General features: G+C 35.5%; 2 protein-coding genes, 1 non-coding gene and 1 pseudogene across 3 annotated transcripts; 1 reads left to right on the forward strand and 3 right to left on the reverse strand.

Annotated features, from left to right (window-relative positions):
* The first annotated feature begins 14524 nt into the window (after positions 1 to 14524).
* LOC107614368 (MLP-like protein 43) lies at positions 14525 to 16324 on the forward strand. The gene is made up of 2 exons (XM_016316579.3): positions 14525 to 14804; positions 15767 to 16324. The coding sequence occupies exons 1-2, from the start codon at positions 14615 to 14617 to the stop codon at positions 16036 to 16038; spliced, it is 462 nt and encodes a 153-aa protein (XP_016172065.1). The 5' UTR covers positions 14525 to 14614; the 3' UTR covers positions 16039 to 16324.
* A 15001-nt stretch (positions 16325 to 31325) lies between these two features.
* On the reverse strand, positions 31326 to 32842 carry LOC107613392 (MLP-like protein 43). Its single transcript, XM_016315354.3, has 2 exons — positions 32538 to 32842; positions 31326 to 31886 (listed from the first exon to the last, which is right to left on the reverse strand). Exons 1-2 carry the CDS (start codon positions 32725 to 32727, stop codon positions 31615 to 31617), a joined length of 462 nt encoding a protein of 153 aa, XP_016170840.1. The 5' UTR covers positions 32728 to 32842; the 3' UTR covers positions 31326 to 31614.
* Positions 32843 to 51725: 18883 nt separating this feature from the next.
* On the reverse strand, positions 51726 to 99972 carry LOC148549716 (uncharacterized; annotated as a pseudogene).
* Positions 90613 to 90720, reverse strand: LOC148549717 (small nucleolar RNA R71). The gene has a single exon (XR_015897075.1). It is a non-coding gene; the product is annotated as a small nucleolar RNA R71 (small nucleolar RNA).
* Positions 99973 to 144179: the final 44207 nt, after the last annotated feature.

Below are 144179 nucleotides of genomic sequence, written 5' to 3' on the forward strand. Positions count from 1 at the left end.
AATTATATGTTTGAATGGATTATTATTTGGTTTTGATGAACAGATTGTTGTATGGTCTGAAACAGAATGCTTTTCAAGCTGATTCTTTAAAGATTTGAAATATGAGTTTAATCCGTTGAGGATTGGTTTGGATTGAGTCAATTATTTTGATGATGTGAAAGATAGAATACTCTTGAAATTCAGCATGGGTTGCTTTAATTAATTTGGTCCTTGATAAATGATTTATTACTGAACCAATTCTTTAAAGCTTTGGCAATGAGTTAAATCGGTTGATATTGAGTTGATCTTGAAATGGTTTTCTTGAGATATGCCACTAAGGCGACTGCTGGATTTAGCTTGCTTTGAATTGATTTCTGGTTTTGAGCTGTTGAAAAGGAATGAGAAACGGTTTAGTTGGGACCCGGACCGGGTGGCAAAAGTCCAAGTTTTAGGGGAGGTGCTGCCGAAATTTCTACAAAGATCCTAGTCTTGTTTGAAAAGTTATTTAAAAAGGGTTGGATTTGAGAAATTGTATTATTTGATTTATTAAGAGAATATTTATGTTTTCAAGCTTAACTTATTTAATGAACTTTATGCGTCGAGTTCGGCTTATTTAGAAATGAACTATTTTTACCGTTTGAATCACTGAAGGGAAGGATGATGCTCTAATATTGATTTTAAAATAAAAAGGAGCTTTTAGTGACTTTAAAAGAATCTAGACTTTTGATTGAGTAATTAAGCTTGAGGTATTTTGGAAGTTAGAAAAATGGGTTCCAAAAAGAAACCTGAAAGTGGTTTGATTCAAATGAACCGGTTTCTTTTCAAATGAGTTGATTTTTGGACCGGGTTGGAACTTGTGATTTTGTATGGTCGGTTTCATAATAAATTCAGTTTTATTTACTTGAACCGAGAATCCATAATTTTAAGAGTTTCAATGAATTTTAAGGAATTGATATAGGTTGACCTTCCCTAAAGACTTGGGACTCTGCCGAGAAACTTTTGTTATAAAATTCTATTGTTGGATGGGTGATTTTGAATATCTCAAAGAGGCTGTTAACTTGCCATGATTATGGAAGTTTTGGAAAGAGGATGCCGAGAGTGGCATTGTTTTAAAAGGGGAATTTACCTTGAGTAAAAGTGGCTTATGAGCCTGAGATAATTTGAGAAATGAGATCTTTAAAGCCAAGGCTGAAAAGAGTTGAAACTTGATTTCAAAGTGAAATAAATTGAGAAAATGATTTATGGCTTAAATGCCGATTTCATGAATTTGATGATTTTGAATGTGGAAGTGCTATTTTGTTGAGAGCCAGAATGGCTGTGTATGATATGAATATTGGCTAGTTCTGGAATGAACCGTGAGCCGGATGGCTGAGATGGATGTTGATCCATGGATAAGATTGATTGCATGTTTATGCTGAATCATTGATGAATTGTGAATGTTTGTACTTTCACCATTGGAGATGAGGGTTTCCCTGGGTAGTAGCAATGGCTAGCCACCATGTGCTCCAGGTTGAGACTCGAAGCTCTGTTAACCCAATGTCGTAAGTGTGGCCGGGCACTGTGAAAGGCCCGGATGAGATCGCCCCCATAAATATTCACCAGTGATGGTGATGGATAAATATTCACCAGTGAGGGTGATGGATATGGATCATGATTATGATCAAGTTTATGATAAGTATAACTCGAGTTGGGGATGCACGACAGAGGGACAGTCCAATGGTTAGCTACCAGGACTTGTCGGGTTGGCTCTATAACCGACAGATGATATCATCAGCCACTAGGGACAGGCATGCATCATATGCATTTATGTGACATTGTTTGGGTGTGCATATTATACTTGGCTTGCCTATGTGATTAATTGCTAACTGTTCTACTTGTAATAACTGTTTGTTTGTGCATGAACTTCCTATCTGTGTTTGCATTTGGGACTCTGTTGGATTGTGGTGATTGGTTGTTGGTTGGATTGTTTGGGCCTAGGGCCGTGGTTGGAATGAGATGAACCGATGGTTGATTTTGGTTTCGTGTTTTTTGGTTTGGAATAAAATATGAAAAACTATTTTGGTTCAGTATAGATAAACCTTTTTGAAAGGCTTGATGTTTTGAGAATAGAATGGTTCCTCTTTCAGAAAAGATTTCCGACTTTACTTTCATTGTAAACCGTTGTTTTTGAAAAGAGGCATAAGACGGTTATGAATCACTGGTGCGGTTATCTTCACTATCCTATTACAGTAATTCCCAAAAACCCTCTACTGAGAACCCTTTCGAGGATGATGTTCTCACCCCCCTACATTTTTCCCCTTTCAGGGTATGGGCGCAGAAGTTACGAAGAGCTTATTTAGTTGTTGTTGTGATGCTCTATATTGTTTTAGTTATGGTTTATTGTACCCTCGCCTTTATCTCGATATAATCTGTAAGAGGGATAGGAATTGTATTGTATTATGTTTGTAATATTATTTATATATATTTATGTATATATATGGATGTACTCTTTATGAGTTTTGTAAGTTGTATGGTATTTATGGATGTATGTCATCGGATGAAAGTATTTTCTGGGGAACGGTATTGCGGTTTAAAGTTTCAAACAGGCTCATATTTTAGTATTAAATATTATAAAAGTCGTCGTAATGTCCGAGCTATCAGAGTCGCGCAGCCGGAAGCGTGAGCTTTGGTAGTTAGGGTGTTACAAAATTCACCGAAAATATAAGTTTATCAACCTCCCCACACTTAAACAATAGCATGTCCTCATGCTAATCATCAAGAAAAGATGAGATCAAGGGATATCACACTTATTATATGCAATCTATCTATATGGATGCAACTAATCTACCTAATTCTACCTACTTGTGCCTACTTAGTCAAAATAAATCAATTTTCAAGAAAACATATATGTATAAAGGACTGAAACAACATGGCAATCAATGCAATTTCTATTAATTAGTTTGAGTTCCAAAAGATATAATGAATTGCAAGATAATAGATAATAAAAGGTGACAACATAGAATTGAGCAATCAAACCCCTTCCCGGATGTGTATACTCTCTAGTCGCTCAAGTGTTTAGGGTTGATTCACTCAATTCTCTTCTAATCTTACTTTTCAAGACTTGTTTTTCATCTAACAATCAACAATTATATATTCAATATGTGCATACAAGTATCATGAGAACTTTGAAAGGGTCGTAATGGGGCTAGAGTCAAGATAAGATTGTATTTGGCTAAGTGAACTTGAAATTGAATCTTTGATTAACTTAAATTTTTCACCTAACCTATGACAACCTATTCAACTCTAATGCAAAATCTAACTACCTATTATTCACATTTTCTGATACTCATGCATTCTTTCAATTCATATCACATATGCATTTTTATTTCTCAAACTTTTCTTTTTCGGGTAACATTTATTCCCTTTTTATTGTTTTATCTTTTTTTTCTTTTTCTTTTCCTTCTTTATTTTTTTCAATAACATAATATATACAAAAATATTAATGCATATGGTTCAACATTCAATGTATGAGTATGTACCCAATTCCCAAAATTTTAACAAAAATATAAAATATCCTTTTTTCTCTCTACTAATGTTTTCAAATTTTTTCACATTTAAATAATGCACACTCTCACTAGCCTAAGTTAATCAAAGATCTAAATGAAGGACATTTATTATTTTTTACTTAGGAAAAGTAATGTGTTGAAATTAAGAACAAAAGGGGTTACATATGGTCAAAATTAGTTAACAATGGTAGATAAAAAGGTAAAGTTATAATTGTGGATATTGTACTTATAAAATAAAATATTTAAAACTTCAAAGAGAAAAGGCATAACTCGGATCAGATATGTGGGTTGGAGCACTGTTTCCAACCTCATCAAGTCCCATGGGGTTCCCCTATTGATGCTGACATTATTACTTCTTTTTGTGATGTGTTTTTATTGGGTTTTTACTTTTGGATTGAATAAAATTCTATTGGAGTATTATAGGTGATGTTGGCACAGCAGCAATGGTGGTAGAACCATTAGTGTGGTTATTGTTATAGTGTTAAAAAGTGGTTAAAGTGGTGGTGATACAGGATTATAAAAGTTTAGTATTTGAGAAAATAGAGACAATAGCAACACAAAGACTAGGAGTGAGAGATGAGAGAAGGAGTGAGACAGAGGACGGGAAACACAGGGTGGGTTAGAACTAGAAAACATGCAAAATATCACAGAGTTTGGAATCGAGAAGAGTATCAATGGTTAGAAAATGAGTATTTCTCCATCTTTATTGATAATATCCCCAAAGACATCTCGAAGAATGAATTATTCTATCTGTTTAATTGGACTGAACGCATTAACGACATTTATGCATCATGAAAATAAAAAGGTGGTAATATATATGTTTTTACATTCATCCGATACACAACGAAAGCTGGAGCTCTGAAGGCTATAGCAGAAATGAATCGTACGAGGTTGAGAGGGAAGATTGTGTATGTGGGAGAAGCGAAGTATAGACGAACAACTAAGAAAAAGTTCCAAAAGACAGCTCAGGAAGGAGGTGATAGTCGGAACAAGACAAATTCTTAGCCTTAAGAAGGAGATAACCAAAGGTAGATAGAGAAACTAACAAGGAACCAAAAAGAACCAGACTAGCATGGAAATAGATGGACAAAGAAAGTGGAAGTATCGGTGGTAAAAGAGAATCTGGATTGGTTACAGAGAAATCTGGTCGGCGGTACGACGAAGGCAATTGATTTAAGTTCCTTGAAGAAGATGATTGGAAAAAACCTGCCTTAAGTTGTCCAAGTACGGAACTGGGAGCATATAAAGTTCTTTTGACTTTTGATTCTGTATTGAATGTGGAAGAAGCATATACATTTAAAATGCATAGTTTTTTGCAATTCTTCCATAGTATATGGAGACAGGATGAGATGGAGCGATGTGAAACTTGAAGAGTGTAGTTAGAATACTACGGGATTCCGTTAATATGCGTGGTTAGCAGATACCTTTAGTATGTTAGGAGGCTAATGGGAGAAAGTAGTCAATTGTGACAAAGTGACAGAATCGTGCATGTCTTTTAGTGTTGGACGAGTGCAAATTGATACTTGTATCATGAATATAATTAATGAATGGGTCCATATCACAATAGGTATCAGTGGATTCGATGTGCTAGTGAAATAAGTGGGACAGAGAGGCTTTTGGATTGAATTGTTGAAGAAGCTAATGGAAAAAGTGACTATTGTTGTGAACAATGAAGAACAGTTGCAGAAAAGGAGCATGCAAGTACGAGCTTAAGGAGTGCACGGGCTATAAAATTGACGGTTTTCAATGACCAGGCAGCCGATTTGGTGATGGAAGAGCTGAGGGAAGACGGAGAAGATAAGGACAGGTTGGCGTTTCCTAAAATTATTTTGAATGAATGGATTAATGATCATTCAAAACAAAATCAGGTAAAAATGGTAACATATCAACCAATTTATGAAGGAATTAAAGGGTGAATGGATTGTGTGGGATGTGATTATATTAATTATGAAGCTGATTTTAAAAATACAGTAACATGAGTTTATGAAGGTAACTTTAATGGGATGAAAAGAAGGGGTAAAAGGAATAAGAAAAAGAAGGTTCTTTGTAGGCTTGGAACTAGGCCCAACAATTCAAGGATGTCCTAAAAAAGTAGAGAAGAATCTTTGGATCCGGTTTCTTCAATTAACCGGTTTGGTGATGTTGGGTTGGGTCTAGAATCCGAGTCAGGCTTGATGGAAATGGAGCTTGGTTTCCACAATAAGGATGGACACGCTAGGGAAGGGTCTACGAGAAGTGTGCAGGAAGCTGCATCTGTGAAACTTGCACTAGAGATCAGCGCAGAAAAGATCGAGGGAGACCGAATCATTGTTGAAGGAGGGAAGCTAAAGACTGGCCACGGCAAAGGAGGCTCAACGTGGCAAGGAAAATGCACAACCCTGACGCCACCTATGTTGGGTCGTGAGATTGAAGAAGAGTTGGTGGTGGAGAACCAAGCCACTACTCTCTCGGCAGTGACATTGAATGGAGGGACTGGTGGGTTGGGTGTGTATGTTGATGATGATGGTGCAAAAGACGTTGATGAAGGAACGGGTGATAGGGATGACATTGTGAATGATAGTGGCATGGATTCCAGTACAAAGGGAACAACATTAACAAAGGGACAGGGGGGCTATTGGAACACGATGAAGAAATAGCTGGGAAGAGGGTGGTTGATGATGGTGGTTCGGACAAGAATGAAGAAAGTAATGAAAATAGAGATAGTATTTTGGAAGAGCAGATGTTTTAAAATAAAAAAACTTGGGGACCTCGCATTGAAATTAGGTGCAATTTCATACAATGAAGAAGATGATATTATGGCTATTCTCTAAGTACAAAATAAAAAATTGCTCAGAAAAGAAGATTGGCAAAACAGAAAGAGAAAGCAAGACGATGCAGGCCCAAAAATAAAAAAAAGGTGTGTAATAATTTATTAAAATAATTTTTTGTTAGAATGTTAAGGGATTAATGGGTGATGGAAAAATGAGCATGGTAAAAAAAACTCAAGAAAAAAAATTTAAGTTGAATACAATAGGCTTGTTTAAGATTAAGTGGCAAGTAGTGACGAAGTTTGATGTAATAAGAATTCGGGAGAGTGATGCTGCGGGATGAGAATATGTTGAGTCGGAGGGTGCCTCAAGTGGTTTAATGTTGATTTGGGATGAAATAATGTTTAAATGAGTCGTTGTCATAAAGGGCAGTTTTGGTTGTGCGTTAAAAGGGTCTTACTAAAAATAATTTCAATTATGCTTTCTTTGGTGCATGGAGCTCATACAAAAGAAGAGAAATTTGTTGTGTGGGAGAAATTGAGTTATACTCAATCTCTATAGGAGACTTCAACGAGATTGTGCACGTAGAAGAGAGAAAATATGCTGTCAGATTAACAGAATTTTAGTAAGAAATGCATAAAAGAAGATATGAAACTGGTGGACTTCCGTTTAGCGATCTTGCAATCAGATTTACAGAATTTTAGTAAAATTGGAGTGGCTGAAAATATTTTTTCGAGTACAAAATTAGGAGTATAAAATCAGGAGTACAAAATAAGAAGGAGGAGTGCAAAAAATGGTTGATGAGTTTCTTTGTGATTTTTTTCTTTTGTAACTTTTTTTGTTTGCTTGTTGTTGTTGTTCTTGCTCCACTTATTGTGTTGAGCTGTCTTGTTAAAAAAAAAGAGTAAAGTTATATGGGTAAGTGAGCTAAATTGAAATATAGGCTTCAATCATGTAAATACATTCATACACCAAATATTGCACATAAAGAATCAAACAAATCAAAAATTACAATTATAGAAAGAGAATAACACACAAAAATAAAAATAGTGATTAATATAATGCAACCACACATTAAAACTCAAATCTCACTTGGTTGTGTATTCTAGCTCTCCTCTATGTTCCATAATTATTTTTCAAACAAATTCAATGAGAATTTTTTAACTCAAATCAATTGGATTGTCTTAAAACAATCTCTTGAAATTCTATTATTTTAACCAAGTGGGCTACGACTTATGTATGTATGTATGTATGTATGTATGTATGTATGTATTTTTTGAAGGAGTTGGATGAAAATTGAAATTCTAAGTTTTTTTAACCATATGTACAAACCATACTAAAGAAAAATACAAATAAAGCTCTAAACTATATACAAACTAAGAAAAATACAACTACTTAAAATTGAATTCAAGGTAATTAAATAGCTAACAAGAAAATCTAAAAGACATAGTAATAAGAAAAGTAAAATGTGAAAGTGTTTAGAAAAGAAAGATTTTTCACCCAAAGATCGGTCACTGACCTCCGCACATTTAAAAATTTGCACGGTCCTCCGTACATTTAATGATGAGAAAGAGGATACGGTATATGATCAGGGAGGATCACAAAGACTCTTCAAATCTCGACCTTCAGCTAGTGGGGTCTCAAGCTGCTATGACTGGTGCGCATCCGATCTTCTGCTTCCTTTGTTGCTTATGATTACTCATCCTAAAAAATATAAAACGAAATATATATTAAGACAAGTAAATTCTAAGACAAAGAAGCATAAATTATTGGAATAAGGTGATGATCACTAAATTCTAAGTTTGCGCGCGGTTTAGAACTCATGCACTAGCACTTGAATGATATGTCACAATTACACACAAGAAATGTGCACTTCACTCATTCTAGTGCACTTGAGATACCTTAAAGAAAACTTATAGGTTAAGACAAACAAACAAGTATTAAAGAAGCATGACAACACTCAGGTAAGAATCACGCAATTGTGAAATGGATAATGAATGGAAATTGGTTGAGGTGCAAGAGAACTTAATAAACCAAATAAAATATGGAACTCACGAATCAATCAATGACACACTTTGAATTTTTGTTTGCATCATGGTGCGAGTGTACGCAAAACCCACAATATTTCGTACAATAGCAGTAGTACCAGCAAGTGCACTGGGTCGTCCAAGTAATACCTGAGCGAGTCAGGGTCGATCCCACGAGGATTGTGGCTTGAAGCAAGCTTATGGTTGTCTTGCAGGTCTTAGTCAGGTGGAATCAGAAGGAGTTGTAAGTTAGCTATTAAGAAGTTAGCTATTAGGAATTATATGATGGGAACTGAGTTGAGAGTTGGAGTTGCTTTGTCTTTCTGAATAAACTCTGGTACTATTATCTTCTTTGCTCGTGAATGATCCTCTTCTATGGCAGGCTGTAAGTGATCAAAGCCATTTCCCGTGGTCATTGATCTCCTCTGCTATAGAATGAACGCCAGGGCCCTTGGTCATTCAATCCAATGGAGGGTGAAGATCTAGCAAGCTAATCTCTCGGCAATCCTACTCAAAACGTCACAAACAAGGTTGAATCTTCCGGATCAGAAAAAGCTGCTTCTTTGATTCTAGCCTATACCACGGAGACCTTAATCTCTCCGGAGATCGGCTGAATTGGTGTCTCGAGAAGTCCCCAACGAAATCATGGATTAACCATCTGAGAGATGTATAAACATAGCTGTTGGCTCGTGCTTTTCTTCCGGGTATTCACACAAACCCAAGTAGACCCGGGTGTTTGTCAGGCATGTTCATCTTAATGTGATGAACAGAGCTGATTTGTCAGATCATCTTGCTCACCATGATGAAGATCGGAATATACATCTTAAAGATAGATCAAACACTGATCTTAGAAGAAACAATAGTACGTTTATTAATTCATAGGACTCAGCAGGGCTCCTCCCCTCAACCTAGGAGGTTTAGAAACTCATACTGAAAATAAAACAATGTGAAAAATGAAAATAGCATAAAATGGTCCAAATTACATAGATTTAATTCTTTAAATACTAAATAGATGACTAGTAAGGATGAAACTGTTTATTTAGTGCTAAAACCCACTTCTTGCGCTCATTGGTGAGTGTTTGGGCTGAACTTTGATGAGATCCACGTGCTATGAGGTTCCTTGGGCATAGAATGCCAGCTAGGGAGTCCTCTCTGGGCCTTTGGACGCTGGGCTCTGCTCTTTGCGCGCTGGATGCCTAGAAAGGGGCAGGAAGCTGGCGTTGGACGCCAGTTTTGGGCCTTCTAATTCAAAGCAAATTATGGACTATTAAATATTGATGGAAAGCTCTGGAAGTCAGCTTTCCATAAAGCCGTTGAGAGCACTTCATTTGGACTTTTGTAGCTCTAGAAAAGCTCTTCCGAATGGAGGCAGGTCAGATCTGGACAGCATCTGCAGTGCTTTCTTTGTCTCTGAATCAGACTTTTGCTCCAACTCCTCAATTTCAGCCAGAAAATACCTGAAATTGCCCAAAAATACAAAAACTCATAGTAGAATCCAAAAATGTGAATTTAACACTAAAACCTATAAAAACATAATAAAAACTAAACAAAAACTACTAAAAACGATATGAAAATGATGTCAAAAAGCGTATAAAATATCCGCTCATCACATCACCTAATTGACATAGAGTGGAGAACATGAGTGCTATGCAACTTAGTAAGAGAGAGATATAAGTTGTAATCAATCACATAGTAAGTATGGTTCACATAGCTTGAAAATTTCAAAAAGATGTAACTAGGTGAGCTTACAATCTAGTTTCACAATTCCACAATCTCAATGCATCAACTAGGTGATATAAATAAAAACCAACATAAGCAAGTATCGCCTAACAATAAATGCATCAATTAGAAACAACTGCCATCAAATCACATGGTGGCTAGCTACAACATGTAATTTAGAAATCCAAAAGTATTTTTAAATGCATTGTCAGTATTCATAGAATTCAATACCAGGCAACAAAGTATAACTTCAATCTAATTCAATAGTGAATATCAACAACAACAATGCTAAAATAGCATCATGCCATTAATCAGCAGCAATTTCTCAGTTGAATCGGCAAATCAGTTCAATAATCCAGCACTTTTCACCTAATTTAACCTATCCTAACCACCTAATATACTAAAACAGAAAATTAAACTAACTAACTAACTAACTAGAATCAAACTAAGGTATTAAAACTACCAAGACAAAACTTGCAAGTAAAAATTGATAACCGAGATGCAGAACCAGAAATCAGAGAAGAGATGAGAAGAAGAAAAGAAAAGTATGCAAGAAGCAGGGGAGTCATGCATACGCATGACCTAGGCAAAAATTAGAAGTGGTGCGTATGCATGATGTACGCATAAAATCATTTCAATTATGGACGGGTATTATGCATACGCATCTGCTATGCGTAAACATGACATGAACCCCTTTTTTTACTGTGTGTACGCACGATTCTCGCACAATTTATGTTTGATTCCGGAGTGGTATCATGCGTACGCATGATCCATACGTACACATGAATTGGTGATGAAATCTTGAGGGTGATGCGTACGCATGAGGGATGCGTACGCATAAGGGATGTGTACGCATCAATAGTGCTCTGTTTTTTTTCAATTTTTTTTTTACCAAAATAAGCATTTCAAACACCCAACAAGTTATCCAAAACAATACCAAACATTACTAAACAAGCTAATCTATCAATTAAATCTAACATACCTATCTAAAAAGGAGATTCAAATTATTAACCAACTATTTACAAAAGAGAAAATTAGAAGATATTACTATGGTGGAGTGTCTCCCATTCCTTAAATTGAATGGTTGATGAGATTCTTGTCAAGGCGACTTATGCTTGAATTCCTCCTTGAATCCTCACCAACTCTTGAACTCCCAATGGTCTCCGGGATCCCAAATTATGCACACCAAGCATTCAAGCAAAATCAAACAAGTAACAAGATCCCAAAGTTGTTGATTCTCAAATTGTATTTCAGGATCCCAAATCTTGTTTGTCAGCACCCTTTCTTGTTGATCTTATGCTTCTATTCGGGTGACGAAACTTTTGAATTCTCCTCAAAACTCCAAATCCTCCTTTAAAATCTATTGAATTTTGCTTTACTCCACCTTCGGACTCCAAAGTTTGAGCTTCCTTCTACCATGCACCTTGATTCTAGTTGCCAACCAATATCCAACTATTTCTCACACCCATAAAAAGTTCTAAGTTGACTATCTGTTTCCAATAAGACATATTAATATAGGTCAAGAAAGTTAAAGGATGTGATGATTATCCACTCAACTTGTAATATGAACGGTGACTTAGCAAGGAAGATTTTCAGTGGATATGCTATGGTTGTTCTCTCTCCCTTTTAACTCTTCCTTAATAACCTCTACCTCTTGAAAAGATTCTTCAAATTCCATCTCTTGTTCACCCATTTCTTCCAAATCATCTTTTTCATTGCTCAAGTTATGTCTTGGAGGTTGTTCATGGTCCTCCTCAACATCTATTTTAAATCCAATGGAAGAAGACTTAACAAGACCATCAATGTCACTATTTGGTGTGTGAGTGTCCTTGATGATGGATTTTGTTTCTTGCTCTACTCCTCCTAAACTTTCAACCACTCCTTCTGCTTCAACGCACTCAACATTCTCACCTTTTTGAAATGAATCCTCCAATCTCTCCTCCTCAACATCCTCCTCTTGTTGCGGTTCACCCACCAACTCCTCTTTCTCCATTTGGGGCTCCAAACTCTCTTCCACATACACTATGCTCTTCGATTGATTCTTCACATTCGTCAACGGAAATACTTTGATCGCACGAACATAATGAGACTAAACAGTTTACGACTTCGATCATGGTAGCCATGAGGGTTTCTTGCCTCCTTTGCTCTTCTTTGATAGCTTCCTCTTACTCTTTGAGAAACATGATTGCAGTAATTTGGTCTATATATCACTTTCTTGAGATGATCCCTTGACTCTTGTTCCTCTTGACTAATATGATTGGGATCGTTTTGTTTTTGGATTAATGGTTGAAGAGCTTCTTTTCCATGGAGGATTGTGGTGTAAAAGAGAATTTATCATGTGGGTAAAAGTCCTTATAATTGGGAGGTAGTTCATAAAGGTGAGAATATGGAGATGGTGTATATGAAGACAATATGATTCAAAAGGGTTATGGAGGTATTAGTGTTGGAAAGGTGGTGGTTCAAAGGGTGATTATCTTTGAGACTCATAAGGTTGGTTGTGATATGGATAGGGACTCAAATCATATGGAGGTGTTCGGTGGTGGAATGGGTCTTGAGAGTATTATGGTTGAGGGTAACGTTGAGGATGACGGTCATATGAATATGGTGGTTGAGATTTATAATCATAACAAGGGTCACTATAGCCATTGAATGGGTATGCACTATAGGTAGAATTATGAGGATTGCCTATATGCATGTGACTCCTCTCTCAAGTGATAATTCTTTCTTTGGTGAAAATCGTAATTGAAATTACCATTTCCTACAAAATTGTGACAACCATACTCAAAGCTAAAAGGATGAGAATTCATAAGGAAGAGAAAAAATAAAAACAAAGAGTATCAAAAAAAAAAAAAAAAAAAAACCTCCTAGCTACTAGCAAAATAAGAAATCAAGCAAAAAGTAAGCTATTCGCACTATTCACATATTCATATTAGTCAATAACAAGCACACATTGCAATTTTTCGACAACGGCGTCAAAAATTTGACTAAAGCTAAATGTTGGTTTAAAATTTTCACAAAAAAAATTACGTCGTAAGTATAGTCAGATTTCCAAAACTTTATTTTTTTCATGATTTTTTCATTTTTGCATGCTTTTTCTTCCTTTCTTCAAATTATCCTTACTTTCTAAATCTTAAATTACTCAAACAAATAAATTAAAACATCAAAAAGAATAGAGGTAAATTAATTTTGATAATTTTTAAACATGAAAAATATGTTTTTTATCATTAATTATAATTAAGAAAAATTCACATAACCATACATTTTCTATTAATAAGTATAAAATAAATTGATAAAATCTATTTTTTTTAAGCCAAAATTCACTCTAAAATATAAATTTATTAATATCCAAGCGAAGCATATCTCTAGCTTATCAACGCCTCTCTTTGCTCGGTCGTTGCTTCCCTTACGAGAACCATCTTTATCTCCACCTTCACATCTCAGAATCGGAACACCATGCATCGATTTCAACTCTTTCAACCTTGTTATCATCAATAAGAAAAGAGAGCTTGGAGGCACAGTTCTAATCCATGAGGACATAGAGAAAGTAAGTAAAATCGAAGAAAAAATGCAAGAAAACAAGATAAAAGAAAGAAAAAACACAACATGCACATACTTAGAGTAAAAACGAGAGAAGAGAGATCGTGATTTTAGAGAGGGGAAGATAGTAGGGCACATGTTTGTTAGTTTTGTGATAGATTGATTTCTTTTTCAATCAAGTAATTGTACTTAGCGTACTTTTGTGTCAGTATTATTTTATTCTAACTAGTATTAATAACATGCTTATTAATCCGATTTTTTATAAGTTATTCATAGTATAATAATAAATTTAAAATTAATCAAAATAATAAATATATATTATACTAAAATTAAAAGTCATGGTTCAACTCTCTTGAACTTAACAAAATATTTTTTTTATAGATTATATATAATAAAATATATTTTAAGAAAAGAATTTTATACACCAAACTCATTCAATATCTCCTTTGTATAATAAATTTTTCAATCACCTTTGCGATACGAGAGATGGTTATATTTTTCTTTAACAATGTTAATGTTTTAACTACATAAATGGATTAATTAATCTTTGATCATTTATATTTTAAATAATATTATTTTTAAATTAATAGGATTAATTTTATAATTTTTAAAGATATTAGAAATTAGTTAGTTCTATTTTTTATTTTATCATAGGCTAATTCGTCTAATATTAAAATGTGGAAAATCAATTTATTATTAATTTTTTAATTAAAAACTATTTATGAAATACAAATATTGTTACGGATTTATGGACTATGACATATTTGGGTTTTCGTGTGAATGTAATTTTATATTTTAGATATTATTTTATATAATTTAATTATTCATTTATTCTAATTGAATTTCGATTAGACCGTTTGAACCGCAAAAATATTTGAACCAATAATTAAAATGGTTTGGTTAAAAACTCAAAACATGGATATAGGTATTGCTAGGTTTCTATATAAGGCACTATTTGGCATAAGGTTTTTCTCCATCTCTAATTCTCTATCTATCATTCTCTCTCACTCTTTCTATATATAGTTTGCCACCTACTTTAATTGTTTCTTGCTTGGTGATAATGGCACTAACTGGTAAGCTTAGTAGTGAAATTGGAATCCATGCACCTGCTGCAAAGTTCTTCCATCTCATGACAAAGCAACTAGACCATGTTCAAAACGTTTGTGAAAGAGTGCATGAAACCAAGCTGCATGAAGGTGACGATTGGCACTGTGTTGGTGGTTCAGTTAAACACTGGACATATGTTATAGGTAATCAAGCTTAAATTGATTAGGCCCTTATCGTTTTGATGATTGTAGTAACTACACATTTTTTGCTTTCATGTTTATTATTCCCTTCTTTCCTTTCTTTTTCCATAACCCAAAGGTGTGTTTGATATTCTTTTTATTTTTAAAGTTTAAGTTTATAAAAAAAGACAAATAAGTCCTTAATCTTTTAGCTAGCAAACATTTAAATCTTTAATGATTTGAAAATACATTTAAGTCATTGACTTTCTCAAAACCTGAACACATTGATTCCTTTGTTCACTTGGATTTGACATACCTAATGAAAAAAATCAAACATGACTTCCGTCGTACTGGCCTATCCGATATACGGATGCACACGTGAGAGAATTTTTAAAATAGAATAAATTAGACTCAGGAATCGATATGTACAGATTTTAAAAAAGTCAAAGAGTTAAATGTATTTTCAAATTCTCAAAGATATAAATATTTGCGAGTCAAAAAATCAAGGACCTATTTGTCTTTCTCTCTAAAGTTTAATATATACTATACTTTTTTTAATTTTGTAAAAAAATAAAAAAATAGTTAAAAACAATAAAGTCGATCCTATTTTTTAATTTCACTTCTAATTTTTACTTTTTTATTTATAAAATCTTGATTAAAACAAAAGAATATCAAAAATAAAAATAAAAATAAAAATAAAAATAAAAGCATGTTACAGTTGAAAACAATTGTTAAAAATTCTTGAACAAAAAGTTATTTTACAAAATTATAATTAAAAACCGTGATTATAAATACCGTAATTAAAAACCGTGGCTTAAAACAAAACATGTTGCAATGAAAGAAATGCCAAGGTCAAAACAAATACGATTAATCGAATGTTTAAGGAATTAAAAATAACATATTCAAACCCAATTTAATTTTTATATTTTTCTTATCTTATTATTTGAATTAATTAATATTTTTTTATTATTATTTTGAAACATCAGACGGTAAGGTTACTACATGTAAGGAGACCGTTGAGTCCATTGATGAGCAGAACCTTTCAGCATCATACAAACTGTTTGACGGAGATGTCAGTCAACATTATAAGGTGTTTAAGCTGAGCTTTCAAGTGAGTGATAAAGAGAATGGAGGTGCCACTGTTAAATGGACTATTGATTATGAGAAGATCAATGATGATGTTGAAGCTCCATATGGCTACATGGAATACTTTGACAAGTGTACTAAAGACATTGGTTCTCATCTTGTTAAGGCATGAGCTACAACCATTCATGCATTAAAATGATAATTAAGGTGTATGTTTAATTTGTGGCTTGAAGTTATAATGCTTATCCTAATTAATAATGAGTGTGAACTATTATAATAAGGGTGTTTATTATGTTACGTTCACCCATCGTTTCAATGGATTGAACTTGGGTAGGTATATATGTCATTGTTGATGATTTCTTGTTGATGGCATTAAGTTATGTATGTGTGTCTTGGAATTTGGAAAGTGCGTGTGTAATGCAAATAATTGAATATTTGAATGTGTATTTATACCATGTATCAGTAGCTTGATTTTTTATTTTGGAACAAAAAAATAAGGATTTTGTTAGATAGCAATGAGAATAATGAATTTTAGAATTGACTCAATAAAATAAAAAAAATATTCTACTTCCAATTTATCTTCTAAATCTTAATATTAGAATAATTATCTGCGTACACTTAGTGAATTGAATATCCAGTCATAATTAACTGTGCATGAATAAATCGAATCAAAAGAAATAACCATCTAATTAAAAATAATGAACATAATCATCTGTATACCTATTGAATTGGACATCCGACATATCCATTATTCACATTATTTAATATTCTCATTGTCTACCTATACTTTCAAAAAAAAAAATTAAAAATGTTGGACTTACTGTTTCACCCTTAAAGAAGTTTATATAGCCAACAAAGTAAAATTGGTCACAGTGTTTGACATGAATACCATAATTGTATGTAGAGAAATTAAATAACGGATAGAATATAATTACACATATTTAATTATTTATACATCTGAAGTATACTATATTTAGAATCATGGGTTCCTTTAATTTGGCTGATTTTATATATTGTCTCTAAAAAAAGCTTTCCAATATTAATATCGATCTATTTAAAGTTAGAAACATATTCATTAAAAGAATGAATTAGCATCAATATAGATTATATGTTTCGATCTATTTAAAGTTAGAAACATATTCATTAAAAAGCTTTCCAATATTAATATAAATTAATATTAATATCATTGATTGTATAAATAATTATTCAAAAAAATAAATATAATTAAACAGTTATATAAAATATTTTATATTGTCAATATATCAAAATTAAACTCACAAAATTATAAAAATATAAGGCAAGATAGCTTGAATTGATATCAGATAAGATCATATAATGCTAATAATAAGCATAAGTAATTAGTGAATGGATATTGTTATTTTTATTTTAATAATAATATTTTTTTATAAATGTATACTATATACAATATAAAAAAAGTTATAAAGTGACATTATACCAAAAAAATAAGAATAACAACATCATTACGGAAGTAATTATTATAAATGCATGGATGATTCTTTGGTGGATTAGAGCTCAAGTGGATGAGTGGGAGTGTTACGGCCAATGAATCATTGCCTTATTGTTTAATGGCTCAAGAGGTAATCATGGCCTACTTATTTTATCGGGCCTACAAATATGTCATTTCAAAAGAGTTTACAAGCAAATGAAATAATGTGTTTATATGCAGGAGTACGTACTTATGGTCTAGCGTCTTATGAGTTTATTCACGTTCTGCTAGAATTTTACTGTGCGTTCTTTATAGTTATGTCTTTCTTTATCTTTTCTTTATCAAAATTTTTTTCATCTTCTTCTACTTTCTTCTCTTAATTTCTTTTCCACTTAATTTTCTAATTTTTGTTTTTTCTCCCAATTCATTCCTCTTTTAATTCATTCCATTTTTTAATTCACTCATGCCATATATCTTATTTCTTTCTGGAATCATTAAATACCAATTCTGATTTTTTTTATACCATGAGCAACAAATCAAAGAGTAAAAATCCTCATATAATTGATAGTGATTAGGAAGATGATTTGATCGTTTTAGCTTATGAAAATGTTTTCGAAGGAATTCAAGCCTGTACACGGAGCCTATCCGAAAGGATTTTCTCAGATCGAATCTTTTCCGTATGTACCATGGAAGGAGCTCTCTATGCAATATGGAATAAATCAGAAGGATTCAGAGTAGTCAAAAAAGCTAGGAACCAGTTTCAATTTTTCTTTTAGAATGACTCTGATGTGACTCGAATTGAGAGGGGTTTGCCTTGGTTATTCAAGAGTTTTGTTATTCATGTTCGCAGATGGAAGCAATCAATAAACATGGGGGATAATCACATCTCTTCTTTTCCTTTATGGGCACAATTTTGGGGATTGTCTGAACAATACAAAACGCTTGAGGTTGGCCAAAAACTGGGTGGGAGACTTGATCAAATTGAAGATGTTGCTCTATTTGAAGTTAGAGGCAAAGATACACGCATAATGAAGGCTAAAGTGGAACTGAACGATGATAAAAGAGTGAGGAATACACTGAAATTGCTTGATCCTAATCAGAAAATGCTGAAAATTGGAGTACGCTATGAACGTATAGGTGTGTTCTGTACTTATTGTGCAAAATTGTGACATGAATCTAAGAATTGCCAATTTTTTATTGATGATTCTGTCCAAAATAATATCAAGGAAGATAGAGTTAGTGAATGGCTTAAGGCAGATCAAGTCAGTAGGCGTTTAACTGAAAAGAGAGCTTCCTTCAATCCTAACCAACCTCGAGATGATATTATTCCAGCTCAACCGAAGAAAAAATTTCCACCTGCTTGGCTTTTTTATAGTTTCTCAAAATTAAGTGTGCAAGATGATCAGAAAAAACAGAATAATGAAAAAATTGCTGCCAATTCGGGTTCTAGAGTAGAAAATGAGGGTGAATCAGAAAATACAGGTACGGCTGCTGATACTAATTCTTCTTCTAATGCTTTATTGGAGATATCCTATCCCATGAATAATGTCCAACACAATAACAACGTCATATCCAAGCTTAGAAAGGAGAACAAAAAGCCAAACCTGAAACAACTTACTAGAAAATCTGTGATAGGTTTCAAACGGAGGAGTGGAGGTAATGGTACTAAAGATATTTCAAAAAAAATTTGTCTCAATGATATTGTCTCTGATGCTATGACGGTGGAGGGTGCCAGCCTTCAAGTGGCACCCAAAGAAATATGAAACTGCTCTCGTGGAATTGCCAGGGTTTGGGGAGACCCCTGACAATCCACAATCTTAAAGAGATTTGCAAATCCTACTCTCCCGAGGTTGGTTTTATCTGTGAAACAAAAAATCAATCTCGACAAGTTGAAGGAAAACTAAGATCTTGTGGTTTCAAGGAATGGTTTATTGTGGATCCGAATGGATTATGAAGGGGTTTGGCAATGGCATGGAGGGATGGTTGCACTGTTCAGATTTTACAGCATGGTAGATTCTTCATTGCGGCATCAGTTCTGACAGCTGGTTCTAATGATCCCTATGGTGTTCTAGGTGTTTATTTCAGTTCAAATGATCAACATAGAATGGCTCAGTTTGCTGAATTAACTTCAGTCACCCAACAGTTCGATGGTAAGGTTGTGTTAATGGGTGATTTTAATTCCATTTCTAATTAATTGGAGAAAGCAGGCGGGGGTGCTAAATCTTCTTATTCTATTGAAACCTTTAATATTTTTATTGATGATAATTCCCTGATTGATATTGGTATGGTCAGAAGACCATTCACTTGGTCGAATAGACGGAGTGGTGATGAGTTGATACAGGAAAGACAGGACCGATTCCTGGTAGGAGTTAATTGGTAGCAACTCTATCCCAATGCAATGGTTCTTATACTGTCAGAATCAGGGTCGGATCACTCCCCTCTTCTCTTAGACTCTAATTCGAGAACTGAGAGATCTAAATGGCGATTCAAATTCCAAGAAAAATGGTGTTCCAATGATGAAATAAGGTAGATTGTTAAAGAGGTTTGGCACAAACAGATTGATGGTTCAACCATGTATATCCTAGCTCAAAAAATAAAGCGTTGTCGGCATAAGATTGTCAGATGGCAGCAAGAACACAGATCTAATTCGAAGGTGGAGATTGATTTAATACAGTCTGAATTAGAGGAACTTCATTTAGCAGGAATTCATGGAGGCGACATCATTTCAGAAATATAGGACAAACTTGAAAAAGCATTGCAAAATGAGGAATCTTATTGGAAAGATAAGTCTAGAGTCAAATGGCTCAAATCCGCCGATCAGAATACAGCTTTCTTTCATCAGAAATTTAGAAATCGAACTCGAAGGAATAAAATTTGGCAACTAACTGGTAGTGATGGTGAAGTGGCTACTTCAAATGCTGGGAACATATTTTCCTCCACTTGTCATGAGAATCCTGAACCTCTATTTACTTATTTTGAACCTAAGGTTACAGCTCACATGAACCGTAGACTTTAAAGACCAGTGACTATGGAGGAAGTGAAACGTGCAACATTTAGCATTCATCCTCAAAGTGCTCCAGGAGATGATGGTATGACACCAAAATTTTTTCAAAGCTTTTGGAACATACTCAGTGGTGATGTATTTCGAGCAGTTAAGAGCTTCTTTTCAGGGGACAAAATTTTGAAGGGTTTTAACCACACTCAGATCTGTCTTATTCCTAAGATTTCTGATGCTAAAGATATGACTCAAGTAAGACTAATAAGCCTATTCTCAGTCTTTTACAAGATTATCTCTAAAGTATTTGTACATAGATTTTAGGGTATGATGAATAGACTAATTAGCCCTACGCATAGTGCTTTTATTAAAGGCAGATTAATCTCTGATAATATCCTAATTACTCACGAGTGTATGCATTACTTGAAAAACAAAAAAGGGGACTCAAAAATGAAATGGCGCTAAAATTAGATATGAGTAAGGCATATGACAGGGTGGAATGGCACTTTCTTTGGTTTATATTGAAGATGTTTGGTTTTGACTCCCGGTGGATCATGTGGATTTGAGAATTAGTGACAACTGTTTTTTATTCTGTTATTGTGGAAGGACAACCCTATGGTTTTTTCAAACTAAATAGAGGTATTCGACAAGGAGATCCTCTATCTCCCTATCTTTTTCTTTTCTATGCAGAAGGTCTCTCCTTCTTACTACACAAGGCAGAACAAAATAGACTAATTCAGGGTCTTCAGATACATAGGCGATGTCCCAAGGTCAACCACCTCCTCTTTGCTGATGATTCCATCTTATTCTGTAAGGCTAATCGTGAAACATGTTCAAACATCCTGTATTTATTGAATTCTTATAAAAGCATCAGTGGCCAGAGGGTAAATCTTAATAAATTTGCTATATTCTTTAGCCACAACACTCCCTCCACTACTCGTACACTACTGGCTAACTCTATGAATATTAATCATATTAGAGCTCAGAATAAATACCTTGGTTTGCCTTCTACAGTCTCTAAATTGAAAAAGGCTTCTTTTAGTATGATCAAAGAGAAGGTTCGGAAAAGAATTCAAGGGTGGAAGCGCAATCTTCTATCGTCAGGTAGTAGACACGTATTGCCTAAGGCAGTGGGAGAAGCTATTCCTATTTATACATTGTCTTACTTCAAGTTGCCTGATGGTTTAATTTCGGAAATTCACTCTCTACTTTCTCAGTTCTGGTGGGGACAAAAATGTTCTGAAAGGCGGATGGCTTGAATTAGCTGGGACACTATGACTCGCCCACAAAGAGAAGGAGGCCTTGGATTTAAAGATCTCAGAATCCAAAATCTGGCGCTTTTAGGCAAACAGTTTTGGCGACTCATAACACAGCCTACTTCCCTATTATCCAAAATCCTAAGAGGTAAATACTTTAGCAATAGTAATGCTATAACAGCAGAAATTGGAGTCTTACCTTCTTGGGATGGAGGAGCATACTGGAAGGCCGAAAGATTGTTGAAAAAGGTCTTAATTGGGCTGTGAGTACTGGAGAGAATATCCGAACCTTTGAGGATCTTTGGCTGCCTCCTCCGTATCCTTTAATGATTTCTGACATGCCAAATATATAGGCTATTTCTGAGTTGGTTCCAAGAGTTAAAGATCTATTTACTGAAGAAAGGAATTGGAATCAGAATCTCATTCAAGAATTATTTTCCCAAGACGTTGCAAACAGGATTTTGTCAGTTAAAATTCAGCAGAGTAGGGATAAATTGCAATAGGATTTGAACAAATTCAAGCAATATGATACAGCTTCAGGTTACAGAATTGGCTATTTATTTTACCATTCGCCTCTGGAGCTTTGCCCTAATTATATGCAGCAGAAAAAGCCGTGGATTAATCTATGGAAGTTGAACTTGCCTCACAAAATTAAGCTATTTATCTGGAAAGCTCTCCATGGCCGGCTTTTGGTGCTTGCTCAGATTCATTAGTGCATCCCATCTATATCACCAATATGCCCCTACTGTCATGAAGCAACAGAAACAGTCATTCATTGTTTGATCGATTGCTCTAGAATTAAAGATGTATGGTCTCAGAGTTATCTTCATGACTGTCTTCCCCCTCAAAGTCCTAATAACTTTTGGACATGGTGGACTGCATCAACAGAGATGCTTAACCCGTTGAAGAATGCTGACCGTAATCCTCAATTGCTTGCCATCATTTGCTAGAACTGCTGGAAAGCTCGCAACTAGTTGATTTTTGAAGGTTCTACTTCAATGCTGTCTGCCATTTTAGCAAGCTCTGTCAAGTTGCTCCGTGAAATCCAAATAACTCCCACTTTAGGTCATCTTCTCCATGAGGCAAATTCTTAATTTCATTCAATTTGATTTATCATTCTTTCTTCTTCAAGATTTTTCTTCGTTTTTCGACCACGCACCGATGGATGAATACCTTCAGTGCAGTATTTTTGGGAAATTGCCACCTTTTATTATGCTGTCCTTGTTTTGGACATCTTTGTATTTTATTTTTCAATAATTAATGAAATATAACCTACTATCTTTGGAAAAAAATGAAATAATGTGTTTGAGGTTGAGACAGTGTAAGAGTGGCAAACCCTTTTGCCTCATATGTAGCCACATCAAAGTTCGATTTCCAACACAAAGTAACTTTCTCTCTAGAGAAGAGTAGTTCTCTCTCTGCAGGAGAGTACCATTACAGGGTTACTCCAATTGGGAGAAGCTTCAGTAGGGAGCAATCCATACATTTTCAACTTCATAAACACACTTAAATTCAAAATCATATAAACCTTAACCATATTTCATTTCCACCTTTTAACCTAACATCTTTGATCCCATTTTCATTATTTTTCTACAAAATAGTTCACCGCGCTAGCTATAAAACATTACAACCATATATTCACTAGTGCCACTGTACTAAACGAAGTTACACAAAGATGTCATAAAGCATGCCCAACTTTGGAACAAGCCTATTGAAGGAAAAACAATCACTATCAAGCTAAAGAGCCAAAAAAATATATAAAGTACACAACATTAATTTAGTAGAAAAAAATTATATCAAACAAAGAAGTCCTATTTAAAAGCAACAAAAATGTCATTCTGAAAATCTGGGAAAACCAAGAAGGAGTTTTCATCTTTGAAGTGGAGTACAACAAAATTATGATAAGTTTCAAGGACATATGGAGAGGTTTGCAAATTTTGAAAGGGGGGCCATGAAGCATAAAAGGACACCTTCTGAATCTCTAACTATGGTCACATCATGTATTGGAGGTCAATTACGAATACATGGAGTTTTGGATTCAAATACATGGGCTATCCTTGGAGAACATGAACAAGGAAACTGGCAGAATCATTAGAGACATGATGAGATTGTTATAGATGTGGAAAATTCAATGAGAAGCCATGTGCTCATGAGAACATTCCTAAGGGAGAGAATAACTGTGGATATTTCCAAGCCTTTACCCACAAGTTTCTATATGGCAAGGGATAACATTTCAAATACCTGGGTTCATTTTAAATATGAGCGTTTTCAAGATAGTTACTGTATGAATTGTGGGGTTATAGGGCATAGCAAGAAGGAATGCGACGAAGAGATGGCCATGGCTTTGTAGAATCTAGAGGTACCTAGATATACTCCTGGGCTAGGAGTAGACCAAGCTAAATTTCTGAACATAGGAGAGGGATGAAGATGGAAGCAAAACAAATCACAAGAGGTGGATGAAGAGACGGAGGCACGTGACATTTAAAACAATTATGAGAGAGTGGAAGAACTACAGGAATCTGTAGCCAGCGAAGTAGGAAGAGAACTAGAAGAGGAAAGGAAGGAAAAAGGAAAGAAAGTAGCAGCAGAAAATCAGGAGCAGTTAGGGCAAAAGAAACTCAGAGCAACAAAGCACGTAGAGAAAATCCTTCATAATTAACTAGAGATGGCAGAAAATCAAGGAAATTATAATAAGAGGGCTAAGAAGATATAAAAAAAATATGACAGATTTAAATAAGATCAGGGGCAAGAGAGAAAGAAAAAACAGGGCCAATAGAGGGGGAATAGTGGCTGTGAATTGGACAGGAAAACAACAGAAAAAAGAGAAAAGTATTAACCAAAAATTAAAAAATCCAAAAAATCTAAACCATCATGCCTCATGGAAGTGGATCAACAAAATACAAGAAAGGATAAGGAAAAAAAAGAACTGTAGAGGACAATACAACATAACAGAAGCTGCAACGACCCAAAAACAATAGGAAAGATTCTTAAGGTTTGTTTTGGAGCTAAAAATATAACAAATACAGCAGGAAAACTAGAACAACAAGACAAAGGCAAGGCAATAGCATTTAATGAGAAAGATAGTAGAAAAATTTGGGCACATGGGAGAATGGTAAAAGAGATAGACGGTATAGCGAAAGAGAAGAATTTAATCATACAGAATGCAGTAGAGGGAGGTACATACTTTGTGGAGCTAGCTGAAGAGGAGGATGAAGATAAAATTATGATAATGGAAACACAAACAGTGTATGCTGAATGGGAAAAGAGGCTAGCAATGGAAGTCATAAGCAAGTTGAATATCAAAAAAAAAAAAGAACACATGATGTTTTGATGATAAAAGCTAAAGGGGAGGAAGAAGATGAATTGCTTCAAGACAACACAGAGAACAAGAAAGAAGAGGTAACAGGAAAAGACATGGTTGTGGGAGAAATGCAAGTTGTTTTCAGTAGAGCAATGGCTGAGGAGGCGGGTCCATACAAGCCCCAATCCTAACCATGAGTATCGTAAGTTGGAATTGTCGTGGTGTGGCAGCAACTATGACAAGTTCTAAATTAAAATATCTTTACAAAAAAATCAAGCCAGCCATAGTTTTCCTCATGGAAATAAGAGCTAAAGAGCGTAAAATCAATAAACTAAAATGACAACTCTGTTTTGATAAATCCTTTTGCGTAGAACTCCGGGACTTGTCCGGAGGTCTAAGTCTTTTATGGAATAAAAATATGAATTTTAAAATTTACTCTTGGTGTGATAAATTTATTAAGACTTATATTATATAAATAAGTGGGATTGATGTTTTGTGTATGGAGATCCTAAGTTTAGGCAAAGAAAGAAGCAATGGAGGGATTTAGCAGCTTAGAATCTAAATCAAAATGAACCACAACTGTTTATTGGAGATTTTAATGATATTTTAAATCAAGAAAAAAAAGTGGGCCTACATTTGAAGCCAAGAGAACATGTGGAAGAATTAAGGAACTTCGTGAATGGTAATAGATTGATGGACATTGATCTTAAAGGAGGAAAATTCATGTCGTTTAGTAATCCTAGGAATGGCTTCGTAACAAGAGAAAAGCTTGATAGGGCTCTTGTCAACTGGGATTAGAGGAGACTATATCAAAATGCGACCCTTACAGCCCTCTCAGTGAAAGGATCTGATTACTGCCCTTTGGTAAACTCTCTTAAAAGTACTAGTTACAAATTTAAAATAAATGGTAAACTCTCTAAAAGAATAAAGCCTCAAAAGAGGTCTGAGACAAGGTGATCTGCTATCACCATACCTTTTCATAATGGCAGCAGAGATTTTCACAATACTTATGGAGGAACCACAAAGGGAAGGACAAATTTTAGGCATCAAACTTGCACCAACTGTACCAACAATCACTCATCTACTGTTTGTAGATAATTGCCTATTCTTTTTGCGGAAGCTAAAGAAGAGGAATTATATCAAAGCATCTTTTTCTAAATAGATACACGGATGCCTCGGGACAAAAGATAAATTTAGAAAAATCAAGCATAGTGTTTGGATAACAGGTATCTATTTAGACGAGAATTAATATAGAAGAGATAATGGGCATGCAAGCTTGGAAAAATCCAGAGAAATACCTCGAATTATCGGCGCATTGGGAAAGATAAAAAAACAAAGCGTTAGCATGGCAAGAAAAAAAGATAGACAACAAAATTGAAGGGTGGAGAGAACAACTGCTTAATCAGGTAGGAAAAGAGATCTTGATTAAAGTAGTAATTCATGTCATACCCAGTTATGCTATGAGTATAAAGTATTGTCTTACTGTCCAAATACTTTTGTCAAAGAATAGGATAAAAAATTGTAAAATTTTGGTAGACAAACTCTGAGAGATAGAATGAAATACATTGGAAGAGCTAGAGCAAAGTTTGCAAAAGCAAAATGGATGACAGATTAGGTTTTATGGAGTTATAGTGTCAGAATTTAGTCTATCTAGCCATGCAAAAATGGAGAGTGATTGAAAATCCAAACATAATATGGGTAAAATTCTAAAAGCTATATATTTTGAGGACAATAGCTTTTGGAAAGCAAATATCGGGAGTGGGACATTATGAACATGGAGGAGTCTTATTCAGGGCATGAATTTCTTGAGAAGAAGTGGGAGATGGAGTATTAGAAAGGGCTCAGAAGTAAATATATGGAAGGAAAATTGGGTTATAAGAATGGGTAAAATCCTTACGAGCAGAGAAGTGAACAGAGTTAAAAGAGATGATCATCGAAGGAGAAGGGTAGAAACAAGAGAAAATAAGAGCCTTATTTCCAAGGAACATAAGTGACAAAACTCTGCAAATGTCCATCAATTTACTGAGGAGTGAAGACAGATTAATATGACCATTCAGATAGGATGGGGGCCTATTAAGATGGGATATTATGTGGTAAAGAAGGAAAAATATGGCAGAGAAGAATAGGGACCTTCGACAAGCACATATATAGCTAATCTTTGGAAGGAGATTTGGAAAATGCACGTTTCATCGAAGATACGAATATTTTTGTCGAAAGCCGCACAAGATATAATACCAGTCTATAATAACTTATTCAAAACGAAAATAATAGTGAATTTGTAAGGAAGAGATAGAGACCATGGAACATGCTATTCTTTTATGCCCGTGGACCAGAACAATGTGGTTTGGTGTACAGAGTCAGTACTTATCAACACCAGAGATAGTCAAGTCATTTGCAAAATGATTGCTTAAAATGTGCAGAAAAATCAGAAGAGAAGGGAGGGAAGAGGCAGATGATCTAATTGGAAGAATTGGAGTACTAAGTTGAAAAATTTGGAAAATGAGAAATAAGACCATATTTCAAAACACCAAGCCAATCCTAGTGCTACCATCAACAGAGCTAAAATTCTAGAATCAGAAAATCAAGGAAGTAATGCAAAAAAAGGGGAACAATTCAGATAAGACCAGAATAAGAGTAGAAGTAGGAGGAGTATTACCTAAAGACCTCCATCGGAGAACTGGCTGAAGGCCAACGTAAATGCTGTATACAGAATATCTAAGGCAGAGGGAGCAACTGCAATAGTGATTCGGGATAACTCAGGTCGACTGCTAACAGGAGAATCAATGAGAATTAGAGCTTATTCTGTTGTAGAAGCAGAAGCAATGAGAAGCGTGCTAATTTTAGCTACAAATCTTAAATTGTAGCAAATAAAGTCGGATAATCTACCTCTCGTGCAAGCAGTGAAATCAATGACTTATGTAGTAGAGGTGAAACCGATTCTTCGAGATATTCTTATCTGGCAAAGGGTGTTCCTACTTGTGGCTTCACATAGGTTCTTCCTAGAGAGGGAAATAAGCTTGCAGATGGAGTGACGAAGTTTTTCCTAATAGGCCAATTGGAGAAAAACCATAAATCCACTAAAATCATAAAATTGAATGTAACTAAATTAAATTAACTAACTAAAATGGAAATTTAAGATTAGCAACCACATATGTTGAATAAAAATATCAAATTAGTTTTCATATAAAAGAATTAAAATAGTACTCACGCCGTTAAATCATTAGACAAAATGGTCATCCGTATGGAGATGATAGAGAGGCATCTGGATGGGATCCGTGAGAGAATTATGGCACCACGGTGTCTATCGCTTGAGGAGGTGTAGTCATCAAAATAGTGGGATGTTAAGTGGATGGAGGTGGTGGAGGAGTCCACTCTAGTGAAGCAATCGGACGACTTCCTAGTGGCGGAGGTGGCGCAGCAGAATGAGCCACGTAGTTGGGGTTAGGGATTATGATGAATGGCTGATCCTGCGCATCCATTGCCTGTGATGTCCCAGGGGTAGTTGGAGTAAAGGGCGATGGCTAAGAAGTCCTAGGGGTACTAGTAGACACCCTCCCTCAACCACGACTACCAGGTCGATTCGTAACACCTTTGTCGATCGTCATATCTACAAAGAGCAAACTGGCAAACACATATGTCACAAAAATAATTAATAGCAAAAATATGTCACAACCTGCAACTTAGAAAAACACATAGGTGCTATGTAACTTAGTAAGAGAAACACATTAATTGAAATTAAGTACATATAGCAAGCATGGTTCAATATAACTTGAAAATTTTCTAAAAATATGGTAACAGGCCAAATAATCAGTCCAACTTAACAATTTCAATGCATGCCAAATCAATTACCTAAAATATGCGAAGTATCAACATTTAAACAATTTAGGTTCTATTCCACAATAATTAAGTGCCCAAATCCAAGCAATAATCACTATGAACAAGCATCACGAAGTAACAAGCGATAATCAATATGAACATTCAACACAATCAAGCATTTAACCAAATAGTTCTAGTAGCATATTCATTAGAACTTAAGAAGTTCCAAACACTTCCGGCAGTCTCAGAACCTAGTAACTTATTCTAATCTTATCTTAACTACCTAAATCCACTAAAACAAAAAATAACTCTAACTAAGCTAACTAACTAAAAATCAAATTAATGAAACTAAAGCTAACCAAAACAAAATTGATAACGAGATTTGGTTAAGAACCTAAATTGCAAAAACATAATAGAAACGAAACTCGGGGAAGGAGTTGCAACGGCAGTCGGAGGGGAAGGAGTTACAGTGGCTGCTGGAGTTGCGTCGAAGCTCACCTGAAGGAGAGACGGACGTCGAGAGGGGGCTGCCGGGGTAAAAGGCAGCCAGAGACATTGCTAAGGGAGAGACGAGATGGTTAGAGAGAGAGTGAGAGAAGAGAGGGCGAATTTGCGTCACAAAGCTCACCTGAAGGAGAGATAGCCGACGATAGGCCGCTGCAGAGGGAGCTGCCTGAGACGTCCTTAACGAAGAAGAGGAAGATGAGTTTGATGATCAGGAATTACCTCGAAAGAAGAGGATGGTGAACCAGAGGAAGAAGATGAAGAATCTGAATAGGGTTAATGTAAATGTTTATTCTATGATATGTATTTCTTTACTAAACTTTGAGAATAATATAATATAATTACCATTGTTTTAGATATTTCAATTACCATCATTCTGTGTTTTAATTTATATGTTTTATATTTCACATCAAATTTAAAGCACAATTTCAATTATTAATTATCAGAATACATTATTATAGATGGACAGAAAAAGATTATTAATAAAATGAAAAAGCCTACTATTGTAATTACCGTCGGTGTCGGAATATACTAATAGTAACAATTTAAAAAAATTAAAAAAAATTCTGTTGGCATATCCGTTGGATTAATCCGTCGGTAAGATAGCGCGGAGACGTATGATATGGCGCTAACATTACTGTCAGTAATGTTCAACAGATTCCGTTTTCTTACTGCCAATATTCCATCGCTACTTCCGTTGGACGCAAAAATTTTCCGGTAACATGTTACCGGCGAGGTTTATTTCGTCGGATAAATTCCGACGAAAAAGTCGACGTTAACCATTGTACCGTTAGATTTTATTCGTTTTTTCGACGGTACTCATCATTTTTCTTGTAGTCGAGAGTGAGAGATGAGAGGGTTAGGAGAAAGAGGCTGTAATTCGAAATCAGGGGAGAGAGGATTCTTAGTTCAAATTTAGGGTAAGATTAATGTCAGATTTATCGGCGGATAAATTCGCCAATAATAAATCAACGAGTGAATAAAACGCAGTGTTGCACTAATTAAATTTGCTGTCCGAAAAATCTAACTCTAAATTCAACGGTAATTAACGTGTCAATTTTTCTTTTTTCCTTCAATTATTACGGGCAAATTTACTGTCGAAAAGCCTAATTTACTAGTAAACCTACTGCTAACTTGCAATGTTAAATCCGTTGTAAATTCAACAATACTCAACATTTTTTTTTAATAATTTTTAATTTTTTATCTTTTTCTCTTAATTTTTTAACAATAAACTTGTAGTCAACCTTTTTTCTTTTTTTCCCAAATTTATCCCTTTTATCTAACCCATCATCATCATCCCAATCATCTTCTGCTGCTTCATCATTCTCCTCTCTCCGCTTTTCTCCCCTAACATGCACCCACCACACCACCCTTACTATTGCCACCCACCCGTCAACTCCCCACAACACACTTACCACACTATTCCAACTACCAAATCTCACCACTCCCACAGTCCTACCTGGTTAAAGGAACAAATGTATGGCAAATTGCGTGAAAGAAAAGGAATTTGGTGAGTGATCCCAAATAATATTAACTAATTAGTTAAAGAGGCAGAAAAATAAGGCATAGTAGTACTTTATTCATTCATGCATCATCATCATCCCACATTGTGAGGAAGTGGAGAAGTACAAGCTTCTTAGTGTATCAAATATGATCCGAAGCTTCTTCCGGTGGTGCATTAGGGGTGGAGAGTTGTGGCCCATGTTAATGTTGTTGATTGATGATGAGGCATGAGAAGAAGAAGATGGGGATGAGAATAAATTTGAAAAAAAAATATTGATCACAAATTGATCATAAAAAAATGACAAAAAAAATAAAATTTATAAAAATATTAAAGATAAAATTAATATAAATTAAATGTTCAACTTCAAATGCATTTTTAAAACTTTTTGAGAATATTAAAAATAAAAAGTAAATTTTATTTTTTTCTAAAATAAAAACAAATTATTGATATTTGATTACAGTCAAAATTTTATATGTAATTATATTTTTGTGAAGTTAATAATCAAAATTATTAGATAATTTAATAAATTTAACTAAATTATCATCTAATATTTATTAATTATTAATTTTATATAAAGATAAATATATATAAATTTTGACTTTCAAGAGAATATACCGTTTTCCTTGACCATTGATATAAGTCGGAAAATTCATGTGATATATATAAATACACATTCAATTATTTGCATTACACATACACTTTCCAAGACATACAGAAGACATACATAATTAATGCCATCAACAGGAAATCATTAATGATGACATACCTACACATGTTCAATCCCTTGAAACAACGGGTGAACGTAGCATATGACGCAAACACACCCTTATTATATTAATTAGGTCACACTCATTATTAATTTAGATAAGCATTTTAACTTCAAGCCACAAACATACACCTTAATTATCATTTTAATGGTTCTGGCTCATGCCTTAACAAGATGAGAATCCATTTCTACGGTGCACTTGTCAAGGTATTCTATGTAGCCATATGGAGCTTCAACATCATTATTGATCTTCTCATATTCAGTAGTCCATTTAACAGTGGCACCTCCATTCTCTTTATCACTCACTTGAAAGCTCAGCTTCAACACCTTATAATGTTGACCGACATCTCCGTCAAACAGTTTGTATGTTGCTGAAAGGTTCTGCTCATCAATCGACTCAACGGTCTCCTTACATGTAGTAACCTTACCGTCTGATGTAAAGGGAAACAAAAGAAAAGAAAAAAAGCATATTAATTATAGTGGTTTTATTATTTTAGAAAATGTTGCTAAAATTAAAGTAATCTTTTTTATTATTTAATTTTTTTAAAAAATATTACTAAAAAATATTATTAAAATATAAAAAAATATAATTTTAATTTTAATAATACTTGCATATAATCACTGTAATCACCATAAACGCATGCATATTATAATTTACAATGAAAAAATGGGTTTAAATATGTTATTTTTGGTTCTTTAAAGTACATTATGTTTTGATTTCGGCTAATCTTAGTTGTTTTGATCTTGGCCTTTCTTCTAGAGATGCTTTATTTGTATTTTCATTTCATTTTATTTATTTTTTTAATCATATTTGATGAATAAAAAGGTAAAAATTAGAAGTGAAAAATAAAATAGAATTGATTTTATTGTTTTAACTATTTTTTATTTTGTCACAAAATTTTAAAAGTAGTAGATATTAAAATTTAAAATAAAAAAAATAACGTTTCAACCAAACCTTTAGATTGAGAAAGGGGGGAGGGGGAAGGAATAAACATCAAATAAAAATTTTTGAGGGTATAGTACTACAATAATTGAAACGATAAGAGACTAATAATCAATTTATTTACAAGCTTAATTATTACCTATGACATAAGTCCAGTGTTTAACAGAACCACCAACGCTGTGCCATTCATCACCTTCATGAAGCTTGGCACCATGCACCCTTTCACAAACGTTTTGAACATGGTGTAGTTGCTTTGTCATGAGATGGAAGAACTTTGCAGCAGGTGCATGAATTCCAATTTCAATACTAAGCTTACCAGTTAGTGCCATGTCACCAAGCAAGCTAAGAAATAATTAAAGCAGGTGGCAAGCTAAGCTATATATAGAAAGAGCAAGAGAGATAGATAGGTATTGATGGAGGAAAACCTTATGCCTAGTAGTGTCTTATATAGAAATTTAGAAACCTAGTTATACCTATATGGAAGTAAGGTTTTGAAATTCGGTTCGATTTTGTCGGTCGAACCAGTCAAATTGTAAACCAATAGAAATTACAGATTGATTTATTAAAAATTAAAAAAATCGATCTTTAAAAACCGGACAAGAACAGGAAAATCGACCGGAAATTAGTAGGTTGGATTAGGGGTATTTGCGTTGCAGTTTAAATAGATTTTGAGTAAAAATTCATCCGTTTATTTGTAGTGCAGTTTGGATTGAATGATTTAAAAAAAAATTGGTCCGATCCGATATAATTTCAAGATGTTTGGATTAGATTGGATTTGTGATTTTGTAAATTAACAAAAATTAATACATATAAGTTTTAATATCAAATTTTAAATAATCAACAATGACATAACAAGTTTCAACAATATCTTAAAAAGCCAACAATAACATAACAATAGAAATAAATTATAGATTAGTTAAAATAAATAAATAAAAACATTTTAAAAATAAAATATTTATTAAATAATAATAATATATAAATAATATAAAAATGTATAATAAATTAAACATATTATAAATATAATTATAAATATAATAATAAAATAATAATATTATAACATATTATACTGTTTAAATTATATTAAATAGGTTATAAAAAAATATATTTAAAATGCGATCCAATTTAGCAATTTGTAAAAAATAAAATCCAATAAACAAATTCGAATTAGTGCGATTAAATTTTTTATTTAAATTTAATTTAAATCGATTTAAATTTTACCATCTCTAAATCGGACCAAATAAAAAACTGAACTATTTTTAAAATATAAAAAGTTGCTTTTGGGTTTCCTAAGCAAAAAAAAATTAATAACAATAAAACTCAGATATGAGAGTGAACACGGTGTCAAGAGGAGAAAAATCAGAAAACTGAAACAAGAAGAGAGGTGAAGCGGTGCTGCTATGAGAGAGAGAGAGAAAAAAGCTGCCGCCGATGAAAATATCTTATTTACTGCCAAATACAAATTCCCATAAATCCCATAGATGATAATGTACCCTAAGATTAAGGCTAATTTAAATAAATAGTTTAATTAAATTTTTTTAAAAAAATAATTTAAATAATAAATATTTATATTAAAAATCATTTATAAATAAATTATTTAATATTTAATTTTTTAATTTTAAAAATACTTATTTTAAAAATAATAATAATAAAAATTTTTTATTATGAAAAGAATTATTTTTTAATTTTTCATAAACACAAAAATAATTTTTTTTAAAATTATAATTTAATTTTAAAAATTATACCAAATATTAATATTATATTTTTTTATAAATTAAAAATAAAAAAATAATTTATAAACCTATTCAAAAAACTTTTAGACATTTAGTGTTATATTTGAACACTTGGACTAAATTTAAAGCCCAAGCCCAACAAATTAAGCTCATTTTTTTTAATCCTAATTTATAAGACTTTTTGTCTCCTGACAAAATATAAAAAATTAAAAAATTAAAAATATTATTATTAAAATTAGTCACTAAAATCAATCATTAATATATTTATATATAAATACATGTGTGATTTAATTTATTTTCAATGTGTATTTATATTCTAGCATGTATTTTATACTAGTGACTGACTTTGATGATTAATTTCAATGTACACGTAGCATAACTAAAAAAAAAAAATAATCTTTTTGTTTTCTTTGAGGGTGAAACACGGTGGGGCAGCCGATAATGTCGGCGGAAGAGATAAGGGGGAGAGCGGGGGAGGGATTGCATCAGGGGAAAAGGAGGATCATATTTCGGGAGGGGTTTCTAAGCCTTTGAAGGTTTCTTTTAGGGATAAAGTTGTGGGTTCCAAGATTGCTAAAGCTTTTTCACTTGTTGAAACTTTATCGGGAGATAACATTGCGGTAATTTTCTGGGAAGCAAGGAGATCTCTTGCCATCGAGTGTCACGTTTACCCAAGAAGCTAAGAATTGCTTGGCAGAACCTTATAAGGATGCTATAGTGATTAAGGTGCTAGGTAAACATTATAGCTACACTGCATTGTCTCATAAACTCCGAACGGTATGGAGGATTAAGGGAGGTTTTGATTTATTGGATGTGGGATTTGACTACTTTCTCGTGAAGTTTGATGTAGCTGAGGAGCGAGAAAAGGTTATCTTAGGAGGTCCGTGGATGATCGAGGGAAATTATGTGGCTGTGAAGCCTTGGGATCAAGAGTTTAGATCAAGTGAAAACTGTTTTGGAGCAACTTTAGTGTGGATTAGAATTTCCGGATTACCAATTTGGTGCTACCAAGAAGATGCAATGCTCCGTGTTGCGGCTGCAGTTGGCATTCCCGTTAAGGTTGATTTGGCAATAAAATTAGCTGAAAGAGGACGATATGCTCGAGCCTGTGTTCAGATAGATTTAGGATTGCCAGTGACTAAGAAGATTCTTGTTGAAGGCGTTGAATATGAGGTTGAATATGAAAGTCTTCACCTTATTTGTGGCTCCTGTCTCAAGTTTGGTCATGATATGAAGGTGTGCAAGACTGACAGCAATGCAGGAGGAGGAACTAATGCCAAGGTGATCAGCGATGTAGCAAAGCAGCCAGAAAGCTCAAATTCAAAAAATCCAGTACATGTTGAAAAGGCAAGTTTTCATTTTGGCAAGAATCTTGGAGATGAGACTGTAAATGTTACTGTCCCGGATTTGGTGGAGAGTGATTTGCATGCTGTTCATGTAGACCATGCACAACATGAGGATTTGGAAGGTTGGACTCAAGTGATTAGGAAAGAAAAGTATAAAATGGGTCAGAAGCCTTCTCTTAGCATCCATCAGGTCCAACCAAAAGTAAAGAAGACTCCTAACAAGGCTACCAATACTTGGACAAGGCCTAATCACCAACGTATAACACATGCTACTGGATCCAAAGTAAAATTAAGCATGGGCATCAATATTGGAAAACCTGTTAGTGTGGCTTCTTCGGGGACCTGGCACAATGTTCATCATCAGCAGCAAGGTGAGACAACAAATGGCACTGTGCGAAAGCGTCCTCGCCCAAACTCTTTACAGAATTCACCAGTAGATAAGGATGGAGCATCAACGGCGGGTATGGTGCAAGTTTCGACGGAGAAAATTGGGCTGCAACTTGAGAGTCCATTAAAGGCAGGATCGTCGAAGACAGGGACATCATGTTGAGTCTCGGGTTTGTTATTGGAGCTCCCTTTTTGCTGTTTTTATGGATAGTTTCAATATCATAGCCTGGAATGTGAGGGGTGCGTCTAACAAGATGGCCCGTGTGCATTGCAAAAATTTGGTGAGAATATATAAACCATCTTTCTTCTTTCTCTTTGAGACTCATACCATGTTTAATAATTTGAAGAATTTTTGGGATAAGTTGGGTTTTCATTGTGTTGGTATTGAGGAAGCAGTAGGACACAGGGGTGGCATTTGGTTTCTATCTTCTATTGCTAATGCTTCTTGTGTGGTTATTAATCAAATTGACCAATGTATCACAGTGAAAGTGAGTGTGGATAACTTAGTTTGGCTTTGTAGTGCAGTATATGGGAGTCTTCAATTCGAAAAAAGATGTATGCTTTGGGATCATTTGCGTTCTATTAATTCAGGCCATAATAGACCATGGATGGCCGTTGGTGATTTTAATGAGATTGTGGCACCAGATGAGAGTACAGGTGCTTATTTTTCTTCTCACAGAGCTAGTCTATTAGCTACTACTCTAGATGACTGTGAGCTCTTTAATCTTAAAGTGACTGGTAGGAGATATACTTGGTATAGAGCAGTTCAGGCTGGCAGGGACTTGGCTAAAAGGTTGGATAGAGCTATAGTTAATGAGGTGTGGATGACAATGTTTCCTGAGGGTTATTCTGAAATTCTTAGCAGGCTTCATTCTGATCATTGTCCTATTTTAGTTCGTTGTCATGGTAGCCCCAGAGTGAAAGGTTCACGTCCTTTTAGGTTCCAAGCTGTGTGGGCAACACATCCTTCTTATAAACATGTTATTAGTAAGGCTTGGAATCAAGAGTTTGGAGGCGTTACCGAAAGGCTTAAGATAGTTCAACAGGCTTCTTTGGACTTCAACTCAAAGATTTTTGGAAATATTTTTGTGCGAAAAAATAAGCTGGAATATTAGATTGATCAGATTCAACGACGTTTGGAGGTTACCGATGTGTTATCTCTGAGAATTAAAGAAGCTGAACTGAGGGAAGATTACAATAGGCTTTTGTTGCAAGAGTAACTTTTTTGGTACCAGAAATCTAGAGAGCAGTAGGTCAAGTATAGGGATAGAAACACTAAATTCTTTCATCTTCAGACTTTGGTGCGTAGAAACCATAATAGAGTACATGGATTATATGTTAGCGATGGGTCTTGGTCTACTGATCCAGATATTCTCCAGGAAGAAGCCCTCTCTTTTTACAAGAATCTCTTTGGTACAACGGAAGAGGTTGAGGTTGATTGTTTAGGGGATGTTCCGATGCCCACTCTAAGCACTGAGGCTTGTGCTAGGTTAATTGACCTTGTCTTTTTTGCAGAAGTCAAGTCAGCAGTATTCAGTATGAGCCCTTTTAAGGCTCCTGGTCCAGATGGCTTTCAAGCTTATTTTTTAAAAGAATATTGGGAGATAGTAGGCACTGAGATTTGGAATATTGTCCGGAGCACTTTTTTGGGAGAGTTCTTAAATCCTAGCATCATGGAAACTCTGATTGTGCTTATTCCTAAAATTGATAACCCTACCTTTATGAAGGATTTCAGGCCTATTAGCTTGTGTAATGTTGTTTATAAAATTATCACCAAAGTATTGACTAACCGAATTTGGCCTTTTCTTCCAGATATTGTTAGTCCTTTACAAGGAGGTTTTATTCCGGGTCGTGGTGCTCCTGATAATATTATTGTGGCCCAAGAAATTCTGAATTTCATGAAGCACACAAAATCCAAGAAAGGTACTCTTGCTTTTAAAATTGATCTTGAAAAAGCTTATGATAGGGTGGATTGGAGGTTTTTGGAGAGTACTCTCATTGCTTTTGGTTTTTCTATCATCACTGTTAATTTGATTATGACTTGTGTCCGTGCATCATCTCTTTCTATTATGTGAAATGGGAATAGATTGGATAGTTTTGCTCCTAGAAGAGGGCTTAGACAGGGCGATCCAATGTCTCTTTACTTATTTGTGCTTTGTATGGAAAGACTTGCTTGCTATATATCTCATAAGGTGGTCGAGGGTGTGTGGAAACCAGTTTCTGTCACTAGGGGTGGCCCAAAATTTTCTCATTTGATGTTTGCAGATGATCTCTTACTCTTCTGTCAGGCTACAAAGAGTCAGGTCCAAATGGTCATGCATTCTCTTAACATTTTTTGCAAGGCATCTGGCATGAAAGTGAATCTTGAAAAGTCTAAAGCTTTTTGTTCTAAAAATGTGACTGCTCGTAGAAGAGATATTTTTACTAGTGTTTCTTCAATACGTTTTGCTTTGGACTTAGGAAGATATCTTGGAGTTAACCTTAATCATTTCCGTACCAGTAGGGCTTCTTTTCATTCGGTGATTGAAAAGGTGAGGGGAAGATTAGCTAATTGGAAAGGAAGGCTTCTAAATAAAGCAGGGAGACTTTGCCTGATCAATTCTGTTGCAGCATCCATTCCTGTCTATCATATGCAGGTATCTTTTTTTCCAAATTGGGTTTGCGATAAATTATCTTCTATGATGAGACAGTTCCTTTGGAAGGGTCAAGTTGATGGTAAAGGTCTTTCTCTTGTTAATTGGAGGACCGTGATCACTCCAAAAAAATTTGGTGGCCTGGGTGTTAGAGATCCTGCGTGTGTTAATATATCTTTACTTGGTAAATTAGTGTGGCAAATTTTTCATTGTCAGGACAAGCCTTGGGTTGCTCTATTGAGGGCGAAGTATCTGAGGAATGAGGGAGTTTTAGATGGCCCTGTCCCTTGCAATGCTTCTCATGTTTGGAAGAGTATCTCAAAGGCTTTTGGTGCCCTTAAGGATGCCTTCTCTTGGTGCGTTGGGTCACTTGATCAATCTTTTTGGTTTGACAATTGGAGTATTGAGGGCCCAATTGCTCAAGATGCCCCTTTTGTACATATATCTGACTCTGATTTAACTATTAGAGACGTTTGGAAAGATGGTCAATGGAATCTCCATGATATTTTCTCTATCATTCCAGAAGATGTCAAACAGCGTTTGAATGCTTATAATCCGGATTTGAATGCTGGAGAGAGTTCGGGTTGGTCGTGGGGTATGGCATCTTCTAGACTTTACTCAGCTAGGAGTGGGTACAGTTGGCTAGCCAAAAGAAAGTTTGACTGGAATGAGCATGATGATTGGTTGTGGGTATGGCGACTGCATATTCCTGAGAAGTACAAGTTCTTGATTTGGCTCAGTTTTCATAATGCTATTCTTACGGCAGAGTTTCGTTTGGGTCGTGGTTTAGCTTTATCTAGCACCTGTCATCGGTGTCAGAATGGTTTTGAATCAATTCTTCATTGTCTTCGGGAGTGCCCTAGTGCCAAGGAGGTCTGGAACCTTTTAGGCCTGTATTCAGATAACTCGAATTTACATGATTGGCTCTACAGAGGTGCAAGGAGTGAAAATATTTTTCTTTTCTTTTCGACCATCTGGTGGATTTGGAGAAGCAGGAATCATGACTTATTTAATATAGATGATTCATGGAGTGCTAGTAAAGTGGTGAGTTTGATTCGTAGTTCAGTAAGGGAACTTCACACTATTTTTGCTATGCATCAATCTCTGTCTCCTCCTTCACTTTGTTTGCATTGGGTTCCACCTCCAGTTTATTCTGTTAAATTGAATTGTGATGCTAGTTGGTTTGCTCCTTCTGGCTATGCTGGTTTTGGTTGTATCATTCGCAATCCTGATGGATGTTGGTTGAAAGGTTGCACTGGAAAAGTCGAAGTGTGCAGTGTTCTTTTTGCTGAATTGTATGCAATTTGGAGAGGTTTACTTCTTGCTTGGGAGAGTGGATTTCGTGAGGTTATTTGTGAAGCAGACTGTTTAGAAGCTCTTTTCTTGGTAAACCAAAGAATGCTTGGTAAGAATATTCCGGAATGGGATTTGGCAAAGCATATACAGGAGGTTATGAATTGGAATTGGAGAGTCTCTATTCTTTTAATTCAGAGGACTGCAAATAGTGTTGCAGATTGTATGGCTAAAGCAGCTGCTTCTGTCGCGGACATTCACTCGAATTGGAGCCAACCATGGAGTGAGCTTCAACATCTAATAGATTTAGATATGACCCTAGCCAATTAATTTAGTTTTGTCTCTTTTTTTTTTCTTTCTTTTCTATTTAGTCACCAAAAAAAAAATATAATACTTCTAATTTAAATTAAATATATATTAAAAATTAAAGATTAGATATGAAATATAATTTTTTAAATAAAAACTTAGAAATTAAAATACAATTATATTAATAAATATGATATTTTTGTGTGCTTAATTTTTATATTTTATAATATATAATATATAATATTATGAATTTTATACATATATAAACTTTGATTTTGATATTTAATATTTGACCTTTTTTATATTTGACTCTTATGTTGTATCTATGTGAGTTTATGAGACTTTATTGATAATATAATTTTAATTTGTATATTTTTAAAATTTATATTGGTATATATTTATATTTTTGTGTGTTCATATATAATTTTATATATTTTATAATTTAATTATTTTGGTTGAACTGATTAAATTACTAAACCAGATGAATTAGTTATTAAAGTGGTTTGATGATGAGTTCGATTTTCAAAACCTTGTATCAAAATTTTGAGATTTAAATTGAACTATTTTATTTATTGGTTCAAATATTTAGTAGTTGAATTGGTTACGTTTAATCATAAAATACAATTGAAATTATAATAAAAATATAAATAAAATTAAAATTATGGATAACCACACAAAAACACAAATATATCATCATAGTCCATAAATCCGTAAGATTATTTGTATTTGATAAATTAATTTTTAATTAAAAATTGATAAATTATGAATATAACTTCATATGTATGTTAAAATATTAAATAAATTAGAATCTAATAAAATAAAAGATAAACTAATTTCTAATAATTTTTAAAAAGATATAATTTGTCCATATTTAAACTAAAATAGTATTATTAAAAAAATAAATTATCTAGAATTTTAAAAATAATGTAAAAATATATCTATTTATGTTGTGCTAAAATATTAACATTGTTAAATAAAAATATAACTACCCCTCGTGCCAACAAAGGCAATTGAAAAATCTATTATGTAAAAGTGATATCGGAAAAATTTAATGCACAATTTCTTTTCTAAAATACGACTCTTGCTTTATATTAGATAATCTATATATATATATAAAAAAAAAACATTTTCTTTAACTTCAACAAGAGTTGAATATAATCATGATTTTTTATTTTTTATTTTTATTTTAGTATAACATACTCACCATCTTAGCTAATTTCAAATTTGTTATTACGACCGATGTTCGTTGCTATTAATACACTTATTACAATAATATTTATATAAAATTACATTAAAAATTAATTTGAATAAACAACTTAATTAAATTGATTTTTTTTAAAAAAATTTAAAATAAAAAATTTATATTAAAAGCAGTTTATATAAATAAGTTATTTTGTATTTAAATTTTTATCATATAAATATTTGTTTTAAGGTTATTTTAATAAATATGAATAACAAAATAACTTTTAAAAAAGTTAATTTTTTAAAAAAATTTTAAATAATTTTTTAAAAAATTAAAACTATATTTTAAAAATGATACCAAATAACATTAAAATAATTTTTTATAGGGTAAAGTATTAAATTGGTCTCCTAGGTTTGGACGTAATTCTGTTTTGGTCCTTAAGGTTTAAAGTGTTCTATTTGAATCCAAAAAAGTTTCATTTAGTATCAATTTAGTCCCACAGTGAGGTCAAAATTAAATAATTAACAAAATATCCTACATAACAACAGTTCAAGAACAAAATCGATAATCTGGAGAACAAGTACAAGTTTCAGAGGCACAAAATCAACCATTGATGCATCAATACATTTATTTATCATTTTCTTTAGTTTTATAGAAAATATTTTATTTATATTATAAAAAAATAATAAATAAATGTATTGATGTATCAATGGTTGATTTTATGCCTTTGGAGCTTGTACTTGTTCTCCAGATTATCGATTTTGTTCTTGTACTATTGTTATGTAGGATATTTTGTTAATTACTTAATTTTGACCTCACTGTGGGACTAAATTGATGCTAAATAAAACTTTTTTGGATTCAACTAGAACACTTTAAACCTTAAGGACCAAAACAGAATTACACCCAAACCTAGGGGACCAATTTAATACTTTACCCTTTTTTATAAATTAAAAACTAAAAAATTAACTTTTGAAACTTCTTAAACAGAATTTAAGTATATTGTTGTTGGATCCGAAAAAAATCAATCTATCACAAAACCAACAAATATGTGCCCTTCTCTCTAACCTAATAAATAGAAACACTTTCTCTCTCTTTCCTTTATCTCTCTACAACTAGATCCTCTCTTCTCCTTTTCTTTCACTCTATGTTTGTGCATTTTTTACTTTTTTCTTATTTCTTTAGTTTTTTCTATTTTTATTTTCAAATTTCAAGAATCATCAGAATTTCGGTTCGATTTTATTCGATAGTTTTTATTATGAAACACAGATACTTCTCTGATTTATTATATTTGTGTGTCAAATACAATATTTATTAACACTCGTTTGACACACGCATATTTTTTCTATCCAATTATATCTTAATAAAAAATAAAAAAATTTTAGAATATATTTAAACACATCTAAATACCATCACATGTCAACGTGTCCAACTTTATTTTTAATATGTATAATTGAATTGAGTTTAGAAATAGTATATATTATTAATTATTAAAATAAAAATATTTTTAATATTTTATGTAATTAAAAAAGATATTAAAAATAATTAACAAATTATATTATATTTTAATATCAATAAAATATCAAAATATCATTACAATTTATCTAAAAAAATATTTTATATATATTTTATGTATATGTCGTGTCCTGGTATCTTATAAGAACTTTAAATTCACATGTTTACATATTTTATATCGTATCATGTCCTATATCCGTGTCAGTGTTCGTATATCAGAAGTTTTTAGAGTGCGTTTGTTTACATGCAGGGATGGGACACTAAACAAGGACACAAAAAAACAAAATCGCGTAGATGAGACATAAACATAGATATTATTTTGTGTCTATACTGACAAGAAAGCGACAAAAAGACACTAACAAAAAATATAATTTATTTTTTATATTAATTTTTTATAATTATATTTTTTATTATTATATTTTTTTAAATTTTTAAATAAAAAAATTAAAAATAAATTAAATTTTTTTAATTTATTTTAATTTATCACCAAATAAAATATAAAAATATTATTTATATTTTATTTTTAACCTCTTATCTTATTCTATCTTCAGAAACAAACACAACCTAGGTGATTTTTCGATTTGATCGCAGATTTTTGAAAGGGAACACCTTTTTTTAAAGTCGAACCATATTGGACATGTATTCTCGGCTGAACCGGTTTGACCAGCCGGTTGGTCTTCGGAAAATGGATACCTACTCAGCTACTCTATCTTCATTTAATTCAGTTGTTGCATATTAATTGTCTTCTTCATTTAATTAATTAATTAATTCTATGATAGTTGATTAGTTGGCTTCTACATTTAGTGGCTTCTTAAAAGCTTTACTTTAATTTGAAATATTTTCCTCCGTATCTCGCGATCGATAATATAGTCAATCGTTTAAGACAATGACAAAATAATTATAATTATTTCATCATTTATATATGTGTTAGATTAATTATAAACAGAATGGTTTTCATAAGTGACACTTTTTTAATATATATATGCCCAATATTCAAAAATTTTCCTTTTAAAAATAAGTATTCGATATCAAAAGTTACTTACTACTCCAGTTTCTGTCTACCACTACCGATCACCACTTGAGAATTAAGATATTCAATACCAACCATCAAAACCCCATGAGAATAATAATATATATTTAATTACATTTAATTAACTAAGTGGACCACTAAATACAATTAGCTTTTCATAGAAAGGAGGAAAAATCCTCTACAAATAACTTTAAATATTCATCAATCAAACAACCTCTCGTCGTTACTTTTTTCAATAAATTGAATTCTTAAATATCTAATCATTCACAAAACCACCTACCTAGGTTTATTATGTATATTTTGTGCAGTAAATGATACTATAGTTTGCGCTTTCTGATTAAGTTAAGCAATGAATTGTCTAGAAAGATATAGATAAAAAATGTTTTCCTATTTATCTTATTAATTTGTGTTGAGACAAGACTTAAAATGACCATGTGAAGAAGGATAAGAGTGGTTATAAAGGTGATGAGTGTGAATCAATTATTGTGTTTTTTTCCGATCTGTTGCATTGATTGCTTACTAATTCTAGATTGTTCTCTCTCTCTCTATTGGTGATTTTGAATTTTCACATAATTTCTCTTCAGTCCAACGATGAAGGGACTAATGCAGCGGCAGAACTAGAAATTTGTTTGGGAGGAACTAATAGAAAAAAAATATAATTTAAAAAAAATTAAAAATTAAAATGAGATTAAATTAAAAAATTAAAGACTTATATATATAAATTATTAATTTAGAGAGAATTATTATTTTTCTTTTTTCTAACGTAGTTTTATTATTGGGCTAATGTGTAATGAATTTAAATTTTATTTAAGAATTTATTATTAATAAGTGAGTTATTATATATACTATATATATAAAATAAAATTTAAATTTTTAATATTTATTTAAACAGATAAGTAAATTAACTAATGGATGAATCTCAATACATTTCTATCCTCGTTGATCATGCATGTATTATATTATATTATATCTGCTATATACTGTTACGTGTACATGATTCTGAGACATGCATTATTGGTAATATTATATATATGCTTCAACGATACACATATATCATGCATAAGTGGCATACATCAAATATAAAGTGGATTGTAATTTTGTTTTCTTTTGTTTTGTATCCACTGCGCATTGTTGAAATTAGGATTTAGTCCTTTTTTAATATTTACCTTGTGATTATGACTGTGCAAAATTTTTAAACATAGATATTGGCTGTACAAATTAAATTTATACATATTGAAAAATATGTTATTATTATTGACTCATTCTGTTTGAATCTCATTGGTGTGGTGGACGGAATAAATTGTTGGGACGAAAAATCTTTTCGCAATTAAAGGCGAAAAGCTCACATTTCGTTGGGGGTGAAGAGGGTATGGTAACACTTGTCCCACATGCAGCAGTGACATGGTTTAAATTGTAGGATAGAGTAAATAAGTAACACCAACGAAAAAATGTTGAAGGGTGAGGGAAAAAGATGTTAAAAAGAAGAGAGTTGGAGAAGATCGATGAAGTTTGAGAAATAGAGGAGAAGAAGAAAATACTAGTGGTGCTCAAGAAATTTTTTTTTTCCAGATTAGTTCTAAGTTCTAACAAATCTCCAAATATCTGATTTTTTTATATTATATAATGAATATCTGATTCCAAATATCAATGAGATTGACATTTCTTGTCTCCAAATATAGAACTATATTGGAAACGGCATTCAATTTTTATTATATTCCACTATTATATTCCTGTTAATGGCAGCTTGGTATTAACGGACTTTAATTTTCTAAATTTTTGTGGTTACATATCTTCCACTTAGCTTCACCTCCGAACCGTGATAGATGATTCAGCAAAATTAAACCGAAAATAATATAAACAACGCCTGCAGAATATAAATTCAAATGATAGACAGCATCACATGAGTCATGGCATGACACAGCTTCAATAAAAGTAAACGTACTATGGTGATTAAAATATAATTTAACCGCAAGTAACGTATCGGGACTACAATAGGTCCCATCAAGATTGCAATGAATACAATAATAATTCATGGAAATTGTAAGGAAAAACGTCATGAGCTCTGATCTCTCTCTCATCGATACTGAGAAACAGTCACCGGAAGAAGCAAAGAGGATCTGGTAGTTAAAAGCACTAAGAAGATCGATCAAGATGCATAGCAATAAAAGGAAGGTGCGAAAGTAATTTTTGAAACTGAATCAATACATTAATTAAAATAGAAAAGCAATAGTCTTAATTCATAGAAGATGAACAGAACTCCTAACTTTAACAAAAGAGATTTAGTAATTCATGATTTACAGAGAAAAACTAAAATTCTAAAAAGTGTGCAAATGTCAAAAAGGTCCGACCTTCTTTAAAGGTGAATCTTTTTCCTTTTTATATCTAACCTAGTTTGATATGAAACTAAATTAAAATAATAAATTTTAAACCTAAAAAATTTTGCTTGTAAATAAAAATAATAAAAGTAAAAGATAAAATAATAGTTAAATAAAATAATAATTAAAAGCTAAATCTAGTTAAAGATGCTCTTTTGGGTGAGATTGATCCGTATTATTGGCGTTTAACGCCAGAAATGGGCGTTCAACGCAAGGATTGGTAGTGCTTGGGCGCTGGTTCTGTCCTTTTTGGGCACTAAACCCACGCTCGACGTTTAATGCCAGAATTGACAGCGATTCCAGAAGTAAAGTATAAATTATTATATATCATTGGAAATCTCTGGATGTTGGCTTTCCAACGCCATTGAAAACGCATCAATTGGACCTCTGTAGCTCAAATTATGCTCGTTAGAATGCAAGGAGGTCTGGTTGACAGCATTCACTTTCTTCCTTTGTTTTTGTACAAAAATCTACCAAATTCACCCGAATTTTACCTAAAATAATAAAAACACCAAAACAACTCAAAGTAGCATCCAAAAAGAATTTTTGTACTAAAATATAATAAAACTTAATAAATTCTAACTAAATTTAGCTAGAAAATAAGTAAAAAATGGTTATAAGATGCTCACACATCACCTATTTTGTAACTTTTGCTTTACACCACATTCTTCCCATATATCTAAGTCTTATGGCTTATCCGGTATTTGAAAATTTATATATACGCCAATACTTCTTACTTTTTTAAATTATTCAAAAGTAAAGTATTAAAACTATGAAATATCTTGTGTATTACTTTAATTTTCGAGGACGAAAATTTTTATAAGGTGGGTAGGATGTAAAGCCCGGGTAATTAGTAAATAATTAATCAATAAATTAATTTTTATTTAAATAAATTAGAAAATTAAATTTGATAAATTAGAAGAGTAGAAATAATTAAAATATGAATTTTGACACTAATTTTAAATATTTTGACCCAAAATTAGACCAAATGAGTCGAACCGACTGGATCGAATCTAAACCAAACCCAAACCAGACTCATAGTCCAACATATAAAACCCACTAATTCACCTTTCTTCTTCCTTATACCACCGAAACACGCTGAAACCTTGGGGGGAAGGAGGAAACAAAAACTCCAATTCCTAACCTTACCTTCAATCTCATATAACTTTCAATCCAGAGTTCCGATTGCCTTACCGTTTGTGGCCATGTGACCACCGCGTTGAGCTCTACAAAATCTACTAAACAATTTGGTAAGTACTTCACTATTTCTTGCTTAGCCTTTCTCCTTGTAGTTTTGAAATTAGGAATTTGATTTTGATGGATTATATGATTTTGGTACTTTAGGGCCGAATTAACCTTGGAGACTCACTGCTGGGTCTTGTCTCAAACGATTGTTGGTAAGGTGAGAAACTACTAACTCTTGTTAATTAATGATAATTATGAACTCTGGTTTGATTTTCTAATTTTTATGTGGAATTAGAGCGAGATATATGTTTTGAGAGGCAAATTTGGTGATATCAGTGACTAGAAAGTGAATCGTGGAAGTTGGATTTTCGTTCAGTGAGGCTTCGGGGTTTTTGATACGCTGTATAGCTTTCAGATTTTGACTATTCGAGGTAAGGGCACTTTTCTTAAACTCATTTTATTTCTGAGAATTGTTATAAATCGATATTGATGCAAAAATATATTTTGGTGATTATGTGAGTCTTATGGATTGAACTGAGTTGCTCTAGATAATTGTGATTGTTTGCCTGGTGGAATTGTTGACTGTTTGAGAAGGTTGAATATTTTGAGTGATTGATTTTGTTAAAGTGGCGGTTGCTAAATCGGTTTTTTTGAGGTTTTAGAAACGTTTTATTATTGAAAATGATTTGATTTTAGAAAATATTTAGTATTGAAATTTGGTTTGATATTGAACCTGACTTGATTTCGGAGTTTGGTTTAAAACAAACTTGAAAAGGATTTGATATTTGGAAATGGTTTTATTATTGAAAATGATTTGCTATTTGGAAATGATTAAGAAGAGTTTGGGGAATTTTTGGATGGGACTCGAGAAGGGTAGCAGAGTCTGAGTTTTAGAAGAGATGCTGCCTATATTTTTATAAAATTGGAGATTTTGTTTGAAGTGCTTATTAGAACGATTTGGATTTTTAAAGGATTTTATAATTTAATTTTGAGTTATTCAGAAAAGGATTACATTTTGCGTTTTACTTTATTTAGAAAAGAATGAATTACGTTTTGAGTTTGAATTGTTAATAAACAGAATCGAGGAATGATGATAATTGAATTTGAAGGAAGGATGATGAGATTTGATTTCAAAAGTAAGATTTATCAATGAATTAAATGATATTGAGAAATTGATTTGAAAATAAAATTGAATTTATTAAGAGTTGAGACCCCGGGTAAGAGGTAGTGGCGTTGTCCACTTGTTCCGAAAAAGAGATGAGGAAGAAAAATGATGAAAACTGATTTTGATTATGAAATTGAATGATTATGATAAATGAGATATGATTGATGACAAGTATGTCTGTGTTTTCTTTCTAGTTGAAAGGGTGACAGGGCACCTATTCCCTCTAATGGTGACAGGGCACATATTCCCTTTATTGGTGTTAATACGCAACTGAGAGACAATGTTCGGGTTAGCTATCGGACATGTCATCTTTGACTATATAACCGACAAATGTGCTCATTAGACATAGGATAGCCATTCATCATATGCATTTGTATGCTTTGCTTGAGTTTGAATTTGTTTGGATTTTTCTAATTGCTTAACTGTTATTAACTGCTATCTGAGCTATTTGCTGTAACTGCTATATATACCTGTGTTTTGCTTGTCTGTTTTGCCTGCGTTTGTTTCTATTGTGGTACCTTTGAGATCGGATATTGATGATGAGATGATAATTTGATTGTTGAATTTGTTTGAGTTACTCGAGCTTGGGGGCGTGATTGGTTTCTGATTGAGATTTTAGGAGAGTATGAAAAATCATGCTAGTTCAGCATAGACTTAATGAACCTATGATTGGAACAAATTGGTCATTCATACGGTCTAGAAAACCGATTAAAATTTTCTTATAAGAAAAAAAGGTTTTGGTTTTCTGGAATATTTAAATATCGGTTTTGAAAAGGGTTTTGGATGATTACCCATTAGTTTTTGAAAGATTCATAGGACGAACAATAATCACTGTCTTAAAGTTCTTCTTTTTATACGTATCTTCTTATGACAATTATTAAACCCTCTACTGATAACCCTTTCGAGGATGATGTTCTCACCCCTTACAGAATTTCTTTTTTAGTGGCAGGTTCAGGAAGCTTTGGCGCGAAACTGCGACTGATCTACAAACTTTATATATATATATATATATATACATTTTGAGATTTTAGAGGGGCAGGATTTGTATTTAAAAATTTTTAATTAAGTTTATGTATTTATTATTATGTGAATATAATTATGTGATTAAGTGAATTAACATAAAGAATTTTCGATTTTGTAACTAAGGATTCGATTTATATACGCAAAAGCTCAATATTAAATAAATATAGTATGAAATTAAAGGAATAGAGGTAAGTAACGCCTAAACTTTTAGTACAATCATGAGGTGTTAAAGGTGTTATAAATAATAGTTTGTCCTTTCAGTCAAACCCCTTCCTTGACAAACTTCAAAAAGAATTGTGGAAAAGAGTTTGAAATTATTGTTATTTAGGAGGAATCATACTGGCAACACATGTCAAGATGCAAGGTCATACAATTTGGGGACAAGAATACGAGTTATTTTCACCAGAAGGCAAATGTCAGAAGCAAGAGAAACCTTGTGGCCGCCTTAAAGAATGAGGAAGGGGACTGGATTGAAGATATAGAATCCTTAAAGACTTTGGGGGTTAATTTTTTTAAATCTCTTTACTCTACAGATTGCAACACTAATATGTTTCCAATTTCAGGTTGCTTTCTTAGGCTAAATGACGAGAATTATATGGACATTGCATGTGAAGTTTCCCTAAAGGAAACTAAGGATGCAGTTTTTAGCATGGAAAGTTGGAAGGCACTCGGAAGTGATGGACTCCTTGCTAAATTCTTTCAACATTCTTGGAGTGTAGTGGCTGAATCTTTTTTTGATTGGGGGAAAATAATTTTTAGAGAGCCTAATAATATTGCAATGGTTAATTAAACCCTTATTGCTATTATCCCCAAAATTTTCTCTCTAGAGAATTTTGGTTATTTTAGGCCTATCAGCCTTTGCAATGTGTGTAAAGTTGTTACTAAAATTATTTCCTTGAAGCTAAAAAATTATATGCCTACTCTCCTTGACACAATCATATAATTAGGGTTTGACCTAGACATCGATGTCCAGAGCCTCTTCGGACTTCTTAATGTTTTGTCTTAAGACAACTCTTTTAAACGGACTTTTAATCCCGGTCTAGTCAGCCCAAGTTATCAGGTGATAAAACACCCCTCAGATGTACTAGCCTAAGTTTATCCTCAAAAGAAAAATATCACGGACACATAACTGGGCCCTAATCATTGGTTCTCAAAACCTTTGAACTTTTTAATTTCTTTGATCTTTCCACACCCCTTTTTTTTGCTTCAAGGAATTAATGATCGAAATCTCATAATACTTCTTCAACTTCTGTTGAAAATTCTTTTCCATTTTCTCAGGATTCAAAACATTTCAAATTCTTTAAATGCAATCACAATTTTTTAAGCACCTCCATTGTTTGTTTTAAAGTTTTTTTATTCAATTCTTTTTAGTAAGATATCCTCTATTAGCAATAGTTGCTGGAAGAACAAGCAGTTAAGTTTTAAAGTTTTTAAAGGAAGATGGATGAAATAAGAATGATAGAAATATGGTATGCATGCAAGAAAGAAAGTAAAAAAAAAAGTAAATAAAAGAGAAAACTAACGAAAAGAAAGCTAAAAATAGAAGGGATGAATAAAAAACAAAGGAAAAAGAAATACTAACCACCAATAGAGAGGATTTATCTTATTTTACCGAGTTTATTCAGTCATCACCATTGCTTCTTGTACCGGTGCTTTATGATCCATGGTGTTACCAACACTAAACTTAAAGGTTTACATTAAACTGAGAGATTTACATTAAACTTATAGATTTACAGAATAATGAGTGTAAATCATGGACAATAATATATTTGCATGAAAATAAGATAAACCCTAATCAATGTGATTTTAAATGAGGAGTCCTTGAATTGAAAACGCTCGGCGTTAGTTTAGGCTACCAGGCAATCTTTTCATTCATGCTTCCCTAGGGGCTCCTCCAATTCATATGCTAGGAGTGCAAATTTAGCCGCCGGGCTTGTGGTCTTAATTGTTCATAGACGCCTGACATCCGCAAAAATTTTTTTTAAGTAAGTAAAGTAAAAAGAAGGGAAATATGTATGCAAAAGAAGAAGAAGATGATGACGACGATGACTAAGACCTTTTAAACAAAAAGAAATAAGAACGAAAAGAAAATACTAACTATGGTTGGGTTACCTCCCAACAAGCACTTCTTTATCATCACTAGCTTGACATTGAGTTTCTTAGGTTGGTGGTTGGGGTGTCTTACAGCACATGTCTGTGTTATCTTCCATGAAGCATGTATTGTTCAACTCCCCTTCTGTTTTAGCGTCTCTAGGATATGGAGGGTCTTCTAGAGTTCCTTCATCCACAATTTCTTGGACTAAGGTGTCAATTAAGTCAACCATCATGTAATCCTCTGATTCCTCTAATTCACTTGGGTACTGTATGAGTTGAAAGACATTAAAAATCATCTGTTCTTCATGTATTCTCATTGTTAGTTCTCTATTTTGAACATCAGTGTCTGTTCGGTGGCTAAGAATGGTCTTCCTAGGATGATTAAGGCATCTTCATCTTCTTCCATGTCAAGAGTTATGAAATCGGCGGGGAAGATAAATTTTTCGATGTTGACCAATGCATTTTCCATTATCCCATGTAAAAAATTCATTGATCGATTGGTTAATTGTAATGAGATTTTGGTTGGTTCTATCTCCTCAATTTGTAGCCTTTTCACCATAGACAAAGACATCAGATTGATGCTAGCTCCTAGGTCACAAAAAGCCTTGCCAATGGTGATGTCTCCAATAGTGCAAGGGATTCGAAAACTACCTGGATCCTTCAACTTTTGTGGTAGTTTTCTTTGGATGATGGCACTTCATTCCTTGGTGAGAATCACTTTCTCATCTTCTTGGAGGGATCTTTTTTTGGATAAATTAATTTTTTTATAAATTTGGCATAGAGAGGCATTTGTTCAAGGGCCTCAGTGACAGAAATGTTGATTTGTAATTTCTTAAATACCTCCAAGAATTTTGAAATTTTTTTCTTTTGATTTTGCTTCTTGAGCCTCTGATAATATAGAATTCTTGATTCATAGATTTTTACTTCTTTTTTTTTTTTTTTTGAATTCTGTTGGTGTAAGAGCTTCCTCTAAGTTCTCCTCCCTTTGTTCCTTTAGAAAGCCTTCGATTGGCTTCTTATTCTCCTTAGGGAGGTCCATATTGATCACTGTTCTACTTCTTAAAGAGATGGTCTTACATTCTTTCCTAGGGTTTTGTATGGAGTCATTAGGAAGGGAATTGATGGGCCTTTCTGCCAATTGCTTGGCCATCTGCCCTACTTGCACATCTAGGTTTCTTATAGAAGCTTCTTGATTTTTAGAAGTTGCCCTTGCTTCTTGTATGAAAGCCTCAGTTTGTTGAATGAATGAGTTATTGACCTGAGATAGTTTGTCAACCGTGAGCTCAAGAGGTGATTTTTGATGATTGACTTGTTGATATGGATTGTTGAAATTTCTTTGTCCTTGGTTACTCCAGCCAAAGTTGGGATGGTTTCTCCATCCACGATTATAAGTTTTGAAAATGGATCATTTTCTGCCCTTGAAGATTGTCCCATGAAGTTCACTTGTTCATTGAATGCATCACACTTTTCACTTGGATGTTCTCTTTCACACATATCACACGAAGCTTGACTTCTGATGGCTTCCATTTGATTCTACTCGACTTGTTTTGTGAGTGAGTTTATTTGTCTGGACATCGCCTTATTTTATGCTAGAAGGGCGTCTACGATATCCAGTGCCATCACACTGCTTTTTGTAGCCCTTTTAGATGAGTACATGAAATTATTGGCCGCTACTGTCTCTATCAACTCCAATGCTCCTTCAGGTGTTTTTCTATGCAGAGAACCACCAGCCGATGAGTCAATCATCGTTCTTGAGATTTGAGAAACACTATCTTAAAAAGTTTGGATTTGAAGTCATTCGAAAAAGGCATGATGTGGACATCTTCTAAGCATCTCCTGGTACCTTTTCCAAGGTTCATACAGTGACTCACCCTCCTCTTAGGAGAACAAATTGACGTCATTCCTTAATTGGGCCAGCTTTTGGGATAAAAAGTATTTAGTTAGGAATTTTCTAACTAGATCCTCCCATGAAATGATGCTGCCCAAGGGTTGCGATCAGAGCCATTGTATGGCTCTATCCCTTAGAGAAAAGGAAAATAGTCTCAGTTGGATGGCTTCGGGGATAACTCTATTACTTTTCATAGTGTCACATAGCTGTAGAAAATTTGCTATGTTGATGTTTAGATCCTCTTGAGGACTACATCCAAATTAGTCCCTCTATACTAATTAGATGAGTGAAGGCTTTAGCAAAGTTATTTGCTTGAACTGTGGGCCTTACTATGCTGTCTCCACAGGTTTCAGAGGTGGGTGTGTTGTAGTCCAAGGGTCTTTCTTGCATTGTTTAACTCATCTGCCATTCACTCTTCTTCTTGTCTCCTGGCTCTTACTTTTTTTCTTAATCAAAATAGAGTTAACTATATTTCAAGATCGTATTGGAGGGGAGGTGTGGAATCTCCTCCTTCTTGCATGCAAGAAAAAAAATAAAAATAAGATCAAACACACCTTGTGGTATATAGAGAAGAAAGAAGGAATTTAAACAAAATAAAGAACTAAAAGAACTAAACAGAAAACGTATAAGAAAAGAAAAGAAAAGAAAAGGAAAATAAAAGAAAAAGAATGTAGAATAGATGGAATTAGAGAAGCTAAATGTGAAACAAAAGAAAAAAAGTAATCAGGATCTAAGTTAGGATTTAATCGGAAGTATATTGTCAACCTCAATTAATCCTCGGCAACGGCACCAAAAATTGATGAGCGAAAATTAAATCTCATGGATACCGGCAAGTGCATCAGATCGCTCAAGTAATACCACGGTGAGTGGATATCGTTTCCACGAGGATAAATTAATTGAGCAACAAATATCAAATTAAATGCCAAATTAGATTAATAAAACCTGATTGAAGAGGGCATGATTGAATCTTGCTGAGAACTTTAGAACTTGAATGCTTGAATCTTGAGTGCTTATAGACAGAGAACTAGAATGTTGATTTGAGAGAAGACAATGATGGTGAGAGTCAAGGGCTTCGGAGATGTTTATGCTCTTAGAGAAATCAAACCTTGTTTACTTATTTTGAAGTATGCAAACATATTTCATGACAAAACTTTAGTAACTAATTTTCAATTCCTTGGTTCCTCAGTTTCTCAATAATCAAACAGTTGTCAATTAAATAATTAAAGAGATTAAGCACAAAAATTAATTTAGATTCAAATAAATTTTAAAAGTGGTCTATAGGTCGAATTACATGTCACATATTCAAGTTAGTCCTATCCAGTTAAATCTTAGAAGAAAACACAATTTTTTCAGAAGTTGTTCTAATCCGAATTATATGTCACTTTTTCAAAATTAGAGTGATAAAAAATTATGCATGTGTCGCACACTTATTGAATCACTATTCCTAGCCAAATTCAAAAAGTCATGTGAAAGAGTTTTTACGTTTTAATTCAAATATCAAAATTTTCAATTATAATAAAAGAATTCAAAAGAGATTAGCAAGCCTTTCGATACCATTAATCCGAATGAAGAACAAATAACTCTATCATGAAATAGATCGATACAAAACGTCAAAATAAAATAAATGTAGATTAATAATCCATAGAAAATATAAACAGAGCTCCTAACCCTTTGACAAAAGATTAGTTACCACGAAAAAGTAAGAAAAACAAAAAGAAAACTTAGCTGAGGAACTGAATGTTCGTCTTTATGAACAAGGTTCAGTTATTTATATCTGGTGCACGAAATTGTGATTATACTTTTCACAACTCCGCACAACTAACCAACAAGTGCACTGGATCATCCAAGTAATACCTTACGTGAGTAAGGGTCGATCCCACGAAAATTGTCGGCTTGAAGAAAGCTATGGTTATTTTACAAATCTTAGTCAGGAGATTAATGATAAGAGTGATTGTATTTATGAAAAACTAAATAACATGAAATAAATAGTACTTGTGATTCAGTAATGAGAAACAGGCTGAGGTTCCGGAGATGCTCTGTCATCTGAATCTCTACTTTCCTACTGTCTTCTTCTCCAAACACGCATGGTTTCCTTCAATGGAAAGCTGTATGATCCTCTCGGATGAAAAATACCATGTACGATCTCTACACGGCTAATCAACTGTTGGATTTCTCATCTCGGATGCAAAATACCATGTACAGCTACTGCACGGCTAATCATCTGTCGGTTCCCACTAGCGTCGGATTAGGACCCTTGTCCTTTTGCACACTGTCACTGCGCCCAACATTTGCAGGTTTGAAGTTCGTCACAATCACCCCTTCTCAGATCCTACTCAGAATACCACAGACAAGGTTTAGACTTTCCGGATCCCAGGAATACTGCCAATTGATTCTAGCCTCTATCACGAAGGTTCTAACATCCGAACTCGGTCCGTGGATTAGAGACCCAAGAGATATGCACTCAAGCTGTCGCCCAATGACTACGTTGAGCTCAGATAGAACGGATGTGGTTGTCAGGCACGCGTTCATAGAATTGAGAATAATGATGAGTGTCACGGATCATATCATTCTCTAGATTGAAGTACGAGTGAGTATCTTAGAATAGAATCAAGCGTGATTGAATAGAAAACAGTAGTAATTGCATTAATACATTGAAACACAGCAGAGCTCCTCACCCCCACCTATAGGGTTTAGAGACTCATGCCGTAGGAAATACAATATGAAGTGTAAAATGTCATCCGGTTCTAAATGAATCTCTAAAAGTAGTTTTTATACTAAACTAGTAACTTAGGGTTACAAAAAATGAGTAACTAGGTGTAGATAGTGCAGAATTCCATTTCCGGGGCCCACTTGTTGAGTGTTTGGGCTGAGCTTTCAAGCTTCCACGTGGATATGCCTCATTTTGGAGTTAAACGCCACCCTGGGTGCCAAAATGGGCATTTAACGCCGAAAAGTATGCCAGTTCTGGCGTTTTAAGCCAAAAAGTTTAGTGTTGGCTTTTAACGCCAGTTTGAGCCATCAAATCTCGAGAAAAGAATACACTATTATGTATTATTGGAAAGCCCAAGATGTCTACTTTCCAACGCAATTAAAAGCGCGCCAATTGGGCTTCTGTAGCTCCAGAAAATCCATTTCGAGTTTAGGAGGGTCAGAATCCAACAACATCTACAGTTCTTTCTCAGCCTCTGAATCAGATTTTTGCTCAGGTCCCTCAATTTCAGCTAGAAAATACTTGAAATTACAGAAAAACACACAAACTCATAGTAAAGCCCAGAAATATGATTTTTGAATAAAAACTAATAAAAGTATAATAAAAAGTAAACTAAAATATACTAAAAACTACCTAAAAACAATGCCAAAAAGGGTATAAATTATCCGCTCATCACAACACCAAACTTAAATTGTTGCTTGTCCCCAAGCAACTAAAAATGAAATATGATAAAAAAAAAGAGAATATACAATAAATTTCAAAAACATCAATGAAGATTAGTTTTAATTAGATGAGCGGGGCTAGTAGCTTTTTGCTTCTGAACAGTTTTGGCATCTCACTTTATCCTTTGAAGTTCAGAATGATTGGCATCCATAGGAACTCAGAATTCAGATAGTGTTATTGATTCTTCTAGTTTAGTATGTTGATTCTTGAACACAGCTGCTTTATGAGTCTTGGCCGTGGCCCTAAGCATTTTGTTTTCCAGTATTACCACCAGATACATAAATGCCACAGACACATAACTGGGTGAACCTTTTCAGATTGTGACTAAGCTTTGCTAGAGTCCCCAGTTAGAGGTGCCCAGAGCTCTTAAGCACACTCTTTTTTGTTTTGGACCACGACTTTAACCGCTCAGTCTCAAGCTTTTCACTTGACACCTTCACGCCACAAGCACATGGTTAGGGACAGCTTGGTTTAGACGCTTAGGCTAGGATTTTATTCCTTTAGGCCCTCCTATCCATTAATGCTCAAAGCCTTGGATCCTTTTTACCCTTGCCTTTTGGTTTAAAGGGTTATTGGCTTTTTCTGCTTGCTTTTTCTTTTTTCTTTCTTTTTTTCTTTATTATTTTGCCATTTTTTTCACAAGCTTTTGTTTTTCACTGCTTTTTCTTGCTTCAAGAATCAATTTTATGATTTTTCAGATTATCAATAACATTTCTCCTTTTTCATTATTCTTTCAAGAGCCAACAATTTTAACATTCATAAACAACAATTCAGAAATATGCACTGTTCAAGCATTCATTCAAAAAACAAAAAGTTTTGCCACCACATTAACATAATTAAACTAATTTCAAGATAGAATTCGAAATTCATGTACTTCTTGTTCTTTTGCAAATAAAAACATTTTTCATTTAAGAAAGGTGATGGATTCATGGAATTATTCATAGCTTTAAGACGTAGACACTAGACACTAATGATCATGTAATGAAGACACAAACATAGACAAAATATAAAGCATATAAACGAAAAACAGAAAAATAAGAACAAGGAAATTAAAGAATGGGTCCACCTTAGTGATGGCGGCTAGTTCTTCTTCTTGAAGATCCTATTGAGTACTTGAGCTCCTCTATGTCTCTTCCTTGCCTTTGTTGCTCTTCTCTCATGGCTCTTGTTGAAGTCCATTAGTGGGCTCTCTTGTTTGCTCTATTCTCCTTCTAGTGATGGACTTTTGAGATGAATCTCTCCATCTCCCATGACTCGAAGTTGGAAGCAACTGCCTTCCCTTTCCTCTTCCTAGAGGTTTCTCCGGCCTTAGGTGTCATTAATGGTTATGGAAAAACAAAAAGCAAAGCTCTTTCCACACCAAACTTAAAAGGTTTGCTCGTCCTCGAGAAAAATAAGATAGAAGGGAGTAGAAGAAGAATAATACAATTAATTTTGAAAACTTATTACTGTATGCAAGAGAAATTAAAAAGAGTTGAAAAGAATTTGAAAAGATATGTAAGTTTTGAAAACGTTTTGGAAGGAATTGAAAAGAAATTAAAAAAAAGAATTAAAAAGAATTGGAAAGATTATTAATTTTTTTGGAAATAGAAATTGAAAGATGAACATTTAAAATATATTTGATGCAAAAAATTATGAATTAAAACATGAAAAATTGAAAAAAATCGAATTGGAAACAAAATTACCTCCCTTGTGTCATCCTGGCGTTAAACGCCCAGAATGCTATCCATTCTGGCGTTTAACGCCAACTCTGCTACCTTTCCTTGCGTTAAATGCCAGTCTGATGCTCCTTTCTGGTGTTTAACGCCAGCCAGACACCAGACACCCTTTTCTGGCATTAAACACCCAGAATGCTGCCCATTCTGGCGTTTAACGCCCAGAATGCTGCCAAACTGGGCGTTAAACGCCCATTCTGCTATCCTTACCTGTCCTCCAGGGTGTGCTATTTTTGATGCTATTTTTGATTCCATTTTAATTTTGTAGTTGTTTTTGTGACTTCACATGATCATCAACCTAAAGAAAACATAAAATATCAATGGAAAATAAATATATATAATTAAAGAACATTGGGTTGCCTCTCAATAAGTGCTTCTTTACTGTCTTTAGCTGGACTTTTACTGAGCTGTTAATTTAGTCTCAATTTTGAGCACTCTTTCTCAACATTGCCTTCAAGATAATGTTTGACTCTTTGTCCATTAACAATGAATTTTTTGTCAGAGTCAATATCTTGAAGCTCCACATATCCATATGGTGACACACTTGTAATCACATATGGTCCCTTCCACCGGGATTTCAATTTCCCAGGGAACAATCTGAGCTTGGAGTTAAACAGCAGAACCTTTTGTCCTGGCTCAAAGACTCTAGAGGACAGCTCTCTGTCATGCCACTTTTTTGCCTACTCTTTATAAATTTTAGCATTTTCAAAAGCATTGAGTCTGAATTCCTCTAGCTCATTCAACTGGAGTAATCTTTTCTCTCCAGCTACCTTAGCATCAAGGTTGAGGAATCTGGTTGCCCAATAGGCTTTGTGTTCCAGTTCCACTGGCAGATGACAAGCTTTTCTATACACAAGCTGGTATGGAGAGGTCCCTATAGGGGTCTTGAATGCTGTTCTGTATGCCCACAGAGCATCATCCAGACTTCTTGCCCAATCCCTTCTACGGGTACTTACAGTCCGTTCCAGGATTCATTTTAGTTCTCTATTTTAGACTTCAGCCTGCCCATTTGTCTGTGGATGATATGGAGTCGCCACTTTGTGGTTAATTCTATATCGGACCAGAGCAGAGTCAAGCTGTTTATTGCAGAAATGAGTGCCTCCATCACTGATCAGTATCCTAGGGACACCGAACCTGCTGAAGATATGCTTCTGGAGGAACTTCATCACTGTCTTAGTATCATTGGTGGGTGTTACAATTGCCTCCACCCATTTAGATACATAGTCTACTGCCACCAGAATATAAGTGTTTGAGTATGATGGTGGGAAAGGCCCCATGAAGTCAATACCCCATACATCAAACAATTCAGTCTCTAAGATCCCTTGTTGAGGCATGGCATAACCATGAGGCAGATTACCAGCTCTCTGGCAACTGTCACAGTTACGTACAAACTCTCGGGAGTCTCTATAGAGAGTAGGCCAGTAGAAGCCACATTGGAGAACCTTGGTGGCTGTTCGCTCACCTTCGAAATGTCCTCCATACTGTGATCCATGGCAATTCCATAGGATCTTCTGTGCCTCTTCTCTAGGCACACATCTACGGATCATCCCGTATGCACACCTCTTAAAGAGATATAGTTCATCCCACAAGTAGTACTTTGCATTAGAAATTAATTTTTTCGTTTGCTGCTTACTGTACTCTTTGGGTATGAATCTCACAACTTTATAGTTTGCGATGTCTGCAAACCATGGTACTTCCTGAATGGCAAAGAGTTGCTCATCCGGAAAGGTTTCAGAGATCTCAGTAGGAGGGAGGGACGCTCCTGCTACTGGTTCTATTTGGGACAAGTAATCAGCTACTTGGTTCTTTGTCCCATTTCTGTCTCTTATTTCTATATCAAACTCTTGCAGAAGCAGCACCCATCTTATGAGTCTGGGTTTTGAATCCTGCTTTGTGAGGAGATATTTTAGAGTAGCATGGTCAGTGTACACAATCACTTTTGATCCCCCTAAATAAGATCTGAACTTTCAATGGCATAAATCACTGCAAGCAACTCATTTTCTGTGGTTATGTAATTCTTCTGTGCGTCATTCAAAACACAGCTAGCATAATAAATGAAGTGCAGAAACTTGTTATGCCTCTGTCCTAATACTGCACCAATGGCATGGTCACTGGTATCACACATTAGTTCGAATGGTAATGTCCAGTCTGGTGCAGAAATAACTGGTGCTGTGACCAGCTTAGCTTTCAGAGTTTCAAACGCCTGTAGACAGTCCGTGTCAAAGACAAATGGCGTGTCAGCAGCTAGCAGATTACTCAGAGGTTTTGCAATTTTTGAAAAATTCTTTATAAACCTCCTATAGAATCCTGCATGCCCCAGAAACCTTTTGATTCCCTTAACATTGGCAGGTGGTGGTAATTTTTCAATTACCTCTACCTTAGCTTGATCCACTTCTATTCCCTTGTTCAAAATTTTGTGCCCAAGGACAATTCCTTCAGTCACCATGAAGTGACATTTCTCCCAGTTTAAAACCAGGTTGGTCTCTTGGCACCTTTTCAGAACAAGTGCTAGATGATCAAGACAAGAGCTGAATGAGTCTCCAAATACTGAGAAGTCATCCATGAAGACTTCCAGAAAATTTTCTACCATGTCAGAGAATATAGAGAGCATGCACCTCTGAAAGGTTGTAGGTGCATTGCACAGACCAAATGGCATCCTTCTGTAGGCAAATACTCCAGATGGACATGTGAATTCTGTTTTCTCTTGGTCCTGAGGATCTACTGTAATTTAGTTGTAACCTGAATAGCCATCCAAAAAGCAGTAGTATTTATGACCTGCTAGTCTTTCTAGCATCTGGTCTATGAATGCTAAAGGAAAATGATCCTTCCTAGTGGCTGTATTGAGCCTTCTGTAGTCAATACCCATACGCCACCCTGTAACTGTTCTTGTAGGAACCATGTCATTCTTTTCATTATGAACCACTGTCATGCCTCCCTTCTTGGGGACAACTTGGACAGGGCTTACCCAGGGGCTATCAGAAATAGGATAAATAATCCCAGCCTCTAGTAACTTAGTGACCTCTTTCTACACCACCTCCTTCATGGTTGGATTCAGCCGCCTCTGTCGTTGAACCACTGACTTAGCATCATCCTCCAATAGGATCTTGTGCATGCATCTAGCTAGGCTAAAGCCCTTAAGATCACTGATGGACCACCCAAGAACTGTCTTGTGTGTCCATAGCACCAAAATTAGTGCTTTCTCTTCCTGTGGCTCTAAAGTAGAGCTTATGATTATCGGAAAAGTGTCATTTTCTCCCAGAAATGCATATTTTAGGGATGGTGGTAGTGGTTTAAGCTCGGCTTTAGGAGGCTTCTCCTCTTCCTGAGGAGTTTTCAGAGGTTCTTCTATTTTCTATGGTTCCTCCAGATCAGGCTGAACATCTTTAAAGATGTCCTCTAGCTCTAATTCGAGACTCTCACTCATATTGACCTCTTTCACCAAGGAGTCAATAACATAAGCGCTCAGGCAGTCTTTTAGTGTGTCTGGATGCTGCATAGCTTTGACAGCATTCAACTTAAACTCATCCTCATTGACTCTCAGGGTTATCTCCCCTTTTGGACGTCAATGACGGTTCGTCCAGTTGCTAGGAAAGGTCTTCCTAGAATGAGAGTTGCACTCTTGTGCTCCTCCATTTCCAGCACTACAAAGTCAGTAGGAAAGGCAAATGGCCCAACCTTGACAATCATGTCCTCAATTATGCTTGATGGGATTTTAATGGAGCCATCAGCAAGTTGGAGGCATATCCGGGTTGGTTTAACTTCATCAGTCAAACCAAGCTTTTTGATAGTGGATGCAGGTATTAGGTTGATACTTGCCCCAAGATCACATAGAGCTGTCTTGGTACAAGCACCCTCTAATGTGCATGGTATCATAAAGCTTCCGGGATCTTTGAGCTTCTCTGGTAAGCTTTTCAGTTTCTCTCCAATCCTTCTTATGACTTAAGCTCTCTTTCATGAACTTAGCATAAGAGGGTATTTGCTCAAGTGCCTTTGCAAATGGAATCTTTATTTCAAGAGTCCTGAGATAGTCTGCAAAGCAGGCAAATTGTTTATCCTGTTCTGCTTGGCGGAGTTTCTGAGGATAAGGCATCTTGGCTTTATATTCTTCAACCTTAGTTGCTGCAGGTTTACTTCCTACAGAAGTGGTTGGAGAAGCCTGCTTAAGGGGGTTGTTATCAGCACTTGCAGGTGTCTGATCCCTTATTGGCGTTTGAACGCCAGAATTGGGGGCTGCCTGGGCGTTTAACGCCAGATTGCCACCCTTTTCTGGCGTTTGGACACCAGAATTGGCTATCCCTTGGGCGTTTAACACCAACTGTCCACCCTTTTCTGGTGTTTGAACGCCAGAATCATTCCTCTCTGGGCTCTTACTGTCCTCAGAGAGATTTTGGGCAGTGGTTTGGTTATCCTCTGTCAGTTGTTCCTTTTTTGGTTTTCTGCTGCCTTGAGTTGATACATTCAATGTCTTCCCACTCCTTAATTGAACAGCTTGACATTCTTCTGCTATATGTTTAGATAGCTGCTGTCTTATCTGATTCAATTGTGCTTCTATATTCTTGTTAGCATTTTTAGTGTCCTGGAGCATCTCTTTAAATTCTGCTAACTATTTTGTTATAATAAGTAATTACTGATTGAGTTCAATAATTTGTTCTTGAGGACTAAGTTTAGTGGATACTGCTTTAGCCTCTTCTTTCAGGGAGGACTTACTGCTTAAGTACAGATGCTGATTTCTAGCAACTGTTTTAATGAGTTCTTGAGCCTCTTCAATTGTCTTTCTCATGTGTATAGATCCACCAGCTGAGTGATCTAGAGATACCTGGGCCTTTTTTGTAAGTCCGTAGTAGAAGATGTCTAACTGCACCCACTCTGAAAATATTTCAGAGGGGCATTTCCTTAGCATCCCTCTGTACCTCTCCCAGGAATTATAAAGAGATTCATTATCCTCTTGTTTAAAGCCTTGGATGTCCAGCCTTAGCTGTGTCATCCTTTTTGGAGGGAAATATTGATTCAGGAATTTGTCTGATAACTGTTTCCATGTTCTTATGCTTGCTGTGGGTTGGTTATTTAACCACCTCTTAGCTTGATCTTTTACAGCAAATGGAAACAGTAATAATCTGTAGACATCCTGATCTACTTTTTTATCGCGTACTATGTCAGCAATTTATAAGAACTGTGCCAGAAACTCAGTAGGTTCTTCCTGTGGAAGACCGGAATACTGGCAATTTTGCTACACCATGATAATGAGCTGAGGGTTTAGCTCAAAACTACTGGCTCTTATGGGGGTATACAGATACTACTCTCATATGCAGCAGTAGTGGGGTTAGCATATGACCCCAGAGTCCTTCTGGACTGTTCATTTTCACTTAGGTCCATGATGGAGAAAGGGAGATGATGTGGATTGCAAATAAAATATACTTTTGTTTTTATTTTATTTAATTAAAGATAAACCGAATTAAAAGAGAGAAATAAAATAAAATAATTAGAAAATAAAATATAAGTTTCGAAAACTAAAAGAAAAAGTAAAATAAATAAAAAATAAAATAAAATAAAAAAATTCGAATACTAAAATGGCTAATTAATTAAAAAGATTTGAAAAATTTTGGATATGATTTTCGAAAATTGAAGGAAGAGAAAGTGGTTAGGGAGTTTTGAAAAGATATGTCTTAAAATTAAAGATACTTGTAAGAAAGTAAACAAAAGAAAAGATTTGAAAAAGATATGATTTTAAAATTTTAAAGATTGAAACTTTCTTAACAAGGAAACACCAAACTTAAAATTTTTCAATCAAAATAATAAAATAGAACAAGTAATTCGAAAATGATAGATAAAAAAAGAAAAAGATTTTGAAAAGGATTTAAAAAGATTTGAGATTAGAAAAGATAAGATAAGTTAGGTAAGAGAAGATACAACAACAACAACAACAACAAAGCCTTGTCCCACTAAGTGGGGTCGGCTACATGAATCAAACGACGCCATTGTGCTCTGTCATGTATCATGTCTACAGAGAGACCGTTTACATGTAGGTCTCGTTTGACCACCTCATGGATATTCTTCTTAGGTCTTCCTCTGCCTTTCGCCCTTTGTCCATCTTCCATCTCATCCACCCTCCTGACTGGATGTTCTATCGGTCTTCTTCTCACATGTCCAAACCACCTGAGACGCGATTCAACCATCTTTTCCACAATGGGTGCTACTCCAACTCTCTCCCTTATATCTTCATTCCTTATTTTATCCAATCGCGTATGACCACTCATCCATCTCAACATCTTCATCTCTGCCACACTCAGCTTATGTTCGTGCTCCCCTTTAGCCGCCCAACACTCCGTACCATACAGCATAGCCGGTCTTATAACGGTGCGATAGAATTTACCTTTAAGTTTTGAAGGCACTTTTTTGTCGCATATAAAACCAGATGCACTCCGCCATTTTGACCAACCTGCTTGGATCCTATGATTTACATCCTGTTCAATCTCTCCATTGTCCTGTATGATGCACCCAAGATACTTAAAACTTTTAACTTTTCGTAGGGTGTTTTCTCCAATCTTCACCTCTATATTGGGGTTTTCCCTTCTCAGACTGAACTTACATTCCATATATTCCGTCTTGCTACGGCTTATGCGCAGACCATACACTTCTAGAGCTTCTCTCCATAACTCCAACTTCTTATTTAGGTCTTTCCTTGACTCTCCCATAAGGACGATATCATCGGCAAAAAGTATGCACCATGGCACAGGCTCTTGGATGTGCTCTGTGAGTACTTCCAAGACTAATGTGAAAAGGTATGGACTTAAGGATGATCCCTGGTGTAATCCTATACCAATAGGGAATTCCTCTGTCAGACCACCTTGGGTCTTCACACTAGTTGTGGCCCCATCATATATGTCTTTAATTACCCGAATATATGCGATCCTTACTCTCCTCTTTTCTAAAACCTTCCATAAGACCTCCCTTGGTACCCTATCATACACTTTTTCCAAATCAATAAACACCATATGTAGATCCCTTTTATTACTACGATACCTCTCCATCATCCTTCTTAATAGGTATATCGCTTCAGTGGTAGATCTGCCTGGCATAAATCCAAATTGGTTCTCTGTTACTTGTGTCTCTTTTCTCAACCTCCGTTCTATCACCCTTTCCCACAACTTCATAGTATGACTCATAAGCTTAATCCCTCTATAGTTTTCGCAACTTTGTATATCCCCCTTATTCTTGTAGATAGGTACCAAGGTGCTCTTTCTCCACTCATCAGGCATCTTCTTTGACCTTAAAATCTCATTAAAAAGCATGGTTAACCAGTTGATGCCTTTTTCTCCAAGACCCTTCCAAACCTCAATCGGGATATTATCAGGTCCTACTGCCCTGCCATTTTTCATCTGCTTTAGAGCCTCTTTTACCTCGAAGTCTCGAATCCTTCGATAGTAGTCAAAGTTTTGATCTTCTTCCCTTGTGCATAATCGACCAAGGCTCGGAAGAGTCTTCTGTCCCTTATTAAATAACTCGTAGAAGTAACTTTTTCACCTTTCATTAATCTTCTCCTCTTGAGCCAACATCTCTCCATCCTTATCCTTTATGCACTTAACTTGATCCAAATCTCTCGTTCTTCTTTCTCGGCTCTTTGCGATTCTATATATACCTTTTTCTCCTTCTTTCGTGCCCAAAGACTGGTAGAGACCCTCATATGCTCTTGTTCTTGCTTCACTTACAGCCACTTTTGTCTCTTTCTTAGCCGCCTTATATTTTTCCCAGTTATCTGCATTGCGGCATAAAGACCACTCTTTAAAGCATTCCCTTTTTATCTTTATCTTTTCTTGTATGCTCGCATTCCACCACCAGGACTCCTTGTCTCTTGGTCCTATTCCTTTAGATTCACCAAAACTTTCTTTTACTGTTCTTCTAATAACTTCTGCCATCTCCCTCCACATCTCTTCCGCGCTTCCATTTCCATCCCACTTTGCCTCTTCTCCTACCCGTCTTAGGAAGCTTCTTTGTTCTTCACCTTTCATCAGCCACCACCTCGTCCTTGGGTTCTTCGTATGATGTCTTTTCCTCAACTTTTGCTCGACGCAAAAATCCATGACGAGCACCCTATGTTGTGTTGTCAAACTCTCTCCCGGGATAATTTTACAGTTAATGCAAAATTTCTGGTCGACTCTCCTCAACAAGAAGAAGTCGATTTGAGAGCTTGTCATGCCACTCTTATAGGTTATAAGATGCTCGTCTCTCTTTTTAAAACATGTATTTGCGATGAGAAGATCAAATGTTGAGGAAAAGTCCAAAATAGTTTTACCCTCGGCATTGATCACCCCGAAACCATGGCCTCCGTGAATACTCCCATATCCAGTCACTTCTCTCCCAACATGGCCATTTAAATCTCCTCCTAAGAAAATCTTATCTCCCAAAGGTATGCCTTGAACCAAACTCTCTAGATCCTCCCAAAACCTTATCTTGTGTTGTTCATCCGAACCCACTTGCGGTGCATAGGCGCTAATCACATGGAAAGCACCTCCCTCCACCACAAGTTTGATAGAGATGATCCGATCTCCCACCCTCTTGACATCCACTACGTCCTTCTTCCACTGCTTATCCACAATTATTCCAACCCCATTCCTATTCTTCACCTTTCATGTATACCAAAGTTTGAAACCAGAAGTATCCAACTCCCTAGCCTTTGCACCAACCCATTTCGTTTCTTGTAGGCACATAATGTTAATCTTCCTCCTTGTCATGGTGTCCACCACCTCGATGGACTTTCCTGTTAGAGTGCCTATGTTCCATGTCCCAAATCTCAACCTTCTGTCGCTTCGTCCTTTACCTTTTACTTTGTGAACTAGCTTATTTACCCTCGTCCGTTCACGAAAACGCGAGAAACCTTGCTCATTTAACACTACATCCGGGCATCGATGCAGCGGCTCTTGCTTTGACACCGTACTCGAGCCATACGGCGCGTTGCTTCCGGGCAACGACCTAGCTTTAGCGCAATAATGTCTTTGATTCATGTCATGGGGGTTCGGCTATATTTTTATGTTGGTTGCCAAAGACCTAACACAACCCTCCTCCTTTATCCGGGCTTGGGACCGGCTATGTACCGCAAGTGTAACATAGGCGGAGTTAGGTAAGAGAAGATAAGGAATTTAAATTAAAAAATTTTGAAATTTAAATTTTAAATTTGAAAATTAAATTTTGAATTTTAAAATTTGAAATTTGAAATTTGAAATTTGAATTTTGAATTTTGAATTTTGAATTTTGAATTTTGAATTTTGAAAAAGTCAACAATATAAGATAAAGATTTGAAAAAGATTTAAATTTTGAAAAGATTTGATTTTTAAATTTGAAAATTAAATTTTGAATTTTTGGAATTTGATTGAAATTTGAAATTTGAATTTGAAATAAGATAAGATAAGATTTTGAAAAAGATATGATTTTTTTGAAAAAGATTTGAATTTTGAAATTTAAAACTAAGATAAGGTAAAAATTTTAAAATAAAAATCTGAATTTTTAAAAGGAAATTTCGAAAATTCAATTAAAATAAAGAGAAAATATATTTTTGAATTTAATGAGGGAAGAGAAAAACAATAAAATGACACCAAACTTAAATTTTTTAGATCAAAAACAAATAAGAAAACTTTGAATGTCAAGATGAACACCAAGAACACTTTGAAGATCAAGATGAACACCAAGAACAAATTTTGAAAATTTTTAAGGAAATAAGGACACAAAGGACACCAAACTTAAAAATTTTTATACTTTAGACACTAATAATTCGAAAATGCACAAGAAAAACAAGGAAAAACACAAAACAAGAAAAACTAAAGATCAAACAAAGAAAATAAATAAGAAGAACTTGAAGATCAAGAAAGAACTAAGAACATGTAATTCGAAAAATTGAAAGAAAAATAAAGGCATGCAATTGACACCAAACTTAAAATATGAAACTAAACTCAGACAGAAGACTAAATTATGAGGTTATTGGTTTTTATTTATTTATTAAAAATTTCGTAAAGAAATTTAAAAAAATAAAACAAGGATTTTAAAAATTTTAACAAGAACAATAATAAAAGACTCAAAGACAAATAACAGATTAATAAAGAAAAATAAAAATTTTTGAAAGATTTTTGAAAACAAAATAAAAGACTCAAATTTAGTGACTCTAAACCAACCAAAAAGGTAAATTCTTCCTAATCTAAGCAACAAGATGAACCGTCAGTTGTCCAAACTCGAACAATCCCCGGCAACGGCGCCAAAAATTTGGTGTGGGAAATTGTGATTACACTTTTCACAACTCCGCACAACTAACAAGCAAGCGCACTGGGTCGTCCAAGTAATACCTTACGTGAGTAGGGACGATCCCACGGAGACTGTTGGCTTGAAGCAAGCTATGGTTATTTTGTAAATCTTAGTCAGGAGATTAATGATAAGAGTGATTGTATTTATGAAAAAATAAATAACATGAAATAAATAGTACTTGTGATTCAGTAATGAGAAACAAGCTGAGGTTTCGGAGATATTCTGTCATCTGAATCTCTGCTTTCCTACTGTCTTCTTCTCCAAACACGCATGGTTTCCTTCAATGGCAAGCTGTATGATCCACTCGGATGAAAAATACCATGTACGATCTCTGCACGGCTAATCAACTGTCGGATTTCTCATCTCGGATGAAAAATACCATGTACAGCTACCGCACGGCTAATCATCTGTCGGTTCTAACTAGCGTTGGAATAGGACCCTTGACCTTTTGCACACTGTCACTGCGGCCAACATTCGCAGGTTTAAAGCTCGTCACAGTCACCCCTTCCCAGATCCTACTCGGAATACCACAGACAAGGTTTAGACTTTCCGGATCCCAAGAATGCTACCAATTGATTCTAGCGTCTACCACGAAGGTTCTAACCTCCGAACTCGGTCCATGGATTAGAGACCCAAGAGATAAGCACTCAAGCTGTCGCCCAATGACTACGTTGAGCTCAGATAGAACAGATGTGGTTGTCAGGCACGCGTTCATAGAATTGAGAATAATGATGAGTGTCACGGATCATATCATTCTCTAGATTAAAGTACGAGTGAGTATCTTAGATTAGAATCAAGCGTGATTGAATAGAAAACAGTAGTAATTGCATTAATCCATTGAAACACAGCAGAGCTCCTCACCCCCACCTATGGGGTTTAGAGACTCATGCCGTAGGAAATACAATATGAAGTGTAAAATGTCATCCGGTGCTAAATGAATCTCTAAAAGTAGTTTTTATACTAAACTAGTAACTTAGGGTTACAGAAAATGAGTAACTAGACTAAATACCCATTTTGGTCCCTGAGATTCACGCGATTACTCAATTTGGTCCTCGAAATTCAAAATTACCTATACTAGTCCTCCAGATTTAAGTCAGGGCACCAATATGGTCCCTCGACTCGTTTCGGCAATGACTAGCCAAATGGAGTGCTGATATAGCACCCTCTCTACTACACTGGATGATGAGTAAACGACGTCGTTCACCCTTAGCACCCAAACAAGTCAGAAATGAAGAATAGTGGAGGTAGAGAAGAAGAAGAATACTTTATTTTGGGTCTCCATCGTTTCTTCTCCTTTCATATACAAAGCGATGACATTTCTTACTTGTTTGGATGCCAAGGGTAAACAATGTCGTTTACTCATCATCCAAAGTGGCAGTGAGGGTGCCATCTCAGCATTCCGTTTGACTAGTCATCGCCGAAAAGAGTCGAGGGACCACATTGGTGCCGGGACTTGAATCTGGAGGACCAGTATAGGTAATTTTGAATTTCGAGGACCAAAATGGGTAATCGCGTGAATCTCAAGGACCAAAATAGAGATTTAGTCGAGTAAATAGGTGTAGATAGTGCAGAATTCCACTTCCAGGCCCCACTTGGTGAGTGTTTGGGCTGAGCTTTCAAGCTTCCACGTGCATATGCCTCATATTGGAGTTAAACGCCACCCTGGGTGCCAAAATGGGCGTTTAACGACGAAAATTATGCCAGTTCTGGCGTTTTACGCCAAAAAGTTTTTGGCTGGATTTTAACGCCAGTTTGAGCCATCAAATCTCGAGCAAAGAATAAACTATTATATATTGCTAGAAAGCCCAAGATGTCTACTTTCCAACGCAATTAAGAGCGCACCAATTGAGCTTTTGTAGCTCCAGAAAATCCATGTCGAGTGCAGGAGGGTCAGAATCCAACAGCATCTGCAGTCCTTTCTCAGCCTCTAAATAAGATTTTTGCTCAGGTCCCTCAATTTTAGCCAGAAAATACTTGAAATTACAGAAAAACACACAAACTCATAGTAAAGCCCAGAAATGTGATTTTTGAATAAAAACTAATAAAAATATAATAAAAAGTAAACTAAAATATACTAAAAACTACCTAAAAACAATGCCAAAAAGGGTATAATTTATCCGCTCATCACAACACTAAACTTTAATTGTTGCTTGTCCCCAAGCAACTAAAAAATAAAATAGGATAAAAAAAGAGAATATACAATAAATTCAAAAAACATCAATGAAGATTAGTTTTAATTAGATGAGCGGGGCTAGTAGCTTTTTGCTTCTGAACAGTTTTGGCATCTCACTTTTTTCTTTGAAGTTCAGAATGTTTGGCATCCATAGGAACTTAGAATTTAGATAGTGTTATTGATTCTCCTAGTTTAGTATGTTGATTCTTGAACACATCTACTTTATGAGTCTTGGCCATGACCCTAAGCATTTTGTTTTCCAGTTTTACCACCGAATATAAATACCACAGACACATAACTGGGTGAACCTTTTCAGATTGTGACTAAGCTTTGCTAGAGTCCCCAGTTAGAGGTGCCCAGAGCTCTTAAGCACACTCTTTTTTGTTTTGGACCACGATTTTAACTGCTCAGTCTCAAGCTTTTCACTTGACACCTTCACGCCACAAGCACATGGTTAGGGACAGTTTGGTTTAGCCGCTTAGGCCAGAATTTTATTCCTTTAGGCCCTCCTATCCATTAATGCTCAAAGCCTTGGATCCTTTTTACCCTTGTCTTTTGGTTTAAAGGGTTATTGGCTTTTTCTGCTTGCTTTTTCTTTTTTATTTCTTTTTTTCTTTACTTTTTTGCCATTTTTTTCGCAAACTTTTGTTTTTCACTGCTTTTTCTTGCTTCAAGAATCAATTTTATGATTTTTCAGATTATCAATAACATTTCTCCTTTTTCATTATTCTTTCAAGAGCCAATAATTTTAACATTCATAAACAACAATATCAAAAATATGCACTGTTCAAGCATTCATTCAAAAAACAAAAAGTATTGCCACCACATTAAGATAATTAAACTAATTTCAAGATAGAATTCGAAATTCATGTCCTTCTTGTTCTTTTGCAAATAAAAACATTTTTCATTTAAGAAAGGTGATGGATTCATGGAATTATTCATAGCTTTAAGACGTAGACACTAGACACTAATGATCATGTAATGAAGACACAAACATAGACAAAACATAAAGCATATAAACGAAAAACAGAAAAATAAGAACAAGAAAATTAAAGAATGGATCCACCTTAGTGATGGCGGCTAGTTCTTCTTCTTGAAGATCCTATTGAGTACTTGAGCTCCTCTATGTCTCTTTCTTGCCTTTGTTGCTCTTCTCTCATGGCTCTTGTTGAAGTCCATTAGTGGGCTCTCTTGTTTGCTCTATCCTCCTTCTAGTGATGGGCTTTTGAGATGAATCTCTCCATCTCCCATGACTCGGAGTTGGAAGCAACTGCCTTCCCTTTCCTCTTCCTAGAGGTTTCTCCGGCCTTAGGTGTCATTAATGGTTATGGAAAAACAAAAAGCAAAGCTTTTTCCACACCAAACTTAAAAGGTTTGCTCATCCTCGAGCAAAATAAGATAGAAGGGAGTAGAAGAAGAATGATGCAATTAATTTTGAAAACTTATTACTGTATGTGATGAGGGCAGAAATTGGCGAATTAAAATTGTTAAATTATATACGTTGCAAGTATAGTTCCAAACTCACCAGAAATCTGCCTATCAATTTAAAAAAAGGGTGTCACAAAAAATTTAAATTAAAATACTGGGAGTATGAATCCCAGGTCGTCTCCCAACGAGTTGCAGGAAAGGGTGCTATTTTATTAATCAGATGTTTTCGAAAAGGGTTGAGTTGAGTAAACAGGAAATCAAATTGATGAAATTGAATAATGTAAATAAAAGCCTTGACTGGGAGTTGATTACATGGAAGCCCTATTTTTTATGGAATACTCTTAAGATTAATTGACAATTGAGAGTTATTTCGTTTAGTTATCCTTTACTAAGTAAGGGAAGGTAAAACAAGTTAGAATGCTGTTCTATCCACAAGTCCCAATCCACTCTTGGGAGGATTGGTGTCGGGAACTAGAGAGCAAACCAACCATAAGCCAATTACAATCTTTCTCTGAACATTCCAACTCAAGGGTTCCCTTCAATCAACTCCCCATCAAGTTAGGGAACTACTCACTCATTGTAAAGGTAAAATTCATAGCATACGAAAAAGAATTAAAGAAAGACATTGTAAATAAAGATTAAAATAGTCAATTAAAAATAAAAGTGATCCTTGTATTAAATAATCCTAAAAATATTCCAATGGTAAAGTTAAATAAAGCAAAGAACATGGAAGAGTAAACCAAGTAAAGAAAACGAACTAGAATGACGAAGTCTTGATGAGGTAATAACTCTTCTCAATATCCCAATGCAAAAAGCCAGAGAAAATAAAATCCTAAGAACTATGAATGTGCAGAGAGAAAACCTAGGGGAGGAGTAAAACTAGATCTTAAAACTAAAAAACTGTGTAGAATGAATGTTGTTTTTGGTTTTTGCATGTTCTCTGGCTCTAGTCTGCTGTTCTGGGCCGAAAACTGGGTCAAAATAAGGTCCAAAATCGCCCCCAGCGAATCCTGTAGATCGCGCATGTCACGCGATCGCGTCATCCATGCGGACGCGTCATTCACGTTTCTTCCTGCCACGCGTTCGTGTTGTCCATGCTTCCGCGTCACTCGAACTTTTCCAATCCGCGCGGTCGCGTGAGCCATGCGACCGCGTCACTGCAATTTCTCCTCTTTCGCGTCACTTCTCACTGGTTATCTCCTCAATTTCTTGTGTTCCTTCCATTTTTGCTAAAACACTTAACACATAGATCACGGCATCGAATGGAATAAAGAAGAATTAAAAATACATAATTAAAAGTCTCTAGGAAGCAGTTTTCAAACATGTAATAATTTCAGGAAGGAAATATAAATGCATGCTAATTTAATGAATAAGTGGGTAAGGATCATGATAAAACCACACAATTTAACACAATATAAACCATAAAATAGTGGTTTATCAACCTCCCCACACTTAAACATTAGCATGTCCTCATGCTTAATTGAAGGAGATAAAGTAAATAAGTATGAACATGCAGAAACTCATGCAATGCAATGGAATCCTATATTTATATGAATGCAACTATATGATTCTTGTCCACTTGATAAAAAGTAAATAAGCTCGTCAAAACAATTACAAATCAAATTCCACTAATTCTATAATTATACAGTAAGACAGATAAAAGTGCAAGAAGATAGCTCATGAAAGCAGGGAACATGGAAATTCAAGCATCGAACCCTCACTGATGATGTATGTACGCTCTAATCTCTAGTGTATAGGGTAATCACTCTATCCTTCTCTAATCATGCTCTCTAACTTTTGTTTTTCTCCTAATCAATCAACAACAGTTAATATACCAATGCAAACATCATGAGATCATTTCAAGGTTGTAATGGGGCCAAGGTAAAGGTAGGGATACATATATGGTCAAGTGAGCTTATGAATTGAATCTTTAATTAACCCAAGCTTCAACCCAACCTATATATTTTACATAACTTTAGAATTCATACCTAGCTACCCAGAATTCCCTTTTTCATTCCATACTCATGTATCAACTTTGATTTTTTTATTTTATCATATGTGCATTGATCCTTGAATTCTTAATTCAGCATTGGGGTAATTTTGTCCTCTTATTTATTTATTGCTTTTTTTTAACATAAAAATAAATATAGCTTATCAATGCACATAGATTTTTAATTCTTATAGTTTCACATGAGTAGGTATCCAAATTCCCATTGTATTATCATGACACATTCCCTTAATAACTTTTGTTCCCACAATTTCCCATACTTAACTAGCACACACAATTCTATCTTAAGCTACCCAAAGATTCAATTTGGGATATACAATTGTTTTTTTGCTTAAGGCTAGTAATGTGGTGAAATATAGAACAAATGGGATTTAAAGGCTCAAAGTGGTTAACAAAGGTAATTGAAAAGGGTAGGCTTAATTTGGATGAGTGAGTTTAAACAAATAATGGCCTCAATCATGTGCAAGCATATAAATATAATAAATATTGGACATATAAGATAAAACAAAATATAGATTACAATCATAGAGAAGTAAACACACAAGAATAAATTAATTATGGTTAAATACTGTAACCATGCATAAAGGCTCAAATCTTCACAGGTTGTGTGTTCTTTAGCTCAAACATCATGTTCCAAATATAACTTCAAGCAAATTTATCATAAAAATTTTAAAAATTAGTGAAATTTTGTTCCAAAGATAGAGTCTTAGAAGAAACTTATTGTCTTTTCAATCAAGTAGAGCATGCATGCAACTAACCTATTACTATGAAATTTATCCTATTCTATAAAAGAAAGAAAATCTAGCTAAAATCCTAATTTATTAGTGCTAGGAAAGAGAAATTACCTCCGGAAGTCAGGTACTGACCGACCTCCCCACACTTAAGGCTTTGCACCGTCCTTGGTGCCATCTGTCAGGAACAGGGGTGGCACTTGAGTGCAGCTTCTTGAAAGGCGTCCAGTCCTTCTGGAATAGGGGGAAGACTCAAAGCTTGTTGAATAGCCTCTTCTGTAATGGGGACTTGCTTTTGATGGACAAAGACAGATTGCAGGGTGGGCAGGTAGAAGTTAGAGTAGAACTCGACTACCCAAGAAAGATTGACCTACTTCTGTTGTCTCTGTAGGAAACTCCATTGTCTTCGTTCAATTTGTGGCTCAACAAAAGTAGCAATATTGGGCTGGAGGATAAGAAGGTGTTCGTTGTTGTAACTCCTTTCAGCTAGAATAGGGAACATCTGCTCACAATAGCGATTAGGAAATTGCGCAGTGTCCTTTGCTGGAAAGGCTTTCTCCTTTTCATCAACCTTGATGATCCTCTTAACTCTTTTTGTTGAGGGCTTGACTGCAGTTAAAGAAGGCTCTGCCACTAGTGCTCTTTTAGTTCCTCTTCTTGCTGGGGGTTTGGGAGTAGCTTTCTCTTTTCCTTTCCTAGTTGCCATCCTGAAAGGGGAAGAGAAAGTAAATTAAATTCAAAGAGATATATAGCGAGGAAGAGAACAGAAAAGGTGGTGATGGATGCACATTAAGAGGTAACAGACATTAACACACGCTCATGAGTACATGTGAAAAGTCATCAAAGGAAAATAGCTAGTGCATATAATGACAAGTGAATGCAAGGTGTTTATTGGCATGCCGGAAAAGGGCATGAGTAGCATAGACCAAGCATTACTTTGTAACAAACCATCACGTTTGTATTGACAATTAAATTCAAGTAATATAATAGTAAAGGGAATTTGTGAAAAGCAAGCATTGAATAGTAGAATAACATAGAGAAGTGCATGATGCCATATGGGCTTTTTCACAAACACATAGCATGCATGGTAAAGAAGGTATAGAAGGTAAAGTGAACATGCAAGCAACCCTTTAAAGAAAATAATATACAATTGTCAAACAATTTGCAACAATCCACAAGCATATAATGAGGAATAATGACTCAAATAAAATTCTAACACCATGTAAAAAGGAAAGAAGAAGAAAGAAAATATGAATAATGAAAAGAAAAAGAAAAAAAAAAGAAAATAACACATAAAATAAGAAGAATAATAGAAAAGAAAAGGGCAAAGAAGAAAATAAAACCTTGTTAATGGAGGTGAGGGAGAGAGAGAGTGAAAGGTGAGGGAGAAAGAAGAAGGGAGAAGGAAGAAGTAAGGAGGGAAAAGAAAAATTAGGATTAGAGAGGAAAAAGATAAGATATTTTGGCAATTTAGGTTGAGCTGTGCGGCGCAAGCGACGCGGCCGCGTGGGGCACGCGTTCGCGTGATTGCGCTTCAAGTAAGGTGACGCGGTCGCATCGGTCACGCGACCGTTAGGCTTCTGGCGCGAGTGCAGCCTCGCGCCTGCACAACTCTCTGTTCAAATTGATGTATTTGCCAAAATTGGGGTAACGCGATCGCATGGGGCATGCGATCGCGTGAGTGGGCTTCAGAAAAGGGATGACGCGGACGCGTCGGTGACGCGGACGCGTCGGTGACGCGGTCGCGTGATAGGGATTGTGCGTCCAGCACCAATCCAGCACCACTCTCGCACAATATTTCGTTGTGCACCCTTTTTACGTCGAAAATCAGGGCACGCGGCCGCGTGGGTCACGCGGTCGCGTGGGAGGCCATTACGTCCATACGACGCGGACGCGTGGGACGAATTGTGCCATTGGCACGCCTCCAGCCACGCTCCAGCGTGACTCTCTGTTCGTTTTTATTTTTCTCTTCTCCCCTTGCGACGTGGACGCGTCGCTGATGCAGTCGCGTCGCGTAGCATTTTTTTTTAGAAATTATGTAAATGCAGATGCACGAAAATACTAATAAAGAGAAGAGTTATTGAATAGGAAAAACTAAAAATAAAGAAAAGAACGATCATACCATGGTGGGTTGTCTCCCACCTAGCACTTTGCTTTAACGTCCGCAAGTTGGACGCTCCACTAGCTCAGTCTTTGGCTATATGGGGATCTTCCAAGATGAAGATCTCAAGTTCCTTGTCTTTCTTCCATTTCTTGCCATGGTACAGCTTTAAACGATGTCCATTAACTTTGATAAGCTCCGAGCTCGATGGATGGCTAAGGTGATAAACTCCATACGGTTCGGCCTTTTCTACTCTGTATGGGCCTTCCCATCTTGATCTCAACTTGCCTGGCATGAGCCTCAGTCGAGATTTTTAAAGGAGGACTGAGTCCTCAGGTTGGAACTCTTTCCTCTTGATGTTCTGGTCATGTACAGCCTTCATCTTCTCCTTGTGTAGTCTTGAGTTCTCATAAGCTTCTAGGCGAAGGCTCTCCAGTTCTTGCAGTTGCAACTTCCTTTCAGCTCCGGCTTTCTCAATTCCCATATTGCACTCCTTGACGGCCCAAAAGGCTTTGTGCTCTATTTCTACCGGGAGATGACAAGCTTTTCCATAAACTAAGCAAAAAAGACTCATCCCAATGGGTGTTTTGTATGCTGTTCTGTATGCCCAGAGTGCATCTTGTAGCTTGGTGCTCCAGTCTCTTCTATGAGGCTTTACTATCTTCTGCAAGATACGCTTTATCTCTCTGTTTGATACCTCGGCTTGCCCATTTGTCTGAGGATGGTATGCTGTTGCAACCTTATGAATTATCCCATGCTTCTTCATCAATCCTGTTAGTCTCCTGTTACAAAAATGGGTGCCTTGATCGCTCATGATTGCTCGTGGTGATCCAAAGCGACAGATAATATGGTTTCTCACAAAGGAAATAACAGTGTTAGCATCATCAGTGCGGGTAGGAATTGTTTCCACCTATTTGGAAACGTAATCCACAGCTAACAATATGTAAAAATAACCATTAGAATTTGGAAATAGACCCATGAAGTCAATGCCCCAAACATCAAAAATTTCACAGAAAAGCATATATTGTTGAGGCATCTCATCCCTTCTGGATATATTACCAAATTTTTGGCATGGGAGACAAGATTTACAAAACTCAGCAGCATCTCTAAAAAGAGTAGGCCACCAGAATCCACAGTCTAAGATTTTTCTAGCAGTTCTTTGAGGGCTAAAATGTTCTCCACTTTCAAATGAGTGACAGGCCTCTAAGATGGACTGGAATTCTGATTGAGGCACACAACGTCTAATTACCTGATCAGCCCCACATCTCCATAAATATGGGTCATCTCATATATAATATTTAGACTCGCTTTTTAGCTTGTCTCTTTGATGCTTAGAAAAGTTTGGAGGAAATGTGCGGCTAACTAGATAATTAGCTACAGGTGCATACCAAGGAGATACCTCAGATACTGCTTGCAGGTTATCAAATGGAAAGTTATCATCTATAGGAGTAGAATCATCCTTAATGTGCTCAAGGCGACTCAAGTGGTCTGCCACTAAATTCTGGTTACCACTCTTATCCTTTATTTCTAAATCAAATTCTTGTAACAGCAGTATCCAACGTATAAGTCTTGGTTTGGACTCCTTTTTAGATAATAGATACTTTAAAGCTGCATGGTCCGAATACACTACTACTCTAGTACCAAGTAAATAAGCTCGAAATTTATCCAGAGCAAAAACAATAGCAAGAAGCTCTTTCTCGGTAGTAGTATAATTGGAGTGGGCAGTGTCTAAAGTCTTAGACGCATAAGCAATAACAAAAGGGTCCTTAACTTCGCGCTGAGCCAGCGGTGCTCCTACTGCATGGTTGGAAGCATCGCACATGATTTCAAACGGCTGGCTCCAGTCTGGTCCTCTCACAATTGGAGCTTGAGTCAGGGCGGTCTTCAGCTTATCAAACACTTGTTTGCAATCATCACTGAACTCGAACTCAATATCCTTCTGCAGTAATCTGGATAAGGGAAGTGCTACCTTACTGAAGTCCTTAATAAATCTCCTGTAAAAACTTGCATGGCCAAGGAACGAACGGACTTCCCTCACAGAAGAGGGGTAAGGTAAACTAGAAATAACATTCACCTTTGCTGGGTCTACAGAAATGCCAGTATTAGATACCACATGTCCTAGTACAATCCCTTGTTTTACCATAAAGTGACATTTTTCAAAATTTAATACAAGGTTTGTACTGACACATCTATCCAATACTCTAGATAATCCATCTAAGCAAAGGCAAAAAGAATCACCATAAATGCTAAAATCATCCATAAAAACCTCCATACAGTCCTCAATAAGATCAGAGAAAAGACTCATCATACACCTTTGAAAAGTAGCTGGTGCATTGCACAAGCCAAATGGCATTCTCTTGTAAGCATAAGTCCCAAAAGGACATGTAAAAGTGGTCTTTTCCTGATCCTCAGGAGCTATATGAATCTGGAAATAACCTGTGTAACCATCTAAAAAACAATAATGTGATTTATCTGACAGGCGATCCAGCATTTGATCAATGAATGGAAGTGGGTAGTGATCCTTACGGGTGGCTTGGTTGAGACGCCTGTAATCAATGCAGACTCTCCAAGCGTTCTGAACTCTAGTTGCTATGAGTTCTCCATGCTCATTCTTCACTGTAGTGACTCCAAACTTCTTGGGCACCACTTGTACTGGGCTAACCCATTCACTGTCTGAAATGGGATAGATGATACCTGCTTCCAATAGTCTGGTCACTTCCTTTTTGACAACTTCTAAGATAGTGGGATTCAATCTTCTTTGGGGTTGATAGACAGGTCTTGCTCCCTCTTCTAAAAATATTCTGTGCTCACATACTTGAGGGTTGATGCCTACTATGTCTGCCAAACTCCACCCAATTGCCTTTTTGTGCCTCCTCAGTACATCAAGTAACTGCTCTTCTTGTTGAGAAGTAAGTTCCCTTGCAATGATAATCGGAAACTTCTGCTCATCTTCAAGATAAACATATTTGAGATGTGGAGGGAGGGGTTTCAACTCTAAATTCTGATCATGGGCAGGCTCTGGATTATCTGGAGCTTGTGAAAATGGCGAAGTGCCCTCATTGTCAGTTAAGAGGGTCCCCACACTTGGACCTTGTCCAGTGTGCCTCTCTTCAAACTCTTCCTTGTGAACTTTAGCTACAGTTTCATCTATAACATCACACTGGAAGATAGAATGATCTTCTGGAGGGTTGTTTATGACTCCATTCAGATTGAAGATTACTATGCGGCCATCTATTTCAAAAGAGTATGTTCCTGAAAAAGCATCCAATTTGAATTTTGATGTCTTCAGGAATGGTCTTCCAAGTAGAATTGATGATGGCTTATCTGAGTCATTATGGTGCATCTCCAAGATATAAAAATCAGTGGAAAATGTAAGCCCTTTAATGTTCACTAAAACATCTTCAGCAACTCCAGCCACTGTAATAATGCTTTTATCTGCTAGCACAAAACGAGCTGCCGACCTTTTTAAGGGAGGGAGCCTCAAAATATCATATATAGACAAAGGCATTATACTGACACATGCTCCTAAATCACACATGCAATCATAAATTACTACTCCACCAATAGTACAACTAACTATACAAGGACCTGGGTCACTACACTTTTCAGGTAATCCTCCCATTAAAGCAGATATGGAACTACCTAAAGGAATAGTTTCTAATTCATTAATTTTGTCCTTATGTATACATAAATCTTTTAGAAACTTTGCATATTTAGGTACCTGTTGAATAACATCAAAAAGAGGAACAGTTACCTCAACCTTTTTGAATATTTCTACCATTTTAGGATCGGGTTCCAGTTGCTTCCTGGGCTTCCTTGCAAGTTGTGGAAAGGGAATGGGAGTAGTGTTTTCTACAGTGTTTGCGCCTCTTGGTGCTTCCTCCTGTGGTTGGGCTTCTTCTTTTCCAGTTATGTCCTGTATGTCCTCTTCCTCTTCAACATCTTCTATTTCTACTATCTCTTCAGCTGAGGCGTGTTCTGGTAAGCTTGGCTCCTCCTGATTCCTCTCTTGTAGTGTGGTTTCGGACCTCAAGGTGATGGCATTAATGCCCCCCTTTGGGTTGGGTAATGGTTGAGAGGGGATTCTAGTGGAGCTTGAAGGTTGGTTACTGGAATTTTGCATTGATCCAATCTGTGAGACAAGAGCTTGCAAAGTAGCGGTCAGACCATTCAGACTGGCATTAATGTTATTTTCCATGGTCTGTTGACTTCGCTCAAAAAATTTTAGTAGCTCTTCATTAGGAGATGAAGAAGGGTGAGTAAATTGAGAGGTCTGCTGTTGGGTATTCTGTGGTCCTTGGGATTGCCTCAGGTGAGGTGCTCTGTAAGGTTGGTTCTGCTGCCTGTTGTTATTATTATTTCACCTCTGATTTCTCTGATTATCTCTGCCTCCTCTGTTATTGTTGTCCCTCTAATTCTGGTTAGAATTGTCCTGCCATCCATGGTTATTATTTCCACCTTGATTGTACCCTTGGTTGGGGCGGTCATAGAAGTTATGAGTGGATGCCACCATGTTGTCTTCCTGTTGGAGTTGCGGGCATTCATCAGTATAATGGCTATAATCAGCACAAATTCCACAAACTCTCTGTGGGACTAACTGTTGGTTTTGCTGTGGTGAAGGAGGTTGAGCTTGCTGAACTTGTTGTTGATTCAATTGCATCTGCTTCAGCAAGTTAGTCATTTCACAGAGACTCTAAGTTAGAGCAGCAATCTCTCTGCTAGAGGATACTTCTGCAATGGCTTTTGAACGGCCTTGCTTCTGTCTGTGGTTCCTAGTAGATTCAGCTAAGTCGCTGATCAATTGCCATGCCTCATCAGTGGTCTTGTACTTCTTCATAGACCCATTGCTAGCACTCTCCAATGTGGTCTTATCTTGGGGCCTCATACCCTGTGTGATATAGTTGAGTAACACTATCTTGTCAATCATGTGGTGGGGGCATGCTTCCAGAAGATTATTGAAGCGCTCCCAGTATTCAAAGAGAGTCTCGTTGTCATCTTGAACAATCGTGGAAATGTCTTTCCTTAGTTTATCAGTAACTTCAGATGGAAAGAATTTTTCCAAAAACTCTTTTCTGAGCGTATCCCAGTTGGATACATTTGCTAGGGGTTGAGTGTAGTACCACTCTCGCTTTTTCCTCAAGAGAAAACGAGAAAGCTTTCAACAAAATTGAAGTTTCATCTGTACCATCACGCCTGACAGTAGAACATGCTGCCTGGAAATCTCTCAGGTGCTTGATAGGCTCTTGAGCAGGTAAGCCATGAAACTTGGGCATCAAATTGAGCAGTGCGGTCTTTATTTCAAAATCTGTAGCCACTGCTGGGTGATGCGCTTGAAACGGTTGCATTGTAAAATCAGGGGCTCCTTCCTCCTGGATAGTAATTCTCCTAGGTTCTGCCATGTCGTCTGCACATGAATCAACCGAATCAGTAGAACGAGGGCTGGTTTCTTCCTCAACTGACGTTTCAGATCCGCCTTCAGTGCGGATTGACCGACGCCGAGCTCGCCTTATTCGTGAAATAGTCCTTTCAATTTCAGGATCGAATATTAGCAAGCGCGGATCAGGAAGTGAACGCGTCATTTGACGAAAGAAACAGGCAGCTCATAGTAGCAAAATAAAATAAAATGCAAATAAATAAATTCTAATTAGTAACTTTAGCACTCTATTGCAACTCCCCGGCAACGGCGCCAAAAATTGATGAGGGCAGAAATTGGCGAATTAAAATTGTTAAATTTTATACGTTGCAAGTATAGTTCCTAACTCACCAGAAATCTACCTATCAATTTAAAAAAAAAGGGTGTCACAGAAAATTTAAACTAAAATAGTGGGGGTATGAATCCCAGGTCGTCTCCCAACGAGTTGCAGGAAAGGGTGCTATGTTATTAATCAGATGTTTTCGAAAAGGGTTGAGTTGAGTAAACAAGAAATCAAATTGATGAAATTGAATAATGTAAATAAAAGCCTTGACTGGGAGTTGATTACATGGAAGCCCTATTTTTGATGGAATACTCTTAAGATTAATTGACAATTGAGAGTTATTTCGTTTAGTTATCCTTTACTAAGTAAGGGAAGGTAAAACAAGTTGGAATGCTGTTCTATCCACAAGTCCCAATCCACTCTTGGGAGGATTGGTGTCGGGAACTAGAGAGCAAACCAACCATAAGCCAATAACAATCTTTCTCTGAACATTCCAACTCAAGGGTTCCCTTCAATCAACTCTCCATCAAGTTAGGGAACTACTCATTCATTGTAAAGGTAAAATTCATAGCGTACGAAAAGGAATTAAAGAAAGACATTGTAAATAAAGATTAAAATAGTCAATTAAAAATAAAAGTGATCCTTGTATTAAATAATCCTAAAAATATTCCAATGGTAAAGTTAAACAAAGCAAAGAACATGGAAGAATAAACCAAGTAAAGAAAACGAACTAGAATGACGAAGTCTTGTTGAGGTAATAACTCTTCTCAATATCCCAATGCAAAAAGCCAGAGAAAATAAAATCCTAAGAACTATGAATGTGCAGAGAGAAAACCTAGGGGAGGAGTAAAACTAGATCTAAAAACTAAAAAACTGTGTAGAATGAATGTTGTTTTTGGTTTCTGCATGTTCTCTGGCTCTAGTCTGCTGTTCTGGGCCGAAAACTGGGTCAAAATAGGGTCCAAAATTGCCCCCAGCGAATCCTGCAGATTATGCAGATCGCGCATGTCACGCGATTGCGTCATCCATGCGGACGCGTCATTCGCGTTTCTTCCTGCCACGCGTTCGTGTCGTCCACGCTTCCGCGTCACTCGAGCTTTTCCAATCCACGCGGTCGCGTGAGCCATGCGACAGCGTCACTGCGATTTCTCCTCTTTCGCGTGGTCGCGTGAGCCAGGCGACCGCGTCACTTCTCGCTGGTTATCTCCTCAATTTCTTGTGTTCCTTCCATTTTTGCTAGCTTCCTTTCCAATCTCCAACTCATTCATGCCCTATAAAGCCTGAAACACTTAACACATAGATCACGACATTGAATGGAATAAAGGAGAATTAAAAATACATAATTAAAAGTCTCTAGGAAGCAGTTTTCAAACATGTAATAATTTCAGGAAGGAAATATAAATGCATGCTAATTTAATGAATAAGTGGGTAAGGATCATGATAAAACCACACAATTAAACACAATATAAACCATAAAATAGTGGTTTATCAGTATGCAAGAGAAATTAAAAAGAGTTGAAAAGAATTTGAAAAGATATGTAAGTTTTGAAAACGTTTTGGAAGGAATTGAAAAGAAATTAAAAAAAAAGAATTAAAAAGAATTGGAAAGATTATTAATTTTTTTGGAAATAGAAATTGAAAGATGAACGTTTAAAATATGTTTGATGCAAAAAATTATGAATTAAAACATGAAAAATTGAAAAAAATTGAATTGGAAACAAAATTACCTCCCCTGTGTCATCCTGGCGTTAAACGCCCAGAATGCTAACCATTCTGGCGTTTAACGCCAACTCTGCAACCTTTCCTGGCGTTAAACGCCAGTCTGATGCTCCTTTCTAGTGTTTAACGCCAGCCAGACACCAGACACCCTTTTCTGGCATTAAACACCCAGAATGCTTCCAAACTGGGCGTTAAACGCCCATTCTGCTATCCTTACCTGTCCTCCAGGGTGTGCTGTTTTTGATGCTATTTTTGATTCCGTTTTAATTTTGTAGTTATTTTTGTGACTTCACATGATCATCAACCTAAAGAAAACATAAAATATCAATGGAAAATAAATATATATAATTAAAGAACATTGGGTTGCCTCTCAATAAGCGCTTCTTTACTGTCTTTAGCTGGACTTTTACTGAGCTGTTAATTTAGTCTCAGTTTTGAGCACTCTTTCTCAACATTGCCTTCAAGATAATGTTTGAATCTTTGTCCATTAACAATGAATTTTTTGTCAGAGTCAATATCCTGAAGCTCCACATATCCATATGGTGACACACTTGTAATCACATATGGTCCCTTCCACCGGGATTTCAATTTCCCAGGGAACAATCTGAGCCTGGAGTTAAACAGCAGAACCTTTTGTCATGGCTCAAAGACTCTAGAGGACAGCTCTCTGTCATGCCACTTTTTTGCCTACTCTTTATAAATTTTAGCATTTTCAAAAGCATTGAGTCTTAATTCCTCCAGCTCATTCAACTGGAGTAATCTTTTCTCTCCAGCTACCTTAGCATCAAGGTTGAGGAATCTGGTTGCCCAATAGGCTTTGTGTTCCAGTTCCACTGGCAGATGACAAGCTTTTCTATACACAAGCTGGTATGGAGAGGTCCCTATAAGGGTCTTGAATGCTGTTCTGTATGCCCACAGAGCATCATCCAGACTTCTTGCCCAATCTCTTCTACGGTTACTTACAGTCCATTCCAGAATTTGTTTTAGTTCTCTATTTGAGACTTCAGCCTGCCCATTTGTCTGTGGATGATATGGAGTCTCCACTTTGTGGTTAATTCCAAATCGGACCAAAGCAGAGTCAAGCTGTTTATTGCAAAAATGAGTGCCTCCATCACTGATCAGTATCCTAGGGACACCGAACCTGCTGAAGATATGCTTCTGGAGGAACTTCATCACTGTCTTAGTATCATTGGTGGGTGGTGCAATTGCCTCCACCCATTTAGCTACATAGTCTATTGCCACCAGAATATAAGTGTTTGAGTATGATGGTGGAAAAGGCCCCATGAAGTCAATACCCCATACATCAAACAATTCAGTCTCTAAGATCCCTTGTTGAGGCATGGCATAACCATGAGGCAGATTACTAGCTCTTTGGCAACTGTCACAGCTACGTACAAACTCTCGGGAGTCTCTATAGAGAGTAGGCCAGTAGAAGCCACATTGGAGAACCTTGGTGGCTGTTCGCTCACCTCCAAAATGTCCTCCATACTGTGATCCATGGCAATTCCATAGGATCTTCTGTGCCTCTTCTCTAGGCACACATCTACGGATCATCCCATATGCACACCTCTTAAAGAGATATAGTTCATCCCACAAGTAGTACTTTGCATCAGAAATCAATTTTTTCGTTTGCTGCTTACCGTACTCTTTGGGTATGAATCTCACAACTTTATAGTTTGCGATGTCTGCTGATGAGCGGATAATTTATACGCTTTTTGGCATTGTTTTTAGTATGTTTTTAGTAGAATCTAGTTACTTTTAGGGATGTTTTTATTAGTTTTTAGGTTAAATTCACATTTCTGGACTTTACTATGAGTTTGTGTGTCTTTCTGTGATTTCAAGTTTTTTCTGGCTGAAATTGAGGGACTTGAGCAAAAATCAAATTCAGAGGTTGAAGAAGGACTGCTGATGCTGTTGGATTCTGACCTTCCTTCATTCAAAGTGGATTTTCTGGAGCTACAGAACTCAAAATGGCGCGCTTTCAATTGCGTTGGAAAGTAGACATCCAAGGCTTTCCAGCAATATATAATAGTCCATTCTTTGGTCGAATTTAGATGACGTAAAAGGGCGTTGAACGCCAGTTCTACGCTGCTGTCTGGAGTTAAACGCCAGAAACACGTCACAAACCAGAGTTGAACGCCAGAAACACGTTACAACCTGGCATTCAACTCCAAAAGAAGCCTCTGCATGTGGAAAGCTAAAGCTCAGCCCAAGCACACACCAAGTGGGCCCCGGAAATGGATTTATGCATCAATTACTTACTTCTGTGAACCCTAGTAGCTAGTTTAATATAAATAAGACTTTTTACTATTGTATTGGTATGATCTTATGATCCTGGATTGTATTTTTGATCCTGTGATCACGTTTTGGGGGCTGGCCTCTCGGCCATGCCTGAACCTTTCACTTATGTATTTTTAACGGTAGAGCTTCTACACTCCATAGATTGAGGTGTGGAGCTCTGCTGTTCCTCATGAATTAATGCAAAGTACTACTATTTTTCTATTCAATTCAACTTATTCCGCTTCTAAGATATTCATTCGCACTTCAACATGAATGTGATGAACGTGACAATCATCATCATTCTCCCACGAACGCGTGCCTGACAACCACTTCTGTTCCACCTTAGATTGGATGATTATCTCTTGGATCTCTTAATCAGAATCTTCGTGGTATAAGCTAGATTGATGGCGGCATTCATGAGAGTCCGGAAAGTCTAAACCTTGTCTGTGGTATTTCGAGTAGGACTCTGGGATTGAATGACTGTGACGAACTTCAAACTCGCGAGTGCTGGGCGTAGTGACAAACGCAAAAGGAGGGTGAATCCTATTCCAGTATGATCGAGAACCTCAGATGATTAGCCGTGCTGTGACAGAGCATTTGGACCATTTTTACAAGAGGATAGGATGCAGCCATTGACCACGGTGTTGCCTCCAGATGATTAGCCATGCAGTGACAGCGCATCGGACCATTTTTCAGAGAGGATGAAAAGTAGCCATTGACAATGGTAATGTCCTTACATAAAGCCAGCCATGGAAAGGAGTAGGACTGATTGGATGAAGACAGCAGGAAAGCAGAAGTTCAGAGGGACGAACGCATCTCCATACACTTATCTGAAATTCTCACCAATGATATACTTAAGCATTTCTATCTTTATTTTCTGTCTAATTATTATTTATTTTCGAAAACTCCATAATTAATTATTGTCCGCCTGACTGAGATTTACAAGATGACCAGAGCTTGCTTCATACCAACAATCTCCGTGGGATCGACCCTTACTCACGTAAGGTTTATTACTTGGACGACCCAATACACTTGCTGGTTAGTTGTATCGAAGTTGTGAATGAAAAACAATTTATTAAGACGTGCGTACAGAGTTTTTGGCGCCGTTGCCTGAGATCACAATTTTGTGCGCCAAGTTTTTGGCGCCGTTGCCGGGGATTGTTCGAGTTTGGACAACTGACGGTTCATCGTGTTGCTCAGATTAGGTAATTTTCTTTTTGTTTTATTTTCAAAATTTTTTTTCAAAAAATCTTTCAAAAATTTCTCATCTGTTTTCGAAAATTATTCTAAAATTTTTTTAAGAATGAATTCTAGTGTTTCATGAAGCATGTTGAAGCCTAACTGGCTGTAAAGCCATGTCTAAATTTATTTGGACTGGGGCTTCCAACCCAACATTATCAAAAGCAAGCTAGTTGTTGCTAATCCACCTGCTGTTGATCCACCAGATTTACATGCTAAAGCTTGACTGGCTATTAAGCCATGTCTAACCCTCAGATTGGAGCTTTAGATTAAAGAGCACAAGATTCCTGGAATTCATATTAAAAATTTTTGGAATCCTCTTTTTTCTTTTTCACATTAATTTTCGAAAATCCAAAAAAAATTAGAAAATCATAAAATCAAAAAATATTTCAGGTTTCTTGTTTGAGTCTTGAGTCAATTTTAAGTTTCGTGTCAATTGCATGTTTTAAAGTTTGCATAAAATTTTCGAAAAATTCATGCATTCATAGTGTTCTTCATGATCTTCAAGTTGTTCTTGGTAAGTCTTCTTGTTTGATCTTGATGTTCATCATGATCTTCGAAAAATCATAAATCTTGCATGTTTTCTTTGCATTGAAAACTTTTCAAAAATATGTTCTTGATGTTCATCATAATCTTCAAGGTGTTCTTGGTGTTCATCTTGACATTCATAGCATTCTTGCATGCATTCATTGCTCTGATCCATAACTTTCATGCATTGCATCATTTTTCATGTTTTTCTCTCTCATCATTAAAATTTCAAAAATCAAAAAAATATCTTTCCCTTTTTCACTCATAAATTTTGAAAATTTGAGTTGACTTTTTCAAAACTTTTTAAAATCTAGTTGTTTTTATGAGTCAAATTAAATTTTCAATTTAAAAATCTTATCTTTTCAAAATCTTTTTCAAAAATCAAATCTTTTTCATTTTTCTTAGTTATTTTTGAAAATTTTAAAAATATTTTTCAAAAATATTTTTCTTATCTTTATCACATAATTTTCGAAAATAACATCATCAATTAATGTTTTGATTCAAAAAAAATTTCAAGCTTGTTACTTACTTGTTAAGAAAGATTCAAACTTTAAGTTCTAGAATCATATCTTGTGATTTCTTGTGAATCAAGTCATTAATTGTGATTTTAAAAATCAAATATTTTTCAAAACTAATTTCAATCATATCTTTTCAAAAATATCTTTTTATCTTATCTTTTTTAAAATCATATCTTTTTCAAAAATTTAATTTTAAAATATCTTTTCTAACTTCTTATCTTCTTATCTTTTCAAAAATTGATTTTCAAATTTGTTTCAACTAACTAACTAACTTTTTGTTTGTTTCTTATCTTTTTCAAAACTACCTAACTAACCCTCTCTTTCTAATTTTCAAAAATATCTTCCTCTTTTTCAAAAATTCTTTTTAATTAACTAATTGTTTCAAAATTTAATTTTAATTTATTTCTTCTTTTAATTTTCGAAAATCACTAACTCTTTTTCAAAAATTATTTTCGAAAACCCCCTCTCATCCTCTTCTATTTATTTATTTATTTACTAACATCTCTTCCTCACTCACCAAAAATCCGAACCCCCTCTCTCTCTCTGAGTTCAGATTTTCTCTTCTTCTTTTCTTCTACTCTTCTTTTCTTCTTCTACTTACATAAGGGAACCTCTATACCTGGGCAAAAAGGATCTTTATTATTATTATTTTTCTGTTCCCTCTTTTTCATATGAGCAGGAGCAAAGACAACAATATCCTTGTTGAAGCAGATCCAGAACCTGAAAGGACTCTGAAGAGGAAACTAAGAGAAGCTAAATTACAACAATCCAGCAAGCACCTTTCAGAAATTTTCGAACAAGAAGAGAAGATGGCAGCTGAAAATAATAATAATAATGCAAGGAGGATGCTTGGTGACTTTACTGCACCTAATTCCAATTTACATGGAAGAAGCATCTCCATCCCTACCATTGGAGCAAACAACTTTGAGCTGAAACCTCAATTAGTTTTTCTGATGCAGCAGAACTGCAAGTTTCATGGACTTCCATCTGAAGATCCTTTTCAATTCTTAACTGAATTTTTGCAGATCTGTGATACTGTTAAGACTAATGGAGTAGATCCTGAAGTCTATAGGCTCATGCTTTTCCCTTTTGCTGTAAGAGACAGAGCTAAAGTGTGGTTGGACTCTCAACCCAAAGATAGCCTGAACTCTTGGGATAAGCTGGTCACGGCTTTCTTAGCCAAGTTCTTTCCTCCTCAAAAGCTGAGCAAGCTTAGAGTGGATGTTCAAACCTTTAGACAGAAAGAAGGTGAATCCGTCTATGAAGCTTGGGAGAGATACAAGCAACTGACCAAAAAGTGTCCTTCTAACATGCTTTCAGAATGGACCATCCTGGATATATTCTATGATGGTCTGTCTGAATTAGCTAAGATGTCATTGGATACTTCTGCAGGTGGATCCATTCACCTAAAGAAAACGCCTGCAGAAGCTCAAGAACTCATTGACATGGTTGCTAACAACCAGTTTATGTACACTTCTGAGAGGAATCCTGTGAGTTATGGGACGCCTCAGAAGAAGGGAGTTCTTGAAATTGATACTCTGAATGCCATATTGGCTCAGAACAAAATATTGACTCAACAAGTCAATATGATTTCTCAGAGTCTGACTGGAATGCAAGATGCATCCAACAGTACTCAAGAGGCATCTTCTGAAGAAGAAGCTTATGATCCTGAGAATCCTGCAATAGCAGAGGTAAATTACATGGGTGAACCATATGGAAACACCTATAATCCCTCATGGAGAAATCACCCAAATCTCTCATGGAAGGATCAAAAGCCTCAACAAGGCTTTAATAATGGTGGAAGAAATAGGTTTAATAATAGTAAACCTTTTCCATCATCCACTCAGTAACAGACAGAGAACTCTGAACAAAATACCTCTAATTTAGCAAACTTAGTCTCTGATCTATCTAAGGCCACTGTAAGTTTCATGAATGAAACAAGGTCCTCCATTAGAAATTTGGAGGCACAAGTGGGCCAACTGAGTAAAAGAGTCACTGAAATCCCTCCTAGTACTCTCCCAAGCAATACAGAAGAAAATCCAAAAGGAGACTGCAAGGCCATTGACATAGTCAACACGGCCGAACCTAGAGAGGAAGGGGAGGACGTGAATCCCAAGGAGGAAGACCTCCTGGGACGTCCAGTGATCAATAAGGAGCTTCCCTCTGAGGAACCAAAGGAATCTGAGACTCATCTAGAGACCATAGAGATTCCATTGAACATCCTTATGCCATTCATGAGCTCTGATGAGTATTCCTCTTCTGAAGAGAATGATGATGTTACTAAGGAGCAAGTTACCAAGTACCTTGGTGCAATCATGAAGCTGAATGCCATATTATTTGGTATTGAGACTCGAGAAGATGAACCTCCCTTGTTCACCAATGAACTAAGTGATCTGGATCAACTGACATTGTCTCAGAAGAAACAGGATCCTGGAAAGTTCCTAATACCTTGTACCATAGGCACCATGATCTTTGAAAAGGCTTTGTGTGACCTTGGTTCAGGGATAAACCTCATGCCCCTCTCTGTAATAGAGAAACTGGGAATCTTTGGGGTGAAAGCTACTAAAATCTCATTAGAGATGGCAGACAATTCAAGAAAACAGGCTTATAGACAAGTAGAGGACATATTAGTAAAGGTTGAAGGCCTTTACATCCCTGCTGATTTCATAATCCTAGATACTGGGAAGGATGAGGATGAATCCATCATCCTTGAAAGACCCTTCCTAGCCACAGCAAGAGCTGTGATTGATGTTGACAGAGGCGAACTAGTCCTTCAATTGAATGAGGACTCCCTTGAGTTTAAAACTCAAGGACATCCTTTTGTAAACATGGAAAAGAGGCACAGTAAGCTTCTCTCAAAACAGAGTCAACCAGAGCCTCCACAGTCAAACTCTAAGTTTGGTGTTGGGAGGCCACAACCAAACTCTAAGTTTGGTGTTGAACTCCCATATCCAAACTCTAAGTTTGGTGTTGGGGAGTCTCAACAATGCTCTGAACATCTGTGAGGCTCCATGAGAGCCCACTGTCAAGCTATTGACATTAAAGAAGCGCTTGTTGGGAGGCAACCCAATTTTTATTTATCTAATTTTAATTTATTGTTATTTCATGTTTTATTAGGTTCATGATCATGTGGAGTTACAAAATAAATATAAAAATTGAAAACGGAATCAAAAACAGCAGAAGAAAAATCACACCCTGGAGGAGGATCTCACTGGCGTTTAAACGCCAGTAAGGAGCATCTGTCTGGCGTTCAACGCCAGAACAGAGCATGTTTCTGGCGTTGAACGCCAGAAACAAGCAGCATCCTGGCATTCAGACGCCAGAAATGCACAGTGAAGAAGAGCTGGCGCTGAACGCCAGAAACAAGCATCTGGCTAGCGTTCAACGCCAGAAATATGCTGCATCTGGGCGCTGAACGCCCAGAACAAGCATCAATTTGGCGTTTAAACGCCATAATTGCATGCAAAGGCATTTTACATGCCTAATGGGTGCAGGGATGCAAATCCTTGACACCTCAGGATCTGTGGACCCCACAGGATCCCCACCTACCTCCCCTCACTCTCTTCCCTCTTCTCAATGTTCATCCTCTCTTCCCAATAAACACTCTTTCCCATAAACCTACCTCATAAACTCCACCTACCTTCAAAATTCAAAATCAATTTTCCACCCAAAACCCACCCTTATGGCCAAACCTTACCCCCCTCCCTTCCCTATATAAAGCCCTCCATTCTTCCTCATTTTCACACAACACACCCCTCTCTTCTCTTCTTGGCCGAATACACCCTTCCCTCCTCTCCTCCATATTTTCTTCTTCTTCTTCATCTATTCTTTCTTCTCTTGCTCGAGGGCGAGCAAAATTCTAAGTTTGGTGTGGTGAAAGCATAAGCTTTTTTTTCCATTACCATTGATAGCACCTAAGACCAGAGAATCCTCTAGAAAAGGGAAAGGGAAGACAAAAGCTTCCACCTCCGAGTCATGGGAGATGGAAAGATTCATCTCCAAAGCTCATCAAGACCACTTCTATGATGTTGTGGCCAAGAAGAAGGTGATCCCCGAGGTCCCTTTCAAACTCAAGAGAAATGAGTATCCAGAGATCCGACATGAGATCCATAGAAGAGGTTGGGAAGTTCTAACAAACCCCATCCAACAAGTCGGAACTCTAATAGTTCAAGAGTTCTATGCTAATGCATGGATCACAAGGAACCATGATCAAAGTAGGAACCCGAACCCAAAGAATTATCTCAGCATGGTTCGGGGGAATTACTTAGATTTTAGTCCGAAAAATGTAAGGTTGGCGTTCAACTTGCCAATGATGGAAGAGAACGCACGCCCCTACACAAGGAGAGTCAACTTTGATCAAAGGTTGGACCAAGTCCTCATGGACATATGTGTGGAAGGAGCTAAATGGAAGATTGACTCAAAAGGCAAACCGGTTCAACTGAGAAGACTGGACCTTAAGCCTGTAGCTAGAGGATTGTTGGAGTTCATTCGACACTCAATCATTCCCACTAGCAACCGGTCTGAAGTTACTATAGACCGGGCCATCATGATCCATAGCATCATGATTGGAGAAGAGGTGGAGGTTCATGAGATTATACCTCAAGAACTCTACAAGGTGGCTGACAAGTCCTCCACTATGGCAAGGTTAGCTTTTCCTCACCTCATCTGCCATCTATGCAATTCGGCTGGGATTGACATAGAAGGAGACATTCCCATTGAGGAAGAGAAGCCCATCACTAAGAAAAGGATGGAGCAAACAAGAGAGCCCATTCATGGAGCTCAAGAGACGCATGAAGCTCATCACCATGAGATCCCAGAGATGCCTCAAATGCATTTTCCTCCACAAAAATATTGGGAGCAAATCAACACCTCCCTAAGAGAATTAAGTTCCAACATGGGACAATTAAGGGTGGAACATCAAGAGCACTCCATCATCCTTCATGAAATTAGAGAAGATCAAAAAGCAATGAGGGAGGAGCAACAAAGACAAGGAAGAGACATAGAAGAGCTCAAGGACATCATTGGTTCCTCAAGAAGGAAATGCCACCATCACTAAGGTGGACTCATTCCTTGTTCTTACATTCTCTGTTTTTCATTTTTTCTATGTTAAGTGCTTATCCATGTTTGTGTCTTATTACATGATCATTAGTATTTAGTAACTTTGTCTTAAAGTTATGAATGTCCTATGAATCCATCACCTCTCTTAAATGAAAAATGTTTTAATTCAAAAGAACAAGAAGTACATGAGTTTCGAATTTATCCTTGAACTTAGTTTAATTATGTTGATTGTGGTGACAATGCTTCTTGTTTTCTGAATGTATGCTTGAACAGTGCATATGTCTTTTGAAGTTGTTGTTTAAGAATGTTAAATATGTTAGCTCTTGAAAGAATGATGACAAGGAGACATGTTATTTGATAATCTGAAAAATCATAAAAATGATTCTTGAAGCAAGAAAAAGCAGCAAAGAACAAAGCTTGCAGAAAAAAAAAAAGAGAGAAAGCAAGCAGAAAAAGCCAAAAGCTCTTAAAACCAAAAGGCAAGAGCAAAAATCCAATAACCCTTAAAACCAAAAGGCAAGGGTAAATAAAAAGGATCCCAAGGCTTTGAGCATCAGTGGATAGGAGGGCCTAAAGGAATAAAATCCTGGCCTAAGCGGCTAAACCAAGCTGTCCCTAACCATGTGCTTGTGGCGTGATGGTGTCAAGTGAAAACTTGAGACTGAGCGGTTAAAGTCAAGGTCCAAAGCAAAAAAAAAAAAGAGTGTGCTTAAGAACCCTGGACACCTCTAATTGGGGACTTTAGCAAAGCTGAGTCACAATCTGAAAAGGTTCACCCAATTATGTGTCTGTGGCATTTATGTATCCGGTGGTAATACTAGAAAACAAAGTGCTTAGGGCCACGGCCAAGACTCAGAAAGTAGCTGTGTTCAAGAATCAACATACTGAACTAGGAGAATCAATAACAATATCTGAACTCTGAGTTCCTATAGATGCCAATCATTCTGAACCTCAATGGATAAAGTGAGATGCCAAAACTATTCAAGAGGCAAAAAGCTACAAGTCCCGCTCATCTGATTGGAGCTATGTTTCATTGATAGTTTGGAATTTATAGTATATTCTCTTCTTTTTATCCTATTTGATTTTCAGTTGCTTGGGGACAAGCAACAATTTAAGTTTGGTGTTGTGATGAGCGGATAATTTATACGCTTTTTGGCATTATTTTTAGTATGTTTTTAGTAGAATCTAGTTACTTTTAGGGATGTTTTTATTAGTTTTTATGTTAAATTCACATTTCTGGACTTTACTATGAGTTTCTGTATTTTTCTATGATTTCAGGTATTTTCTGGCTGAAATTGAGGGACTTGAGCAAAAATCAGATTCAGAGGTTGAAGAAAGACTGCTGATGTTGTTGGATTCTGACCTCCCTACACTCAAAGTGGATTTTCTGGAGCTACAGACCTCAAAATGGCGCGCTTCCAATTGCGTTGGAAAGTAGACATCCAGGGCTTTCCAGAAATATATAATAGTCTATACTTTGGCCGATTTTAGATGACATAAAAGGGCGTTGAACGCCAGTTCTACGCTGCTGTCTGGAGTTAAACGCCAGAAACACGTCACAAACCAGAGTTGAACGCCAGAAACACGTTACAACCTGGTGTTCAACTCCAAAAGAAGCCTCTGCACGTGGAAAGCTAAAGCTCAGCCCAAGCACACACCAAGTGGGCCCCGGAAGTGGATTTATGCATCAATTACTTACTTCTGTAAACCCTAGTAGCTAGTTTAGTATAAATAAGACTTTTTACTATTGTATTGGTATGATCTTATGATCCTGGATTGTATTTTTGATCCTGTGATCACGTTTTGGGGGCTGGCCTCTCAGCCATGCCTGAACCTTTCACTTATGTATTTTTAACGGTAGAGCTTCTACACTCCATAGATTAAGGTGTGGAGCTCTGCTGTTCCTCATGAATTAATGCAAAGTACTACTATTTTTCTATTCAATTCAACTTATTCCGCTTCTAAGATATTTATTCGTACTTCAACATGAATGTGATGAACGTGACAATCATCATCATTCTCCCACGAACGCGTGCCTGACAACCACTTCCGTTCCACCTTAGATTGGATGATTATCTCTTGGATCTCTTAATCAGAATCTTCGTGGTATAAGCTAGATTGATGGCGGCATTCATGAGAGTCTGGAAAGTCTAAACCTTGTCTGTGGTATTCCGAGTAGGACTCTGGGATTGAATGACTGTGACGAACTTCAAACTCGCGAGTGCTGGGCATAGTGACAGACGCAAAAGGAGGGTGAATCCTATTCCAGTATGATCGAGAACCTCAGATGATTAGCCGTGCTGTGACAGAGCATTTGGACCATTTTCACAAGAGGATAGGATGCAGCCATTGACCACGGTGATGCCTCCAGATGATTAGCCATGCAGTGACAGCGCATCGGACCATTTTCCAGAGAGGATGAAAAGTAGCCATTGACAATGGTAATGTCCTTACATAAAGCCAGCCATGGAAAGGAGTAGGACGGATTGGATGAAGACAGCAGGAAAGCAGAAGTTCAGAGGGACGAACGCATCTCCATACACTTATCTGAAATTCTCACAATGATATACATAAGCATTTCTATCTTTATTTTCTGTCTAATTATTATTTATTTTCGAAAACTCCATAATTAATTATTATCCGCCTGACTGAGATTTACAAGATGACCAGAGCTTGCTTCATACCAACAATCTCCGTGGGATCGACCCTTACTCACGTAAGGTTTATTACTTGGATGACCCAGTACACTTGCTGGTTAGTTGTATCGAAGTTGTGAATGAAAAACAATTTATTAAGACGTGCGTATAGAGTTTTTGGCGCCGTTGCCTGAGATCACAATTTCGTGCACCATCTGCAAACCATGGTACTTCCTGAATGGCAAAGAGTTGCTCATCTGGAAAGGTTTCAGAGATCTCAGTAGGAGGGAGGGACGCTCCTGCTACTGGTTCTATTCGGGACAAGTAATTAGCTACTTGGTTCTCTGTCCCCTTTCTGTCTCTTATTTCTATATCAAACTCTTGCAGAAGCAGCACCCATCTTATGAGTCTGGGTTTTGAATCCTGCTTTGTGAGGAGATATTTTAGAGCAGCATGGTCAGTGTACACAATCACTTTTGATCCCACTAAATAAGATCTGAACTTGTCAATGGCATAAACCACTGCAAGCAACTCCTTTTCTGTGGTTGTGTAATTCTTCTGTGCGTCATTCAAAACACAGCTAGCATAATAAATGACGTGCAGAAGCTTGTTATGCCTCTGTCCCAATACTGCACCAATGGCATGGTCACTGGTATCACACATTAGTTCGAATGATAATGTCCAGTCTGGTGCAGAAATAACTGGTGCTGTGACCAGCTTAGCTTTCAGAGTTTCAAACGCCTGTAAACACTCCGTGTCAAAGACAAATGGCGTGTCAGCAGCTAGCAGATTACTCAGAGGTTTTGCAATTTTTGAAAAATTCTTTATAAACCTCCTATAGAATCCTGCATGCCCCAGAAACCTTTTGATTCCCTTAACATTGGCAGGTGGTGGTAATTTTTCAATTACCTCTACCTTAGCTTGATCCACCTCTATTCCCTTGTTCAAAATTTTGTGCCCAAGGACAATTCCTTCAGTCACCATGAAGTACCATTTCTCCCAGTTTAAAACCAGGTTGGTCTCTTGGCACCTTTTCAGAATAAGTGCTAGATGATCAAGACAAGAGCTAAATGAGTCTCCAAATACTGAGAAGTCATCCATGAAGACTTCCAGAAATTTTTCTACCATATCAGAGAATATAGAGAGCATGCACCTCTGAAAGGTTGCAGGTGCATTGCACAGACCAAATGGCATCCTTTAGTAGGCAAATACTCCAGATGGACATGTGAATGCTGTTTTCTCTTGGTCCTGAGGATCTACTGCAATTTGGTTGTAACCTGAATAGCCATCCAAAAAGCAGTAGTATTCATGACCTGCTAGTCTCTCTAGCATCTGGTCTATGAATTCAAAAGGAAAATGATCCTTCCTGGTGGCTGTATTGAGCCTTCTGTAGTCAATACACATACGCCACCTTGTAACTGTTCTTGTAGGAACCAGTTCATTCTTTTCATTATGAACCACTGTCATGCCTCCCTTCTTGGGGACAACTTGGACAGGGCTTACCGAGGGGCTATCAGAAATAGGATAAATAATCCCAGCCTCTAGTAACTTAGTGATCTCTTTCTGCACCACCTACTTCATGGTTGGATTCAGCCGCCTCTGTCGTTGAACCACTGATTTAGCATCATCCTCCAATAGGATCTTGTGCATGCATCTAGCTGGGCTAATTCCCTTAAGATCACTGATGGACCACCCAAGAGCTGTCTTGTGTGTCCATAGCACCTAAATTAGTGCTTTCTCTTCCTGTGGCTTTAAAGTAGAGCTTATGATTACCGAAAAAGTGTCATTTTCTCCCAGAAATGCATATTTCAGGGATGGTGGTAGTGGTTTAAGTTCGGGTTTAGGAGGCTTCTCCTCTTCCTGAGGAGTTTTCAGAGGTTCTTCTATTTTCTATGGTTCCTCCAGATCAGGCTGAACATCTTTAAAGATGTCCTCTAGCTCTAATTCGAGACTCTCAGTCATATTGACCTCTTTCACTAAGGAGTCAATAACATCAGCGCTCAAGCAGTCTTTTAGTGTGTCTGGATGCTGCATAGCTTTGACAACATTCAACTTAAACTCATCCTCATTGACTCTCAGGGTTATCTCCCCTTTTTGGACGTCAATGAGGGTTTGTCCAGTTGCTAGGAAAGGTCTTCCTAGAATGAGAGTTGCTCTCTTATGCTCCTCTATTTCCAGCACTACAAAGTCAGTAGGAAAGGCAAATGGCCCAACCTTGACAATCATGTCCTCAATTATGCCTGATGGGATTTTAATGGAGCCATCAGCAAGTTGGAGGCATATCCGGGTTGGTTTAACTTCATCAGTCAAACCAAGCTTTTTGATAGTGGATGCAGGTATTAGGTTGATACTTGCCCCAAGATCACATAGAGCTGTCTTGGTACAAGCACCCTCTAATGTGCATGGTATCATAAAGCTTCCGGGATCTTTGAGCTTCTCTGGTAAGCTTTTCAGAATGACTGCACTGCATTCTTCAGTGAGAAAAACTTTTTCAGTTTCTCTCCAATCCTTCTTATGACTTAAGATCTCTTTCATGAACTTAGCATAAGAGGGTATTTGCTCAAGTGCCTCTGCAAACGGAATCTTTATTTCAAGAGTCCTGAGATAGTCTGCAAAGCTGGGAAATTGTTTATCCTGTTCCGCTTTGCGGAGTTTTTGAGGATAAGGCATCTTGGCTTTATATTCTTCAACCTTAGTTGCTGCAGGTTTACTTCCTACAGAAGTGGTTGGAGAAGCCTGCTTAAGGGGGTTGTTATCAGCACTTGCAGGTGTCTGATCCCTTATTGGCATTTGAACGCCAGAATTGGGGGCTGCCTGGGCATTTAATGCCAGATTGCCACCCTTTTCTGGCGTTTGGATGCCAGAATTGGCCATCCCTTGGGCGTTTAACACCAACTGTCCACCCTTTTCTGGTGTTTGAATGCCAGAATCATTCCTCTCTAGGCTCTTACTGTCCTCAGAGAGATTTTGGGCAGTGGTTTGGTTATCCTCTGTCAGTTGTTCCTTTTTCAGTTTTCTGTTGCCTTGAGTTGATACATTCAATGTCTTCCCACTCCTTAATTGAACAGCTTGGCATTCTTCTGTTATCTGTTTAGATAGCTGTTATCTTGTCTGATTCAATTGTGCTTCTATATTCTTGTTAGCATTTTTAGTGTCCTGGAGCATCTCTTTAAATTCTGCTAACTGTTTTGTTATAATAAGTAATTGCTGATTGAGTTCAATAATTTGTTCTTAAGGACTAAGTTTAGTGGATACTGCTTTAGCCTCTTCTTTCAGGGAAGACTCACTACTTAAGTACAGATGCTGATTTCTAGCAACTGTTTCAATGAGTTCTTGAGCCTCTTCAATTGTCTTTCTCATGTGTATAGATCCACCAACTGAGTGATCTAGAGATACCTGGACCTTTTCTGTAAGTCCGTAGTAGAAGATGTCTAACTACACCCACTCTGAAAATATTTTAGAGGTGCATTTCCTTAGCATCCCTCTGTACCTCTCCTAGGAATTATAAAGAGATTCATTATCCTCTTGTTTAAAGCCTTGGATGTCCAGCCTTAGCTGTGTCATCCTTTTTGGAGGAAAATATTGATTCAGGAATTTGTCTGATAACTGTTTCCATGTTCTTATGCTTGCTGTGGGTTGGTTATTTAACCACCTCTTAGCTTGATCTTTTACAGCAAATGGAAACAATAATAATCTGTAGACATCCTGATCTACTTCTTTATCACGTACTATGTCAGCAATTTATAAGAACTGTGCCAAAAACTCAGTAGGTTCTTCCTGTGGAAGACCAGAATACTGGCAATTTTGCTGCACCATGATAATGAGCTGAGGGTTTAGCTCAAAACTGCTGGCTCTTATGGGGGGTATACAGATACTACTCTCATATGCAGCAGTAGTGGGGTTAGCATATGACCCCAGAGTCCTTCTGAACTGTTCATTTTCACTTAGGTCCATGATGGAGAAAGGGAGATGATGTGGATTGCAAATAAAATATACTTTGGTTTTTATTTTATTTAATTAAAGATAAACTGAATTAAAAGAGAGAAATAAAATAAAATAATTAGAAAATAAAATATAAGTTTCGAAAACTAAAAGAAAAAGTAAAATAAATAAAAAATAAAATAAAATAAAAAAATTCGAATACTAAAATGGCTAATTAATTAAAAAGATTTGAAAAATTTTGGATATGATTTTCGAAAATTGAAGGGAGAGAAAGTGGTTAGGGAGTTTTGAAAAGATATGTCTTAAAATTAAAGATACTTGTAAGAAAGTAAACAAAAGAAAAGTTTTGAAAAAGATATGATTTTAAAATTTTAAAGATTGAAACTTTCTTAACAAGGAAACACCAAACTTAAAATTTTTCAATCAAAATAATAAAATAGAACAAGTAATTCAAAAATGATAGATAAAAAAAAGAAAAAGATTTTGAAAAGGATTTAAAAAGATTTGAGATTAGAAAAGATAAGATAAGTTAGGTAAGAGAAGATAAGGAATTTAAATTAAAAAGTTTTGAAATTTAAATTTTAAATTTGAAAATTAAATTTTGAAATTTAAAATTTGAAATTTGAAATTTGAAATTTGAAATTTGAATTTTGAAGTTTGAATTTTGAATTTTGAAAAAGTCAACAATATAAGATAAAGATTTGAAAAAGATTTAAATTTTGAAAAGATTTAATTTTTAAATTTGAAAATTAAATTTTAAATTTTTGGAATTTGAATGAAATTTGAAATTTGAATTTGAAATAAGATAAGATAAGATTTTGAAAAAGATATGATTTTTTTGAAAATGATTTGAATTTTGAAATTTAAAACTAAGATAAGATAAAAATTTTAAAATAAAAATCTGAATTTTTAAAGGAAAATTTCAAAAATTCAATTAAAATAAAGAGAAAAGATATTTTTGAATTTAATGAGGGAAGAGAAAAACAATAAAATGACACCAAACTTAAATTTTTTAGATCAAAACAAAGAAAACAAACAAGAAAACTTTGAATGTCAAGATGAACACCAAGAACACTTTGAAGATCAAGATGAACACCAAGAACAAATTTTGAAAATTTTTAAGGAAATAAGGACACAAAGGACACCAAACTTAAAAATTTTTATACTTTGGACACTAATAATTCGAAAATGCACAAGAAAAACAAGGAAAGACACAAAACAAGAAAAAGTAAAGATCAAACAAAGAAAATAAATAAGAAGAACTTGAAGATCAAGAAAGAACTAAGAACATGTAATTCGAAAAATTGAAAGAAAAATAAAGGCATGCAATTGACACCAAACTTAAAATATGAAACTAAACTCAGACAGAAGACTAAATTATGAGGTTATTGGTTTTTATTTATTTATTAAAAATTTCGTAAAGAAATTTAAAAAAATAAAACAAGGATTTTAAAAATTTTAACAAGAATAATAATAAAAGACTCAAAGACAAATCACAGATTAATAAAAAAAAATAAAAATTTTTGAAAGATTTTTGAAAACAAAATAAAAGACTCAAATTTGGTGACTCTAAACCAACCAAAAAGGTAAGTTCTTCCTAATCTAAGCAACAAGATGAACCGTCAGTTATCCAAACTCAAACAATCCCCGGCAACGGTGCCAAAAACTTGGTGTGGGAAATTGTGATTACACTTTTCACAACTCCGCACAACTAACCAGCAAGCGCACTGGGTCGTCCAAGTAATACCTTACGTGAGTAGGGACGATCCCACGGAGACTGTCGGCTTGAAGCAAGCTATGGTTATTTTGTAAATCTTAGTCAGGAGATTAATGATAAGAGTGATTGTATTTATGAAAAAATAAATAACATGAAATAAATAGTACTTGTGATTCAGTAATGAGAAACAGGCTGAGGTTCCGGAGATGTTCTGTCATCTGAATCTCTACTTTCCTACTGTCTTCTTCTCCAAACACGCATGGTTTCCTTCAATGGCAAGCTGTATGATCCACTCGGATGAAAAATACCATGTACGATCTCTGCACGGCTAATCAACTGTCGGATTTCTCGTCTCGGATGAAAAATACCATGTACAGCTACCGCACGGCTAATCATCTGTCGGTTCTCACTAGCATCGGAATAGGACCCTTGACCTTTTGCACACTGTCACTGCGGCCAACATTCGCAGGTTTGAAGCTCGTCACAGTCACCCCTTCCCAGATCCTACTCGGAATACCACAGACAAGGTTTAGACTTTTCGGATCCCTGGAATGCTGCCAATTGATTCTAGCCTCTACCACGAAGGTTCTAACCTCCGAACTCGGTCCGTGGATTAGAGACCCAAGAGATACGCACTCAAGCTGTCGCCCAATGACTACGTTGAGCTCAGATAGAATGGATGTGGTTATCAGGCACGCGTTCATAGAATTGAGAATAATGATGAGTGTCACGGATCATATCATTCTCTAGATTGAAGTACGAGTGAGTATCTTAGAATAGAATCAAGCGTGATTGAATAGAAAACAGTAGTAATTGCATTAATCCATTGAAACACAGCAGAGCTCCTCACCCCTCCTATGGGGTTTAGAGACTCATGTCGTAGGAAATACAATATGAAGTGTAAAATGTCATCCGGTGCTAAATGAATCTCTAAAAGTAGTTTTTATACTAAACTAGTAACTTAGGGTTACAGAAAATGAGTAACTAGACTAAATACCCATTTTGGTCCCTGAGATTCACGCGATTACTCAATTTGGTCCTTGAAATTCAAAATTACCTATACTAGTCCTCCAGATTTAAGTCAGGGCACCAAAATGGTCCCTCGACTCGTTTCGGCGATCACTAGCCAAATGGAGTGCTGATATAGCACCCTCTCTACTACGCTGGATGATGAGTAAACGACGTCGTTCACCCTTAGCACCCAAACAAGTCAGAAATGAAGAATAGTGGAGGTAGAGAAGAAGAAAAATACTTTATTTTGGGTCTCCATCATTTCTTCTCCTTTCATATACAAAGCGACGACATTTCTTTCTTGTTTGGATGCCAAGGGTAAACGATGTCGTTTACTCATCATCCAGAGTGGCAGTGAGGGTGCCATCTCAGCATTCCGTTTAACTAGTCATCGCCGAAAAGAGTCGAGGAACCACATTGGTGCCGGAACTTGAATCTGGAGGACCAGTATAGGTAATTTTGAATTTCGAGGACCAAAATGGGTAATCGCATGAATCTCAAGGACCAAAATAGAGATTTAGTCGAGTAACTAGGTGTAGATAGTGTAGAATTCTACTTCCGGGGCCCACTTGGTGAGTGTTTGGGCTGAGCTTTCAAGCTTCCACGTGCATATGCCTCATATTGGAGTTAAACGCCACCCTGGGTGCCAAAATGGGCGTTTAATGACGAAAATTATGCCAGTTCTGGCGTTTTACGCCAAAAGGTTTTTGGCTGGATTTTAACGCCAGTTTGAGCTATCAAATCTCGGGCAAAGAATAGACTATTATATATTGCTAGAAAGCCCAAGATGTCTACTTTCCAATGCAATTAAGAGCGCGCCAATTGAGCTTCTGTAGCTCCAAAAAATCCATTTCGAGTGCAGGAGGGTCAGAATCCAACAGCATCTGCAGTCCTTTCTCAGCCTCTGAATAAGATTTTTGCTCAAGTCCCTCAATTTTAGCCAGAAAATACTTGAAATTACAGAAAAACACACAAACTCATAGTAAAGCCCAGAAATGTGATTTTTGAATAAAAACTAATAAAAATATAATAAAAAGTAAACTAAAGTATACTAAAAACTACCTAAAAACAATGCCAAAAAGGGTATAATTTATCCGCTCATCACAACACTAAACTTTAATTGTTGCTTGTCCCCAAGCAACTAAAAACAAAATAGGATAAAAAAAGAGAATATACAATAAATTCAAAAAACATCAATGAAGATTAGTTTTAATTAGATGAGCGGGGCTAGTAGCTTTTTGCTTCTGAACAGTTTTGGCATCTCACTTTTTCCTTTGAAGTTCAGAATGATTGGCATCCATAGGAACTCAGAATTTAGATAGTGTTATTGATTCTCCTAGTTTAGTATGTTGATTCTTGAACACAGCTACTTTATGAGTCTTGGCCGTGACCCTAAGCATTTTGTTTTCTAGTTTTACCACCGGATACATAAATGCCACAGACACATAACTGGGTGAACCTTTTCAGATTGTGACTAAGCTTTGCTAGAGTCCCCAGTTAGAGGTGCCCAAAGCTCTTAAGCACACTCTTTTTTGTTTTGGACCACGACTTTAACCGCTCAGTCTTAAGCTTTTCACTTGACACTTTCACGCCACAAGCACATGGTTAGGGACAGTTTGGTTTAGCCGCTTAGGCCAGAATTTTATTCCTTTAGGCCCTGCTATCCATTAATGATCAAAGCCTTGGATCTTTTTTACCCTTGTCTTTTGGTTTAAAGGGTTATTGGCTTTTTCTGCTTGCTTTTTCTTTTTTCTTTCTTTTTTTCTTTATTTTTTTGCCATTTTTTTCGTAAGCTTTTGTTTTTCACTGCTTTTTCTTGCATCAAGAATCAATTTTATGATTTTTTAGATTATCAATAACATTTTTCCTTTTTCATTATTCTTTAAAGAGCCAATAATTTTAACATTTATAAACAACAATATCAAAAATATGCACTGTTCAAGTTTTCATTCATAAAACAAAAAGTATTGCCACCACATTAACATAATTAAACTAATTTCAAGATAGAATTTGAAATTCATGTACTTCTTGTTCTTTTGCAAATAAAAACATTTTTCATTTAAGAAAGGTGATGGATTCATGGAATTATTCATAGCTTTAAGACATAGATACTAGACACTAATGATCATGTAATGAAGACACAAACATAGACAAAACATAAAGCATATAAACGAAAAACAGAAAAATAAGAACAAGGAAATTAAAGAATGGGTCCACCTTAGTGATGGCGGCTAGTTCTTCTTCTTGAAGATCCTATTAAGTATTGAGCTCCTCTATGTCTCTTCCTTGCCTTTGTTGCTCTTCTCTCATGGCTCTTGTTTAAGTCCATTAGTGGGCTCTCTTGTTTACTCTATCCTCCTTCTAGTGATGGGCTTTTGAGATGAATCTCTCCACCTCCCATGACTCGGAGTTGGAAGCAACTGCCTTCCCTTTCCTCTTCCTAGATGTTTCTCCGGCCTTAGGTGTCATTAATGGTTATAAAAAAATAAAAAGCAAAGCTTTTTCCACACCAAACTTACAAGGTTTGCTCGTCCTCGAGCAAAATAAGATAGAAGGGAGTAGAAGAAGAATGATGCAATTAATTTTGAAAACTTATTACTGTATGCAAGAGAAATTAAAAAGAGTTGAAAAGAATTTGAAAAGATATGTAAGTTTTGAAAACGTTTTGGAAGGAATTGAAACGAAATAAAAAAAGAATTAAAAAGAATTGGAAAGATTATTAATTTTTTTGGAAATAGAAATTGAAAGATGAACGTTTAAAATATGTTTGATGCAAAAAATTATGAATTAAAACATGAAAAATTGAAAAAAATCGAATTGAAAACAAAATTATCTCCCTTGTGTCATCCTGGCGTTAAACGCCCAGAATGCTATCCATTCTGGCGTTTAACGCCAACTCTGCTATCTTTCCTGGCGTTAAACGCCAGGCTGATGCTCCTTTCTGGCGTTTAACGCTAGCCAGACACCAGACACCCTTTTTGGCATTAAACGCCCAGAATGCTGCCCATTCTGGCATTTAACGCACAGAATGCTGCTAGACTGGGCATTAAACGCCCATTCTGCTATCCTTACCAGTCCTCCAGGGTGTGCTGTTTTTTATGCTGTTTTTGATTCCGTTTTAATTTTGTAGTTGTTTTTGTGACTTCACATGATCATCAACCTAAAGAAAACATAAAAGAACAATGGAAAATAAATATATATAATTAAAGAACATTGGGTTGCCTCCCAAAAAGCGCTTCTTTACTGTCTTTAGCTGGACTTTTACTGAGCTGTTAATTTAGTCTCAGTTTTGAGCACTCTTGCTCAACATTTCCTTCAAGATAATGTTTGACTCTTTGTCCATTAACAATGATTTTTTTGTCAGAGTCAATATCCTGAAGCTCCACATATCCATATGGTGACACACTTGTAATCACATATGGTCCCTTCCACCGGGATTTCAATTTCCCAGGGAATAATCTGAGTCTGGAGTTAAACACCAGAACCTTTTGTCCTGGCTCAAAGACTCTAGATGACAGCTCTCTGTCATGCCACTTTTTTGCCTACTCTTTATAAATTTTAGCATTTTCGAAAGCATTGAGTCTGAATTCCTCCAGCTCATTCAACTGGAGTAATCTTTTCTCTCCAGCTACCTTAGCATCAAGGTTGAGGAATCTGGTTGCCCAATAGGCTTTGTGTTCCAGTTCCACTGGCAGATGACAAGCTTTTCTATACACAAGCTGGTATGGAGAGGTCCCTATAGGGGTCTTGAATGCTGTTCTGTATGCCCACAGAGCATCATCCAGACTTCTTGCCCAATCCCTTCTACGGGTACTTACAGTCCGTTCCAGGATTCATTTTAGTTCTCTATTTTAGACTTCAGCCTGCCCATTTGTCTGTGGATGATATGGAGTCGCCACTTTGTGGTTAATTCTATATCGGACCAGAGCAGAGTCAAGCTGTTTATTGCAGAAATGAGTGCCTCCATCACTGATCAGTATCCTAGGGACACCGATCCTGTTGAAGATATGCTTCTGGAGGAACTTCATCACTGTCTTAGTATCATTGGTGGGTGTTACAATTGTCTCCACCCATTTAGATACATAGTCTACTGCCACCAGAATATAAGTGTTTGAGTATGATGGTGGGAAAGGCTCCATGAAGTCAATACCCCATACATCAAACAATTCAGTCTCTAAGATCCCTTGTTGAGGCATGGCATAACCATGAGGCAGATTACCAGCTCTCTGGCAACTGTCACAGTTACGTACAAACTCTCGGGAGTCTCTATAGAGAGTAGGCCAGTAGAAGCCACATTGGAGAACCTTGGTGGCTGTTCGCTCACCTCCGAAATGTCCTCCATACTGTGATCCATGGCAATGCCATAGGATCTTCTGTGCCTCTTCTCTAGGCACACATCTATGGATCATCCCGTCTGCACACCTCTTAAAGAGATATAGTTCATCCCACAAGTAGTACTTTGCATCAGAAATAATTTTTTTTGTTTGCTGCTTACTGTTCTCTTTGGGTATGAATCTCATAGCTTTATAGTTTGCGATGTCTGCAAACCATGGTACTTCCTGAATGGCAAAGAGTTGCTCATCCGGAAAGGTTTCAGAGATCTCAGTAGGAGGGAAGGATGCTCCTGCTACTGGTTCTATTCGGGACAAGTGATCAGCTACTTGGTTCTCTGTCCCCTTTCTGTCTCTTATTTCTATATCAAACTCTTGCAGAAGCAGCACCCATCATATGAGTCTGGATTTTGAATCCTGCTTTGTGAGGAGATATTTTAGAGCAGCATGGTCAGTGTACACAATCACTTTTGATCCCACTGAATAAGATCTGAACTTGTCAATGGCATAAACCATTGCAAGCAACTCCTTTTCTGTGGTTGTGTAATTCTTATGTGCGTCATTCAAAATACAGCTAGCATAATAAATGACGTGTAGAAGCTTGTTATGCCTCTGTCCCAATACTGCACCAAAGGCATGGTCACTGGCATCACACATTAGTTCGAATGGTAATGTCCAGTCTGGTGCAGAAATAACTGGTGCTGTGACCAGCTTAGCTTTCAGAGTTTCAAACGCCTGCAGACACTCCGTGTCAAAGACAAATGGCGTGTCAGCAGCTAGCAGATTGCTCAGAGGTTTTGTAATTTTTGAAAAATTCTTTATAAACCTTCTATAGAATCATGCATGCCGCAGAAACCTTTTGATTCCCTTAACATTGGCAGGTGGTGGTAATTTTTCAATTACCTCTTCCTTAGCCTGATCCACTTCTATTCCCTTGTTCAAAATTTTGTACCCAAGGACAATTCCTTCAGTCACCATGAAGTGACATTTCTCCCAGTTTAAAACCAGGTTGGTCTCTTGGCACCTTTTCAGAACAAGTGCTAGATGATCAAGACAGGAGCTGAATGAGTCTCCAAATACTGAGAAGTCATCCATGAAGACTTCCAGAAATTTTTCTACCATGTCAGAGAATATAGAGAGCATGCACCTCTAAAAGGTTGCAGGTGCATTGCACAAACCAAATGGCATCTTTCTGTAGGAAAATACTCCAGATGGACACGTAAATGCTGTTTTCTCTTGGTCCTGAGGATCTACTGCAATTTGGTTGTAACCTGAATAGCCATCCAAAAAGCAGTAGTATTCATGACCTGCTAGTCTCTCTAGCCTTTGGTCTATGAATGCTAAAGGAAAATGATCCTTCCTGGTGGCTGTATTGAGCCTTCTGTAGTCAATACATATACGTCACCCTGTAACTGTTCTTGTAGGAACCAGTTCATTCTTTTCATTATGAACCACTGTCATGCCTCCCTCCTTGGGGACAACTTGGACAGGGCTTACCCAGGGGCTATCAGAAATAGGATAAATAATCCCAGCCTCTAGTAACTTAGTGACCTCTTTCAGCACCACCTCCTCCATGGCTGGATTCAGCCGCCTCTGTGGTTGAACCACTGGCTTAGCATCATCCTCCAATAGGATCTTGTGCATGCATCTAGCTGGGCTAATGCCCTTAAGATCACTGATGGACCACCTAAGAGCTGTCTTGTGTGTCCATAGCACCTAAATTAGTACTTTCTCTTCCTGTGGCTCTAAAGTAGAGCTTATGATTACCAGAAAAGTGTCATTTTTTCCCAGAAATTCATATTTCAGAGATGGTGGTAGTGGTTTGAGCTCGGGTTTAGGAGGCTTCTCCTCTTCCTGAGGAGTTTTCAGAGGTTCTTCTGTTTTCTCTGGTTCCTCCAGATCAAGCTGAACATCTTTAAAGATGTCTTCTAGCTCTAATTCGAGACTCTCAGTCATATTGACCGCTTTCACCAAGGAGTCAATAACATCAGCGCTCAGGCAATCTTTTGGTGTGTCTGGATGCTGCATAGCTTTGACAGCATTCAACTTAAACTCATCATCATTGACTCTCAGGGTTATCTCCCCTTTTTGGACGTCAATGAGGGTTCGTCCAGTTGCTAGGAAAGGTCTTCCTAGAATGAGAGTTGCACTCTTGTGCTCCTCCATTTCCAGCACTACAAAGTCAGTAGGAAAGGCAAATGGCCCAACCTTGACAATCATGTCCTCAATTATGCCTGATGGGATTTTAATGGAGCCATCAGCAAGTTGGAGGCATATCCGGGTTGGTTTAACTTCATCAGTCAAACCAAGCTTTTTGATAGTGGATGCAGGTATTAGGTTGATACTTGCCCCAAGATCACATAGAGCTGTCTTGGTACAAGCACCCTCTAATGTGCATGGTATCATAAAGCTTCCGGGATCTTTGAGCTTCTCTGATAAGCTTTTCAGAATGACTGCACTGCATTCTTCAGTGAGAAAAATTTTTTCAGTTTCTCTCCAATCCTTCTTATGACTTAAGATCTCTTTCATGAACTTAGCATAAGAGGGTATTTGCTCAAGTGCCTCTGCAAACGGAATCTTTATTTCAAGAGTCCTGAGATAGTCTGCAAAGCGGGCAAATTGTTTATCCTGTTTCGCTTGGCGGAGTTTCTGAGGATAAGGCATCTTGGCTTTATATTCTTCAACCTTAGTTGCTGCAGGTTTACTTCCTACAGAAGTGGTTGGAGAAGCCTGCTTAAGGGGGTTGTTATCAGTACTTGTAGGTGTCTGATCCCTTATTGGCATTTGAACGGCAGAATTGGGGGCTGCCTTGGCATTTAACGCCAGATTTCCACCCTTTTCTGGCATTTGGACGCCAGAATTGGCCATCCCTTGGGCGTTTAACACCAACTGTCCACCCTTTTCTGGCGTTTGAACGCCAGAATCATTCCTCTCTGGGCTCTTGCTGTCCTCAGAGGGATTTTGGGCAGTGGTTTGGTTATCCTCTGTCAGTTGTTCCTTTCTTGGTTTTATGCTGCCTTGAGTTGATACATTCAATGTCTTCCCACTCCTTAATTGAACAGCTTGGCATTCTTCTGTTATCTGTTTAGATAGCTGCTATCTTGTCTGATTCAATTGTGCTTCCATATTCTTGTTAGCATTTTTAGTGTCTTGGAGCATCTCTTTAAATTTTGCTAACTGTTTTGTTATAATAAGTAATTTCTGATTGAGTTTAATAATTTGTTCTTGAGGACTAAGTTTAGTGGATACTGCTTTAGCCTCTTCTTTCAGGGAGGACTCACTGCTTAAGTACAGATGCTGATTTCTAGCAACTGTATCAATGAGTTCTTGAGCCTCTTCAATTGTCTTTCCCATGTGTATAGATCCACCAGCTGAGTGATCTAGAGATACCTGGGCCTTTTTTGTAAGCCCGTAGTAGAAGATGTCTAACTGCATCCACTCTGAAAATATTTCAGAGGGGCATTTCCTTAGCATCCCTTTGTACCTCTCCCAGGCATTATAAAGAGATTCATTATCCTCTTGTTTAAAGCCTTGGATGTCCAGCCTTAGCTGTGTCATCCTTTTTGGAGGGAAATATTGATTCATGAATTTGTCTGATAACTGTTTCCATGTTCTTATGCTTGCTGTGGGTTGGTTATTTAACCACCTCTTAGCTTGATCTTTTACAGCAAATAGAAACAGTAATAATTTGTAGACATCCTAATCTACTTCTTTATCACGTACTATGTCAGCAATTTATAAGAACTGTGCCAGAAACACAGTAGGTTCTTGGAATACTGGCAATTTTGCTGCACCAAGATAATGAGCTAAGGGTTTAGCTCAAAACTGCTGGCTCTAATGGGGGGGGTATATAGATACTACTCCCATATGCAGCAGTAGTGAGGTTAGCATATGACCCCAGAGTCCTTCTGAACTGTTCATTTCCACTTAGGTCCATGATGGAGAAAGGGAGATGATGTGGATTGCAAATAAAATATATTTTTGTTTTTATTTTATTTCATTAAAGATAAACCGAATTAAAAGAGAGAAATAAAATAAAATAATTGGAAAATAAAATATAAGTTTCGAAAACTAAAAGAAAAAGTAAAATAAATAAAAAATAAAAAAAAATTTGAATACTAAAATGGCTAATTAATTAAAAAGATTTGAAAAATTTTGGATATGATTTTCGAAAATTGAAGAGAGAGAAAGTAGTTAGGGAGTTTTGAAAAGATATGTCTTAAAATTAAAGATACTTGTAAGAAAGTAAACAAAAGAAAAGATTTGAAAAAGATATGATATTAAATTTTAAAGATTGAAACTTTCTTAACAAGGAAACACCAAACTTAAAATTTTTCAATTAAAATAATAAAATAGAACAAGTAATTCGAAAATGATAGATAAAAAAAAGAAAAAGATTTTGAAAAATATTTAAAAAGATTTGAGATTAGAAAAGATAAGATAAGTTAGGTAAGAGAAGATAAGGAATTTAAATTAAAAAGTTTTGAAATTTAAATTTTAAATTTGAAAATTAAATTTTGAATTTTGAATTTTGAAATTTGAAATTTGAATTTTGAATTTTGAATTTTGAATTTTGAAAAAGTCAACAATATAAGATAAAGATTTGAAAAAGATTTAAATTTTGAAAAGATTTGATTTTTAAATTTGAAAATTAAATTTTGAATTTTTGGAATTTGATTGAAATTTGAAATTTGAAATTGAAATAAGATAAGATAAGATTTTGAAAAAGATATGATTTTTTTTAAAAAGATTTGAATTTTGAAATTTAAAACTAAGATAAGATAAAAATTTTAAAATAAAAATCTGAATTTTTAAAGGAAAATTTCGAAAATTCAATTAAAATAAAGAGAAAAGATATTTTTGAATTTAATGAGGGAAGAGAAAAACAATAAAATGACACCAAACTTAAAATTTTTAGATCAAAACAAAGAAAACAAACAAGAAAACTTTGAATGTCAAGATGAACACCAAGAACACTTTGAAGATCAAGATGAACACTAAGAACAAATTTTAAAAATTTTTAAGGACCCTTGTCCTTTTGCACACTGTCACTGCGCCCAACATTCGCAGGTTTGAAGCTCGTCACAGTCACCCCTTCCCAGATCCTACTCGGAATACCACAGATAAGGTTTAGACTTTTCGGATCCTAGGAATGCTGCCAATTGATTCTAGCCTCTACCACAAAGGTTCTAACCTCCAAACTCGGTCCGTGGATTAGAGATCCAAGAGATACGCACTCAAGTTGTCGCCCAATGACTACGTTGAGCTCAGATAGAACAGATGTGGTTGTCAGGCATACGTTCATAGAATTGAGAATAATGATGAGTGTCACGGATCATATCATTCTCTAGATTGAAATACGAGTGAGTATCTTAGAATAGAATCAAGCGTGATTGAATAGAAAACAGTAGTAATTGCATTAATTCATTGAAACACAGCAGAGCTCCTCACCCCCACCTATGGGGTTTAGAGACTCATGCCGTATGAAATACAATATGAAGTGTAAAATTTCATCTGGTGCTAAATGAATCTCTAAAAGTAGTTTTTATACTAAACTAGTAACTTAGGGTTACAGAAAATGAGTAACTAGGTGTAGATAGTGCAGAATTCCACTTCTGGGGCCCACTTGGTGAGTGTTTGGGCTGAGCTTTCAAGCTTCCACGTGCATATGCCTCATATTGGAGTTAAACGCCACCCTGTGTGCCAAAATGGGCGTTTAACGACAAAAATTATGCAAGTTCTGGCGTTTTACGCCAAAATGTTTTTGGCTGGCACTTTTAACGCCAGTTTGAGCCATCAAATCACGGGCAAAGTATAAACTATTATATATTTCTGGAAAGTCCAAGATGTCTACTTTCCAACGCAATTGAGAGCACGCCAATTGGGTTTCTGTAGCTCCAATAAATCCATTTCGAGTGTAAGAGGGTCAGAATCCAACAGCGTCTGCAGTCCTTTCTCAGTCTCTGAATCAGATTTTTGCTCAGGTCCCTCAATTTCAGCCAGAAAATACCTGAAATTACAGAAAAACACACAAACTCATAGTAAAGCCCAGAAATGTGATTTTTGAATAAAAACTAATAAAAATATAATAAAAAGTAAACTAAAATATACTAAAAGCTACCTAAAAACGATGCCAAAAAGGGAATAAATTATCCGCTCATCAATATCCTAAATTCCAGAATTCAAATTCAAACTATCCTAATCTTATCTCTTGGAGAGAAAGATAAGATAACTACTTAATGACTTCAATTTTAAATTTAAAATAATAATTCAAATCAAATCCTAACAACCAAATCTCTTATATTTTTAGAAAGAATTAATAACTAATCTTCTAGAGTCTTCAATGCTTTGTATGTGATTAAGACTTCTAATGATGTGGATAATTAGGCTTGGGCATTAATTGTTGCTTCTTGAGAGTTGTAATTAGCTTTAAGTTGGGCTTGTATTAGAAAAAAATTTGAGCACAAACCCAAAATCAAACTTCCAGGGAAAGAGGGGTCCGTCGGGCATGCAGTGGGAGCCGTCGGACATGCTGGAACTGCAGGGGGAGGCCGTCAGGCGTGGAGCAGGTCCGCCGGGCGTGGATGTGTTCCGCTGGGCGTGCTGGAGTGTTGGAGGGGGTCCACCAGGCGTGCTTCCTTCTCCACTAAGCGTGTGTGGTTTCATTTCCTTAGGGCATTCTTCTATTTTTTAGGCCACGCTTTTTCTGTCTTTATGTTTTTCTATGAAAAAAGCTTGATTTTTGCTCTTTTTTTTAGCAAAAAACTCCTAAAAACTACAAAATACTATCCCAACTCTAAATATTTGATTAATTATTAAATTCTCTTAGAAAACATAATAACTTTGATTAAAACCTAATAAAGTAGATGAAAAGTAACCCTAAAAATCCCTTAAGATGACGTGTCATTAGCGACAGGGGCGTTTGCGGCAGTGGCGGGGGCATTTACAGCAGTAGCGGTGGAGGAGGTTGACGAAGAGGAGAGATGAAAAGGTAAGAGAGAGAAAGTGGGAGGGTGAGATGTTAGAGAGAGAGAGAGAGAGAGAGAGAGAGGAAGGTGAGAAGTTAGAGAGAGAAAGAAAATTCGAAATGAAGGAGGAGAAGGTTTGCGGTTTGAAGTTAAGGCACGGTTTCCATCGGATTTACCAGCGAATATCTTCGACGATTACGTGGTGTGGATCACCCAAATGCAGCGTTCCATTAAAAGTGTCCACCGTCGGATTTTTTCAACGGTAAATCTGACGTTACATTTGGAAGAGGCTATCCGCCGGTAATTATTTGGCATGACAAATCCCATAACAAAACCATCACTAAATCTATGGATAAAGCCGATGCTAAATCCGACAGTACTCAACGTATTTCTTGTAGTGATCATGGGCCTGGACCATTATTGGGCCTTGCCTATTGCTCTTTCTTTTGGATTTTACCTGCACACTAGCCAAACAAATTATTCACACACTTTGGCCTTTTGGCCCAATGTTATAATATTTGATCATCATCAAGTTATTGTTATTGTTTCTTCAACTCAACAATCTCCTCATTGATGACAAACATTATAAAATGAATTGTAAAGAAATGAGAAGAGTTTAATGAACTTCCCTTTGATGATTCAATCTTAAAGTTGAACTCCCTATTTCTTTTATTTTGTTGGCTCCCCCTGAATGTGAGCATTTTCTCAACCTGTGATAATCATTTAAGCGTCAGTTTCTATGCAGAAAAGTATACTCAGAAATAGTGCCATACATTCAAGATAACTTTACAACCAATGTTATGTATTAATCAAATCAAATGGACCAGCCTGATAAATCATTTTTCAGAAAATTTTATATAGGCTATCAATCTTCAACAAATGGCCATAAATCAATTTGAACAATCAGAGCTGAAAGCAATTAAACAATTTTGAACAGGTCTAATAGCAGCACCAGTCAATCAGCACCAATAATTCCTTGCTGAGCTACTAAAAGCATTTTCAACAATTCATTGTAAGACAGCAGCACCAACAAACATCAACAATTCATTTATTTTATCCCCTCACCCCTTTTTATTATCAAGGAGAGGTTGTATTACCTGCACAAAGGTTTGTTAGGTTTCAAGAGAATATATTAGTTCGGAGTAAAAAGTAGTCTACAAGTCACTATTAAAGTCATCCATTAAAAAGTATTCAAAGATTAGAGCTTAAACAACAACAAAAAATTGTTTCATAATTGGAAGCAGAGACAAAGAGTTAGACATCAGATCCTCATCCTCGGTTCCTAAGATTTCTTCTTGATTAGACAACATTTGATCATCTTTCAAGGATTCAATGTACTTTAAAATTACTTCAACTCGGCTTTGTGATTTTCTCAAAGAATTCTCATTTTGAATGGCTAGTTTCCTAGCTTGTTGGCTTGAGTTGATCATATGTTTGGTTAGATTTACAAACTCTTTGAAAACATCTTTCACAATGCCATTGACCAAAAATTTGTTGGATGATGATGTACCAACAACGAATGGAAGATGGATACTTTCATCTTCTTCTTCTTCCATAACTGTGTCTTTAGCAGCCTTTGTCCCTTCTCTCTTAGTTTGTTTGACTACACCAGCGCCTTTAAGAGATGAAACTCTTGGGTCTCATTATTCATATCAACACCAAGGTACTCAAAGAAACAAGTAAAAAACATGCCATATAGTAATGAAATATTTTTATCACTTCGGATTCAGTCATACATATGACGCATCATCAGATATGCAAATAAAATTTCTATTTTGTTGATAATGGCATAGAGAAACCAAGGTGACGCAAAGAGTAACCCTTTGATAGGAATTTCTTTGTGGCAAGAGAATATGGGTAATGATACGGTGCAACTGGGCTTTACTAGGACCTAAAGCTTAGTGGTTAAGGTTGACCCCATCCATGAGTGAAATGTTTTTACATATGTTGGCCAAAATATCCTTGTGTAAAATTCTCAGATCATTATCCCACTTACCAGTGATGTAAGCATTGACACTAACATCATAGTATTCTTGGGCTTCACTAATGGACTCTTTGTTCAAAAGAATTTCATAGTCCTTAACATAAGAGTGAACTGTTTCTTCATAGTAGTACATATTGGCATAAAATTCTAAACTAAATCAGGGTAAACATGTTTTCGAATATTAAATAGATTTTCCCAGTATAAATAAATGATGTTATCGACAAATTTTATCCCCTTTTTAGCTAGACTTTTATATCAGCAAAGAGATGGTTAGAAAATATAGCTCTATGAAATTTAAAATTCATGCTTAAGGAGATTCGAAGAGGATCAAAATGAGAGTGTGAAAGGTTACTAAAATGATATTTGAATCCAACAGGATAAGGGTTTTCAGTTTCTTTCACAGAGTTAAGAAAGGGGTTTCGGTTACCTTTGGTTGTTCGACTCGAAGGTTCAAAGCGTCCTTGAACACGAGATGAAGAACATAGAGGAGGAGACAAGGGAGATTCTTCCTTGGTCATGGGTTTTTTTTCTCTTGTGGCGTTAGCCCTAGATGTCCCAACCTCTGGTAGTGCCACTGATGGACACAGAGAGGTTATTTTTGTCCTTGCCATTGTTTTCAAAACTAAAGAGGAATGTGAAGAGGAATGAGAGTGTATGTGGATGTGGGTGTGAGCTTGACCTTTAGGTAGAGGGTTTCTAGGAGCATAGTAGACACCAGAGCCTCTTCTTATAGCCACTTTCTTTCTCATCTTTATGAATGCTTAATGAATGCAGTTATGAGAATGATCGAAGTTGGAAGAGAAGACGAGAGGTTGACAAAGAGAAACTGTTATAAATGCTTGATTTTTGAAAGCACAACATGATATTTAAAATTATTTGAAAAGGTGTTTCAAAAAAAATTTCAAAATATGCAAGCATGTAGTTGAAAAGACTAGTAAAAAAAATCTTCGTAAATCTGTGCTTGATTTGACTTGGTGAAAAATTCCAAAAATAATTATTTTAAATTTATGATCAAGAATCCAATGAGGCCCATATCATTGAATATAAATTCTCCTTTTAGGCCCAATGATGGTTTTAGGAAACACAAGGAGCCACAAAAAAAAAAAAGAGTTTAGCCTTGACCCACATTAATAAAAAAATACCACTCAACCTTTGGTCAAGAAATCATAGAGCGATTCATCATCTATCTAATTTTATCTCCTATTGACCTAAGAGACAAAAACAAACAGAGAGCTTCATCATCAAATTATTTCAGGAATTCACCATAAACAATACCTAAGGCGGTTCTCAACTTGCAAAATCTGTCTTCAGACAGTGGTTTTGTAAATATATCAGCAAGTTGATAATCAGATTTTACAAATTGAATATCAATGGTTCTATTTTACACATGTCTCTAATGGAGTAAAATCTCACTTCAATATGCTTGGTTCTAGAGTGCAGAACAGAGTTTTTCGAAATGTTTATTGCATTCCTGTTATCATACATCAAGGGAATACTATTGACTTCCAATTTGTAATCTACAAGTTGGGTTTTTAGCCACAATAATTGTGAACAAGAGGATGCGGCTATGTATTCAGCCTCAATTGTAGCCAAGGCTACAGTGGCTTGCTTTTTGCTAGACCACACAGTGAGTGATTGTCCAAGAAAGCAACAAATCCCTGAAGTGCTCCATCGATCAACTCGATCACTAGCAAAATTTGCATCGCAATAACCCACTATACAAAACTCATTAGATTTAGAATACCAAAGACCAAAATCAGAAGTGCTATTTATATATCTAATGATTCTTTTGATAGTTGAAGGATGAAATTCTTTTGGGTCTGATTGGAATCTAGAGCAAACACTAACACTTTGAACAATGTCCAGTCTAGAGGATGTGAGATACATAAGAGATCCGATTATACCTTGTTCCATCCACATCTTTGACATTTTCATCTTTTTCAAGTTCAAAGCTTGGATGCATTGGTTTGATCATTGGTTTGGAATTTTTTAAACCAAATTTCTTAACCAACTTTTTGGCATATTTACCTTGGTGAACAAAAATATCACTAGGAGTTTATTTAATTTGGAGTCCAAGGAAGAATGTGAATTCTTCCATCATACTCATATCAAACAAACTAGTCATTAAATTTCCAAAATCAACACACAAGGCTTTATTAGCCGATCCAAACACAATATCATCCACATAAACTTGAATTAGAATGAAATAATCATTAGATTCTTTGATAAAAAGAGTTGTATCCGTGGTACCTTTTTCAAAACTATTTTTCAATAAGAATGAGCTAAGTCTCTCATACTAAGCTCTAAGAGCTTGTCTCAAGCCATAAAGTACTTTTGAAAGTTTAAAAATATGGTTTGAAAAATTTTGTTTTCAAAACCGGGAGGTTGCGCTACATATACCTCTCTATCAATAATACCATTTAAAAAAGAACATTTGACATTCATTTGAAAATGTTTGAACCTTTTGTTAGTGGCATAAGCATGTAACAATCTTATTGCTTCTATTCTTGCAACCGGAGCAAACAACTCATCGAAGTCAATTCTTTTTTCTTGATCATACCATTGAGCCACTAGACTTGCTTTGTTTTTTGCAATGCTACCATCTTCACCCAACATGTTCCAAAAGATCCACTTAGTTCCCATCACCCTTTTTCTATTGGAACTTGGCACCAATGTCCAAATTTCATTTTTTTCAAATTGAATTAATTACCATATCTTTGACCCATGATGAATCTTTAAGGGTTCCTCCACATCTTGTGGTTTGATTTGAGAAATGAGGGCAAGGTCATTTTGTTCCATTCTCCTTCTATTTGAAGATCTTATGGTGACTCCTTGTGATGGATCTCTAGTTATAAATTCTTGTGGATAGTTTTTCAAGAACTTCTATTCTCTGGGTTTGAGTGATGCAAGAGTAGATCCTGTATGATTTAGTTTAAGATTGTTGAGACTTATAAAATCTTCTGCTAGGGTAAGAGACAAAATAGATTTGTCTCTTGTATTTTGGTCTGCAGAATTAGAATCAGAGACTTCTTGCAAGGATTTTGATTTGTCTTGAAAATGGGTTCTACTTAGGTTCTGTTCAATTTTATTTCATACATCATTATCTTCTACAACACTTGAAATTGAGTTAGACTCACAGAATGTAACATGTATGGTCTCTTCAATGGTTCTATGTTCATTGAGGTATACTCTATAAGCTTTGCTGGTGGTTGAGTATCCTACAAAAGTACATTCATATGACTTTGGATAGAATTTTCAATGATTGCCTTTTATATTTAAAACAAAGCATTTACTTCCAAAGACATGAAAGTAGTTAAGATTAGGAGGAGTTCCTTTCTATAGCTTATAAGGGTTTTCTTTAAAAACTGTCAAATGATGGTTTGATTCAATATATAACAAGCTGTATTCACAGTTTCAGTTTATAAAAAATTGGGTATATCACTTTCACAAAGCAAAGTCCTAGCCATTTTTTGAAGACTTTTATTTCTCCTTTCTACAACATCATTTTATTGAGGTGTTCTAGGATGAGAGATATTGTGTGATATACCTAATTCATCACAAAATAATTTATAATCTTGGTTTTCAAATTCTTTTCCATGGTCACTTCTAATAGAAGAAATTTTCAAATCTTTTTCATTTTAATTTTTTTTTTGCACAAAACATTGAAGGTTGAAAAGGCATCATTCTTGTGAGCTAAGAATAGAACCCATTCGAATCTAGTGTAGTCATCAACCACACCTAAGCCATAGTGTTTACCTCCTAGGTTTTGAAGGACCAAAAAGATCAATATGTAGCAATTCCAATGGTCTCTTAGTTGAAACATCTTCCATCGGTTTAAAAGAACTTTTAGTTTGTTTACCCATTTGACAAGCATCACAAGTAATGTCTTTGTCGAATTGAATTCTAGGAAGACCTCTAACTAATTCCTTTTTGACAAGCTTAGAGATTTGAAACATGTTATTATGTCCCAGTCGCTTGTGCCATAACCATTTTTTGGATTCCATGGATGTAAAGCATGTTCCATTTTGTTCTTTAAGTTCAATGTAAGACCATACACATTATTACATCTTCTTGCAACAAATAAAATATCACCAAATTTTTTTATCAACAACTAAGCATTTCAACTTTTTGAAAGTAACCCAAATCACATAGTTGGTTAATGCTTAGAAGGTTGTGCTTTAATCCTTCAACCAAAAATACATTATCCATGAAGGTAGAAAAAATCTTACCCACTTTACCTACGGATATTATTTTTTCTTTACCATCATCACCGAAAGTCACAAAACCTCCATCGTACTTGTTGAGTTTGATGAAGAACATAGACTTTTTGGTCATATGCCTTGAGGATCCACTATCCAAGTACCACATGTCCTTCTTTTTCTTGGATACAAAAAAAATCTACATAACACTTTAGGTGACCTTAGGTATCTAAATCAATTTGGATCCTTTGATGTTAAACCATCTTGGTTGCCCAAGAGTATTAAAATCTCTAACTACTTTGTACACTTTAACATTGATGTGATGAATGTCTATGTTTCTTACATGTTTGACAATGATTCATTTTTGCTGATTTTTCAAAATGATGTGAGGTTTGAAACCTTTTATTTTTGGAAGTTGAGGCTTCATTTTCAATATTTGGTTTTACAAAAATAGTTTCATATTTATCAAAATACCCCAATCCAATTTTTTTAAATAATGGTCTTTCACTAGCTAGTAATTTGTCTAAGTTACCAGAACTTTGAGAAAATTTAACTATGTCTTGATTTAGACCTCTAATCATTTTGTGCAACCTTTCATTTTCATCAATTCAGTCCATTAAATCAACAACCAAATGTTTTCCTTTAAGTTTTTCATTTTCAGTTTTGAGCCGCTTATTTTCCTCAAGTAAATCAACATAATTTTTCACCTCACTTAATCTTTCTTTAAAGTAAGCATTCTCAGCTTTTAAATAATCATTTTCAGCTTTAATTTCATAGCATCTATTCAAAACGTTTCTCACATGTCAAGTTAAATCATCAATTATTTGATAGAGTTCTTCATAAGTTAAAACAAAATAATCATTTACCTCTTTTGCTTTATCATGATCAGCTATGAAACAGACTTAAGCTTCATGTTTAGAATCTTCTTCTTCGGAGTCACTTTTCAAGTCTTTCCAAGATGCCTTTAGAACCCTTTTCTTGTCCTTCCTTGTCTTGTCTTCTTTTTTGAACTTGGGACATTCATACTTGTAGTGTCCGATCTCCTTATGCAGTGATGACAAATGATTTTGCTGAGGTCTCCCTTGTGTTCTGTTGAACTTGAACCTTTGCTCCTTTCTTTATTCCTCATGAGCCTCCTTAACCTCCTAACAAAAAATACAATTTTGTTATCTGATAAACTATCATTAGAATAATCTCCCAATGACTCAACAGTAGATTTCAAGGCCACTCCTTTCTTTTTAGTATCACGGTTCATGTAGATGGTTTCATAGGCAAGTAATTTTCCTCTCAACTCATCATATGACATTTGTTTCAAGTTTCCACTCTCAGAAATGACCGTTGCTTTTGTTTTCCACTCTTTGGTAAGGCTTTTTAGTATTTTTTTCACTAGCACTATTTGGTGTGAGTCATCCCATAGCATCCAAGATATTGATGATGATCGAGAATCTCTCAATTATTTCATTGATGGTTTCTCTTTCCTTCATAGAAAACATCTCATATTCTTTTCTCAACATGTCGATTATTATTTTCTTCACTTCTTCAGTGCTGTCATGAGTGACTTGGAGTTTATCCCAAATCTCTTTTGTTGTTTTGCACCTTGATACCTTTCGGAACTCTTCAAAACTAATTGAGTAGTGCATCATGTTGTTGCTCTAGCATTCAGCTCCACCTTTTTCTAGTCTTTATCATTCCATTCAACTTCTTCTTTGGGTGACATAGCTCCTTCTCCACTTGTTTTTGTTAGAACTTGTGGACCATTCATGATGATCTTCTAGATATTGCAGTTAACAAATTGGACAAATATCCACATTCTTTTCTCCCAATAGTTGTAGTTTTTACTTGAAGAAGGGAGGTCTATTATTTGATTGACCTTCAATGAGTATGAAAGCCATGACATTTAAACCCATGTTGTTGGCTATTGGATCTTTTCTCTAAGCTGTGAAGCTTGATCTTTTTAAGACCAAGCTCTGATACCAATCGAAGGTTTGTAAATGGCCTAGAGAAGGGGAGTTGAATGTATGACCTCCATATTGAACTTCTTTTGCTTTTGCTTCTGACTGGAATAGAAACTTAGTTACTGTCAAGTTGAGATTTTAGGAGACAATTTTATTTTATTTTTTCACGTGATCAAGAACAGAGCAACTATTTGCTCTTGGATAGTTGTGACTTTTGATTAATAGACAAAGAAGTATACACTTTTATTTAGTCTCATATCGAAGTAAAATAGAAAAACAGTGAAAAAGAAAAAATTCCATAGTCATGTATCTTGGTTCAGCCACTTTGTGCAATGTGACCTACATCCAGTCTTTCCCACAATAGTGGTAGAATTTTCATTATATTTCACAAGATTACAAACACCATTTTTTCTAGAACTCAACCCAATCCTATCTAGGACAAACTCAACTTCTACCCAAGCTAGATTTGGCTAGGTTCACTCCCTAAACTTGCAACCACTAAGTGCTCACCCAACTTAACAAGGGAATCCCCTCAAGATCATGTGTACAAAATAGAAAAATCTACAAAAGAGTTTGATATAATTTTTTGGCTTTTTCTTGAGAACTCTCTTTGTGTTTTCTCTCAATGGCTTTTACTGATACCTCACTTAATGCTTGTTTCATTAAAATTAAACAAAGAAAGATGAACATTGAAGAACAAAAAATTTAATATAAACTCATGAAGGAGAAGAAGGGTTAGCTTGAAAGGTATAAAGACCCAAACTTGTGTGCTTACTCCTTGGTTTAACTTCTGGTCATCTATCCCTTTAATAGAGGAGAAAAGCTTCCAAAACTTGAACTTGGCTTGAACATCTTTGACTTTTTTTTTCCCAAATACAGCAGCAGCACAGAGAACAGATGGAACAGTAGCACTGATTAAAGTAAATATGCAACCTTACCTAGCTACTTCTCTTTCTTTCTTTTTCAAATTTCTTTAAGGATCTGAGCCATTCATCAATACTTTGATTCCAGGTTATGTTCTTGACTCTTAATTTGTAGTAGAGATTCATAACCTCCATTATCTTTAAGTTTTCCATTCAATGAGTGTGGAAGGAAAGCATCTTCAACAGGCTACTAATGAAGCACAGTGAAGGAAATAATTGTCTTATTCACCTTTGGATTTGATCTTTGCTTTTTTGCCCTAGCCTCTGACTTTCTTCTTCTTTCCTTTTATTGCTTGATTTTGGTAATCTACTTTTCTTCTTGAATTGAACCCTAATATAACTTTCTTTTTCTTGCTTTTTTTTGGAGCTACTTCACATGTATTAGAGAAGAGAGAAGAAACAGAATGAGTTTGGTCACTTTGGCTTTGGTTCAGAGAAAAATGAGTTGCTTCTTTCCCTCTAGGTTGGTGATTAGAAACCATTTCTTGGGCCATTAGTGAGTGAATAAGCTAAATGTTATGATCATGGACCTAGACCATCATTGGGCCTTGCCTATTGCTCTTTCTTTTGAATTTTACATGCACACTAGTCAAACAAATTATTCACACCACTTTGGACTTTTGGCTCAATGTTATAATATTTGATCATCATCAAATTATTGTTATTGTTTCTTCAAACTCAACAAAGAACAATAAGAATAAGGTTTTTTTTTTCTTTTGTTTTGTTATTCATGGAGGTTTTAAGAGGAAGAAGAAGGTAGTTCTGTGTCTCAGATGAGGTCGAAGAAAGGGTGGGGGAGCTATATGCCTTTATAGTTTTTGTCTCTTTTCACATCTGCAATGTTATGGACATGTGGCTATCCTTACGTCCACGTCAGCCTACATCATTATTACGTGTTAGAGAGAAAAATGGATAGAGGGATCTAGGTCTCCTGATTTTGAGGAGATCAGGGACTTAAATATATTTTTGAATTCTTTGGGACCTAAATGTTCGCGCAACAAAATATTAGTGACCTATTTTTTTCTTTTCTCAAAAAATAATTAAACTATACTAAAATTAAGGACTTTTTATTTAAATTATTTAAATATAATATTTATGAAAATGTGTAATCTGAAGAGTATTACCTATTGCGTTTAATGTTGTTTTACAATAAAATAATTACAAACATAACTTAATTAAATTTAAGCATGACTCATTAAATAATTTAATGCATATAAATAATATTTATTTACTCAATAATATAATATAAATAAATTTAAGCATGATTCATTACCTAATTTAATGCATAAGAGAATATATTATTTAATTAAGAATAACAAATAAAAAACGTAATTATTCATAATAAACTAACACGACAAATAAAAATTATTTCGTATATAGCTATTCAAATCTAATATTCTACTCTTCTAACAAGTCTCATCCAAGTAAACACTAAACATCTAATTTACATTTAAGGTGGTATCAACTAAGAACTAAATAAATCAAAATATATTAACTAATTAAATATTAAAAATAATAGACATACAAACTTACCTCAAAATATAGTGCTCCGTCCACATGCCAAGTTGCATTCAGCCTGTCAATGTTCTCTGATCGAACGTAACCTCCTCGTCTAGCCATGTATGTTTCTCAAATTATCCAAAACTAAGGTGAAGCCAAAGATCTTGGCTACACAAGTTTTTATAGAGTTCCTATATATCTCCAGTACTATACTCGATTTTTCCTCCATGCACATATCTGAATCCAATTCATAACACACTATATTATTCTCTTTTCTTCTTATCAATATCTCAGTTCCATCTCTTTTATAATTTTACATTGTATTAGTGGCTGATAGCATGAATTCTTCAATGACTTTTGATAGAACACCAACAATGGTGCAAACCTTACACACCATATTAATGCTTTTGAACAAGCTTCTCGTAGTGTCTATTGATGCGTTCGCATCTTTAGTAGTTTTTTTTATTATTTTCATATTTTCATAGAGTTAATTATAGCTTCTTCCATTTAAACTAATTGATCTGAAATACTATTTGCTACCAATATGTTTTTTAAGTACTTTAAAAAAATGCAGGTAAAGAGAAGAAATCCAAACAGCAAAAGAAGCACATTTAAGCAAAGGACAGGCCCCCTAGCCAAGACGAAGCTAGTGTGCCACATTACAAACTCGCGTGCAACGCCATGAAGGAGGAAGAGAGATGGCGTGCCATGCCATCCAAGTAGGCGTGCAATGCCTTCGGCCAGAGAGGGAGGTGGCGTGTAACACCACTAATTGGTATGTAACGCCAGAGAGAGAGAGAGAGAGAGAGAGAGAGAGAGATGGCGTATCACTTCTAACAAGGGCGTGTAACACCTTCGACCCCCTGGAGGCTCCCAAGTTGGCATGTTATTTCCAAGCCCAGCGTGCCACACCTTCAAAGACACTTTAAGCTAGCGTGTAACGCCATATAGGGGCATGTAACGCCCCTAAAGATTGAAGGGGGTGGCGTGTAAGGCCACTCCAAGGCGTGTCATGCGGAGGCGCACCAACTTGGCATGCCTTGCCAAACCTAGACATGCAACGCCCTAATCCCAAATCAAGATTGGTGTGCCACACCCAAGAGCCCAGGTTCCATGCCAATTGAAGCCCACTCTGTCAGAGATATAATTTTGGTTAAGATTAACGAAGATTCTGTTAAGTTAGGATTTGATTTGATTTAGTTTAGTTAGAATTTGAATTATTGTTATTAATTATCTTATTCTTCTTAAATGTTAAGATAAGATTTAGTTTTGAATTTGAATTTTAGGTAAACCTAGGATATAAATAAGTGAACATGGTTCACAAGAGTGGCATCTAGGGTCTTCAGATCCTTGGAAAACCCTAGCCATATCCTTTCATCTTTTATTCCTCTCCATGAGTCACTAACTCCTCTGTTAAGGGGTTAGGAACTTTGTTTATGTTTCTATGTATTATTAATCTAAGTTTTATTTTATTTTGAAGTATTGCATTAATCTATTTTTAAGATTGGATTTTCGTTCTTCATTCTTTAAAGAAGTAGTAGTATTAAAAAATATGCTAATTCTATTTTGAATTCTGTTTATTACTTTAGAAAATTTAATATCAGAATTACAGCTTGAAAGCTCTTTCTCATGACTTTTTAATATTAACTACGAATAATGGTTTAAAAAGTGTGCGACATTGCTTTTCTTATAATTTTCAATTGTTTAGGACTAGCTTAGATACATGACATATAATTTGACCTCAGAACTATTGAATTTTATTTGACACTAAATAAGATTTGTGCTAAACCTCTTCAATTAATCAGTTGACCAAGAAATAATTAGCGATTGATTAATTGAAGATAAACTGAGAAGATTCAGTTATTTATTATTTGTCGTGAAAAGGTATTTGCATGCATTAAAATAGATAAACAAGGTTAATCCGACTGGGAAATAAACATCTCCGATACCCTTAATACTCTCACTTACTGTTCTTTTTTTCCCAATCAATTTCACGTTCACTATCTCCTTAGCATTCAACCATTCAAGCATTCTAAAGTTTCAACAAGATACATCCCATCATCAATCCAAGTTCATTCAATGTAATTAGAAATTTGACTCGATATTTGCTTGCTCAATTCTTTAATCCTCGTGGGAATGATATTCACTCACCATGTTATTACTTGCACGATCTGGTGCACTTATCAGTATCCGTAAGCTCTAGTTTTTGCTCATCATCTATACTTGAGAAACTCATTGTTGATAATTTCTTGACGTGGAGACATCTTGTTGTACTCACTATTTCTGGACAAGAACTACAAAATCATTTGGACAAGGACAAAATTACAACGCAATATGATTCCACTGATGATGAAGCAAGAAAACTAGAATCATAGACTTACAAGCAATTGTGTACAGATGATTATAATTTTATTTCCTAGTTGTTTGCCTCCATGGATTGTTCTTTCAAGCACTGTGTGATCGGTTGTTACTTTACTTATGAAATATGGTCAAGAGTTCATACTTATTTTGTTTCTTAGAGAAAAGTGAGGATCTTCCAATTAAACCTTCAATTGAAAACCACCAAGAAAGACAGATCAGATGTTGTATATCTTCTCAAGATTAAGAAAACTACTGATACTCTAACTATAGTTGGAGCTTCTTTAACATAATCAGAGTATATGGTGCGGATTTTTAAACCACAACTTATCGGCAAGTGCACTGGGTCGTACCAATTAATAAACCCAGGTGAGTGAGTGTCGATTCCATGAGAATTAACGGATTAAGCAAACAGTGATCAATTGATTATTCTAGTCAAAATCAAAATTTAGGGTTTCAATAGTAAATAACATGAAACAAGGACATAAATAAAAGAAAACTAAAATTAGTAAAGAAAATAATATAATAAAGATAGTTAAGGTGTCAGAGATATTTAAATTTTCGTATTAACATTTAAAGTCAACTGCCTTGATTATGCAAAGAAATAATTCGTGGCAAGCCCTAGGTGATTGAATTCCTATTCCTAGGCAATTCAATCTCCTCTAATCCAACCAACCGTCAATTTCTTGATTGTATTAGAGGACTAAGTTCAAATTCTGATTTATAATCCACACAAATCCTAAAAATCCAAGAATGATGTAGTTATATGTCACGTACCATATTAAACCCAGATAATTAAGGATTTGTGAGAAACTGGTTTCAAGCTATAATTCTAATAATATAGGTTTTCCAAGATTCAATAGAATTCAAGTTAGATTAGGATTATTTTCGAAAAGGATGCGGCGGACGGCATGTGACAATGAGAATGAGTGAGTGAGATAGGAATACGAGAGAAGGTTTTTTTTAGGTTAGGGTTTGTGTTTGTGGGGACTGGGGTGTGTGTGCGGCGTTGCTAAGTGCTAAGGGTCTTATTATATATTATTATATTTATTATTTATATTATTATTATTATATACATAATATGCGCTTCTATTAAATTCGGTTTGGTTGTCCAGAATAAAACCATAAACCGAACCAAACTATAACAAAACCGATCTAAAATCCAAAAAACATCTAAAATTGATCGGTTTATTTCAATTTTCGATTTGAATCAGCGCAGTTTTACGATTATTTTTTTTTACGAATTTGAATCTGAACACCCCTATTATAGTGGTTATGAAATTTTGAAAATACTTAAAACAATGTCGAATAGTCATTTTAATTTTAGTTTTTTTTAGTATTTCCATCACATTTTGGACAAATATTAGTACATTTAAAAAAAAAAATACAGTACTTTTTGAATTTTAAAATCTAAATCTTAGATCCGTAATTTTAGACTCTAAATTTTAAACTTTAATTTATAAATTTTAAATTTAAAGTTACTAATATAAAATTTAATAAATTGAGAATTAAAATTTGTTAATTCACAAGAAATGTTTTATTCTTTACTTAATAAAAAATATTTAATGATAAATCTATTTTTTTTCATATACTTTTTTTTTATTTTTTTTATTGTATAAAAAATGAATATTGTATATATATTGAAAGGATGACAACGAATAATAATCTAGACAACGGTAATCTTTAATTTGATATATTAAATTTAAAGATTAAGTTGTTGTGAATTTGATTTTTATCTAAAAATTTATTGTTGATTAATAAATTTTATTTAAATATATATTATTGATTATTAAATTATTATATATATAAAATATAATTTAAATTTCAACCTCCAACCCTTATTTAAATAAACTCATGAAGTACGGGGTATAATAATTCGGGGTATAATAATTCAACTTGATTTCTTCGTATGGTTTAGGGGTGGCAACACTATCCGAACCAGCGGGTATCCACTCCGCCCCTACCCGCTTGGGGTGGGTAATTACTCGCCCCCGCACCGGGGCGGGTTTTAACGGGGCGGGTTCTTGGACGGAGCGAGGCGGGGCAGGGTCGGGTTTAGGTTAAACCCACCCCTACCCGCCCCGGTATATATAATATATATATAAATATATATATTTTTAATATATAATATATGTTACATATATAAAATAATTAGTAAAATGATTAATAATATTATATCATATATAAATTTTTACTTTAATTTATGTTATGTATGTAAATGGTGGTTATATAATTTTTAAAATTTTATTTTATTTGTTGGATTTAATAATTATAGGGGTGGGTAGGGGTGGGGCGGGTTAGGGTTTTACATTTTACTACCCGCGGGTAGGGCGGGGCGGGTTTCATGCGGGTTTCTTGTAGGGCGGGGCGAAATTGGGTAGAGCAAAAACCCGCCCCTACCCGCCCCGTTGCCACCCCTAGTATGGTTAAGCCATCAAATCTTCTTAATGAGTATGTCTTCCGTTTCGCTAAGCCATCAAATCTTCTTAATAAGTTTGTGGTAGGGTGGTCATGGATGGGACGCAAACGCTTTGTCATTCCTAGTGCATGAAACTGTAACATGCTCATTTTAATAAGAGTATTATATATACAAGTCTTTTTAGCATATAAATCAAATTTAACGAAATATATTTTCATAAGCGCACGTGAAAATTACATTTTTTTTTTTTTGTATTTTGCGTTCTTTCTCTTTTTTTTATTTTTTTCTTTTTTTTTGCGTTTCTTTTTTTTTTTCCGCATACTTCATCTTCATCATTATTCTTTTTATTATTATTGTTATTGCTGCATTTTTTTCTCCTCTTCTTTCTATTGATTTTGTAACATTATGTATTTTTTTCTTTGATTTTTTTCTCCCAAAAAAATGATGAGAATATGAAATAAGAACATAAAAAAGAAGAAACAGTAGAACGATCGAGGAGAAAGAAGAAGAAGAATTTTGAATTATGCATAACTTATCAGCACATATACATCGAAAATTCTTAAACAATACACTCAAATATCTTCATGTTATACCCAAATATCTTCGTGTTATACCCAAATTTGCTGCAAATACAAAAAAATATTTTCTCTAATGCTGTATTTTTTTCTTCTTCTTCTTCTTCTTATTTCTTTCTTTTTTTTAGTTGAATGAATGTAAGTTCATCATCTTCTAAGTAATTTTACAGCATTATGTATTTCTTCTTCTTCTTTGTTTGAATTTTTTGGTTTTATTCTTGTTAAGAGAGTAAAATAAGAAGAAACTTGAAAAGGTAAAACAAAAAGAAAAAGATGAATAAGAAAAAAAAAAGATGGTGATGATGATTAAAAAAAAAGAAGCAGCAGCAGAAGATGAGGAGGAAGAAGAGAAAGAGTTTTGAATTATGCAGAACTTATCAACACACATACACCGAAAATTCTTAAGCAATACACTCAAATATCTTCGTGTTATACCCAAATTTGTTGCAAATACAAAAAAACGTTTCCTCTATTACTACATTTTTTCTTTTTCTTTTTTTTTCCCTTATTTCTTTCTTTCTTTTAGTTGAATGAATGTAAGTTCATCCTCTTCCAAGTAATTTTCTACCATTATGTGTTTCTTCTTCTTTGTTTGATTTTTTTGTTTTTATTCTTAGCTTGTTAAAAGAGTAAAACAAGAAGAAACTTGAGAAGATAAAACAAGAAAAAAAAGATAAATAAGGAAAAAAAAGAAGATGATGATAATGTTAAGAAAAAAAAGAAGAAGAAGCGCCAGAAGATGAGGAAGAGGGAGAAGAAGAGTTTTGAATTATGCAGAACTTATTAGCAGACATACACCGAAAATTCTTAAATAATGCACTCAAATATTTTCGTGTTATACCCAAATATCTTCATGTTACATCCAAATTTGCTGCAAATACAAAAAAATATTTCCTCTAATGCAAAAAAATATTTCCTCTAATGCAGAACTTACAAATATTTCCTTCAATTCAAACCATCAACAATGAACAACCATTTTTACAAACAAAAACAATAATTTAAAACAATAATCAATTTCGTTCTGGTTCAATTGACAATCTGAATTTGAATTATTCATTATCTTCAACAACGAGATAACTGATGATAGAGGAGAAGGAGAAAAAGGAAGGAGAAGAAGAAATTCTAATGAAAAAAGGAGGAAGAAGAGGAGGCGGTGTTGGTGACGACGATAACGAAAGAGAAAAATAATGAAGAAGAAAAAGAAGAAAAAGAAAAACGTATAATAAGAAGAAGAACATACAATAACGGCATGAAAAAAATGTACGTGCGTAAATATAAATGAGTTGTATAGACTTGTATAAAAAATTAATTTGTAATTGGAGAATAATACTTTTAAGGGGGATGCTACGGTAAAGATGCCATTTTCATCTTTTCGTAAAGACGTTTTTCATTTTGTGGTTGTTATTGATTTAAAAGCGTATCACTAAAAGTGTTGCTTAAAGAGAAAGGGTTACCCTTAATCATTAACTTGGCTCTGATACCAATTTTTCAATTTCGACTTTTCTTTTAATTTCTTTTTTGAAATTTCTACTAACTCTTCATATTTTGCTTCGAATAAGTTTATAATATGTATAGATTCAATTGGTGGCGCTTTATTTAAAGGATTTTGATAAAAATAATTTGCAACTTCATAATCTAAAGTATTGACCATTTCTACTACTTCTCTTGTATTTGTTATATGATCATTTATTACTAGTCCTTGATGTATATTTATAATTCTGATTTCATATTTATAGTTTTTTAATTCTGATCTAATTTCTATCATAATTATAATATTCTTTTTTCATGGATTATTGTATATAAAATCTTTTATCTGTTTGTCTTTTTCTTTAATATAATTTCTCAAATCCTCAAAAACTTCTTTTATTTCTACACTTTCTCTTGTTTCTAAATATCTTTTTAATTTTTCAATTTCATTCTCCATTTTTTCTTTCAACAGCTTTAATTCTTTTAAATCATAATATAGTTTTCCAGGCATTTATAAATTTTTTAAATTTAATTCCAACTTGTTTTTATTTATTCTTATTTCTATCTTTTTTATTATAAGATCATCAATTTCGATCTGAAGATTATTTAATTCTCTTTTATACTCCTCTATTTTACTTTTTAATTTTCTCGCTCTTTTCCTTTTTATTTTATTTTCTGGTTTTTCAATCTTTTTATACTTCATAAATTAGGTAATCTTATTATAATTCCTAAAAATAGTTTTGTTTAACATTATTTATTTTAGAATTTCTGCAAACTCTATCATCGCTTCATCACTATTTTCTAGAGATTCTATTAATTTTTCTAGCTCTTCAACTTCTCTTTTCAACTTGTCATAGATTATTTTTAGAGCTTCAAATGCTCTTTGATTTATTTCGGAAAACTGCAAATAATTCAAACGATTTTCTCTTTCAAAGAGCTCTTGTTTCTTATCTTGATAAGTTACATATATTTCTTCTTTATTTATTGTCATAATTTAGTATTTAGGGTTTCATTTAATTTTTCGACCTTTTTTGTTAATTCTTTTATTTCAGAATTTTCTTCTTTAATCTTTAACTTAGATAAACTTAAAGGGCTATTAATTTTAGATTCTCTTATTTGAAAATTCGATGAAACCAATTTTCCTGATGGTTCTTTTAATAATAGAACTGGATTTTCAATAGCTTTATATTTTGGTATTTCTGTTTTTACGATTTTCTGAAATAATTCATCGACATAAATTCTTTCTCTGTTTTTAAATATTATACTATGATGGCTATTTGTTAAAGCATAATTTATTGCATATGTAATTGAAAATGGTTCATCATCTTGTTCCATTAAATTCTTTCTGTGAAATTTATAAGCCAAACTTATAGATCTTCCAAGATTTTCAGTTGATAAAGGTATAGCATATCCAAGATGGGCATTAAATTTAACATTTACGTTTGCTAAATTTCCATGAACAATTCCAATTATTTGATCTATTGGGTCATCAGTAATTCTTTTGTCACAGATTGCTAAACTTATTGGTGAATTAATTCCTTTCATATATGTAGATTTGATTAAGACTTGTATAATACTAATATGAATCCATCCAATTTTAGATCTTTTTTGTTGATCCTTAATTTTCTCAATCTGTTTTCTCAATTCTTCATCATTTATCAAAGCTATTTCAAGTTCTCCGTTGGCAGATTTTATCTTTATAGGGGCTTCAAGTTGAATTTTTCCATAGTATATTATATTTTTCTATTAAAAACTTCTTTTAAAAGATTTTGTTTATTAAAATTTTCATTTGATTTGAGATTTAATTCTGTTTTTAGAACAGCCTGTTTTTCATTATCTAATAAAGCAGTTAATCTATAATAATTAGATTCTTCTGTTAATTCTAAACTTTCTAAATAATTCATAACTAAAAGACTAGGATGAAGATGTACCTTTCTGGAGAAAAATTTCCTTTATTTAGTATATTTTACATAAGGTGTTTTTATCTCCAGAGGGGAGATTGTAGATACTAACTCCAGAGGGGAGTTTTAGAACTATTTTTCCCTAAGGAAATTCTTTGTCAGACTACAGAATCGCCTCGGCAGCTTCCTCCTTGCTCTCCTAGCATATGAGTACTCTTAGCCTTCTGCTTTCTATTTTCTGATACTCTTACAATTGCCTAAGCAATCTATTTATAATGGTTGGGTCTGATGGACAATTCCTATCCTTACCCTTCTTATGACGTCATTGCTTACGTCATTGTTTATTATCTTGCACCAGCTACATTGTTGGTGCCTTATGACCTAAGTGCTTACATCATTATGCAATAATGTTGAGGGATGCTTCAGATGCACTGTCCTCTTCTTTTATCATGTGGGCTTCAGATGCATTGTCCTCTTCTTTTATCATGTGGGTTGATTCCGTTTCATTATTGCTTTCTTCAGATATTTCTGAGGCACATAGCTGGCATTTGTGGTCTTCTCTTTCTTTTATCAAATAGCAGAGATTCCTCTTTATCCCTTCAGGGAGTTTTTCTAAAAGTCCAGATAAGTTGTAGAATGCTGATTCAAATTCCACCAGGAGTCTCATCTCTCTTTCTTCAATTTCATTTCTTTTACTGGACACAAGCAAAGTATTTCTACTTTTATAATTAATCCTTATGTGAGATTCCTTCGTTATTTTTTGAGTTCTTTCAAAGACCCTTGCTAATGTGCTGGCTAGTCTTCCTTCATGACTGTAAATTGTTAAATCTTGAATTCGATCAATTGGTTGAAAATTTCCTGGGAAGACGGACATGAATATTACTTGGTGTGCTGGAACCAAGCATTCTTCTTCTTCATTAAAAATAGGTTGAGTGTTTGTAAATTTTAGGGATACATCCCTTGGATTTACATTGTCAATCATATTTTTAAATCTCTTTACCGCATCAACGAATCCTGCAGGAAACTCACTAATAATTTTTAGATCATTAAAAATTAAAATTGTATCAATTAATCCATACTGGAAGAACTGATAAGTGTCAGATGGGGAAGCATCTAGAAAGATAACCAGCTTTGTTAGCTGTTCTTTGGCAATAGGATAATATCCCAAAATTGCCCTTTTTTCTTCAGTCCAATTTAGGACTATATTAAGGGTTTCTCTGAGATTTGATCTACAGACCCTTTTCTTTTCCTTAATTTCAGCCCTTGTAGGAATGTTTCTTATTATTCCTGTTCTCTGGGTTTGAATTGGAGCTTTATCTGCTCTTTTTAGGGTTTGCTCTGGATGAAGAGCTTCATATTCCCTGAAGGATTCCTTTGCCTCTTCCAGTGTTAAAAATCCTCCTTTATGAATTATCCTTGATTGATGTGTGAATGGTGCTGCTTTTTCCCAGGCATCATATACTCCTTTCATGGGGCCATTATAAATTACATAATATTTTTTATCTTGGGTAGATTTTTTAATAATTTCAGCAATTGTTTTATTTTCTAAAATTTTTTCTTCACCTGATTTGTCCACCATGCTTAGCTGGATGAACTCTGATGGCCTTGCTTGTTGTGTTGATTTCATTGCTTCAATGGCCTTCTTGAGGGATTGGATTGTGTCCTTATTTGCTGACAATGCTTGCATTTTTCGAGTTCTTGCTTATATTTTTGAATTTCTTGATCTAATGCGTTGTAGACGAACTCCATTCTCTTGTTAATGTATCTGCAATAACATTTTTGTCACCCTTAATATATTCAATCTTTATTGGATATTGTAACAAAAATAATTGCCATCTTACCAATCGTCCATGATTATAATCAACTTTTAAATTATATCGTATGAAACCTGTTAAGTAACTTGAATCTGTCCTTAATGTAAATTTTCTGGGTAGCAAATCAATTTTCCATTTCTTAAGAGATTTAATTGCTGCTAGAGTTTCCTTTTCATGAGTAGTATATCTCTGTTATGTTGGAGTAAAAGTCCCTGAAATATACCTGCAAAGTAATTCCTTTGGGGAATACTTAGAATCTAGTGATTCTTTTTCTTGTTCCAAACCTTTTATAGCTTTCTTAGCTTTTAGACATCCCGATCAGGTTATGTCTGAAGCATTTGTTTCCACTATTAAGTAGTCGTTTTCTTCTGGAATATAAAGTTCTGGAAGTTTTTCACATAATTCTTTAACTCTTTGAATTTGCATACTATCTTTTTCTTCCCATTTCCATTCTTTTTTAGTACTTATTTTTGGAAATAAGCTTTTAGTGTATTCTGTTATATTCTTTAAAAATCCTTGATCAGAAATATAATTTATACACCCTAAAAATCTTTGTAATTGTTTTCTATCTTCTATTTTATTGGGAAATAAATTTACCTTTTCTAAAACATTTGGTTGAAGTTTTAGCTTTCCTTGAGTAGATAGAATTAATCCAAGAAACTCTATTTCTTGTTTTGCTATTTTTGCTTTCTTTTTGCTAAGAACTAATCCTTTTTCTTTACATCTTTCTAAAACTATTAATAATTTTTTAAGATGATCTTCTTTATCCTGTTTTGTAAAAATTTGTATATCATCAATGTAAACTAAAACAAATTCATTTAACTCTTTTATATTTTCTTTCATAAATCTTTGATAAATACCTGGGGCTTGTTTTAATCCGAATGGTAATACATTCCATTCATAGAGCAACACACTTGTTGATTCTTTTGTTGGGCAAGTAAAAGCAGTTAATTTCTTTGTTTCTTCGTCTAAACGAAGTTGCCAATATCCTGATTTTGCATCAAGAGATGAAAACCAAGTTGCTCCTTTGATTTTTTCTAAAATTGAATCTTTTCTTGGAAGTTTATGAGCATCACCAATAGTTGCTTCATTCATCTTCTTATAATTAATTACCATTCTTCGTTTTTCCCTTTTAATTTCATTATTGTTTTCGACATAAAAGGCTGGAGCCGCATGAGGACTTTTACTTAATCTTATAATTTCTTTTTCCAAAAGATCTTTACATTCTAATGAGAACTCTTCTCTATCTCTTGCGGAATAAGGAATTTTATTTGGAACATTTATCTCTTTTGTAGGATCTTTTAATTTAATGCTTACTAATTCTTTATTTGTATTTTTAATATCTAAAGGATTTTCAGCACAAATTTTATCCAAAAGTTCTTCTACCTTTATTTCAAGATTATTTTTTGGAATATTTATCTGAAAGTATAAATTTAAATAACATGTTTCTAATATAGAAAATATTTTAAATTTTAAGATTTTATCTATAGTAGTAGTTGGTATTTTTATACGTTTTGATTTTTGATTTATTGAAGAATCGTGTGGAGCTTTTAAAACTATATATGTTAATTCTTGAATGAATGGATGATATAGCTTTAAAAAGTTATTTCCTATGATAAAATTCATTCCAGAATCTAACATATATATGGATGGAACAATAAACCTATAATTTTGAATAAATATTTCAGCCATCTCTGCTTTTTGGTCAATTTTATGTATTGACTTGTCAGCTATTTTAACTCTTAATGGTTTCTTTAATTTTTTCCAATCAAGTTTTATATTTGTACTAGCAAAGCATGGTGTTGCTCCAGTATCTATAAAAGCATTTATAAACTTTTCTGTTATTTTTATAGTAATAAATGTAAGACCCGGTTAATTAACGGCTAATTAACCCATAAATGAGAATTTATTCTAGAAAGCCAAAAATGTTATTTTTATGGCTAAATGTGATAGAGGAGATTGAGACGAGAATTTCGGTACCAATTTTATAGAAAACGGACCAAGATTGGACCGAACGGGCCAAACCGGTCCAACCGGACCCAAAATGGGCCCTTGGCCCAACTAAACTAAACCAAAACCCTAGTTTTCAGCACTCTCTCTCCTCACTTAGCACTCAAACACGCTGAAATGGAGTAAGGGAGGGGAAGAACACTCTCTCAAGTTCTATCTCTCACTTGATCTTCAAACCACCATAACTTTTGATCTAGAGCTCCGATTTCCGCTCCGTTTGCGGCCACACGTTCACCGCGGAGAGCTCTACAAAATCCATACAATCAATCTTGAGGTAAGCCACGTTCTAATGTTCGAAATTCCAGCCGTTGTTTTCGAGTTTCGTGGGTGAAATGTTGAGATTTTGGGCTCTTTGATGTTATAGGGACCAACTCTCTTGAAGGAGAAGGTTAACCTTGTCTCCTTGAATCTTGGGTAAGGTAAGATATCTCAAACCCTAGTGAGAATGTTGAACTTGTGGTTGTGGGTATTGAGCTTTTGTGTTTTGGTATGATGATTGTGGCTTAGGTTGTGTATATGTGAATATTGGAGCTTGATTGGTGATTTTAGAAAGCTTGGGAGAGGGTTTTGTGTGACAAAATCTGTTCTTGGAGGTGTTGAGACCTTGAGAGCTTGAGGAAAAGTGGTTTGGAAGTGCTCCGGTTGAGCTTGGGAAATCGGCTAAGGTATGGTTTCGGTTTTCCGTATCTAATATGTAATGTGGTAGGAAATACTTAGGCTAGAGGCCCTAAGATAGGCATTGAATTGTTGGTGTTGTTGAATGGTTGAGATATATGATGTGTTCATATATGTGATTATGAATATTGATGCCTTGATTGTGTGATATATGAGAAATGCATGTTGTGATATATGCTTGATGGATGATTGAGGTTGAATTGATGGGTGGTACCATGTTGATGGTGAGTATGATGTTAATCATGTATAATGATGATTGATTTGGGAATTGGTATTATTGGAAATTGGGATGAGAATGATGTATGACATGATATTGTGTTTGTCCTTTAGCCATTTGATTGAGAAGTGTTAAAATGGTTGGATGTGATTTTGGGAATTTTGGTAAAATGTCAATGTGTGAGTTGAGGATGGCTTGATATTGATTTTGGTACATTTTGATTGATTTCAAAGAAAAGGGATGAAATTGGCAGGTTTTTTATTGATTTTGGAAAGAGTTGAAAGTGGCTTGTTTTGAAAATGGCACTTTGTGGTTTTGTATGAAAACATGGTTTTTGGGCATACTTTGACGGGACATAACTTGGACTACGGATCTCTGATTTGTTCCAAATCTGTTTAGAAATGAAATTGGATCCGGGATGTCCATGCCGTTTGAAGAACGAGTGAAAAACGATTTAAAATGAGGAAGTTATGTCCGTCGGAAGATTGGGGGTTGAATCTGCGAATTCTGCAGTTTTTAACTTAGAAAATTTTTAGCAGAATGACCCCCCGCGCGTAGGCGCACTTGGCGCGTAAGCACCGTTCTTCCAGGAAGTGCCATCCACGCGTGCGCATGATGTGCGCGGGCGCGCCGAATGTGCTGCACCCAATGCCCAGCCATTTTCCCGAGAGTTGTGCCAAAGTTGTGCCAGTTTTGTGCCTGGGGCGCAAGAGTACCCACGCGTACGCGTGGCTGACGCGTGCACGCCGTTTGGCTAATTTTCAACCCACGCGTTCGCGCGTATGACGCTTGCGCGTCGATGAGTTTTAAGGCCATCCACGCGTGCACGTGGAGTGCGCGTACGCGTGGCCCTGTTTTTATCCCAAAGTTGATTTTTGAGTTTTAAAAGCCAAATCTCATACTTCTAAGCCTCCGATCTCACCACTTATGTCTTAAATCATTATGATATGCCTAGAATGAGAAAAAGGGCTAGTGAATGTGGTAACTTGCGAGTGAAGCAAGGGAAAAATGATTGATCATTGAGGATCAAAGATGAATATGTGAGATGCGGAGAATGGCGGTGGAAGTGCTTGTTATGCCATGGGCCGAAGGGCCATAATTGTTAATGAATTGGCTGGTTATGGATTTAACCGTGAGCCGGATGGCTAGATTATTGCCGTGTTACGGCGGAGCCATGTTTATGGCCAAGTATAAATGCATATATGCTGTTGATTGAATTGTGAATGTTTGCACTTCCACCATTGGAGATGAGGGTTTCCCTGGGTAGTAGCAATGGCTAGCCACCATGTGCTCCAGATTGAGACTCGAAGCTCTGTTAACCCAATGTCGTAAGTGTGGCCGGGCACTGTGAAAGGCCCGGATGAGCTCGGCCCCGTAAATATTTACCAGTGATGGTGATGGATAAATATTCACCAGTGAGGGTGATGGATATGGATCATGATTATGATCAAGTTTATGATGAGTATAACTCGAGTTGGGGATGCACGACAGAGGGACAGTCCAATGGTTAGCTACCAGGACTTGTCGGGTTGGCTCTATAACCGACAGATGATATCATCAGCCACTAGGGACAGGCATGCATCATAAGCATACTACATGAATTGTTTGAGATTGCCTATTTGACTGCATATTACTTGCTAATTTCCTAAATGCCTTATCTGTTCCTATTTGTAAATCTCTTGTCTGATATAAATGTGTTTTCTATATTATACTCCTGCTGGTGGTTGGGAGGTCTGAAGGAATTGGAAAGGGAAGTATTAGTTAGACTGAAGGATCTTTAGTCAGTTGCCGCTTACGGTTTAGCTTGTTTATAAGCTTTGATATTATCTGGAGGAAGTTCTAGGATTGCCTTCGGCTTTCCTCTATTATTATGTATTATATATGTGGAAGCTGTTACCATGCTGGGGACCTCTGGTTCTCACCCATGCGGATTTTGTGGTTTTCAAATGCAGGACGCGAGGCTTCTCGTTGAGGCATGCTGGAGACTTCTGGATTAGCGAAGATCCTTTGTTCTCGGGACTCTGTTTTGGGTTATATATCTTGTTTAGATACTTTTATCTCCATTAAATAATACAAACTGTGATGACTCCTCTTATAGGAGGTTTTGGAGAATAGGTTTTCTGCATTTGTGTCCCTTTGGGTTTTGGTGCACGAAATTGTGATCTCCAGGCTCGAACAAATCCTGGTAATGGCTCCAAAGCTTGGTGCTCTGATCTTAATTCATAATTGTCACAACTTCGATACAACTAACCAGCAAGTGCACTGGGTCGTCCAAGTAATACCTTACGTGAGTAAGGGTCGAATCCCACAGAGATTGTTGGTATGAAGCAAGCTATGGTCACCTTGTAAATCTCAGTCAGGCGGATATAAAGTGATAATGTTGTTTTCGAATATTATATAATAAAATAGGGATAGAGATACTTATGTAAATCATTGGTAGGAATTTCAGATAAGCGAATGGAGATGCTTTTCGTTCCTCTGAACCTCTGCTTTCCTGCTATCTTCATCCAATCAGTCTTACTCCTTTCCATGGCTGGCTTTATGCAAGGGCATCACCGTTGTCAGTGGCTACATCCCCTCCTCTCAGTGAATAATATGCTCACGCACCCTGTCACGGCATGGCTATTCATCTGTCGGTTCCCGATCATGCTGGAATAGGATTCACCCTCCTTTTGCGTCTGTCACTAACGCCCAACAATCGCGAGTTTGAAGCTCGTCACAGTCATTCAATCATTGAATCCTACTCAGAATACCACAGACAAGGTTTAGACCTTCCGGATTCTCTTGAATGCCGCCATCATTCTAGCTTACGCCACGAAGATTCTGGTTAGGAAATCTAAGAGATATTCATTCTAGCTTATTTCATGTAGAACGGAAGTGTTTGTTAGGCACGCGTTCATAAGGGAGAAGGATGATGAGTGTCACACATAATCATCACCTTCATCACGTTCTTGGGTGCGAATGGATATCTTAGAAGCGAAATAAGAAGAATTGAATAGAGAACAGTAGTACTTTGCATTAATCTTTGAGGAACAGCAGAGCTCCACACCTTAATCTATGGAGTGTAGAAACTCTACCGTATGAAAATACATAAGTGAAGGTCCAGGCATGGCCGAGATGGCCAGCCCCCTAAACGAGATCAATAGTCTCCTAAGATGAACAATGGAATAAAACTGAGACCAAAGATCGTCAAAAAGACGTCTAATACAATAGTAAGAGGTCCTATTTATAATAAACTAGTCACTAGGGTTTACATGAGTGAGTAATTGATGCATAAATCCACTTCCTGGGCCCACTTGGTGTGTGTTTGGGCTGAGCTTAAGTGTAGCACGTGCAGAGGCCATTTGTGGAGTTGAACGCCAGTTTCTGTGCCAGTTTGGGCGTTCAACTCTGGTTTTGGATCCTTTTCTGGCGCTGGACGCCAGATTTGGGCAGAAGGCTGGCGTTGAATGCCAGTTTACGTCGTCTATTCTTGGCCAAAGTATGGACTATTATATATTGCTGGAAAGCCCTGGATGTCTACTTTCTAACGCAATTGGAAGCGCGCCATTTCGAGTTCTGTAGCTCCAGAAAATCCACTTTGAGTGCAGGGAGGTCAGAATCCAACAGCATCAGCAGTCCTTCTTCAACCTCTGAATCTGATTTCTGCTCAAGTCCCTCAATTTCAGCCAGAAAATACCTGAAATCACAGAAAAACACACAAACTCATAGTAAAGTCCAGAAATGTGAATTTAACATAAAAACTAATGAAAACATCCCAAAAAGTAACTAGATCCTACTAAAAACATACTAAAAACAATGTCAAAAAGCGTATAAATTATCCGCTCATCACAACACCAAACTTAAATTGTTGCTTGTCCCCAAGCAACTGAAAATCAAATTGGATAAAAAGAAGAGAATATACTATAAATTCCAAACTATCAATGAAACATAGCTTCAATCATATGAGCGGGACTTATAGCTTTTTGCCTCTTGAATAGTTTTGGCATCTCACTTTATCCATTGAGGTTCAGAATGATTGGCATCTATAGGAACTTCAGATTTCGAATAGTGTTCTTGACTCTCCTAGTTCAGTATGATGATTCTTGAACACAGCTTCCTTATGAGTCTTGGCCGTGGCCCTAAGCACTTTGTTTTCCAGTATTACCACCGGATACATAAATGCCACAGACACATAATTGGGTGAACCTTTTCAGATTGTGACTCAGCTTTGCTAAAGTCCCCAATTAGAGGTGTCCAGGGTTCTTAAGCACACTCTTTTTTTGCTTTGGACCTTGACTTTAACCGCTCAGTCTCAAGTTTTCACTTGACACCTACACGCCACAAGCACATGGTTAGGGACAGCTTGGTTTAGCCGCTTAGACCAGGATTTTATTCCTTTAGGCCCTCCTATCCACTGATGCTCAAAGCCTTGGGATCCTTTTTATTTGCCCTTGCCTTTTGGTTTTAAGGGTTATTGGCTTTTTCTGCTTGCTTTTTCTTTTTCTTTCTATTTTTTTTTTCGCCTATTTTTTTCTCTTTCTCTTTTTTTTTTCTGCAAGCTTTGTTTTTTTTTTTGCTGCTTTTTCTTGCTTCAAGAATCATTTTTATGATTTTTCAGATTATCAAATAACATGTCTCCTAGTCATCATTCTTTCAAGAGCCAACATATTTAACATTCTTAAACAACAACTTCAAAAGACATATGCACTGTTCAAGCATACATTCAGAAAACAAGAAGCACCACATCAATATAATTAAGCTAAGTTCAAGGATAAATTCGAAACTCATGTACTTCTTGTTCTTTTGAATTAAAACATTTTTCATTTAAGAGAGGTGATGGATTCATAGGACATTCATATCTTTAAGACAAAGTTACTAACTACTAATGATCATGTAGTGAAGACACAAACATAGATAGGCACATAACATAGAAAACGAAAAACAGAAGAAAGAAGAACAAGGAATGAATCCACCTTAGTGATGGTGGCGTTTCCTTCTTGAGGAACCAATGATGTCCTTGAGCTCTTCTATGTCTCTTCCTTGTCTTTGTTGCTCCTCCCTCATTGCTTTTTTATCTTCTCTTATTTCATGAAGCATGATGGAGTGCTCTTGATGTTCCACCCTTAGTTGTCC

The sequence above is a fragment of the Arachis ipaensis genome, chromosome B8 (assembly GCF_059453495.1).
Source record: "Arachis ipaensis isolate K30076 ecotype BB chromosome B8, ASM5945349v1, whole genome shotgun sequence".
Lineage (NCBI taxonomy): Eukaryota > Viridiplantae > Streptophyta > Magnoliopsida > Fabales > Fabaceae > Arachis > Arachis ipaensis.

What these genes read in the sequence shown, in the direction of transcription:
- LOC107614368 (XM_016316579.3), top strand. Translation starts at nt 14,615, where the DNA reads ATGGCACTAACTGGTAAGCTTAGTAGTGAAATTGGAATCCATGCACCT. An exon ending in ACACTGGACATATGTTATAG is followed by an intron (nt 14,805 to 15,766) that starts GTAATCAAGCTT and finishes TTGAAACATCAG; the next exon opens with ACGGTAAGGTTACTACATGT.
- LOC107613392 (XM_016315354.3), bottom strand. Translation starts at nt 32,727, where the DNA reads ATGGCACTAACTGGTAAGCTTAGTATTGAAATTGGAATTCATGCACCT. An exon ending in ACACTGGACTTATGTCATAG is followed by an intron (nt 31,887 to 32,537) that starts GTAATAATTAAG and finishes CCTTTACATCAG; the next exon opens with ACGGTAAGGTTACTACATGT.